The sequence below is a fragment of the Bufo bufo genome, chromosome 8 (genome assembly GCF_905171765.1).
Source record: "Bufo bufo chromosome 8, aBufBuf1.1, whole genome shotgun sequence".
Taxonomy (NCBI): domain Eukaryota; kingdom Metazoa; phylum Chordata; class Amphibia; order Anura; family Bufonidae; genus Bufo; species Bufo bufo.
In genome coordinates, this window is record NC_053396.1 from 53,142,964 (window position 1) to 53,287,142 (window position 144,179).

General features: G+C 43.9%; 1 protein-coding gene across 2 annotated transcripts; it reads left to right on the plus strand.

Annotated features, from left to right (window-relative positions):
* Positions 1 to 39,337: 39,337 nt before the first annotated feature.
* Positions 39,338 to 113,316, plus strand: PLP1 (proteolipid protein 1). Of its 2 annotated transcripts, none has more exons than XM_040405571.1 (7): positions 39,338 to 39,409; positions 81,116 to 81,302; positions 99,993 to 100,257; positions 100,425 to 100,593; positions 101,748 to 101,821; positions 106,224 to 106,289; positions 112,603 to 113,316. In XM_040405571.1, exons 1-7 carry the CDS (start codon positions 39,406 to 39,408, stop codon positions 112,753 to 112,755), a joined length of 918 nt encoding a protein of 305 aa, XP_040261505.1. In that variant the 5' UTR covers positions 39,338 to 39,405; the 3' UTR covers positions 112,756 to 113,316. The 2 variants fall into 2 exon arrangements, with proteins under 2 accessions (XP_040261505.1, XP_040261507.1); XM_040405573.1 differs by lacking the exon at positions 112,603 to 113,316 and adding an exon at positions 107,282 to 108,624.
* Positions 113,317 to 144,179: the final 30,863 nt, after the last annotated feature.

Below are 144,179 nucleotides of genomic sequence, written 5' to 3' on the forward strand. Positions count from 1 at the left end.
TCTGAGTATACCGATGGTGGGGTATTTGGATATTCTTCTACTACTGTCTCTAAATTGGGTTTGAAGGGCATGTCGCAGCTGGAGCTACCTAAAGGATAAGGTACCTGGCACTTGGAACCTATCCTGGATTTGCGCGAAATCTATAAGCTTGCTATCCTCGTATAAGTCCCCCAACGTTTGGATCCCATTTCTCCTCCACTCCCCTGCACCCTCTAGCCTCAACAGGTGAGGAAACATGCAGTTATCCCATATAGGAATATTGCAAGGTAAGTCTTTATAAACATTCAGCTTGGAGGCCTGCCATATCTGATGGGCTAGCTTGTGCAACGGGAGGGTAGCTTTCTGTATACGTCCCATTCCTTCTAACACTGGCCACAAGGTCGAGACCTGCAGATATTCATGCAGATAGTATTCCGAGTTAGGTCTTGAGGTCTCGGTGACCCAGCTCCTCAGGAATCTCAGCTGACTAGCAATGAAATAGAGGAAAAAATCAGGCAGGGCTGCACCGCCTTGCAGCTTCGACCTCTGGAGGACCTGGAGCGAGAGCTTTCTTCTAGCTTTCCCCCCATACAAAAGCAGTGACCAAGGAGTGTATGCGTTTAAAGAAGCTCCGAGGGATCGGTGTGCATGCACGAGACAATACATATAACCCTTTAGGTAGCAGAACCATTTTCACTCCCATGTTTTCATTTTATCTTTAAAAAGAGCCTCCAGAGGCTCAACATTCAGGTCGTATGCAAGCTGTGGAGCCCTAGTGATCATCACCCCGAGATATTTGAATCTATCCACTACCGGCAGATTATGATGATCAGTCCCCCAGTCATGTTCCCACAAAGGCATGATAGCTGACTTACCCCAATTTATGTGTAGGCCTGAATAACGCCCAAACTTGGCTATTACTTCAATCGCCCTAGGCAGGGACACCTCTGGACTAGACATAAAAAGTATAAGATCATCCGCATATAAGCCTATTCTCTCCTCCCTACAGCTCATTGAAATTCCTGTATACATTGGGTCCTGCCTGATTCTAATTGCCAGGTGTTCTATCGCGATTGCAAACAATAAGGGTGAAAGCGGGCAACCCTGCCTAGTGCCTCTGTGCAAGGAGATCTCCTCAGAGTAGGAGCCGTTGAGCTGAATACGAGCTGATGGGTTATTATAAAGTATGTTAATCCATTTAACGAACTTGGGACCAAAACCAAAGCTTCTCAGCACAGCTACCAGGAATGGCCATTCTAGGGAGTCAAAAGCCTTGGCCGTGTCTAAAGAGGCCAAGGCCCACCTTTCCTTCCCTGCCGAGCCTATTTGCGCGATCACCTGGGTTCTCCTAATATTATCCGAGGTGCATCTACCCGGCATAAATCCTGATTGATCAGAGTGAATCACTGTGGTTATCGCCTTGTTAAGCCTGTTAGCTAATATTCTAGTCAGGATTTTATAATCCAAGTTCAGCAATGAAATTGGACGGTAAGATCCACAGTCCAGCGGGTCCTTGCCAGGCTTCAGTATCAAAACTATAGAGGCATCTTATAAAGAGACTGGCAATGATCCGCCGGAGTGCACCGCCCCATACAACTTCACAAGTTGTGGCGCCAGGATCTCCCTATACTTTGCATACACCTCCACCGGGATACCGTCAGGACGCGGGGCTTTCCCGGCTGGGAGATCCGAGATGGCCCTCTCTACTTCCTCCAAGGTAATGTCCTCTTCTATGATACCCTTATCTAGGTCACTAAGTTGGGGGTAAGTGATCTCATTGAGGTACACCTCCAAATCCTGCTCAGTGTAATTTACCGCTGACTTGTATAGATCCGCATAAAAGGTATGCATGCAGTTTAAAATGTCCCGAGCCGTCTCGACTATGCGACCATCGGTCTCCCTAAGGCGGAGTAACGGTGGAGCCATAGTGTTAGCACGGGCTATATGGGCCAGCAATTTCCCGGCTTGGTTACCCACCTCGAACGCCTGCTGTTTGAGAAAAAAGAGTTTTCTTTTACTCTTCTCTTCCAGGTGCATAGCATATAGTCTGCCCTTGGTCAGCCACGCCCCCCTATGTTCCTCCGTAGGGGATTCAACAAAACTCCTCTCTGCCTCTTTACAACTGGCAAGCAATTCTTCCTCTTTACGCTGCGCATCCCTTTTGACATATGAAATGGAAGACTTAAGGCAACCTCTAAGGTACGCCTTCAGGGTCTCCCAGAGTAATAGGGAGTTGGTAGAAACATCCTGTGCTTCAAAGAAGACCCCCAACTGATCTGGGACCCTGTCCGTCATACCAAATAAAGTTATCCAGAACGGATGGATGCGCATCCTACTACCTATTCCCGAGGGGTCAGGGGATCCCAGCACAGCGAGGACCGATGCATGATCAGAGGGGCCCTGCGGTCCGTGACGAACGCTCACCAGATCAGTGTATGCTGCAGGGTTACCAAGCAAATAATCGATTCTAGAGAGGGCGCCCCGGGAGGATGTAAAACAGGAGTATTCTCTGGTATTTGGGTTCCTGGCCCTCCACATATCTATCCACCCCATCTCCTGTGAAATCCTAGTCAAGGGCGTGTCATCATTCCCCGTCCATGTATTATCACTCCTACTTCTAAATCTATCCATATTCTCACTCATGACCTGGTTGAAGTCCCCCATACACAGTAAGCGGGCACTGGGATAGTGAGTCACAAAGCCTACAACTGACTGTAGTAGGGAAACTGAGGCAGGCGGTGCATTATACAGGTTTACTATCACATAAGGGATACATTCAATATGGGCATATAAGAAGATGTATTGACCTGCTGGATCAATCATTGAGTGATGGATCTCACATCTCAAGCTTCTGTGAAGCATGAGTGCCACTCCCCTAGAGTGCGAGTTGCCATAGGCGTTAAATAGATGCTGGACCCAAGGTTTTTTAAGCCTATGTCCCGTTTCCGGGGTGAGGCGGGTCTCCTGGAGGCCTAAAATGTGGGGATTGAAGGAGCGTATCTGGGAGGCCACAGCTATCCGCTTCTTAGGATCACCCAATCCCCTGACATTCCAAGACATGAGTCTCAAGGAGGCCATAAGGGCGTAACATCAATATCCTGACTATCTAACCCCTTAATCACTCCATTCCTAAAAATAAATTGCATCTGCTTAAAACAGAACATCAGTCCTACTACAGGACAATAGTAGACATTAGGCCATGCTTGATACGAGTGTGCATTAACATGAACAAAAATAACATATAACAACATCTTGAAAGACCTGAGGTTATCAGGTGCAGGACCAAAGAACGTACTGGTCCTAAACTCGGGGACCTGCATGGTGTAAAAGGTTGGTATTACCACACAGGTGCCGCTCCAACCCTCATTGCAATATACTTATGTAAACTGCCACCTTTAGCTTAAAGGAGCCAAGCTCAGTGGCACAGTGTTCCTTCTTTCGAGCCTGTTGCTCCCCTCCAGGAGAGGAGCTGACACTGACTGTCCAGATCTCCATGGACATAAGTCATAGCATGGAAGCAGCAATATTTGTAAAAAAACAGATTAAGCTCCAATATCGCTCCTCTCACATAGAGGGAACATATGATACTTGCTGCGTCTCTAGGAAGCTGCTCATCGCCTTGGCGGACGGACCGCTATTCTCGAGGCCCAGTCCTCCGCCTCCTTGGGGTCATTAAAGAAGATGGTCTTTTCGCCGTCAATCACTCTAAGGCGGGCAGGGTATGCCATAGAATATTGCAAATTTAGTTCCCTTAAATGGCGCTTCACCTCCACAAATGTAGCCCTTCTCTTCTGAAGGTCCGCCGAAAAGTCCGGGAAAAGAGAGATTCTGACGTTGTCATGCCTGATGTCTTGCTTTTGTCTGGCCTGACTGAGAAGAAGATCTCGATCTCTCCAGTTCAGGAGACGAGCCAGGAGAGGCCTTGGTGGCGCACCCGGAGGAGGTGGTCTAGCAGGAACTCGGTGGGCCCTCTCCACTGCATATGCTGATGTGAAAGGCGCTCCAGGAAACTGTTCCTTGAACCAATTCTCCAGAAACGCTGCAGGATCCCTTCCCTCCGTCCTCTCAGGTAGGCCCAGAATTCTTACATTATTACGGCGCGACCTATTCTCTAGGTCATCGCATTTCTGCTGCCATTGACCCATCGCCCTCTCCAGATCTTGCACTCTCCCCTCCAATGGTCTTGTCTGATCTTCTAAGGCTGAGACGCGGTCTTCAGTGGTTTTAACCCTGTCACGCAGCTGCTGCATATCATGGCGGAGTAAGCTAACGTCCACTCTTACCTCCTCCAGCTTTCCGGTCAGCGAGGACTGGCATGAGGAGATCGCCAGTAGCAGCTGGTCATATGCTGCCTTTAGGGTGAACTCCGGTTCGGTAGGCTCGTCCGCCTCCGCCTGTTGAGCAGACTGGCCTCTTGTGACCGCAGCGCGCGACGGTGAGGCAGACGCGGCGCCATGCTGGGCCTCAGATCTGGCGAACTCCTTTAGCCTCTCCGCTGCATTCTGAGCTTTACTGGGCCCCATCGTCGGTGTGCGGGGTCTTCTCTTCCGTCTGCACACCTTCCAGTCGGTGTCTGTGGTGGTCAGTTTGTCAGGATGATGTAGGATTACTCAGGGTTGTCGGAGCTGCTCTCAAACGCGTGCTCTCATGCCGGCAGTTGGCCACGCCCCCCTTGGGGTGTCTTTTTACATATACCCATGCTGGGTGAGAGAAATATCTCTCTAAAAGACAACTTTTCCCATTTTTTTTTTTATACAAAGTTGTCATTTGACAGAGATATTTATCTCGCCCAGCATGGGCATGTGTAAAAAGCACCCCAAAACACATTGCCCAACTTCTCCTGAGTACGGCGATACCACATGTGTGATATTTCGTTAAGTTTTGATTAATAACAAAAAAAGTAAATATGTCAGCAGCAATGAAATACCACCAAATGAAAGCTCTATTAGTGAGAAGAAAAGGAGGTAAAATTAATTTGGGTGGTAAGTTGTATGACCGAGCAATAAACCGTGAAAGTAGTGTAGTGCAGAATTGTAAAAAGTGGTCTGGTCATTAAGGGTGTTTAAGCTAGGGGAGCTGAGGTGGTTAATAAGTGGGATTTCTTGCCTTATAAATGGGGTTGGGACCATCAGTTGCGTTGAGGAGAAGTCAGGTGGATACACAGCTGATAGTCCTACTGAATAGACTGTTAGAATTTGTATTATGGCAAGAAAAAAAGCAGCTAAGTAAAGAAAAACTAGTGGTCATCATTACTTTAAGAAATGAAGGTCAGTCAGTCAGCCGAAAAATTGGGTAAGGGCTATTTGACCATGAAGGAGAGTGATGGGGTGCTGCGCCAGATGACCTGGCCTCCACAATCATTGGACCTGAACCCAATCGAGATGGTTTGGGGTGAGCTGGACCGCAGAGTGAAGGCAAAAGGGCCAACAAGTGCTAAGCATCTCCGGGAACTCCTTCAAGACTGTTGGAAGACCATTTCAGGGGACTACCTCTTGAAGCTCATTAAGAGAATGCCAAGAGTGCAAAGCAGTAATCAAAGCAAAAGGTGGCTACTTTGAAGAACCTAGAATTTGACATATTTTCAGTTGTTTCACACTTGTTTGTTATGTATATAATTCCACATGTGTTAATTCATAGTTTTGATGCCTTCATAGTCATGAAAATAAAGAAAACTCTTTGAATGAGAAGGTGTGTCCAAACTTTTGGTCTGTACTGTATGTGTGTATATATATATATATATTAGGCTTTTTATGAGGCAAGGTAACCAAAAAATGGCTATTCTGGCAGTTTTTACAGTTTGTTTTTTAAAATGTTCACCCGACTGTGTAGATCATGTGATATTTTTATAGAACAGGTCGTTATGGACGCGGCGATACCTAAGGCTACTTTCACACTACCGTTCAGAGCGGGTACGTCTGATGTCTGCTCAGACGGATCCTCTCCTATAATGCAGACGTTTGTATCCGTTCAGAACGGATCCGTCTGCATTATAGTTTTAAAAAAATTCTAAGTGTGAAAGTAGCCTGAACGGATCCGTCCAGACTTTACATTGAAAGTCAATAGGGACGGATACGTTTGAAAATTGAGCCATATTGTGTCATCTTCAAACGGATCCGTCCCCATTGACTTACATTGTAAGTCTGGACGGATCCGCTTGCCTCCGCATGGCCAGGCGGACACCCGAACGCTGCTTGCAGCGTTCAGGTGTCCGCTTGCTGAGCGGAGCGGAGGCTGAACGCTGCCAGACTGATGCATTCTGAGCGGATCCGCGTCCACTCAGAATGCATTAGGGCTGGACGGATGCGTTCGGGGCCGCTTGTGAGCCCCTTCAAACGGAGCTCACAAGCGGACACCCGAACGCTGGTGTGAAAGTAGCCTAATATGTGCATTTTAAAAAAAATTACACAAACATTTTTGAAAAACAAAATCATGTTTTTGTCTCCATTTTCTGAAAGCCATTTTTTTTTTTTTTTTGGACGATTGACTTAGGTAGGACCTCATTTTTTTTGTTGGAAGAGATGACGGTTTGGATGGTACCATTTTGGGACACATATGACTTTTTGATCGCTTAGTATTACACTTTTTGTGATGTAAGGTGATAAAAAATGGCTTTTTGTCACAGTTTTTATTTTATTTTTGTTAGTGTTCACCAGACAGGTTGGGTCATAGTAACATAGTTTATAAGGCTGAAAAAATACATCTGTACATCCAGTTCAGCCTGTTATCCTGCAAGTTGATCCAGAGGAAGGAAAAAAAAAATTCCCCCACTTTAGCGGGGAAAAAATTCCCCCTTCCCGACTCCAATCAGGCACTCAGAATAACTCCCAGGATCAACAACCCATCTCTAGTAGCTATAGCTTTTAATATTATTACGCTCCAGAAATACATCCACGCCCCTCTTGAACTTTTTTTTTTTGTGAACTCACCATCACCACCTCCTCAGTCAGAGAGTACCATAGTCTCACTGCTCTTACCATAAAGAATCCTCTTCAATGTTTGTGTACAAACCTTCTTTCCTCCAGACACAGAGGAGGTCCCCTGGTCACAGTCACGGTCCTGGAGATAAATAGATGATTGAGAGATCTCTGTACTGAACCCTGATATATTTATACATGGTTATTAGCTCTCCCCTGAGTCGTCTTTTCTTTCTAAAGTTGAATAACCCTAATTTTGATAGTCTTTTACGGTACTGTAGGCCAACCATTCCAGTTATTACTTTAGTTGCCCTCCTCTGAACCCTCTCCAGCTCTGCTACGTCTGCACATGATTTTTTTTTTTTATAGAGCAGGTTGTTACGGGCGCTGCGATACCTAGTATGTCAAATTTTTTATTTATTTTACACCGTTAAAGCTTTTTTGAAAAAAAATCATGTTTTTGTGTCTTCATTTTCTGAAAGCCATATTTATTTTTATTTTTTGGACAATTGTCTTAGGTAGGGTCTTATTTTTTGTGAAATAAACTTTTACACGAATAGGTGCACTACTATGGTGGATGCAATCAACAAAATCTGACTAAACCCTCACACTGATGTTAAAATAAGACTTTAGCCAATATATCCTAATATAAAGGACATACCGGAGCCCGCGCACCATGTCAAGGTATCTCAGGTGGCATGGGACCTAACGCTAACCTACCTGTGCCATATGGGCAGTACCAGTGGGCGAATTACAGGAGCGTAAGGTCCAACTCACAGCAAACAGCTCCCTGTTACCTCCAGTGTGAAACCACACATACAATGGGAGGAGGTAAGAGGCTGTGATTCCCATCCAAGGCTGACTGATATGACGCAGGCCTCATAGGTACACCAAATGTAGCCTATAGATGAAAATAAAGGCACATTCAAATTTGAAGTTTATACACCTCCACGCATGCATATACAAATTACATGACAAAATAACGTGGTCTCAAAAAGCAGGAAATGTTCAACACCGTATGCAGTTATGCATCTATACCCGGGGGAGCAAATCCTGCACATGTGGTCCGTTGCTAATGGCGATCCCCAGCAAAAATTCATGCAATGGAGGATGCCCGCAGCGGACCACAAGTGCCACAAAAACATCCTACACCAGAAAACAAAATGTGTGGATGTAATTGACTATATGAAATAAACTTACACAAATAGGTGCACTACTGTAGTGGATGCAATCAACAAAATCTGACTAAACCCTCACACTGATGTTAAAATGAGACTTTAGCCAATATATCCTTATATGAAGGACATACCGAAGCCCGCGCACCACGTCAAGGTATCTCAGGTGGCACGGGACCTAACGCTAACCTACCTGTGCCATATGGGCGAATTACAGGAGCATAAGGTCTAACTCACGGCAAACAGCTCCCCATTACCTCCAGTGTGAAACCACACAATGGGAGGAGGGAAGAGGCTGTGAGTCCCACCCAAGGCTGACTGATATAAAGCAGTCCTCACAGGTGCACCAAATGTAGCCTATAGATGAAAATAAAGGCACATTCAAATTTAGAGTTTATACACCTCTAAGCATACTATATAGAAACTACATGACAAAATAACGTGGTCTCAAAAAGCAGGAAATGGAGGTAACAGGGAGCTGTTTGCTGTGAGTCGGACCTTACACTCCTATAATTCACCCACTAGCCCCTGGTACTTTCCATACAGCACAGGTATGTTAGCGTTAGGTCCCGTGCCACCTGAGATACCTTTACGTGGTGCGCGGGCTCTGGTATGTCCTTCATATAAGGATATATTGGCTAAAGTCTCTTTGAGGGCAGCTCAGTCCTTTGAATCCAGAGGAAAAAAAAGCAGGCTGGTTTGAGAGCTGCATTTATACAAGCAGGCAAATAGCGCGAGATTGTGAGCGTTCGCGTGTTTGAGTTAGTGTGTGTATGTATTAAGTGCGTGACTTTAGATTATGTGAGGGAGTATCTGTGAGAGCTAAATTATTTGTGTACATTGCTGAGTGGCTGTGCCTGACTTTATTGTACACTGTGACTTGCTTTTGCTGCCAGGTTTATTTCATAGCAGCTGAGAGTATACTGTGATTACTTTTTTTTTTTTTCCTATTCCTTCTCCAGGGTGTTTATCAGTAGAGATGTCGCAAACATAAAATTTTCCGTTCACGAACGTGAATTTCCGCAAATGTTCGCGAATGGGTGAACCGCCATAGACTTCAATAGGCAGGCGAATTTTAAAACTCACAGGGACTCTTTCTGGCCACAATAGTGATGGAAAAGTTTGTTTCAAGGGGACTAAAACCTGGACTGTGGCATGCCGGAGGGGGATCCATGGCAAAACTCCCATGGAAAATTACGTAGTTGACGCAGAGTCGGGTTTTAATCCATAAAGAGCATAAATCACCTAACATTCCTAAATTGTTTGGAATAATGTGCTTTAAAACATCAGGTATGATGTTGTATCGATCAGGTAGTGTAAGGGTTACGCTTGCTTCACAGTGACAGACCAAACTCTGACAGACCAAACTCCCCGTTTAACGGTCTCTTCCTCCACCCAGCCACGTACAACACCAAGGGTCCCCGAAAGGGGACAACAAGCCCCCTGGGACGCCTGCTGTGGTTGGTCTTCCACCTCCTCAAAGCCACCTTCCTCCTCTGACTCCTCTTCTTCAGACTCCTCTCTCTGCGTTGCCGCAGGTCCAGCAATCGACGACGACAAGGCTGCTTCTGGTGGTGATGGTGACCACAACTCCTTCTCTTCCTGCTCATCTACGGCCTGATCCAGCACTTTTCGCAGGGCACGCTCCAGAAAAAACGCATATGGGATGAGGTCGATGATGTTGCCTTGGGTTTGACTGACCAGGTTTGTCATCTCCGCAAAAGGACGCATGAGCCTACAGCCATTGTGCATGAGCGTTCAGTAACGCGCCCAAAAAATACCCAGCTCCGCAGAGGCTGTCCTCTTTTTTTTTTTTTTTATTAAAAAAAATCTGTTCTTACCAGTTTAATCTCTGTTTTGTCCCCTATCAGGGGCCGGTGTATGGAATAGATTTTAGGAACCGGGAGATGGAAAAAGATGGTTGGTCGGTCCTCTTCCAATTTGGGGCACTGCGCGTGCGCCGTGCAATGTACTGTGCCACCCTATATGAGTGGTGTGTTAAGTAGTACTATTCCTATCAGTTTAATCCCTGTTACGTCCCCTATGAGGGGCCGGTGTATGGAATAGATTTTAGGAACCGGGAGATGGAAAAAGATGCTTGGTTGGTCCTCTTACTTCCAATTTGGGGCACTGCGCGTGCGCCGTGCAATGTACTGTGCCACCCTATATGAGTGGTGTGTTAAGTAAGTAGTACTATTCTTATCAGTTTAATCCCTGTTACGTCCCCTATCAGGGGCCGCTGTATGAAATAGATTTTAGGAACCGGGAGATGGAAAAAGATGCTTGGTTGGTCCTCTTACTTCCAATTTGGGGCACTGCGCGTGCGCCGTGCAATGTACTGTGCCACCCTATATGAGTCGTGTGTTAAGTAAGTAGTACTATTCTTATCAGTTTAATCCCTGTTACGTCCCCTATCAGGGGACGTGTATCGAATAGATTTTAGACAACCGCAAAGAGTTGTCAATAGTTGTCACACTCATGACATAAATTTAATTCCTCTATGCGTCAATCTTGGTGTAGTGATGACTGTGCTCGTGCGCACGTTCAGGAGATTGCAGGCGATGGTGGTTTTTCAATGACTATGGTCGTGCTGAGGTAGTTCAGTGACAGTTAAGTGACTCAGAAAACAATGATTCTGCAGTGTGGGCCCATTGTTGGCCTAGTAGGCTTTAATGATCACAAAGAAAATTAATGTTTTTTCTATACAAAATTATCCAGCCGATCGCTTTTGGTCTGTTCACAATGAAGCAACGACCTTATCATCTGGGGTGTGCCAACATTGCCATTGCCAACACACTCATAGAGGTGATCGCTTCATTGTGATACGCAAGCCCCTTCAGCACAACAAGGTAATGATCACGAAGGGGAATTGACACATGTATGTGCCTTTTGTTTTGTTTTTGCAGCCACAGTGCAGCACCAGAGGCCAGAAAAATTAGGCATGTACACATGCCTGAAAAAATAGGTATTGTTGCAGTGTTTTCCAGGCAGAAAGTGCACTAAAACATTGCGGCTTGAACCCTAGTTGGTGGCGGAGAAGTCACGCAAGTCATCTGGCATGCAGAGATTAAATACAGCAGCGTGTGGACCATTTTTAGCCCAAGGCATCTCATCAGGCCATTTTTAGTCAAATGCATCCCCCACTGTCAGTCGCTTCGGGATCCATGCCTCATTCATCTTAATAAAGGTGAGGTAATCTAGACTTTTTTGACCTAGGCGACTTCTCTTCTCAGTGACAATACCTCCTGCTGCGCTGAAGGTCCTTTCTGACAGGACACTTGAAGCGGGGCAGGCCAGAAGTTTTATCGCAAATTGGGATAGCTCAGGCCACAGGTCAACCCTGCACACCCAGTAGTCAAGGGGTTCATCGCTCCTCAGAGTGTCGATATCTGCAGTTAAGGCGAGGTAGTCTGGTACCTGTCGGTCGAGTCGTTTTCTGAGGGTGGACCCCGAAGGGCTGTGGCGATGCATAGGACTTAAAAAGCTCTGCATGTCCTCCATCAACAACACGTCTGTAAAGCGTCCTGTCCTTGCCGGCGTGGTAGGAGGAGGATTACTTTCATCTCTTCCTCTGTTAGATTCCTGTTGTGCTGTGACATCACCCTTATACGCTGTGTAAAGCATACTTTTTAACTTGTTTTGGAACTGCTGCATCCTTTCCGACTTTCGGTAATTCGGTAACATTTCAGGCACTTTCTGCTTATACCGGGGGTCTAGTAGCGTGGCCACCCAGTACAGGTCGTTCTCCTTCAGCCTTTTTATATGAGGGTCCCTCAACAGGCATGATAGCATGAAAGACCCCATTTGCACAAGGTTGGATGCCGAGCTACTCATGTCCCGTTCCTCATCCTCACTGATGTCATTGAAGGTCTGTTCTTCCCCCCAGCCACGTACAACACCACGGGTACCAGATAGGTGACAACGAGCACCCTGGGATGCCTGCTGTGGTTGGTCTTCCTCCTCCTCAAAGCCACATTCCTCCTCTGACTCCTCTTGCTCAGACTCCTCTTCCAGGGTTGCCGCAGGTCCAGCAAGCAATGCTGATAAGGCTGTTTCTGGTGGTGATGGTGACCACAACTCTTCCTCTTCACGCTCATCTACGGCCTGATCCAGCACTCTTCGCAGGGCACGCTCCAGGAAGGAAACAAATGGGATGATGTCGCTGATGGTGCCTTCGGTGCGACTGACTAGGTTTGTCACCTCCTCAAAAGGACGCATGAGCCTACAGGCATTGCGCATGAGCGTCCAGTAACGTGGCAAAAAAATACCCAGCTCCGCAGAGGCTGTCCTAGCACCCCGGTCATACAAATACTCGTTGACGGCTTTTTCTTGTTGGAGCAGGCGGTCGAACATTAGGAGTGTTGAATTCCAACGTGTCGGGCTGTCGCAAATCAAGCGCCTCACTGGCATGTTGTTTCGCCGCTGAATATCTGAAAAGTGCGCCATGGCCGTGTAGGAACGCCTGAAATGGCCACACACCTTCCTGGCCTGCTTGAGGACGTCCTGTAAGTCTGGGTACTTATGCACAAAGCGTTGTACGATCAGATTCAACACATGTGCCATGCACGGCACATGTGTCAACTTGCCCAAATTCAATGCCGCCAACAAATTGCCACTTTGCCGATCTGCAGTTGGTGCGGAGTCAGCCACTGATCCACCTGTGCGTTCAGGGCGGACAGGAGTGCTGGTCCGGTGTGACTCTCAGGCTTTCAGGCAAGTCAACCCCAAGACGGCATGACACTGTCGTATCCGAGATGTGGAATAGCCCCTGGGGAGCTGGGGGGGTGCAGTTGATGTGGAGCAAAATGCAGCAGCAGCAGAGGACTCAGCCGAAGAGGTTAGCGAAGAGGATGGAGTAGGAGGAGTAGAGGAGGTCGCAGCAGGCCTGCCTGCAAGTCGTGGCGGTGTCTCCAACTCCTCTGCAGAGCCACGCATTCCATGCTTGGCAGCCGTCAGCAGGTTTACCCAATGCGCAGTGTACGTGATATACCTGCCCTGACCGTGCTTTGCAGACCAGGTATCAGTGGTCAGATGGACCCTTGCCCCAACACTGTGTGCAAGACATGCCATGACTTCCTTTTCCACAATAGAGTACAGGTTGGGGATTGCCTTTAGTGAAAAGAAATTTCGGCCGGGTACCTTCCACTGCGGTGTCCCAATAGCTACAAATTTTTTGAAGGCCTCAGACTCCACCAGCTTCTATGGTAAAAGCTGGCGGGCTAAGAGTTCCGACAAGCCAGCTGTCAGATGCCAGGCAAGGGGGTGACTCTGTGACATTGGCTTCTTACGCTCAAACATTTCCTTGACAGACACCTGACTGTGGGCAGATGAGCAGGAACTGCTGGAGGTGAGAGGCGGAGTGGCGGATGGTTGAGAGGGGGCAAGGAGGACAGCAGTGGTTGACGTGGCTGAAGATGCTGGACCAGGAGGAGGATAGCGGCTTTGAGTTTGTGTGCTGCTTGTACTCATGTGTTGATCCCATAGGCGTTTGTGATTTGAGATCATGTGCCTTCGCAAAGCAGTTGTACCTAGGTGGGTGTTGGACTTCCCACGACTCTGTTTCTTTTGGCACAGGTTGCAAATGGCATTGCCGTTGTCAGAGGCAGACACACAAAAAAAATGCCACACTGCTGAGCTTTGCAATGACGACATTCTGGTGGTGGCAACAGCATGCGTTGATTGGCGTGCTGTCTGGCTGACCCCGGGTGCCGATGCATGCTGTCTGACTGTGCCACTAGCTCCTTGCGATGACCTCCCCCTGCTTCCAACTCGTCTCCTCCTCCTCTCTGTCTCCCCATCTGAACTATCCCCCTGTTCTTCTTCTCTTCGAGCGGGCACCCACGTGACATCCACGGACACATCGTCATCATCAACCGCTTCACTTGTATCTGACAACTCAGCAAAGGAAGCAGCAGCGGGTACAACATCATCATCATCACACCGTACGTCCATGTGTGTAATGCTGCCTGACTGAGACATATCCCTGTTATCTACATCCTCTGGCAATAATGGTTGCGCATCACTCATTTCTTCCAACTGATGTGTAAATAACTCCTCTGACAGATCAAGTGAAGCAGCTGTGGTGCTAGTGTTGGTGGTGGCGGCAGGTGGGCGAGTGGTAACTTGAGAGGTGCCCGAAGCTGAGCTGGAGGAGGATGGTGCGTCAAGGTTCCGAGCGGAAGCTGTAGAAGATTGGGTGTCCTGTGATAGCCAGTCAACTATGTCCTCAGAACTTTTCGAATTCAGGGTACGTGGCCTCTGAACACTGGGCATTATTCTAGGGCCAAAGGGAATCACAGCACCACGACCACGACGGCCCCTGCGGGGTGGCCTGCCTCTGCCTGTCATTTTTTTTAGATTAGTTGTACTATGCGTGCAAGCTACAGATATGAGTGGTGGCACTGTGCACTGGCAGTAGTTTGCACAGTACACACTGTAGGCCTAACACATACGCTTGCAGGCAACTAACTACAATTATATTACAGTCAAAAAAGTTTTTTTTTTTATATAATCTTCTGTGACACCAGATATGAGTGGTGGCACTGTGCACTGGCAGTAGTTGGCACAGTACACACTGTAGGCCTAACACACACGCTCTCAGGCAACTAACTGCAATTATATTACAGTCCAAAAAGTTTTTTGGTTTTTTTTTTTAAATGCAAGCTACTGTGACACCAGATATGAGTGGCACTGTGCACTGGCAGTAGTTGTTACAGTACACACTGTAGGCCTAACACACACTCTTGCAGGCAAATAACTGCAATTATATTACAGTCAAAAAAAATATATATTTTTTTTTTTTATGCAAGCTACTGTGACACCAGATATGAGTGGTGGCACTGGGCAAGAGAAAAAAAAAAAAGCAGAATGATGTACTAGCCCTAAAAAGGGCTTTTTGGGGTGCTGTCAGGACGCTGTCCTTACAGCAGAGATCAGATGAGTCTTTCAGGACTGGAGTGGACAATGAATACACTGGCCTAACTATCGATTTCCCTATTAAATCAGCAGCAGCTGCACTGTCCCTCCTCTCACTAAGACTGCAGCTTCAGAATGAATCTAAAATGGATACTGTCCAGGAGGTGGGAGGGTCTGGGAGGGAGGGTCTGCTGCTGATTGGCTGGAATGTGTCTGCTGACTGTGAGGTACAGGGTCAAAGTTTGCTCAATGATGATGTATAGGGGGCGGACCGAACATTGCATATGTTCGCCCGCCGCGGCGAATGCGAACAAGCGATGTTCGCCGGCGAATAGTTCGGGACATCTCTATAGATGACACTAAACTGTATAAAGTAATTAACATGGAAGAGGACAGTATACTTCTACAGATGGATCTGAATGCATTGGAGGCTTGGGCAGAGCAGTGGCAGATGAGGTTTAACACTGACAAATGCAAAGTTATGCGCATGGGAAGGAATAATGGAAGTCACCAGTACATACTAAATGGTAAAACACTGGGTAACACTGACAGGAAAAGGACTTAGGAATTTTAGTGGACAGCAAGCTAAACTGTAGAAACTCCATCGAATGTGAGCATTTGCCCACTCAAATCGTTTACGACGACGAACTGCAGTCAGGTCCAGACCCCGATGAAGACAACGAGCATGCAGATGAGCTTCCCTGAGACGGTTTCTGACAGTTTGTGCAGAAATTCTTTGGTTATGCAAACCGATTGTTGGTGCAGCTCTCGGTGTGGCTGGTCTCAGATGATCATGGAGGTGAACATGCTGGATGTGGAGGTCCTGGGCTGGTGTGGTTACATGTGGTCTGCGGTTGTGAGGCCGGTTGGATGTACTGCCAAATTCTCTGCAACGCATTTGGAAACAGCTTAAGGTAGAGAAATGAACATACACTGCACAGGCAACAGCTCTGGTAGACATTCCTGCAGTCAGCATGCCAATTGCACGCTCTCTCAAACATTGCGACATCTGGCATTGTGCTGTGTGATCAAACTGCACATTTCAGAGTGGTCTTTTATTGTGGGCAGTCTAAGGCACACCTGTGCAATATTCATGCTGTCTAATCATGCTGCCTGTGAGGTGGGATGGATTATCTCGGCAAAGAAGAAGTGCTCACTAACACAGATTTAGACAAATTTGTGAACAATATTTGAAAGTAATTGGTCTTTTGTGTATGTAGAAAATGTTTCAGATCTTTGAGTTCAGCTCATGCGAAATGGGAGAAAAACCGAAAGTGTTGCTTTTATATTTATGTTCAGTGTATGTATGTTAGATGTGTTCTTATTATAAACCTAAAAAAATTATTATTATTATAAACCTGCTCTAGCTTGTCCCCATCTAGCACCTTGTCTCTATATAAATCACCCACTCTAATCGAAATATAGTTCAATCTTTTAATAAGGGCTCATGCAAACCAACTTATTTTTGATTCGCATCCGATCCATACGGTAGGTCGGATGCGGACCCATTCACTTCAATGTTCAAAGTTGAACACACCGTTTGCTGTCCACATTCATATGTCCGTTCCTTTTCATCCTCAAAAATACAGAATACGTCATACTTTTGTCCACATTACAGACAAAGATAGGACAGTTCTATTATGGGCTGGACGTTCCGTTCCGCAAATTTTTGTAGATCCGCAAATTGTGGGCCACAAAACAGGCAACGGTAGAGTGCATGAGCCCTTAGGGCAATGCTAAGCTACATCCCCTCATTATTCACATTTCTACAGCATGATTGCATATAAATTGCATTTTTATATATATCTCTCAAGTATGTCTCCCATGATATCCATTAGTTTTTTTACATTAAGTAGACAAAAGTCTGTTGATTGTTACTTTTACATACTAATCAATTCAACAAACATTTAATAACAATGGTGGGCAAAAATCCTGAAGGTGTGAACATTGCATTCTTCTAATAGGGATGTGCAGACATTCATACCTGTGGAAAAGTGTATCTCATGTTATGAATAAGACATGATCATAGCCCAACTGCTAGCTTTTAAATGTGTAATTTGAAACTGTTATAAATACATTACATTACAGTAAGCTGTTTTATGTTTTTTAATAAAATAAGACATAAACCATTCCTGAACCAAATGTGCTAACAATTAAGTATCTTTGGGGTTTGTGTCTCTGTTTTGGCTGTGGAACAATGTGAAGGAATAACATTCCTGGCACTGTCGGCTCCCGGCACCAGTTGGCACCCAGAACTGCAGTCAGCTGTAACAAAAAAAAAGTCTGCCAGGGAAAGAGAATACATTAGAAATTAGACATAAACCAAATGGGAAAAAACTACAAGGAGAAATAAGTTCACACTATTTTCAGAGTCTCATAAGTTATGGAAAAAGAATACTAAACCATTTACTGTAAATAAGAAATGAAGCAGTGACTTTGGTAATGAAATGGCAACATTAGACCTGAATTTTATCTTTTGTTGCTTCTTGTTTTTGTTTTTTATTCTTGAGTTTGATGAAGAATGTCACAATTTTGTTTCTGTTTGATTTGTGCAGAAACTTTATAGTGGCTCTGTACAAAAAGACTTGTAACACATGCTGTACGTGAGTGTCACGGAACCATGAACCAGACGTACAACAAGAGATAAGGGAAAATAGGAAGGCTTTATTGAAAATAAAGCTGTAAAGCAAAAGCCCAAACGGATGGTAAAACCGAGCAGAGTCTTTGCGAAGCCAGAGGTCAGGAACCAGAAGGGTAGTCAGACGAAGCCAGGATCAGGAACCAGCAGGGTAGTCAGACGAAGCCAGGATCAGGAACCAGCAGGGTAGTCAGACGAAGCCAGGATCAGGAACCAGCAGGGTAGTCAGACGAAGCCAGGATCAGGAACCAGAAGCAGCAGCAGTCTTAGAAGCATGTGAACACAAGAGGACCAAGCAAGGAACTGAAGCCACAGACCTCCTATATATATGAGCTAGGCATCCAGCTCCTCCCAGGGGAAGGAGGAGCCGCAGGGTGGAAGGCTACAAGAAACCCAGAAACCAAGATGGCCGCCAGCACATGTCAAACGAAGGAGAGCAGCAAGCAGGTAAGACCATGACAGTACCTCCCCCTCAAGGGCCCCTCCTCCGCGGAGCACAAAACGGTTTCTGAGGGAAGCATGCGTGGAAGGCTCGGAGCAAGGCAGGAGCATGGACATCTGCGGAGGGAACCCAGGAACGCTCCTCTGGACCATAACCACGCCAATGGACCAAAAACTGCAACCGACCGCGGACCAGGCGTGAGTCCAGGATATTGCTCACCTCATATTCCTCACGATTGCCCACTTGGACCGGACGAGGCCGAGGAACCGAGGAAGTGAAACGATTACACACCAGTGGCTTCAACAGGGAGACATGAAACACGTTGGAGATCCGCATGCCAGGAGGAAGCGCAAGGGCATAGGCTACCGGGTTTACCCTGCGAAGCACTCGGAAGGGACCAACAAAGCGAGGCGCCAGCTTGGGAGTGGGCACTCGAAGGTTGAGGTTGCGGGTGGACAACCATACACGGTCTCCGACCTGGTAGGAAGGAGCAGGCGCTCGTCTGCGATCAGCCTGGAGTCTCTGGCGCTGCGCAGAGACCTCAAGGGACTTCTGGATCTGTACCCAAGAAGCACGTAGGACGGAAAGGTGATCCTCCACAGCCGGAATATCCTGGGGAGAGAATACCTCCGGTAACACGGCAGGTTGGAACCCATAATTGGCCATGAAGGGAGACGTCCCAGAGGAAGAGTTCACCGCCGTGTTCCTGGCAAACTCAGCCCAAGGCAAGAGGTCAACCCAATTGTCTTGGTGATCGGAGACATAGCAACGAAGGAATTGCTCCAAGGCCTGATTGGATCGTTCTGCGGCCCCATTGGACTGAGGGTGGTAGGCCGAGGAGAAGGAGAGATGAATCCCCAACTGGGAGCAAAAGGCGCGCCAGAACCTGGACACAAACTGACTCCCCCGATCCGACACAATCTCCTTAGGCAAACCGTGCAACCGGAAGACCTCCCTGGCAAAAATCGTGGCCAACTCTTGTGCAGAGGGTAACTTCTTGAGAGGAACACAGTGGCACATTTTGGAAAACCGATCCACAATCATGAGAATGACCGTATGGCCTCGGGATGCAGGGAGGTCCACAATGAAATCCATCCCCAGGTGTGACCATGGGCGCTCCCCGGTGGCTATGGGTTGCAGAAGGCCCAACGGAAGGTGCCGAGGGGACTTACTCTGGGCACAAACGGAGCATGCCGCTACATATGCGGCGATGTCGGAACGTAGGGAAGGCCACCAGAACAGACGTGAAACAGCCCAGGACAGCTGATTCTTTCCAGGATGCCCCGCGGTCTTGGAGTTATGGTAGGTTCGCAACAACCGCCAAAATCTGCTCACCCAGGGGAGAGGTCAGGCTGGTGCGAATGGCGGCCAGGATCTGATTCGGAGGTATGACCGAAGTCGGAATCGACTCCTCCCTGGACAGCTCGGAGTACTGCCGTGATAAGGCATCCGCCCTGATGTTCTTGGAACCGGGTAGGTAGGAGACCACGTAATTAAAACGTGACAAGAACAGAGCCCATCTGGCCTGACGTGGTGTCAATCTCTTGGCCTCAGAAAGGTAGGTCAGATTCTTGTGGTCCGTCAGGATGAGAACCGGAACCACCGAACCCTCGAGCAAGTGCCTCCATTCTTTAAGGGCCTGCACGATGGCCAATAACTCCCTGTCACCAATCTGATAGTTGCACTCCGCGGAAGACAGTTTCCGGGAGTAAAACCCGCAAGGAAGCAGAGGACCCTCTGGTGTTCTACGCTGAGACAGAAGGGCGCCTACTCCCGTCTCAGACGCGTCCACCTCGAGGACAAAGGGCAACCCAGGGTTGGGATGCGACAGAATCGGAGCCGACACAAAGGCGGACTTTAGGGCCTCAAAAGCTCGGATGGCCTCGAGCGGCCAGACCTGGGAATTACTGCCCTTCCTGGTCAGATCCGTGAGAGGCTTGGCCAGCATGGAAAAGTCCCTGATGAACTTCCGATAATAATTGGCGAAGCCCAAAAAGCGCTGCAGGGAACGAAGACCACTGGGCTGGGGCCACTGTAAGACAGCCGAAACCCTCTCAGGATCCATGGAGAACCCCTCAGCGGAAATGATGTAACCTAAGAAGGTTACCTGGGATCGGTGAAATTCGCATTTCTCAAGCTTACCGAACAGCTTGTTCTCTCGTAACCGTTGCAACACTCGTCTGACATCCAGAATGTGGGCCTCCATGGATTCAGAATATACCAAGATGTCATCCAAATAGACTACCACACACTGCTGCAACAGGTCACGGAAAACATCGTTGATGAATTCCTGAAAGACTGCGGGCGCATTGCACAACCCAAAGGGCATAACCAAGGATTCGTAATGACCGGTCCTGGTGTTAAACGCGGTCTTCCACTCATCGCCCGCCTTGATCCTTACCAGGTTATATGCCGCCCTCAGGTCGAGTTTGGTAAAGACCGTGGCCCCTTTAAGGCGATCGAACAGCTCGGAAATCAAGGGTATCGGGTAAGCGTTCTTGATCGTGATGCGATTGAGACCCCTGTAATCGATGCAAGGCCTCAACTCACCGCCCTTCTTTTTCACAAAGAAAAATCCAGCCCCTGCCGGGGACGAAGATTTGCGAATGTGTCCGCGTGAAAGCGCCTCCCTCACGTACTCCTCCATGGCCTCATTCTCCGCTACAGACAGTGGATAGACTTTGCCACGAGGAGGAACGGCACCAGATTGTAACTCTATGGCACAATCGTATGGGCGGTGCGGAGGTAGGGCAACCGCGCGCACCTTATCGAATACATCCCGGTACTCCTCGTATTCAGGAGGCAACAGAGAGTCCGAGGAAGTACACAGCAACTTGACAGACCCGTGGATGCAACTAGCCCCACACTGCGGTGACCACGAGAGGATCTCGACCGATCTCCAATCGAAAGTCGGATTATGCTTCTGGAGCCAGGGGTACCCCAAGACCACCGAGTAGTGTGGAGACGAAATAACCTGGAGGCAGACCGACTCTCTGTGAACGGCACCAATGGCTATCCCCACTGGAAGGGTCTCATGAGTCACGTGTGGCGGCAGAAGGGGTCTGCCGTCTATCGCCTCAAGAGCCAGTGGGGAACCTCGAGCCTGCAGAGGAATGGAATTGGCGGCAGCGAACACACTATCAATGAACAAACCACCAGTCCACCAACGCCTGGGTCGTCACCGAGCCCCCGACCCAGGAGAGGACAACAGTGATCAGTGGTTTGTCAACACGGGAAACCGGGGACGAGGAGACTCCACCCAAGATCTGCCCCCGACAGGATCTCAGGGTACGAGCGTTTCCCGGACGGTTCGGACATGCCAACCGAAAATGCCCACCGAGACCACAGTACAATGCATCGGCCCTCGCGTCTCCGGAGTGCCCTCTCCCCCTCGGACAGGCGAGCAAACCCCAGCTGCATGGGTTCACCCCCAGACAAGTCATCCCCAGGAGGTGTGGGAGGAGAGGGAGGCACGGGTGGGACAGCAAACGTAGGCACCAATCTGTTAGAAGACCTCCGCAGGTTCTCCTTAAAGGAAGGTCTCTCCCTGAGTCTGGTGTCAATCAAAATCAGGAAAGAAATAAGAGACTCGAGCTCAACTGGTAGGTCCTTAGCTGCAACCTCGTCCTTCAAGGCATCCGAGAGACCATGAGAGAAAGCAGCGACCAGAGCCTCATTATTCCAGCCCACCTCTGCTGCCAGGGTACGAAACTCAATGGCGTATTCAGCTACGGATCGTGAACCCTGTCTGATGGACATAAGGAGCTTCGCAGCAGAGGCAGCACGAGCCGGCACATCGAATACCTTCCGAAGAGAAGCAACAAAACCGGAAAACTCGGCAACCACCGGATTGTTGTTCTCCCATAAAGGGCTGGCCCAGGCCAAGGCCTTGTCCGAGAGCAGCGAGATCAAGAAGCCCACCTTTGATCTCTCAGTGGGAAAGGCATGTGGCAGCAACTCGAAATAAATGCCCACCTGGTTAAGGAAACCTCGGCACTGAGTTGGCTCTCCCCCAAAGCGCTGTGGAAGAGGGGCAGAACCGGTCATACCCCGAAACACCGCAGGCGCAACAACAGGTGTCGGGGTAGACTCTGGCGCAACAACCGGAGCGGCAGTAGGAGCGAGCCCAGGAGCGACAAGCGACCCATCGGCAACGGGAGCGAAATGAGCCGTGCGTTCAAGCAGGGTTTGCAACGCCACAGCGAACCGACCCAACAGGTGATCCTGCTGATCAAGTCTGGCAACCAGCGTGGGTAGCGAGGATGGCCCTGTACCGTCAGAATTCATGGCTTGGTCCTAATGTCACGGAACCATGAACCAGACGTACAACAAGAGATAAGGGAAAATAGGAAGGCTTTATTGAAAATAAAGCTGTAAAGCAAAAGCCCAAACGGATGGTAAAACCGAGCAGAGTCTTTGCGAAGCCAGAGGTCAGGAACCAGAAGGGTAGTCAGACGAAGCCAGGATCAGGAACCAGCAGGGTAGTCAGACGAAGCCAGGATCAGGAACCAGCAGGGTAGTCAGACGAAGCCAGGATCAGGAACCAGCAGGGTAGTCAGACGAAGCCAGGATCAGGAACCAGAAGCAGCAGCAGTCTTAGAAGCATGTGAACACAAGAGGACCAAGCAAGGAACTGAAGCCACAGACCTCCTATATATATGAGCTAGGCATCCAGCTCCTCCCAGGGGAAGGAGGAGCCGCAGGGTGGAAGGCTACAAGAAACCCAGAAACCAAGATGGCCGCCAGCACATGTCAAACGAAGGAGAGCAGCAAGCAGGTAAGACCATGACAGTGAGCCCTTATTCAGACCAAAATTTCAGTAGAACGGCAGAATCCAGAGTCCCTTTTTTACAACTTTTCGCTCCTTTATCACTTTCAACATACAGTAGCACTAATTGGGGAGTTTAAAATCAAACAAAAAGGTAGTATTTGATAGGATTGCCTCCTTATTTTTCTCTAGGTGATCAGATAAACAATTACATTAACCCCTAACCTTCAAATATGAGTCTACTGAATATAAAATTGATAGCTGAATGTGCACACACTAAATATCTATAAGGAAAAAAAGCATAGTACAAAGATTATTAAAGGGCATCTGTCATCACTTACCAGTAGGCAAAATGGTTGTCTGCAGAGTCTAATGCCATTTCTGGTATCTCCATATGTGCCGGCAATCTGTAGAAAAAAGGCTTTTTAAAATATGCAAATGATCCCCTAGGTGCAGCCAGCGGTGTGCCTAAGGTGTTTGGCAATCAAAAAATTGTACCACCTCACAGTAGTATTTTCCCCATTGTCTTCACTGTAGTTGTGTCCAGATGTGTACTCCCTCACGGTAGTTAAGCCCATATTGTGCCCCCTCACGGTAGTTATGCCCACACTGTGCCCCCTCACAGTATTTATCCCTTCACTGTACGACTTTCACAGAAGTTATACCCACATTGTGCCCCCTTACAGTAGTTATGCCCTCTCTATGCACCTTTCACAGTAGTAATGCTCTATCTGTGCCCCTTCACAGTTGTAATGCCCTCTTTGTGCCCCCTTCACAATAGTTATGCCCTTTGTGTGCCCCTTCAGGGTAGTAATATGCTCACTGTGCCCCATAACAGTTATGCCCCTTCACAGTACTAATGCCCATTGTGCCCCCTTCACAATACTAATGCCCACCCCTTCACAGGAGTAATGCCCTCTGTGCCCCCTTCATATTAGAAATGCCCATTGTGTCCCCTTCATAGTAGCCACCCATTATGTCCCCTTCATAACAATCTCACTGACCTCGTTTACCTATTTGCATATTATAAAAAGCCTTTTTTCTACAGATTGCCAAACACATACCAGATACCAGATATCATCAGACTCTGCAGACAAGCATCAATCTACAGCAAATGTTTCACCTACTGGTAAGGGCAGGTTCACATCAGTGTTATGGATTCCGTTATGGCTTTCCGTTATAACATGGTTATAACGGAAAATAATGGAATCCATAAGACGGAAGTCAAAAGGGAAGCCTTTAAGAGGCATTCCGTTTTGATCCTTCATAATACAAGTCTATGGGCAGCATAATGGATCCGTCCTGGTTTCCATTATGCAGGAGTCCAGTCCCGCATAACGGAAACAGGACGGATCCGTTATGCTGCCCATAGACTTGGATTATGATGGAATGCAAAACGGAAGCCTTTATTAAAAGGCATTGGTTTTGCTTTCCATCATAATAGAAGTCTATGGGAATGAAAACGGATCCGTCTGGTTCCTGTTATGCAGAACGGAAAAAAAAGTTCTGTCGACAGGACTTTGTTTTCCGTTTTGCATAACGGGAACCAGATGGATCCGTTATGATTCCCATAGACTTCTATTATGACGGATCAAAACGGAATGCCTCTGAAAGGCTTCCGTTTTGACTTCCATTTTATGGATTCCGTTATAACCATTTTATAATGGAAAGCCATAACGGAATCCATAACCCTTATGTGAACCCACCCTAAGTGATGACAGATGCCCTTTACTGTACTTTTGTTTGCTGTGCTTGAGGCCTCATGCACACAACCGTTGTTTTATTCCGTGTCCATTGTTACGTTTTTCGTGATTTTCTGCGGACCCATTGAATTTCAATGGGTCCGTTGAAAACTCGGCTAATGCACCATTTGTCATCCGCGTCCGTGATCCGTGGTTCCAGTCCGTCAAAAAAAATATAACTTGTCCTATTATTTTCGCGGAAAACGGTTCGCGGACCCATTCAAGTCAATGGGACCGCTAAAAAACACGGAGGCACACAAGATTGTCATCCGCGTCCGCACGTCCGCGTCCGTTTTTTTCCTATCATTTGCATGGCAAACCTGTCTTAGATTTTTTTTAACTTTCCTTTATGTCTGGGATCCTCCAAAAATAGAGGAAGACACACGGAAACAAAAACGAAAACGGATCACGGAACAACAGAACCCCATTTTGTGGAACGGAACACAACAACGGTCGTGTGCATGAGGCCTTATGGTTTAAAATAAACAGGGAGAATGTACCGTATATACTCGAGTATAAGCCGACCCGAGTATAAGCCGAGGCCCCTAATTTTACCCCCCAAAAAATGGGAAAAATTATTGACTCGAGTATAAGACTAGGGTGGGAAATGCAGCTATAATGCAGAGTGTATGTGTATATAATGCACACACTCTACATTATATACACACATCTGCAAGAGGGTGACTCAGATTGATGGGAGTCTGACTCTGACTCCCTGTATTTAATACAGAGTGTGTGCATTATATACACACACACTCTGCATTAAATACAGGGAGCCACCCACAGATCTCCCCCCTAAACAGTGCCATCCACAGATCCCCCTACAGTGCCATCTACAGATCCCCCTCCCCGACGCTCACAGCAGTATATTTATAAACTACCGTAATCAGTAACTACCGTACTTTAACTTTAATCATCGCTCATTGCTGAGCTCTTTACTCTGATTATTTGGATATCTTACCGGTACTTTGTCTTAGCTCTGGTAATAGCAGTCAGTGTGGGGGGCGGCGCTCACTTACTGACGTCACGCGCCTGCTCCCACTAGGCGGCGCAGGCGCGTGACGTCAGTGAGTGAGCGCCGCCCCCCGCACTGCCTGCTATTACCGGAGCTAGACTAGACTCGAGTATAAGACGAGGGGGCTTTTTGAGCACAAAAATATGTGCCAAAAAACTCGTCTTATACTCGAGTATATGCGGTATGTGTTTCCTTATTGCTCCATAACACTACAGGTCGCAATTAAAAATAGAACATCTCATAAATTCAGACACTCAATACTTGTATTGGAAACGTTCAGAGGTTCCTCATGGTATGGCTTATACATCACTTGATTTCACTTTACTGACCTCCCCAAAAACAATATCACTGCTACCACCTACTCCAGTGAGACTTTTTTGCTCACTAGGGGTGAATTCATGCATGGTAAAGATTTTTCAAAAATGTATGCAACTAAAAATCAGTCATATAGTCCAATATGTGGAATATGATAAGGGCGGCACTCACCAATGTATTAAAAAAAGGATTATTCCGTGGCCCGAGGAAGCGCAAAACGGCCGTCGACACTATCATGTCTGAGAAACTGACATCTCCCCCTATGAGCTCTGCTGAATGTTATCCCGGATGAAATAAAGGATTATTCTTTTTTTTACTACATTGGTGCGTATCCTTTTCTACATATTGGACTATATTTATTGCTGTTAGGCTTGAGCACCGCTATATTGTACTGGAGGCACAGAGGTGCGGTGGATCGCTAGTTGGTTTGCAGTGGAGATTGTTCAGAGTGTAGCAACTGTGCCGCATCCTCTTTTTCTCTTATTGTTTTTTAAAAATCAGTCCTATTCATCTAATGTAGCAAGCAAATGGGTTATTGTAAACTTCATTAAGATTAATGGGACATTTGCAAAACTTTCTGCAACAAATCTGCCACATGTCAACTCACTCTAGGACCTCCCTTTTGCAATAAGCAGGACACTGGGTCAGTGGGCATGCTATGCAGTGGGTCAGTATATATATGTATAAGTTTGTGACGCCAGTTGCAGCTTGCGCAGGTATATCTTTGCGCTCTTGAGGGGGAGTTGCTATATTTTCCCGCTTCTGGGGGGCGTATACTTCATTTTCGCGCTCTTGAGAGGGCGTTCCTTTCTTTCCCCGCTTCTGGGCATGAAGATGAAGCGCCATTTTAATGAATATGGCGAATTTAACAATAGCGAATTAACCCTTTGAATGCAGGAGCGCACGTCTAGCGCTTTATGACACAGCAATATAGCAATAAAGTCACTTTTCAGGGTTTTTTGCACAATTTGCAGAACTTGCAGCACTGTGAAACATGCGGTTGGATCCGTTCACCCACAATTGGATCCGGTTCTGTTGTCAGGGGTGGCACACAATTCAATTGGATCCTGTTCCCGTGACGCCACTTTATTGCAATAAGCAGGACACTGGGTCAGTGGGCATGCTATGCAGTGGGTCAGTATAAATATGTATAAGTTCGTGACGCCAGTTGCAGCTTGCGCAGGTACTGTAACAGGGCCCTTTAAGATGTAATAACTCACGTACTAGGTAAGGAATGCCAGAGGGGGATAATGTCTCTGTATAGCAGATTTGGTAGTGTCAACGGTGTCTCCTACCTTGGTACGGCTGGACTCCTGTATCCCGGCTCACATGCAACAAATTTGAGTGTGGTTAATAGGAGTAACTGAGGAATGATGGAATTCCACACAGATAATAGGGTCCAACTTGTCTTTACTTGATGTTATGCAGCTTTGATCCATACAAGTACAGCTTTAGTCTAGGGTCCCAGCAGGTATAGGCAATGTATGGCAGGGATCAGTATATCTTCTGCTTCTATACTATGTGCCTAGAGAATCTGGCAGGTATTTATCTTCTGCTCTGTCTGTCTTCTGCTTGTAATGGGCCTGACTAGCTGAGGAGGAATTTGGCTTCTCCAGGTCTCTGGATATGTACTCACAGCTTGGCTCACAGGGAATGCTTCTTCCTGGAGGCTGGAGATGGCTGCTTTTCTTGTCAACCAGCTGAGGCAAGGAACTCAGGCTGGGAAAATTGATCTTGGGCTTCAGCAGAGGCTTGGATCCCTGGTTGGGGTCCCTGTTTCTGGGAGCTCCTATTCACACAGCCTACCCCAACAAGGGGTGGCTGGTACACTGCCTAGAACTTTCTATCCTCCCTCTGAAGTAGGATATGGGAACATTCCACTCCTCCTCAGATAGGGGGAAGCTAGCCTGGAATGGTCTATTCCAGTCTAGATATACTAACTGGCTTGGTTCTGCTACATACTGCTGCCACCTGCTGGTGTACATTTGGAATTACAGCAAATACATTCAATACAGACATAGAAATAGCATACAATACAAATGCAATGTCAGGTTACACAGGGTGACAACACATCTACACTTTAACATCATGAAGCTGGGTGACAGAGTTTTAGTGACATACTCTGGGATGTTACATACCCGCTTACTTTAAGTGAAGCCATCCTCGGAGCAAGATAGGCGGGTGAGGAGTGAGCTCTGGGTACCCAATTAATACAAAGTGCTGCATGACTTACATATATATGACGTACAAAGACAAAACATTTAACGGTTTCCTCGAGGTTCCTGCCCGCTAGCATAAGGTGTCCAACACACAGTTTCCTTATCTTGGTATAACCAGGTAACCTATTACTGCACAAAGAAAAACCTTTACTGACTGACTTTGTATGTTCTGGATCCTTTAAACATCAAAGAAAGCATGGGGGTGTCTTTACTCCGTAATCCCACCATTATGTAATGGAATGCCTGCAAATGAAAGGGTGGCTTTATCCTGTATTCCCTTCCCTGCATCATAGCCTGATGAAATTTGGCTTATAGCACGATCACTATGACGTCTATGAGGAAGCTATATATAAGGCTCTAAGGCTTGAGGTACCATACCTTAGGCAAAAAGGCTCAGAAGGGGAGGTATGCGTCGTCTCCATGTCTTCTGGCAAGTCACAGGAGGAGGGTCTTTAATCCCGTGCGCTCCTGGAATGAGACACCTCCGGATGGGAACAATCCGGAACATTTAACAAGCGGGAAGGAGCAGCCTAGGGCTTCTAACGATTCCCAAAGCAGCAGGGGTACCTGTGAAACTAGACCTGTCAGGACTTACCATTTGGTCCTACCCTGGGTACCTATGGGTATATATCACCGGGTGTAGGCCATTGGTGTACAACGTCCCTCTGATGACAGTCCGTATAAGGGGGGAGAGAACAAGAGCTGTAAAAAGGCACACTTTAGGTAAGTTGCTACATTTTTTGTTAAGTGCAATGGTTAGTGCAATCATTCTGAACAGTGCATAAATTCACATTGTGGCACCTGGAGGGATAATACACACAATGGGCAGGTTAGCTTGAACATTACATAACATTTGTAAACTGGTTACAATGACATAAGTTATTAAATAGCATGACAATTAAATGCAAGCATTTATGTTGCAGACATTCCATAAAATAGTGCAAATTTTATAAGTGCAAGGGATAGGCTCAACAATAACTTGAGTCCGTATTCCTGGAAGTGCTTAAAGTAGAATCCTCTGGAAAGGGATAAAAGTTCTTTGCAATCCACAGGGCAAAAGAGTTAATTGTAATCCAAAGGGTTAAAAGTTAATAAAAGAATAGCAGCAACAGGCTATCAGGTAACCTGAGAAAGGGGATAAAACTTCCAACTTGGAGGTAAGGGGTTAAGTGCTGATGGGGGGGGGGGGGTCCTTACTGACATGACCATCTGGATGAGGACAAACAATGGCAACCTGGAACAGAACGGTTAAAATAGCACACAACATGCCAACAGGTCCTCACCCGTCAGGCAATCAGTCCATGGCGTGGCTCCCAAACAATGTCACTTGTATATTTTCTTCATGATGGGGACACCCTACAGGTAGGTGTCCAGCTCTTCATCGCTACTGGAGCTACTGAAGTGCATGAGAGGTAACTCCTGCCTCTGCTGGTAGCTCAAGGTAGTGTTGGTGGTAGTGCGCCAGCGGCCTCTACCTGTGACTGTAGGTATTGGTTGGACAGCCAACCTGGAGAACGTAGCCGTTGCTTGCTGCAGACCAGGATCCACAGCCGGTGCAGGAAGGGGAAGAACTTCTGGCTTCAAAGGCTCAGGAAGTGCCGGGACATTGGACTGTGGCTGCTTCCATGGGAGCATGTAGGGTGGCATGAAGCAGGGCTGGACCTTGGGATTGAAGGTCAGGACGCTGTTGTTTATCTGTCCTACCCTCAGGGTTGGTGGCGGTGAAAGGTCAGGAATTAAAGGTGCAGGGGCTGGTTGCGCTTTCTCTTTGAAGATTAGGCGGCCGTCTGGGGTTTCCTGCAGGCACCTGGTCTTAGCCGCAGAGCCTGGATCCTCCTGCCAGTTCTCTGGGGTGACGGCAGGGGAGAGAGGTTTCTGGAGCAGGGTCTCTCCGGCTGCAAACAGTCCTTGCATGGACCGCATGGAGGTATATTCCACTTGATCCCCAATGTACAAGTTATGCCTTTCCTGGGGCAAATAGTGTCTCTTTACAGACCGGCGGCCTACAAACACCTCAGTGCCCGAGTGATTGTCCTGGAGGAAACCCACGCCTCTTTCCACTGAAAACCATAGGACGGTTCCAGTCCTCCTGGCTAACTTGGGGTCGCCTGGTTGGGGGTCATCTATTACTTGCTTTGCCCACTCCTCGACCGCCGACTTGTACTCCCATGCGGTCTGGGCAAAAGCGGTAATCTCGTGGGGCACATCAGGGTTTAAGCTGCTCAGTTTGGCGTAGCTGGGCGGTGGAGTGGAATCTCCAGCCGCCTCCACCGCACCAGGATGCGCAGACAGCGGTGCAGGTTGGGGTCCGGTGACATTGGCAGGTGTCGTGGGATGCGATGCAGGCCTGGGCCTGACGGCAGGTATTGGGGTCTCAGGACGTGGCGGGGAGACGGACCGGGCCTGGGCCTCGGGGAGCGGGGTTGCTCCTTCCTGATGTCGCGGCCGGCGGGCGGTTCCGGTGCCTCCTGGGTGCCATCTGGGGGTGCCGTCTTTGTCTCGAACAGCGGCTTGTCAATGGCGAGGGTTACTGCGTCAGCGGCGTCCTCCGCAGGAACAGGCTTGACGTTGACCTCCATCTTCACAGGCACGTCGTCTTCCGCGGTGGCGCTTGACAGAGCGGAGGGATCCACAGCCTCCGGGAACTCAATCAGGTCCGGGCTCTTTGTATCAGGACCCGGGACTTCGGCGGCGGCCTTCTCAGGATCCTCGGGGATGCTGGCCAAGGTAGGAGACGCAGGGTCTTTGACCAGGGAGGAATCCACTGCCTCCGGGCTGGTGCCAAAGATGGAGGGTCCGCGGCGCTTCAGTAGTTGGGCGACCTGGATCTCCAGTGGGTACTCAGGATAGACGGGCTCTCCGCCAATCGCCATCTGGTTCCACTTGGGACGTGGATGCGCCATTGCTGCTTCTCCAAGTGAGCAAAACGCCAGATCTAAGGGTGTAGTCCAGAGGGCGGAGTCTTTATCACCTCGGCTCACCATGTCAAGTTCACTGGGGGCAGTCTCTATTTTTCCCGCTTCCAGAGGGGCGTATTCGATATCTTTGCGCTCTTGAGGGGGAGTTGCTATATTTTCCCGCTTCTGGGGGGCGTATACTTCATTTTCGCGCTCTTGAGAGGGCGTTCCTTTCTTTCCCCGCTTCTGGGCATGAAGATGAAGCGCCATTTTAATGAATATGGCGAATTTAACAATAGCGAATTAACCCTTTGAATGCAGGAGCGCACGTCTAGCGCTTTATGACACAGCAATATAGCAATAAAGTCACTTTTCAGGGTTTTTTGCACAATTTGCAGAACTTGCAGCACTGTGAAACATGCGGTTGGATCCGTTCACCCACAATTGGATCCGGTTCTGTTGTCAGGGGTGGCACACAATTCAATTGGATCCTGTTCCCGTGACGCCACTTTATTGCAATAAGCAGGACACTGGGTCAGTGGGCATGCTATGCAGTGGGTCAGTATAAATATGTATAAGTTCGTGACGCCAGTTGCAGCTTGCGCAGGTACTGTAGCAGGGCCCTTTAAGATGTAATAACTCACGTACTAGGTAAGGAATGCCAGAGGGGGATAATGTCTCTGTATAGCAGATTTGGTAGTGTCAACGGTGTCTCCTACCTTGGTACGGCTGGACTCCTGTATCCCGGCTCACATGCAACAAATTTGAGTGTGGTTAATAGGAGTAACTGAGGAATGATGGAATTCCACACAGATAATAGGGTCCAACTTGTCTTTACTTGATGTTATGCAGCTTTGATCCATACAAGTACAGCTTTAGTCTAGGGTCCCAGCAGGTATAGGCAATGTATGGCAGGGATCAGTATATCTTCTGCTTCTGTACTATGTGCCTAGAGAATCTGGCAGGTATTTATCTTCTGCTCTGTCTGTCTTCTGCTTGTAATGGGCCTGACTAGCTGAGGAGGAATTTGGCTTCTCCTGGTCTCTGGATATGTACTCACAGCTTGGCTCACAGGGAATGCTTCTTCCTGGAGGCTGGAGATGGCTGCTTTTCTTGTCAACCAGCTGAGGCAAGGAACTCAGGCTGGGAAAATTGATCTTGGGCTTCAGCAGAGGCTTGGATCCCTGGTTGGGGTCCCTGTTTCTGGGAGCTCCTATTCACACAGCCTACCCCAACAAGGGGTGGCTGGTACACTGCCTAGAACTTTCTATCCTCCCTCTGAAGTAGGATATGGGAACATTCCACTCCTCCTCAGATAGGGGGAAGCTAGCCTGGAATGGTCTATTCCAGTCTAGATATACTAACTGGCTTGGTTCTGCTACATACTGCTGCCACCTGCTGGTGTACATTTGGAATTACAGCAAATACATTCAATACAGATATAGAAATAGCATACAATACAAATGCAATGTCAGGTTACACAGGGTGACAACACATCTACACTTTAACATCATGAAGCTGGGTGACAGAGTTTTAGTGACATACTCTGGGATGTTACACTTTCACCCATTCAAACTGTACAACCTCGACCAGCACTACTGTAGCTCTACTTGTAGACTCCAAAATGAACTAAGACTCTATTTTACATTATGTGACCAGCTGGATTCTATATCCTAACAAGTCATTTACCTTGTTATCAAAGGCCTTCAGTGCCTGGGTTTTAATCCCAGTGTTTCAGTTGCTCTGGGTTCTTCTATTTCAGAAAATATAACGTGGGGTAATGAACCGATATTAAAACTTAACATTTAATACATATAAGTTATAAAAATGAGCCCAAAAATTGATATTCAATGTGTTAAATGCATGTAACACTATTGATAGCTTACGCCTAGTCATCCAACACTGTATGGTGGATACACAGTGGAATGACAGAAACAAATGGGAAAGAGTAAATAGCAAGGACAGTATTCAGATATAAGATACTGGATCTATGCCCCTGTATGTCCCTATACAGGGAGTGCAGAATTATTACGCAAGTTGTATTTTTGAGGATTAATTTTATTATTGAACAACAACCATGTTCTCAATGAACCCAAAAAACTCATTAATATCAAAGCTGAATATTTTTGGAAGTAGTTTTTAGTTTGTTTTTAGTTTTAGCTATTTTAGGGGGATATCTGTGTGTGCAGGTGACTATTACTGTGCATAATTATTAGGCAACTTAACAAAAAACAAATATATACCCATTTCAATTATTTATTTTTACCAGTGAAACCAATATAACATCTCAACATTCACAAATATACATTTCTGACATTCAAAAACAAAACAAAAACAAATCAGTGACCAATATAGCCACCTTTCTTTGCAAGGACACTCAAAAGCCTGCCATCCATGGATTCTGTCAGTGTTTTGATCTGTTCACCATCAACATTGCGTGCAACAGCAACCACAGCCTCCCAAACACTGTTTAGAGAGGTGTACTGTTTTCCATCCTTGTAAATCTTACATTTGATGATGGACCACAGGTTCTCAATGGGGTTCAGATCAGGTGAACAAGGAGGCCATGTCATTAGATTTTCTTCTTTTATACCCTTTCTTGCCAGCCACGCTGTGGAGTACTTGGACGCGTGTGATGGAGCATTGTCCTGCATGAAAATCATGTTTTTCTTGAAGGATGCAGACTTCTTCCTGTACCACTGCTTGAAGAAGGTGTCTTCCAGAAACTGTCAGTAGGACTGGGAGTTGAGCTTGACTCCATCCTCAACCCGAAAAGGCCCCACAAGCTCATCTTTGATGATACCAGCCCAAACCAGTACTCCACCTCCACCTTGCTGGCGTCTGAGTCGGACTGGAGCTCTCTGCCCTTTACCAATCCAGCCACGGGCCCATCCATCTGGCCCATCAAGACTCACTCTCATTTCATCAGTCCATTAAACCTTAGAAAAATCAGTCTTGAGATATTTCTTGGCCCAGTCTTGACGTTTCAGCTTGTGTGTCTTGTTCAGTGGTGGTCGTCTTTCAGCCTTTCTTACCTTGGCCATGTCTCTGAGTATTGCACACCTTGTGCTTTTGGGCACTCCAGTGATGTTGCAGCTCTGAAATATGGCCAAACTGGTGGCAAGTGGCATCTTGGCAGCTGCACGCTTGACTTTTCTCAGTTCATGGGCAGTTATTTTGCGCCTTGGTTTTTCCACACGCTTCTTGCGACCCTGTTGACTATTTTGAATGAAACGCTTGATTGTTCGATGATCACGCTTCAGAAGCTTTGCAATTTTAAGAGTGCTGCATCCCTCTGCAAGATATCTCACTATTTTTGACTTTTCTGAGCCTGTCAAGTCCTTCTTTTGACCCATTTTGCCAAAGGAAAGGAAGTTGCCTAATAATTATGCACACCTAATATAGGGTGTTAATGTCATTAGACCACACCCCTTCTCATTACAGAGATGCACATCACCTAATATGCTTAATTGGTAGTAGGCTTTCGAGCCTATACAGCTTGGAGTAAGACAACATGCATAAAGAGGATGATGTGGTCAAAATACTCATTTGCCTAATAATTCTGCACGCAGTGTATGCTAATCCTCAGACCTAAAAGATCTCAAAGTCCCTACCTCTCACTCCTAAAGACAGGACAGTGACTGCCCAGCTTCGGCAAGATGTATAAGGAAAGGAGAGGTGAAACAATAATAGTAACTGAGGGTGTCCCAACGCGTTTCTTTGGCTCTCGCCAAGTCTTCAGGGGACAAGTACATACGATGATGTTCCAACTATAAAATCCATGATAAGAATAAAGCGGGGATTAGTCGCCTGATAAGACTGTCCGACGAAGTCCGGATGACTAGTAAGCTGTAGCATGTTGGAGATCCTGTGTATGGCAGTCCCTAGTGGCCTTCCACGTGTGGCAGCAGCGGCATCCATGCCGAAAGTACTTACATTTATAGAGCATGCCGGCCCGCTCTTCCCACATACCCCTGCGTCACATGACCGGTCACGTGATGCGCCGCACACATGTGACCAGTAGCGCGCGTCATAGGTGTACAAACGCACACGACTGCTGTGCCGACCCATGTGATCAAAGGAACACAATAGTTGCAAAAGGGTCCGCCTCATGCAGTGACGTAGGAGCATCACATGAATCGTGACAGACGGAAGAATGGGAAACGCCTGGACTCTTGGCGCTCCCTCCCTACTATTCCACCCCTTGTTTAACTAATAAGAGGCCAAAATAGGGCCAATATGTGACCCAATGGGCACACAGGTTTGCAGAGGTACATAGACAGGTAACTCATTCAATTGCACAGATATAGAATGTAAGGCTACTTCGGGGTCTAGAACAATATTGTTAAACAAAACCAATTAGTTCTATTACAAAGGTTCTCAATAAACAAAGAGTACAGTTGCAGACTCATAATTATTATAAAGATTTTCTTCTCCTTCAAAATAAATTCACCATATTAAATATATAGAATGTAAGGAAGAGAGGGGGGAGGGGTTCAAATGAAACATCCAAGCATTAGCTGTTCATTGAGACCCCTAGGGTGAACAGTTTTTAAATCAAATATCCGCGCCCCCCCCCCCCCCCATTCCACTGTGTATCCACCATTAGGCGTAAGCTATCAATAGTGTTACATGCATTTTACACATTGAATATCGGTTCATTACCCCACGTGATATTTTCTGTCCTAATTGGCTACCGATATAGTATCAAGCTTTGACTCAGCAATATAGTCGTGTGATATTAGTTCTTCTATTTCAGTCTTGAAAACCAGGGACAGTTTTGTAGTCTTACTTCAGAAGCAGACCTAGACTTTCTTGATGAATACTTCCCATTGTGATGGACACCTGAAATACTGCAGCTGGCTACAACCGATCTACAATCTCATGAGGAAAAAGCTACCCTCCAATCCCTGAAGAAGCTTTTCTTTAAAAGGGGCTGTCCCAAGAATTGAAAACTCTTTTTAACTCACATAGCTGAAGGACTTTTTTCCTTTACTGAGGGTGGACAGCAGCTCATCACACGAGACAATCAAGCACCTGCATCTCACAGGATGCATTGCAATTAGCTTGTCAAGCCTTTTCTCTCCTGCATAGAAAATAGACCATTACTTTTAGCCCTAGAGATACATATGGTATGTAATGCCCTCAAAATTTTCTGTTCCACTGTCTATACAGAGATGTTGCTATATATTTCTATGAATTTAGAAGGATGATGAACTAATGAAAGGTGTCTAGGCTGCTTCACTATGAGATGAGAGGGGAGCAGGTGAACTACTGAGCATGTTAGTCTACTACCAAATGCATCAGCAGGTGGGCCTGAATGACAAGCAGCAGGGAATGTACATAAAAGACATTTGGGGTCATTTATCAAACTGGTGTAAAGTAGAACTGTTTTAGTTGCTCATAGCAACCAATCAGATTCCACCTTTCATTTTTGAGCTCCTTTGGAAAATGAAAGGTGGAATCTGATTGGTTGCTATGGACAACTAAGCCCGTTCTACTTTACACCAGTTTGATAAATGACTCCAAATATTTTTATTGCATGTATATTGCAATACTACTTTATTTGAAATTGTACTATAGTAATACTTTTTATAGGATAACACTGGATGTAAAGGCCTTAGTCTCTGAGTTATCCGACCATCAGGACACTCCTTAAAATCTACATTTCAGGAATATTGGCTCCTTTTGAAGTTCCAGCTACCAGTTTGTTTGGACTCACTATGGCCCTTTGTAAGCTTCTTTGTTGCTTCCACTTCTTATGCCATTATTTGGTCATTTTAGCAACTCTTTTGGAACTTAGTAGCCAGGTTTATAGATCTGCTGTTTATTCTGCACTTGTTTCCATGTAACCAGACGTGGATACAATCTCCCCTCCATAATTGAGGGGCATAATAGAGGTCATCTATCCTTCCTTTTGTGAAGTATGCTTTACACTTGCTAAAGCCTTGTAGCCCTTGCATTGCCTGGTCCCTGATTTACCCTCCTTTGGCTCCAAAATAATCCACACACAAAAGACTAATTCAATGGTCATGGCATCAAACAGGAAGTCCTCTGCCCAACTTCCCTCAGACAATCAAAAAGGTACACAGCTCTTCATAGGATATTTGATTCTTCTTATTTATCTCATCAATAGAAAAGCACAAAAGCTTTCAATAAATGTAAACAAACATCAATTATGAGAAGTCCATATCTGCAAATGTAAGGAAACTCACAGAGGCGGAACTAAGCGCTGACTGCTGTAGAAGTTAAAAATATGATCCTGCTTGCAATAAATAACATTATCTATTTTTGGCACAAAATTACATTAAAACAGTACAAAATAGAAGGCAAATTGTGTCAAGTGCAATTTTCAACAGATTACAATCAGCAAATAAATAAACCAACACTGTAATGTTGTTGTAATGCCTACAGAATAGGCAAGGGGGGAGATAGGTCAGTGAGAGAAGAAAAAGAGAGAAGATGATGGGGAAGGGGGGATTGATCCTATGATGCAGCAATCTAGTGGTTGATCTCAGAGAGACCAGGTGATCTAAACCTCATCAATAGGAGAAATGTCTATATGCGCGCCAGGGACTCAAGATCATTGCAAATTTGTTAGTGCATCTAGTCTCCCATCCCACAATTTTTTCCATCCTGTAGATATCATTACATTTTGCTAGTCATTGAGATATTGAGATGCTGTCGTAGTTCTTCAGTGCGAGGCGACCAACACCCTAGCTGCCGCAAACAGATGTGTAGCCAATTCTCTGATTGGGTTAAGGCAGTTTATTTGATCCATTAGACTCAGAAGGCATAACTGTGGAGCAGGGGCTATGGTACTGTCACAAACCTGGGCGAGGACTCCACAAACCTTGATCCAAAAAGAGTGGATAATAGTGCATTTCCACCATATATGAATAAAGGAACCTACAGATTTATCATATCTCCAACATATCTGCTAATCTCCAGGAACATCTTGTTCAGTGTCTCTGGGGTATAGTACCAGCGGGTAAGTACCTTATAGTAATTCTCCTGCAATTTAACACAGGTGGAGACACTGGAGGTCAAAGTGAAGAAGTGTAAATAACCTTTCTGTGAGATTGGCGTTTGTAGATCTAATGTACCTCCCATTTTTTGTTATATTCACGGTCTGTGCGCCTGGTCTGGAAAAACCAAAGCAAAAAAGGAGAGAACTTCTTTCTCAAATGGGGGGGTCCCCCCCCCCCCCCATATGGAGGTAACAATAGGTGTTTTTTTAAATAAAGCCCTGAAAATGCCTTTAGTGTATTAGCGCTCTCTTGTAAAGAATCGAGCACCTTTATCTAATGCCTATCTATACAATATATATAATTTCATGGTGGCTCAGTGGTTAGCACTGGTGCATTGCATCGTTGGGGTCCAGGGTTCGATCTGGCCAAGGCCAACATCTGCATGGAGTTTGGTATGTTCTCCCTGTGTTTGCGTGGGATTCCTCCCACACGCCAAAGACATACTGATAGGGAACTTAGGTTGTGAGCCCCATTGCGGACAGCTTGATGCTAATGTCTGTAAAGTGCTGTGGAATATAGCAGCACTATATAAGTGCATAAAATTAAAATAAAAATATAGCACTCTCTATTTAGCTATCTGGTTATTTCTTTTTACCATTTTAACATTTGCAAATGTGACATTGTGATCGCTCCTGTTCAATTCCTTGTGATTAGTTTCATTTTAAATGTTATTTGCAAAATTCTCGAGCCTCAACAATATATTCAGTATATTCAGTATAAAACAGTATTTACACAACATATCTTATTCATTGTGTCTAACATGACCTGCCTTTCATTATAGCTGCAGCTGCTCTTCCAATGGTGCTGGGTGCGAAGCTGTGATAGGAGCTGCCTCTCTCTTCCACAACCCAACCAATACTGGCAGAAGAAACAAATATTAACACTTTCCTTTTCGTTTTGCAGCCTGCTTACCAAAAAGGCATATAGATATAACTCATCAGCTGTATGTCCATCTAATTTACTATGCTTCATAGCATCAGCCATCTGTCTTACATCTATGTATATTCTAGGGTTAACAGTTTACATAATTCTTAGATTCTTATTCTCCTCTCCTTTCAATAACAATAAACATTTATATTATTCACACGAGATTGATGTGGGGGGGAGCTGGCATCTGGGTGCTAACACCCACTATGAGTATGTTTTAACCAATGTTTTTCCACAATGGGGAAGGTTGCCACCCTGTTCTATTATTCTACTGACCGGTACCCTGACCACTGGAGAAAGGAATGTGTTAAGGGGCTTGGCAAATATATACAAACAATTCAAATGACACTGAGGACACAGATTCTGGTGGCAGTTACAGAGAGGAAAAGATAACAGACTGACAAGGCTCCTCCACAGTACTGAATACCATGGGTAAGTCAGAAGTTGGACAACCATCTATCTCTGATAACATTTCTGATATACAAACATAAGAATAATTTTATTTGTACATACATGGATACCTAGAACACATAAATAGGATAACTAGTAAACCTGTAACAGTTTTTATGCATTATTATGATGTATGTTGTAATATTACCTTATGTAAGGCAAATCATGGGTTATATACAAAAGAGCTAAATAAAATATCAATCTTAATCAAAAAAGTTAAATAGATTACAGAACACTACTATTCTGTATGATTAGAGTAGCCTTTGTATTGGACAATATGTTGATAGGAAATGGATTTACACTCACAGTTATTGGCAAAGATTACAAACTCAGATTATAGAAATTCATCTGTATGAACTCTCTCTTAAACCCATAGATGTAGGTGATAAAACTATTTGGTTTGAGCTAAATTTCTCATAAGAAAGATAGGAAATGCCTGGTATTTAGTATTTTATAGAATTTTTTATATGTGATACACATAAGGGAACTCATACCTTCCACACTGCATTCTTTAAAGATGAGCAACAGGAAAGATTTATCTATGTGGTGCTACTTTTTGGCATGAGTTGTGGCAGAATTTTTGCGCATCTTGTTTTCAGTGAATTTTTTTAAGATTTAAGTCAAAAGGAATAATAACTTGCAACACACACACCACATTCGGTTATATATGTAAAATATTAGTGTGGCTTCGTTAAATCTGCCGGATTTATTACTGCCATGCACCAGTTTTGTGGGTGTAAAATACTGGTCTAAGGCCTCTTGCATACAAACTTATTTTCATCCCATGTCCGTTCCATTTTTCTTTGCGGACAGTTTTCAGAGCCATTCATTTCAATGGGTCAGCAAAAACAAAAAAAAGGGAAGGTATTCCATGTGAAATCCGTTTCCGTATTCCCGTTCCGCAAAAAAAAATAATAGAACATGTCCTATTATTGTCCTCATTACGGACAAGGATAGTATTATTCTATTACGGGCCAGCTGTTCCGTTCCGCGAAATACGAAATGCACACGGATGTCATCTGTATTTTTTGTTGATCCGTTTTTTGCGGACCACAAAATACATACAGTTGTGTGCAAGAGGCCTAAAATATATATAGCTACTCTAGCTTTAGGGTATATTTAAGCCATTTAATAAATATGCCCCTATTTATCCTGTCATATCAAATTTCTATATGGGATTTCACCTTATGTTGCCAAATAAGCTCAACATTTCTGTGTCTCAAGCGGTTATTATAATTATTACTGTTACTGTTGACATTTTACACTATTCCACTGTAGCACTTGACTGCGACATCTCATTCATGTCATTCATGTAAGACAAATTAAATCATCTAGTCAAACTTCCAAGAACATTACAGCCCATCTATTACAAACATAACATCACGTAAGGTTTGTAATCTCTTTGTACAAAACCATTTCTGAAAGTCTACATTCCCTATTATTAAAAGTGATTTGTATGTTTAGACAGATACACACTAATCCAGGAAAACAACGAAAAATGTCCAGCACTGAGATGAATAAAAGTCTTCAATCTTTATTCCATAAATTTAAAAGAATACAATTCTTCACATGGACAGCGGACGCGCTACCAACGCGTTTTGATCTATCAGATCTTAATCATGGTATGGGAAAAATGCAAGTATAGTACTCTTATATACCTGGAATGAAAATGGCTCCACCAACCAGGTTGGAATTGCCATTACCACACAGGTGGTTGTGATATCAGCCATTCCTTGTATTTAACCCCTGCTGTTCACAATTACACATAAAAACAATGTCATATAAAATAAATGTGCAACAGAACATCTGACACCCAGATAAACTTTGATGAAGCAAATCCAAACATCCACAACTCAGTATAAAAAGGAAATGGCCCTTTATAAACGGGAATATTGCTCAGTCCACTGAGGCACATAAGCATATCGGGGCCACTATATTGAATTCCATGACATTGTACAGCAATTCATCTATACCTCATACATTATTCACAAGATACATTCCAAAATTTAATTGTGTGTCTTAAATATTATATTTTTTTTTGTAGGCCAATCGGGTTAGTAGTGATACATTATTTCACGCTTCATATTTAGACCGTTAGGGGCTATCGTGTTGCATTGAAATATCCAATATGCCTCCCTATTATGCAGTAGATCTTTGACATTCCCCCCCCCCCGCTAAATGTTTTTTTGATTTTTTTCCATACCAATCACTTGCAGCCCCCCATTAATGAACCTTTATGTGACTGTAATAAATGTTTGGATACACTTGATATGTTCTTATTTGTTTTTGGATTAGTGATGTCATTAAGATGTTCTAAAATCCGGGTTTTTAGTTTTCGTGATGTGCAACCTATATATTTTCTATTACAAAGTGAACACAGGATCATGTAAATGACAAATGTAGTATTGCAATTGATATAATTCCTAATTGTGAAAGATGCAGTGTCATCTGCGTTTGAAAACTGTTTACTTAATACTACATGTCCGCATGTACGGCAAGGATGTGAGCCACATCTATAAAAGCCGGTACTTTGTAGCCAAGTAGCCTTGTGTGTTTTTATGGACTGGAATAAACTGGGTGATAAGATTTTTCCCATCGATGGGGGTCTCCTATAAATAACAGAACATCCCTGTTGTATCAGTCCCTTTACCGTAGCATCATCTTCCAAGATGGGCAAGCATTTATGAACAATATCTTTAATCTGATTGAACTGATTGCTATAATGGAGAATAAGCAACGGTTTACTTTAAAATCTTGTTGTTTGCAACTCTGCTTTTTTATTGATATTTTTATTAACAAGGCTGATAGTTTTTTTTTTTGGAGACTAACTGTCTGGCATGGCGTAGGGACCAATTTGTATAACCGTGCATTTTTAGCCGTTGGGTCAGTATTTATACCTCCTTCTTATATTGGGTAGGATCAGAGCAGTTGCGCTTAACACGCGTTAATTCGCCTATGGGGATGCTTTAATGGTGTGTTTTGGGTGTGAACTGGCAGCATGTAAGATTGTGTTACCTGCTGTTGCTTTTCTATGAGTGGAAGTGACTATTAGTTCCTCCTCCATTCCACACATAGGTTGCACATCACGAAAACTAAAAACCCGTATTTTAGAACATCTTAAAGACATCACTCATCCAAAAACAAATAGGAACATATCAAGTGTATCCAAACATTTATTACAGTAAAGGTTCACTAATGGGGCTGCAAGTGATTGGTATGGAAAAAAAAAAAAATACGTTGGGGGGGGGAGGGGCGCAATGTCAAAGATCTACTGCATAATAGGGAGGCATATTGGATATTTCAATGCAACACAATAGCCCCTAACGGTCTAAATATGAAGCGTGAAATAATGTATCACTACTAACCCGATTGGCCTACAAAAATAAAATATAATATTTAAAACACCCTGAGGTCATTCGCCATTGTACACGACACACAATTTAATTTTGGAATGTATCTTGTGAATAATGTATGAGGTATAGATGAATTGCTGTACAATGTCATGGAATTTAATATAGTGGCCCTGATATGCTTATGTGCCTCAGTGGACTCTGCCCGAGTCAGAGAAATAATGTCATTTCCCAAAGCTATGCATGTTTACATATGCTCATTCCCGTTTATAAAGGGTAATTTCCTTTTTATACTGAGTTGTGGATGTTTGGATTTGCTTCATCAGATGTTCTGTTGCACATTTATTTTATTTTATAGGACATTGTTTTTAGGTGTAATTGTGAACAGCAGGGGTTAAATACAAGGAATGGCTGATATCACAACCACCTGTGTGGTAATGGCAATTCCAACCTGGTTGGTGGAGCCATTTTCATTCCAGGTATATAAGAGTACTATACTTGCATTTGTCCCATACCATGATTAAGATCTGATAGATCAAAACGCGTTGGTGGCGTTACCGCTGTCCATGTGAAGAATTCTATTCTTTTAAATTTATGGAATAAAGATTGAAGACTTTTATTCATCTCAGTGCTGGACATTTTTCGTTGTTTTCCTGGATTATACTACGGACTGGCCCGGGTCCTTGCACGAGAGGTAATATTGGGGAGTGCTGGCTTACTTTTTTGACCTTCAAGATACACACTAATGCATGCTCATCACAGACAACCCCTTTAATATGAGAGCTGCTACAAAATATAGTATAAGGGAAAATCTGTAGCATGTACCGTAAAGCAGAGTGGAAAACATTTCAGAAATCTAATCCACACGCTGCGAAGAAAACCTGACTGCAGGTTTTAAATCCGCATCACGACTTTCAACCTTTGCAATGCAAATGATGAAAGCAGAGGAAGACCTACTGTGATGCCAGCAGCAACAGCAGACACTGCGGATTCTCAACAGCAAAAGAAATCCACAGCTCTGCGTGACCATACCCTAAGATGTGGCTATTTAGATGAATAGACAACCATTTAGTGCAGGTGTTATAAAATAAGATATATAAATAGTATACAAATACAGAGTTTAAGTTTCACAGATGAGGTGTCTCCTTTAAGTGTTTGCTCTTGGTTATCAGCGTTATGAACATACATAAATGGCTTGATTTGGAATGCACTTTGCTGAACACTGACTAACGCCTAACACGGTCCGTGAGATAACCGGAATGGCATTGCATGAGCGCAACCAATGACGCCGTGCGCTCCTGCAGTGCCAGTCCGGAATCTCACAGACCGTGTTCCACGGACGTCTGCATGAGGCTTAACATAATAATAAAGCAAAGCAGCAGTTCTGAAACCACTTTATTAGGAATGGTGATAGATTCTCTAAAATCAGTAAAGATTCAGGGTATCAGGAAAATTGGAATCATTTCTGCGCCCCTGGCAGTGGTCATTCTGCTAGTCACAATCAGATGACAGAGAATTTGATTTGTCCACCACTGTCCTGCTCTGGCTCCAAACCAGACGTTTAAAATAGTTTATAATAGTGAGTCTCATTTGTTCCATGTATGATTTATAGATATCTATGGCAACCCTCTTCACCGCGCAAAGTGCCGATGATGTCATGAATCAGCAGAAGTTTTACAACTCTGAGACATGCTTGGCCTTCATATACAATGTGGCATGTTTATCAACACAATTTCACAATATTCTTTGTGTTCCTGTAAGTGAGTAGGAGTAATGGGAGGCACCCGGTGTCAGGACATGCCAGGCCCGCCTCACCAGTCATTTGTTTGTAACACAGAGGCAAATTGTCTATTCTTATGATTGCTTGTGGGACTGTTGTGTATTGTATACAAGTTATGACTATATTCTCTGTATACTAATACTGTATGTTGTCAGACTTAACAAAAGAATAACAGTCTTGTTAAATAACTGAAATACATCAGCCTACTTGGCACCACTAATGAAAATATTCCAGATAAGAATCCAGAGGACTGTGGCCTATTGTTTCAAGACTTCTTTTTTTTTATAGTTTTGTGAACAATAAAATGCTATTGATTATTGGTATGTGGTGGTCTTATATCTGCATATTGTTGCTGATATCCAACCTTCTATTCTTGATTACTTTACACAAAGATGTATTATCATTGCTAATCTAAGGGGGTTTTAGAGTGCCAGTTGACAATTTAGTCCAATGTTGGTGAGGTGGGGGATCTACTGTCATAATACAGGAGATGCTTAACCAACTAGGTACCAAAAAACACGAAGATACAATTTGTAAATGACTGCTTACTATAGATTCCATTAAAGGGGTTCACTGGACTTTTAATAAAAGCTGTTCTTTCTTCTAACCCGTTGCAAGACAGATCATTAGGTTATTACCTACCTTTCTAGATACTGATGCACTTTCCAATGATAGAACTGTCTCTGCTGCACTCACTCAGGGTGCGGGATCTTCCACCCGGGTCCTGACTGAATGTATGCACTTCTTTTCCTGTTCAGCTGCATGGTGGTAAATGTAGCTGAACAGCAAGAGTAGTGAATACAGACCTAGGCGGAAAAGCCCGCAACCTGTGTGTGTACGGGGGGATAGTGGCATCAGCAGAGCAAGGTGACGGGCAAGTACTAATCTAACAAGCTTTCTTCCACAGGTTAGAAGAAAGAAAAGCCCAGAGATCCCACAAGAAAGAGAAAAAGAGAAAAGGTTAAAAAATAATTGTGTGTTTGTAACAACTCTTACCCTTTACATGTGTTGTTACAAATACACAGCTCTTTCTGTTGATTTTAATTGTTTTTCATGTAATCTATAACAAACTTTTATATGCATATTTAAAGCAGTATTTGAGGTCCAGTCATTCATACATGTCTTAAAGGGGTTGTCTCACTTCAGTAAGTGGCATTTATCATGTAGAGGAAGTTAATACAAGCCACTTACTAATGTACTGTTATTATCCATATTGCCTCCTTTGCTGGCTGGATTCATTTTTCCATCACATTATACACTGCTCGTTTCCATGGTTACAGACCACCCTGCAATCCATCAGTGGTGGTCGTGCTTACACACTGGGCTGATTGGCAGACAATTACCGGCTAGTCAGTGGAGGTAAGGAGTTGCATTTCAATGCAGGGATCACCTCCACTATATGAAGATGAGCAATGGCTATTGTTTTTGGGCAGCAGATCACTGTTTATATAACATGATCTGCTACCCAGAAATGATGATTGAGTGGTCCGCACAAAAGATAATTTCACTGGATGAACAAGCTTTTCTCCGATAATATGCCTGAGAATTTAGTGTTTAGTGCTTTTTTGGCATTTGTTGTCACTGACACTTGCTGTCTGCAACTCATATTTGATTCTTAAAAAGTGATGTCTACCTACAATAATTGTTTTATTAACTTAACTTGTTAAGAAAAAAGACCACTTTGGGCCTTAAGGAATTGTACATAGGTTTATATGTGCATAACCCAGAAATCCATTTTTTTCCATGATATTAGATGTGCTTTATAAATAACATGCTCATTTTCTTCTTATTTTTTAGGGATGTTGGCTAACAAAAATAGCAACTCTGGCATTATTTTTTATTTTTATTTTTTTAGACTTTTCCATGCATAAATGTTAATTTTATAGTACAGGGTAGAGATGAGCAAAGTTTTGAAAAATTCGATTTGGCAGCTTTGCCGAAGTTGGCCAAGAGATTTCATTTGTTCTGAATTATTTCATCATGAATTGCTATAAATCAGGTATACCCAAGCCAATTTCATTTGTTCCGAATTATTTCATCATTAGGGTACGGCTGCAGGAAGTGACCGTGCTGCGGGTGTCATGCCCTGCTCTGACTATGTGCGGAGGTCGGCCAGATTAGCAGCACGTGTTTAGTTTTTTGTTTTGTTTTGGAGTCGTGCCAGATCCGCCTCCCTTCAGGTGCACTGGGTGGGGTCATTGGTTTAAATTACACTCACTCCCAGTGTTCCGTGCGGGTTATAGAAATCAGTCTGGCCTTGGAAGCAAGGAAGGAAGGATTGTCTGTTCCAGCTCAGATAAGATAAGTTTGGTTTCTGTTTTTGTTGTTTGCTGTCTAGGCTGTTTGTGTGACGTCTGTCCCCTCCAGGTTCTGAGGGAGCAGGCTGCCCCTTTTGCCCTTTCACCATCTCAGGGATTCTAGGGTATTTTCAGCCCAGGCACGAGGACACATTATTCCCACCTTAAGGGTCTGAATGTGGGCTTAGCAGTAAAGGGAGAGCGGTTAGGGATTTGCTAGGAGGTGACCTGATCCACAGCTTCTCGCCTAGAAACTTGTTGGTTGGTTTATCTGTGTATCTGAGATCCTGTCCGCCGTGACATTATAACCCGCCAATACTTTGACTGTCATTGCTCAGCGGTTTTGTGATGGCGTCAATTGATGCGCTAGTTGACCGCATGCAGGGAATATCCCTAGAGGTTGCGGATCTGCGTAATTCGGTCACACGGTGTCAGAATGCTCTGGCATCGGGTGCAGGTCAGATTTGTGGGGAGCCTAAAGTCGCTCTTCCTGATGGATTTGCAGGGGGTACGGATGACTTTATCCGTTTTAGAGAGTCATGCAAATTGTATTTTCATCTGCGTCCATCGTCGTCAGGTGATGAAAGTCAGAGGATAGGTATAATCATCTCTCTGCTTAAAGGGGACGCCCAATCCTGGGCCTTTTCTCTGCCGCCCGGTTCTCGGGCCCTCCGGTCGGTGGAAGAATTTTTAAGGCCCTGGGATTAATCTACGATGATCCAGATCGGGTCTCGATGGCGGAATCGAAATTACGTAATTTATTACAGGGTGAACATACTGCAGAGGCTTACTGCATTGAGTTTAGGAGATGGGCTACCGAGTCAGAGTGGAATAACCCCGCGTTATGTAGTCAGTTTTGTCAGGGGTTATCTGAGAGATTGAAAGATGCCCTTGCTTTTCATGAGTACCCAGATTCTTTGGAGAATACAATGTCTTTGGCAGTACGGTTAGATAGACGTATTAGAGAGAGGTGTAGGGCTCCCTCCGCGCAAGGGATCCCTTCTGTGAGTGGTTTCGTCTCTACTGCTTCCCAGGGTGATGTTACAGGTAACTCTGGGGTAGGGGAGGAACCCATGCAGCTGGGTCAGGTTTCTTTCCGTTCTGGTAGTAGAGACTTTAGGAAATTGCATAAACTATGTTACTACTGTGGGAAAAGTGGTCATTTTATTTTTGCTTGTCCTTTTGTTAAACCGCATGTTGATGAGAAAAAAAAAATAAAAATTCCTGACTCTTGGTAGCGTGAATGGTGTGGTGGAGCAGGCAGGTATGCAAGCTCCCTGTAATACCCGTTTTCTCCTTCCAGCTATGGTGGCGCTAGACTCAAGAGAATTTTTTGTTGAAGTATTCCTTGACTGTGGTGCTGGGGTAAACCTTATTGACTTTCTTTTTCTTCAAAATCTGGGTCTAAGTACTTAGAAAGAGAGATTCCAGTTTTTGCAATTGATTCTTCCCCTCTTTCTCAAAGGAGTCTCACTCATATTGCTCATGGAATTCACTTAAGGGTGGGTGATTCACATGTTGAGATTATGTCTTGTTTTGTCATGAAGGATTTGCTGGCTCCTATAGTTTTGGGGTTACCATGGTTGACTAAACATAACCCAATTATAGATTGGCAAGCAAGACAGATCATTGGTTGGAGTGAATTTTGTTCGGATAATTGTCTTGGCACATCTATCTCTGGTGTGTCCACTACGGCTTTACCTCAGTATCTCTCAGATTTTGCGGATGTCTTTTCAGAGGGTGGGGCTCAGGAATTGCCCCCTCATCGTGACTATGATTGTCCAGTTAATCTCATCCCAGGGGCTAAGTTGCCAAAGTCTCGGCTTTACAATCTTTCTCAACCCTAAAGAGAGGTCATGCGGAAGTATATCGCCGAGAGTTTGGCAAAAGGTCATATTAGGCCATCTAAGTCTCCGGTGGCAGTAGGTTTGTTCTTTGTAAAAAAAGAAGGATGGATCGCTGAGACCTTGTTTGGATTTCCGGGAATTGACCCGTATTACGGTCCGGGATCCGTATCCCCTACCTTTGATCTCCAACCTTTTTGATCAGATTGTTCTCCAAGGTGTTCTCCAAGTTGAATTTGAGAGGGGCCTACAATCTGATCAGAATCAAGGAAGGGGATGAGTGGAAAACTGCCTTCAATACACACGAGGGTCATTTTGAGAATCTGGTTATGCCTTTTGGGTTGACGAACGCGCCAGCGGTATTTCAGCGATTCGTCAATTACATTTTCCATAATTTGGTGGGGAGGTTCGTGGTGGTTTACTTGGATGACATTTTAATTTACTCTCCTGATCTGAAGACCCATCAGGATCATATGAGACAGGTTTTGACGATCCTTCGGGAGAATAAATTATATGCCAAATTGGAGAAATGTGTCTTTTCGGTGCAGGAGCTTCCGTTTTTGGGATATCTGCTTTCTGACTCTGGTTTTCGTATGGACCCCGAAAAGGTCCGGGCGGTTCTGGAATGGGACCGACCAGAGAATCAGAAAGCTTTGATGCGGTTTTTGGGGTTTACTAATTATTATAGAAAATTTATTTCGAACTATTCTACCATTGTAAAACCTCTCACTGATATGACTAAGAAGGGCGGTGACGTCTCTGTCTGGTCGGATGAGGCATTGCAGGCCTTTTCAGCTACTAAGGAGTGTTTTGCGTCTGCTCCCATTCTGGTGCAACCCGATGTGTCTCAGCCATTCGTGGTGGAGGTTGATACATCAGAAGTGGGGGTTGGAGCGGTGCTGTCTCAGGGTTCATCTCCTGGCAAATGGGTCCCGTGTGCTCTTTTCTCCAAGAAGCTCTCGGTCGCCGAGAAGAATTATGATGTAGGAGATAGAGAGTTGCTGGCCATCAAGTTGGCCTTTGAGGAATGGCGTCACTCGTTGGAGGGGGCGTCTCACCCCGTTACAGTATATACAGATCATAAGAATTTGGCTTACCTGCAATCTGTCAAGCGTCTGAACCCTAGACAGGCCAGATGGTCACTGTTTTTTACCAGGTTCAATTTTGTGGTTACCTTTCGCCCCGGGGGTTAAGAACGTCAAGGCAGATGCCTTGTCTCGCAGCTTTCCTGGGGGAGGTGATTCAGAGGATCCTGCTCCGATTTTGGCTGATGGGGTGGTGGTCTCCGCTCTGTACCCCGAATTGGAGATGGAGGTGTTGGGAGCCCAGGAGGGGGCTCCTGGTTCTTGTCCCCCAGGGAGGTTGCTTGTTCCTGAAGGTTTGCGATACAAGGTATTCAAGGAACATCACGATACTGTCCTTGCTGGACATCCTGGTGGTAAGTCCACCTGTGACCTGGTGTCCTGGAGGTTCTGGTGGCCAGGGTTACGTAAGAGCATTGAGGATTACGTGGCAGCCTGTGAAACCTGTGCTCGGTCAAAGGTTGCTCATACTCTACCGGCTGGTTCACTTCTTCCTTTGTCTATTCCGTCTCGTCCTTGGACGCACTTGTCTATGGACTTTATTACGGATCTGCCGAGTTCCTCCGGGAGAACAGTAATTTTGGTGGTAGTTGACCGTTTCAGTAGAATGGCTCACTTTATATCATTAACTAGTCTGCCTAATGCCAAGACTCTTGCGCAGATTTTTGTTGATAATATTGTGAAATTGCATGGTATTCCTTCGGATGTGGTTTCTGATAGGGGCACGCAGTTTGTCTCGAGGTTTTGGAGGGCGTTCTGCTCTCGGCTTGGCATTGAACTTTCGTTCTCTTCGGCTTTTCATCCGCAGTCGAATGGACAGACTGAGCGTACTAATCAAAACCTGGAGACCTACTTGAGGTGCTTTGTGGCTGAGAATCAGGAGGACTGGTCCTCATTCTTGTCCCTAGCAGAATTTGCTTTGAATAACCGTAGGCAGAAGTCCACGGGTAAGTCGCCATTTTTTGGCGCATACGGTTTTCATCCTTAGTTTGGTACCTTTTCTGGGACTAGTTCCTCTGGGATGCCAGAGGAGGAGAGATTTTCTTCTGCCTTGTCTTCTATCTGGCGGAGGATCCAAGTTAATTTGGAGAAGATGGGTGAGAGGTATAAGCGAATGGCTGACAAGAGACGTGTGACTGGTCCGGACCTGTGTGTGGGTGATCTGGTGTGGTTGTCCACTAAAAATATTAAACTGAGAGTGCCATCTTGGAAACTGGGTCCAAGATTTATTGGTCCGTACAAAATATCTGCGGTGATCAATCCAGTAGCGTTTTGGCTGGATCTTCCGCAGACTTCGAGGATCCATGATGTGTTCCACAGGTCTTTACTGAAAAAATACGTGAAACCGGTGGAACCATCGCCATTGCCCCCTCCTCCTGTTCTGGTCAATGAAAATTTAGAGTTCGAGATCTCCAGGGTTCTCGACTCTAGAGTTCTTCGGGGTTCCCTTCAGTACCTGGTACACTGGAGGGGATACGGCCCTGAGGAGAGGATGTGGGTTCCGGCGCTGGATGTCAGTGCCAGCCGACTGGTGAGGGCTTTTCACAGATCCCACCCGTAGAAGGGGGGGTACTCTCATGCCCTGCTCTGACTATGTGCGGAGGGCGGCCAGATTAGCAGCACGTGTTTAGTTTTTTGTTTTGTTTTGGAGTCGTGCCAGATCCGCCTCCCTTCAGGTGCACTGGGTGGGGTCATTGGTTTAAATTACACTCACTCCCAGTGTTCCGTGCGGGTTATAGAAATCAGTCTGGCCTTGGAAGGAAGGATTGTCTGTTCCAGCTCAGATAAGATAAGTTTGGTTTCTGTTTTTGTTGTTTGCTGTCTAGGCTGTTTGTGTGACGTCTGTCCCCTCCAGGTTCTGAGGGAGCAGGCTGCCCCTTTTCCCCTTTCACCATCTCAGGGATTCTGGGGTATTTTCAGCCCAGGCACGAGGACACATTATTCCCACCTTAAGGGTCTGAATGTGGGCTTAGCAGTATAGGGAGAGCGGTTAGGGATTTGCTAGGAGGTGACCTTATCCACAGCTTCTCGCCTAGAAACTTGTTGGTTGGTTTATCTGTGTATCTGAGATCCTGTCCGCCGTGACATTGGGTGGTTTGCAGCCATGCTACGGTGAAGAACAGTACAGCTAATTAGCCTGCATCTGCGTTTCATTTAATAATGAAGACAACACTGTATAGTCAGTCTACATTGTTAATGGGCGCACACCATCTTTAATGCACCTTTAAACAGGGGATGTTGCTGGTATGGGGTTTAGCTGGTTAGGTGGGGGCACAATATGCAAATTATTGCTGTTCTGGCCTGCAATCTCCTGCAGGTTATTTGACAGTAAACACAGAATATTAATCAGCTCTGGCATACCCACCTCTCTAACCCCAGCGCTTTCCTGCCCTACAGGTGGGAGCCCTTCTGCTATCTGCTTTTCCTTCTTTTCCACATTATCTAATATCAATGAGATTATGTCATCAGGAACATCCAGATCCTCCTCTTTCTGCATCTTGCTGACTTTTCTAGGACATGGAGAATTTAAAGGATGATTTGGAAAAAGTAAAGCCAGCAAAAGATGGTCATCATTAAGACCTGGCCACCCTAAGGGGTGCAGGATGGATGGTATTGGTTGGCATGCTGGCACTGGAATAATAAAGGATTCCATCCTATTGGTATTGAATTACATATCTTAGTTTATGGCTGATGTAGGAATAGGTAAATGTAGGAATAAATAAATAAAAATGACGCAGCATAAGTCTCCCTGCATTCTCCCTATACTCTCCCTCTGCAATACTCTTCTATTAATCATTTTTAGCAACACTGTCCCTAGCCCATGAGTGCTTGCCACATCTTTCCCTATGCTCAGCTCACAGAAAAATGGTGGAGACTACGCGGGATGAGGGTTTTATAGGGCTGTAACATCACAGGGCAGTCTGTGGATTGGCTGACTGCACAGCATTATGGGTGATCTTGTGTTCCTGGGCTTGTCTTCTCTACTCTTCTATTAATCATTTTTAGCAACACTGTCCCTAGCCCATGAGTGCTTGCCACTTCTCTCCCTATGCTCATTTCGCAGAAAAATGGTGGAGACTACGCAGGATGAGGGTTTTATAGGGCTGTAACATCACAGGGCAGTCTGTGGATTGGCTGACTGCACAGCATTATGGGTGATCTTGTGTTCCTGGGTTTGTCTTCTCTACACTTATTTTCGCTTTGTAACAGCTGCCATTTTAAGAAAACCTGATTCGTTACCACAAAGCGTGAGAAAATTCGGATGAATTTTAAATGGAACTTTTTTCTAAACTTCGGACCAAATTCTACTTCGGTCCTCATCCAATGCTTCGGTTTGCTCAGCACTAGTACAGGGTCATGATAGATGAGGCTATCCCAATTCTGTATAACTTTTTTTTCTCTATTTTTTTCACAATAAAACATGTAGTAAGGGGGGGGAAACTTTTTTTTAACTTTCAATTCTTTATTCCTCATTATACTGTGTTGACCTCTTTTGCTTCTGTTTTTTAGTTCCACTTTAATTCACCTGTATTTCACTGTATTATGCCTGTCAGTGTTACACTAGAAGGAACCCTATCAGGCCCTGTTATTGACTGTGGCATCAAAGGGGTTAAATGCCCAGGATCTAGGATCAGAGTTATTTCCTATCAAAGCCATATCAGCGGGGAGTTCGCTGTATGTTAGTGTGATCTGGATGACAGATTTTGCTGGAATGTCACGTTTGAAGAGACCCTGGGGTACCCCTAGAAAGCAAACCCCCAAAATGTGACCCCATTTTAGAAACTACACCCCTCAAGGAATTGATTAAGGGGTGAAGTGAATGCTTTGACACAATAAGTGTTTCATAGAATTTAGAAACACTTGGCAGTAAAAATTTAAAATTAGATTTTATTTCCAATAAAATGCTGCTTTAGCCCCTTTAGTAGTTTTTATTGGTACCACTTTGGGATACATATGACTTTTCAATAATTTTTGTATTGTTTTTTAAAGCGAACCTTTCACCTGCATTTCACTTAATAAACTATCAAAAGTACCTTATAGATCATCCTCATTGTGTTATCATACAGTCTTGTCCCGCTTTTCTGGCATGTATATGCATGAAAAAATCGCCTTATAAAGTACTCTTCTCCAGCTCCACAAGTCACGATAGAAGTCAAGGGGGTAGCCCTTCCCTCACTCCAGGCTGTAACTCCCCTCCCTAACCCCGCCTCTATGCAGTCTAATTGACACCCGGCTCAGTCGCCGGGACCGCGCTTGTACAGGCGGCGCATGCGCCGTCGGACTCAAGCGCGATCCTGTAACTGAATCCTGCATGCGCCGTCCCCGTGCGCGCGTGAGGAAGAGGAAAGGCAGGCATCGGGGACGGCGCATGCGGGATTCAGTTACAGGATCGCGCTTGAGCCTGTACAAGCGCGGTCCCGGCGACTGAGCCGGGTGTCAATTAGACTGCATAGAGGCGGGGTTAGGGCAGGGGAGTTACAGCCTGGAGTAAACAATAGACATACAAACAATAGAACCAGGGATTAGGGATTATTCTGGATTAAAGTGGTACTATACCTACTATACATGAAAGATAGGAGCTCTTTGTGCACATTTTTGATCAAACGTGTGTCAGGCCCATCTTCCAGGCGTCAAGGTGGCTTCTGCAGATGGTATAGTACCACTTTAATCCAGAATAATCCCTAATCCCTTGTTCTAGTGTTTTTATGTGTAATGGTGTGCTACCAAAGTTTTTTGTTTGCTGCTGGCATATTAGCTTTATGGATGTGCACCTGTGACTATGGATGTGCTAATCTAAATTTTCTTGTAGCATGTGGGATTATAGATCAGGTCATTATGGACACGGCGATACCAATTATGTGTAATTTATTTTATGTTTTTCATTTTTTTTATCAATTATGAACCCCTTCCCGACACATGACGTCATAGCACGTCATGGCGGCAGGTGACTTGGCACATTTTGACATACTATTACGTCATGGTGATCGGCGGACACCGGAGCGGTGTGTGCTCGATCACTGCAGGGGCCCGGCAGTCCCTGATAGCCGGGACCCTGCTGTATCCTCCGTCGGATTAACCCCTTCTCTGCCGCGGTCAGCGCTCACCACAGCATAGAAAGTATTTGTGGCGGGTGAGGGAGCCAATCAGCGTAGGGACCCGATAGGTGATAAGGCAGCCCAATGCCTTGTAGAGGCTGCCCAATGCCTTGCATGGCATAGGGAGCTGCCTTCTACAGAAGCCGAGGAGATCCAGGCTGGGTCTCCTAGGCAACCTGTTAGTGTATTTCTGTAATACACTAACAGGCAATAAATTGCAATACAGATGTATTGTAATGCATTGCAGAGGGGATCAGACCCCCAAAAATTGAAGTCCCATAGTGGTACAGAAATAGACTTTGAAAAAAATAAAAAATAATATAAAGTTTCAACTAAAAAAATAAAATAAAAAACCTTTCCCATGATTTTATAATAAAAAAATAGAAAAAAAAAATAGAAAAAAACACACATATTTGGTATCGCCGCATCGGTAACGACCGGCTATGTAAATATATTACAAGATACACCCCGCCTGATAAACATAAAAAATAAAAATTGTGTCAAAAAAGCTATTTTTTTGTCACCTAACATTACATAAAGTGCCAAGCGATCAAAAAGGCATATGCCCCCAAAATAGTGCTAGTAAAACTGTCACCTCATTCCGCAAAAAATGAGATCCTAACTAAGACAATGGGTCAAAAAATAAAAAAGCTATGGCTCTCAGCCTATGGAGACACTAAAACATCTTTTTTTTTTTGTGCTATTATTGTGTAAAACTACAATAAATAAGAAAAACTATACATATTTGGTATTGCCACATCCATAATGATCTGCTCTATAAAAATGTCACATGACCTAACCCCTCAGGTGAACGCTGTAAAAATAAATAATTAAAAACTGTGCTAAAACAACCAATTTTTTTGGTCATCTTGCCCCATAAAGTGTAATAATGAATGATCAAAAAATCATATGTACACAGAAATGGTACCAATAAAACCGTCAACTCTTCCTGCAAAAAACTAGCCCCTTCACAAGACAATTGTCTTAAAAATATAAAAAATATGGCGTTCAGAAAATGGAGACACAAAAACATTATTTAAAAAAAAAATGTTTATGTAAAACTGAAATAAACAAACAAAGAAAGATGACATATTTGATATCGTCGCATCTGTAACAACCTGCTCTATAAAAATAGCACATGATCTAACCTGTCAGATGAACATTGTAAAAAATGAAAACTGTGCCAGAACAGCCATTTTTTGGTTACCTTGCCTCACAAAAAACTTAATATAGAGCAACTAAAAATCATATGTACACCAAAATAGTATCAATAAAACTGTCACCTTATCCCGTAGTTTCCCAAATGGGGTCACTTTTTTGGGAGTTTCTACTGTAGGGGTGCATCAGGGGGGCTTCAAAAAACCATGCGGCACTCCTTCCCTTATGCACCCTGCCGTGTGCCTGTACAGCAGTTTACGACTAGTGTTGAGTGCGAATACTCGAATAGCAATTTTTTTGCGAATATCGCCACTTCGAGAATTCGCTAATATTTAGAATATAGTGCTATATATTCGTTATATCGAATATTCAGCATTTTTTTTCCATCTGAACACATGATTCCTCTCTGCTTCTTGCTTGTGGGCCAATGAGAAGGAAGCAATGTCAAGTTCACAACAATACTTAGTGCACCAATCAGTAATCTGTAGTCAGACCTGCTAAAATGTGAAGTTGCGTGTAGTGCAAAAAAATATTCTAATCACTGCCGATTAGCGCAATCGCAAATATATTGGAGCACTTGACTCTATCTGCATATAAAGCTATTGTAATGTTCTGCCGTGCCAATCATTTCCTCCAGTCTCAGGAGAAACTCATGAAACTTCTAGCAGCTTGAAAAATGTAGCCAAAGTGACCCACGCCTGTATTTCAGATTACGAATTCGCATTACGCGATTTTTACATTGCCGATTTTTTGTATTCAATAAAATAATCTCGAATTCGTGAATATATGACGAATATTCTACAAATTATTCGTGAAATATTGCGAAGTCGAATATAGCCCCTGCCGCTCATCACTATTTATGACCACATATGGAGTGTTTCTGTAAACCGCAGAATCAGGGTAATAAATATTGAGTTTTGTTTGGCTGTTAACCCTTGATGTGTTAAAGAAAAAAATTGATTAAAATGGAAAATCTGCCAAAAAAGTGGAAATTAGAAATTTAATCTGCATTTTCCTTTAATTCTTGTAGAATACCTAAAGGGTTAACAACATTTGTAAAATCAGTTTTGAATAACTTGAGGGGTGTAGTTTCCACAATGGGGTCATTTATGGAGGGTTTCTACTATGTAAGCCCCACAAAGTGACTTCAGACCTGAACTGGTCCTTAAAAAGTGGGTTTTGGAAATTTTCTTAAATATTTTAAGAATTGCTTCTAAAATTCTAATCCTTCTAACGTCCTAAAAAAAAAAAAATGACATTTACAAAATGATGCCAACATAAAGTAGACATATGGGGACTGTTAAGTAATAAATATTTTATGAGGTATCACTTTCTGAATTAAAAGCAGAGAAATAGAAATTTTAAAAATTGCACATTTTTTTCCAAAAATTTGGCAAATTTGGGATTTTTTCATAAATAAAGGAAATATATTGACTCACATTTATGACCGTCATGAAGTACAATGTATCACGAGAAAACAATCTCAGAATGGCTTGGATAAGAAAAGTGTTCCAAAGTTATTACCACATAAAGTGACATGTCAGACTTGCAAAAAAAGGCCTGGGCAGAAGGGTTAAAACTGGCCCAGAGTAGAAGGGGTTAATGAGTGGATATGGGAAAAAGTAGTTGTTTTTTCCCCAAAAAAATCTTTTCTTACTTTATTCTTAAATATTTGCTTACACTTCTTTTTATCAAGTCCTATTTGGCTCTTCAAGATCTAGTGGAGCTGATGGCTGTACTGTAAACTACAATAGTCACCTCTGGCAGGTGTACACGGCAAGTCTGGATACCTTCTGTAAGGTGTTCCAGCTGCCATGGCAAACATTGGGACGCTGCCATCGCAGCACGGTGGCTGAATGGGTGAGAGAGGGAGCTCCTCCCTCTGCTAACCCCTTACATCAGCGCTCACTGTCAACCGTGGCATGTAAGGGGTTAACCGCCTGGCATCGGTGCAGCACCAACCTCGGCCATTGCCGCAGTGTCAGCTGTATCTTAACAAAGTGTTGGAGTGCACAGAGGCACACATCAGCCAGCTGGAGGAGCAAGATGGGGGCATCTGGCACAAATAGGGCATCAGGGGCACCATACCTCAATTCAGGCTCGGAGCGCCACAGTCACGAACTGTGCAGCTCAGACCCTGAAACTGAAACTACTGAAGCAACTACACTCTGATTGGTTAGTCTGCACAGACCAAGCAATCAAGAGAGATTACTGGCAAGGGTCCACTCTGATTGGTCCTATGCCGACTTCTCTGATGAGCAAATCCGTTCTAATCAAACAGGATTCATTATGAATTTTCCAAAAATTCTACATCCAAACAAAGCTGCATTTTTGTGATTTTTGTGATTAGGATGCATCCTGCATTTTACATATCACATTCAGTACACTAGTGAGGTAAACAGGGCAGAGAAGATGAAGACAAAGAATGACTTGACCCTGGCTGGTGGGGTTGCCCATTATGCCTTGCAGTCAGCTTCACACCCAGTTAGGAGGAAAGATATTGACTGGTCTGCACTATATAAGGTACCAAGGAGAGACACCATTTGAGATCAAATACTGATGTGACAGGACGTGTCTCCCACAGACATAGCAAGTCAGTCATTTTATGGTCTTACAGGACAGTGTTAGGGATTGGGAAGATATACACTGCCTGTCCCAAAAAAAAAGTCGCCAGCTGGTGTTAACTAAGCAAATAGTTATGAGCCTCCTATTGGATAATTACTGCATGGGCAATTATCTTTCAGCTGTTGTTATCTTTCAAGGTATTTAACCCCAACTGGTGCAATGAGTTGCTTCTCATTTCTTAAACAACCATGTCGAAAGACACATCTCGTGGTCGTGGAAAAGATGTTAGTCTGTTTGAGAGGGGTCAAATCATTGGCATGCATCAAGAAGAGAAAACATCTAAAGAGATTGCAGAAACTACTAAAATTGGGTTAAGAACTGTCCAACTCATTATTAAAAACTGGAAGGATAATGGGGACCCATCATATGTGAGGAAGAAATGTGGTGGGAAAAAAATCCTGAATGATCGTGATCGGCGATCACTTAAACGTTTGGTGAAATCAAATCGAAGAAAAATCAGTAGAACTCAGGGCTATGATTAATAGTGAAAGTAAGAGCATTTCCACATGCACAATGAGAAGGGAACTCAAGGGATTGGGACTGAACAGCTGTGTAGCCGTAAGAAAACCACTAATCAGTGAGGCAAACCAGAAAAAAAGGCTTCAATTTGATAGGGAGCATGAGATATCATTTTCACACATGGATTGGCCATCACAGAGTCAGACCTTAACCCCATTGAGAATCTTTGGGATGTGCTGGAGAAGACTTTGTGCAGCAGTCAGACTCTTCCATCATCAATGCAAGATGTTGGTGAAAAATTAATGCAACACTGGATGTAAATAAATCTTGTAACATTGCAGAAGCTTATCAAAATGATGCCACAGCGAACGCGTGCCGTAATCAAAGCTAAAGGTGGTCCAACGAAATATTAGAGTGTGTGACTTTTTTTTTTTTGGTGGCGACTTTTTTTTTGGACAGGCAGTGTATTTAGTTAGGCAGATTTAATTACTTTGATAGAAAGATTTGTTTGCATGTCTCTCACAGTGCTGAAGCTAAATATATATACAGTTAAACCAGAAGTTTACATATACTATATAAAAATACACATATGCATGTTTTTCTCAATATTTGAGATGAAACCAGAATAAACCTTTCCTGTTTTAAGTCAATTAGGATTACCATAAATATTATTAATTGCCAAATGCCAGAATATTTAGAGAGAGAATGTTTTAAGGCGTTTTTTTATTACTTTCAAAAGTAAGTCAAAAGTTTACATACATTTCATTAATATTTGGTACCATTGCCCTTAAACTGTATGACTTGGGTCAAACATTTTGGATATCCTTCCACAAGCTTCTTACAATAGTTCGGAATTTGGGCCCATTCCTCCTGACAAAACTGGTGTAACTGAGCCATGTTTGTTGGTCGCCTTGCTCGCACCTGCCTTTTCAGCTTTGCCCATAAATTTTCAATAGGATTGAGATCAGGGCTTTGTGATCGCCATTAGTGATGATCAAGCACCAAAGTGCTCGGGTGCTCTGGCCGAACACATCTGGATGCTATGGAATATAATGGAAGTCAATAGGAGAACCCGAGCATTAAACCAGGCACCCCCTGCTCTGAAGAGGGGAGGGTGCCTGGTTCATAGAAAAAGGTCAGAAATTGATGGAAACACCACCGAAATGTTTTGGGAACAGCATGGGGAGGATGTCTCGATGCATCTTGGAGTCTCAGGTCGCTGCTGACTGCAGACTGACAATACTATGCACAAACCCCCCCCCCCCCAAAAAAAAATATTTTAGAGGAAAAATTGTTAAGAAACATTCTTTCCTGTATTTTTACTTGTATATAAAGTGCAAGTGCTGCCAAAAAATTACAAGGAAGAGGTACTCTGATGCAACCTGTATATCACATACTAGAGGGCCTCATTCACATTGTGGTACAAAAGTACGGGTAGTGGGACTCCTACACTCATAAAGCCTATGCACTAAGTGAAAGGGCTGCCAAAGATTACAAGTAAAACACCCTTTGTCACACATTAAGGAGGGCATCATACACAGCCTTGAAAAATTATGATTGATGGCCTGCTGGTGACCCTCAAAAACATTTGGCGCAAGGGCCTGCTGATCTGACCATCTAAAACATTAGGGGCGAGGGCCTGCTACCGCATTAGTGACTCTAGATAACCTCTGGGTGCTTGCACGTCGCCGTGACGGCTATGATCTATTTGGATTTCTGCCTTATCAACTTTAGATGCCCTTTTCTGCGCCTACCATGTTGATCACGGGTAACGGGGAATCAGGGTTCGATGCCGGAGAGGGAGCTTGAGAAAGGGATACCACATCCAAGAGAGGTCAATGGCTGAAATCTGATTGGCTGTTGTTGCCTTGCCCCTTTTTTTTCCTAATTGTGAACCACCCAGAGAGGGTGGGTCAAGTTATTAAAGCACAATCATCCAAGGAAGGCAGCAGGCACGCGGAAATTACCCACTCCCGACTCGGGGAGGTAGTGACGATAAATAACAATACAGCACTCCTAAGCGGCCCTGTTATTGGAATGAGTACACTTTCCGTTAACGAGGATCTATTGGAGGGCCAGTCTGGTGCCAACAGCCAACTTGCTCCCGGCCTCCACAACATTCACCTAGTGTGCCATCATGGTGAGGATTGTGTTGACCAGACTCTTGACTACTGAGACTGGACTTGTAGGTGAGGGCCTGCTGCCGCTTTGTTGACTCTAGATAACTTCTAGGCGATTGCACGTCCCCGTGATGGCGATGATCCATTTAGATGTCTGCCCTATTAACTTTGGAGCTATTTTTCAACAAGGACCTTCTGGTATAGCACCGTTTTGCTTGTCCTCTCCACCAGAGGAATAAGAGATGAGAAGTTCTCTTTGTGGCAGGGGTCGAGAAGGGTGAACACCCAGGTCGGGGTCGTGGGAAAGGCAGCCTAACATGAAGTCAGCCATGTGTGCCAGAGTACCAACAGGCAAGACTTTGCTGTTGTCATCAGAAGGTGAGCTGACCCTGTAAAAGATTGTAGGTGAGGGCCTGCAGGTGAGCTGACCCTGTAAAACATTTATATGCAAAGGGCCTGCAGTTGAGCTGACCCTGTAAAACATTATATGCGAGGGTCTGAAGTTGAGCGGACCCTGCAAAACATTATATGTGAGGGCTTGCAGTTGAGCTGAACCTGTAATACATTGTTTGCGAGGGTCTGCAGTTGAGCTGACCCTGTAAAGCATTATATGTGAGGGCCTGCAGTTGAGCTTACCCTGTAAAAAATTATATGCGAGGGCATTATATGCAACAAATAAGCATGTTGATATGATGGAAGAGGAGGAGGAGGATGAGAAAAGGAAGATTTAACCATATACCCTTTTATGTGGTGGAAGGGGTGCATGGGAATAGAGTGAATTCAGTACATTAAACAACACATTTAAAGTGCCTTTGTTCATCCACTTTCCTCTGGTGGAGTCGAGAAGTCTGGGGCAATCCAGGCCTTGTTCATTTTTATAAAGTCAACCTGTCAGCATTTTGGTCAGCACCTCCAAGGCGTAGAGTGCTAGTTCGTGCCACGTGTCCAGCTTGGACATCCAGTAGTTGTAAGGCACTAAGGGATCATTGAGGACGCTGACACGGTCTGCTATGTACTCTTTCACGATCTTCCACAAAATGTCCCTACTTGTAACACTAGGCCGAGCATCAGGGTGAGGGTGCTGGTGGGGTGTCATGAAACTGTCCCAGGTCTTGAATAGTGTTGCCCTGCCTCTGTTGGAACTGCTGTGTGTTCCCCTTTTCTCCCCTCCTCGGTTGGCCAAGGAACTACGGACTCTGCCGCCAGCGTTGTCAGATGTAAATTTTTGGAACAATTTTTCAACAAGGACCTTCTGGTATTGCACGGTTTTGCTCGTCCTCTTCATCTGAGGAATGAGAGATGAGAAGTTCTCTTTGTAGCGGGGGTCGAGAAGGGTGAACACCCAGTAATCCGTGTTTTCTAAAATGCGTATAATGCGCGGGTCACGGGAAAGGCAGCCTAACATGAAGTCAGCCATGTGTGCCAGAGTCCACTTGGTTACAGGACACATGCTGGCTTTTTTATGTTTCTTTTGGAGTAATGGCTTCTTCCTGGCAGAGTGGCCTTTCAGCTCATGTTGATACAGTACTCGTTTTACTGTAGTGACACAATCTTACCAGCTTCCGTCATCATCTTCACAAGGTCTTTTGCTTTTGTTCTTGGGTTGATATGCACATGTCAGACCAAAGTACGTTCATCTCTGGGACACAGAACCCGTCTCCTTCCTGAGCAGTATGATGGGTGGACATTCCCATCTAACTTCTCCTCAATGCAACTGATGGTCCCAACCCCATTTATAAGGCAAGAAATCCCACTTATTAAACCTGACAGGGCACACCTGTGAAGTGAAAACCATTTCAGGGGACTACCTCTTGAAGCTCATCAAGAGAATGCCAAGAGTGTGCAAAGCAGTAATCAAAGCAAAAGGTGACTTCTTTGAAGAACCTAGAATATGACATATTTTCAGTTGTTTCACACTTGTTTGTTATGTATATAATTCCACATGTGTTAATTCATAGTTTTGATGCCTTCATAGTCATGAAAATAAAGAAAACTCTTTGAATGAGGTGTGTCCAAACTTTTGGTCTGTACTGTATATAGGAGCCAACCTTTATTAACCAAAAACTCGTTGTAAAGCTCCTACATCTACATACAGTGAACAATTGAGTAATAAGCATATTTTCCAGCATCATTGGCGGCATAGCATATTTTGCCCAAGATTTTGCCCAAGATGTTGGATGAAGGTACTTAAAAAATAAATAAATAAATAAATCTGTTGCAAACTTTCTACGTTTAATAAGTGCACAAATATGCTGCTGGGACGTTGGAAAATATGCTTATGTTTTGCTGCCAATATTGTGCAATTGTGTGTTTTTCTTTCCAAAAACTTGTTGCAAATGTTCTACAGTTTTCTACAGTATAATAGGTGTACAAATACCACTGTATTTTCCAGCATTTTGATGCAGATATTGCAAATCTGTTGCAAATTTTGTACAGTTAGTAGGCATACAAATAAGTATTCAGTATATTACTATGTTACCAGTATGGTATATATTGATTGCAGATGTTGTTCAACGTTATGCCTCTTTTTTCCCCAAAACCTGTTGCAAAGTTTCCTCATTTAATAATCATTGTACCAAACCCATGAGTTCTCATTATTTAAATAGGCTTAAAAAAATATCAGTGGCAATGGGTGGGGTAAAGGAAAACAAAAGATGCATGGCAAGCAAGTTAGAATATGGATGGCTGTAGTCATGCAAGCAACAGCACAGTCAGAACCAGCCGCTTGGAGAGTAGTATAAGGCCCCAGTTCTCCTTCATTTCTGATAGGTGACAGATTAATAATAAGGAGAAATAGAATTATATTGTGGACTGGATGGCTCATTCGTCATCTCAGGCACTGCAGGATGATGTTGATGTTAGCTCTGAATCTGATACAGTGCCCTTGAGCCAGGGTTCAGCACATTCCTCCTTGTCCCAGAGAAGCCTTTCATTTTGATCTCTGTCTTCACTGCCCCCTCTTAGTGAGGTGCCTTCTTTCTCTTAAGTAAGGCCTAGTTCACACGACCGTATGGCTTTTATTGTTTTTTGCGGTCCGTTTTTCACGGATCCGTTGTTCCGTTTTTGAGTTCCGTTGCGTTTCCGTTTCCTTTTCGTTTTTCCGTTCCGTTTTTCCGTATGGCATATACAGTATACAGTAATTACATAGAAAAAATTGGGCTGGCCATAACATTTTCAATAGATGGTTCAGAAAAAACGGAACGGAAACGGAAGACATACGGATGCATTTCCGTATGTGTTCCGTTTTTTTTGCGGACCCATTGACTTTAATGGAGCCACGGATCGTGATTTGCGGCCAAATATAGGACATGTTCTATCTTTCAACGGAACGGAAAAACGGAAATACGGAAACGGAATGCATACGGAACACATTCCGTTTTTTTTGCGGAACCATTGAAATGAATGGTTCCGTATACGGACCGTATACGGAACACAAAAAAACGGCCCGTACACCCGCAAAAAAAACGTTCGTGTGAACTAGGCCTAAGGCCAACAATACCCCAGGTGCTTTGGAAGATACTTAATATAGTCTTCCTATGAGTGAGTTGAGTGAGATCAGGCAGCATTTGGATTTCCATAAAGGGGAAGTTCAGGTAAAAGCGGGGGAACTGATGACTCAAGTATATTGCTGTGTTGGTGGTTGTAGTAGTGGCTCTTGAAGCCATGGTGGTGGTGTAAGGGCACTGTTGGTCATTGTGACAGTGGCACTCAGGGTGGATACTGAGGGGGCAAATGTGTTGAGGGGGAAGGAGCCCATAGCATATCACAGTCTTGAAAAAGTGGCAGGGAGTATAATGATGATTGTGTATTGGACAGGACCTGCTAACCAGTGTCAGAGTAATGAGGTCATTGTCAACATTATACTCATATAATCCTTATAACCTGAGTGATTATGCTATGTTATACATATATTCATATAGATGAACCATGTTTCCGTAATAGGTATATGTTTAGTGAAGATTGTCATTATTGCCACTGTTTCGTGATGCCTTGTCCTTGGAGCACATTCTTCTATAAAGCCATCTGGGTTATTGCTGAAGTCTGAATGTTTGTGAGGAGGGGGGAGTGTTTCATCCAATTTGGAGCACAGTGGGGAGGGTTGAGAAGTGTGTGGTGTGGGCGGAAACATGTCGATGTTCTCAGGATTCTGGGAGGTGTTTTTCTGTATGAGGGATCCAGATGGTTTGTACATCTCCATTCTGGTTCCAAGTGTTGATAACTGACCTTTTAGTTATATTCTGTTCCAAATGAACTCTTGCCTGGTTGTGACAGTGTAGGATGTTGCCAATATGCTGTCACGTGCAAGTATATTTTTGCCAAGTATGATTTTTAAGTATTGTAACCGCCTTGAAACACCCAGTTACTTCCATTATCATAAGGGTATAATAATAAAGATATTTGGGGTGGTCCCCAGATCTCCTCAGATACAGCTATATTGTGTCTGCGATTCTTTGTCGGCCGACTCAATTATATAATTACTTTGTACCTGAAAATTGAACTACTCTGACACCAGATCAGGGTGATGAGAAAGTAGTGACATCAGAGAAGGAGGGTTGTGGCGGTGGCCATAAAGAGCAGCACCAATGTATGGCCAAAAAAACAAAAAAAAACAGGAAGGACAGATCTGCTTCTATTGTGGTCAGCGCTGGAATAGGTGATGGTGATGATGCCGTTTATGCAGGCCCAAAACATGTTGGACTAGGCCAAGTTTGATTTCTTGTAGCTCTGTGTGGGTATCTCCCGTATGGCAATTTTTGACCACAGCACAAAACCACTGTTGTGCAAAAGATCTGAAGGATGAAAATAAGCCATGGGCATTCAGACATAAATGTAGACACCCCCCAGTACATAAAGACTTTCCTCCTTCTCTTGCTCTTCTTTCCAGCAGCCAAGCGGCATTCATAAGCATTACATTATTGTCGTTATCATCATGAGTTACTGCTTCTCTCCATCAAACTCTACTTTGTGCTACACTAAATTGTCAGTCATTCATAACAGAATGTGTGGCCAGGAAACAACTATACATGTCCAGTAATCCGCTTATGTGCAAACTGAACTGCCACCTGGACAGTGCAGCTACTTTACCACCTTTAGGGAACTGATGGCGCGCATTTAGTCTTGAAGGAAGACACATAGCCATCATTATTATTCAAAAAAGCCATCCCTGTCTTGTACTCTCATGTGGTGAGTGAGGGAAGAATCGTCGCTGTGTGGCCACAATTGACACGTTGCAACAGCGGTTGCTGTCTGCTTAGTGCCACAATCTGGGGCTATGTGCTCAGAGGTAATCTGCTGCCAGGGTCCCCATTCACCACAAAAGTCCAGGGTTCTGTCCTTGCAAGCATTTTCTGTCCTTGCAAGCATTTTCTGTCCTCGAATCCGCTCCATGGTTTCCTTCCAGCCTTAGGCACAGCATGCTTTCAGCTTGTTCCCTGTAGCACTTCTTTAAGGACTGGTGCGCGTCACTTCCTGTGATTTATTGGTTAGCACATGTGACCATGCTGACCAATCCTAGACCTCCTGCACCAATATAAGTGGTTCAGCCCCCTTCCCAGGTGCCTGAGCATCAAGGTCCTTGTGTCCCGCAAAGGTTGCTGTTATCTTGGCTTGTATTCCTGTATACCTGACCCGTGCTTGTGTTTCTGGACTCTGCTACCTGTTTGATCCTTGTCTACTTTGCCTCGACTCTCCTGTTGAGGACCTGGATTGCCTGACCTGTACTTATGCCACCTGCCCTGACCAATTGCTTGTTTGATTTCACCTCTGCCTCATTCTTCAGTGCTGCACTGCCTCTCCTGGTTATGACTCGGCCTGCTAACTATCCTCAAGAGGTAGCAATCTGGTGTATCCCTCAGGAAAGTCTATCCTCAGCATCAGGGGTACTGCGAAGAACGAGGGGTTAACTTAGACAATGCGCTTAGAGGAGGTTGGTCATGTGGCACAGTGGGTTCACACCCGCTGGTTCGGGGCACAGGTGGAGCAGTGGAGATGCTGCATCACATTGACTAGGTCTGGTCCTATAGACATCTTCACATTTGTCGAAGTCTGGTGCTTATCCAATCCTCAACATCCTCCTCAATGTACATCCTTCATTCTCCAACAGAAACAGGGAAGTGAGTTGCTTCCACTCCACCTCCCGTCTTTCTTGTGTCTTAACTGAAGCATTACCATGCTGTATTAGAACTGATGAGGCCGGCAAGAGAATCCACATAGCGGATCAGTTGCTAATTTACATCAAGCAGCAAATTTCCCACGGGATGTCTCCATGCCATTTAGAACTGGGCAACAAAGCCAGCGACAAAGGCAGTAACATTATGGCTTCACTACATTTAGTGGAAATAACACATGCTCCTTGCATGGTGCATGTGATAGATTTAGTGGTGCATCACTTTTTCAAAAATGTATTGTGGCCTGCAGAAGGTGCTGGTGAGAAATGGGGAAACGGCTTTCCTTGTCTGAACACTGTTTGTGTGATTAAATTAAATGTACTGGACTGACATTCTGCTGTTTGGCCACAAGATGCCGCTGTTTCCTAACACAGCTACAGACTGCACATATATCTCCATATTCATGAGAGAGGTGGGGTTTACACAAGGTCTGGAGAGGAAGAGAAAGACAGAGCAGCCATCTTAGAGGGAGGTGAAGCTAAGGAGCTGTGTGAGCAGATAGTCTGATGGCATCCAGGTGTAAGAGCAACCCTCAGATACCAGAGCTGCAGCTGAGTGAAGCTGATCATGTTCAAGACCCTGATCCTGTCCAGAGGAAGAAATATTGTGGCCAGGAATGCTGAGAGCAGAGAAACAAAGCAACATACACTGCGGTACCACATGCTTGTTGGAGAGATGTTTGTTCTGTTCAAAGTCACCAGTGGATGCAAAGCAGACCCGATTCGGTAAGATCATGCACGCACATCATCACAGTGTTGGCGCCTAAAGACTGAGACCAGGCCTGTAGTTAGTTAGTTAGTTAGGGTTTCTGTTTGTGTCAGGCCACAAGTGTTACTCCTGTTCATTTCAAGGACTTAATAACTTAAAGCTACATTTTACATTGGGGAGCTGATAAAATTCTCACGAGCCAGGCTGGCGTTTTCTTGCTTAGGAGGAATACTCAGGCACGTGCTACAGGACCAGTTATGTGACGGGGAATACTGTAGAACTTGTTAAGATTGTAAGCTGTTGTGCTGCACCGCAGGATAGCCCGTAACACACACCCATACAGTGGTTCCTGTTTTTAGGGTAATAACGGGTAAGGTGTGGCAGTTTAGTTGTGCCCGCCAGCAAGAAAATGACTTCACTTTTCTCCTTCATTCATTAGAGGGCGACGTGCTGTGCAGCGCAAGGGTCTCAGACTTTGGGTTGGGTGTATGTAAATTGATTGTATGTTCCCAGCATTTGTAGTTGTGTTTATTGCCACATTTAAGTAAATTTCTGTTTTGGCAAAAGCTGGTGTTGGGGTTGCTTTCCTCGTTCGTGACTTCACTGTATCCTGGGTAGGCTACAACTTGGCGTAGACGGCAGGATACAGTGACCATTATGGATGGGAACGCAGCGGAAGGTCTTCCCCCGGCACCAATGGCGCCGGTCCAGGACCTAGCTCAGAGTGCGCCAGTGCAAGACTAACTTGCCCCAACACCACATACAGTTTGCCCCCGCCATGCTCGTACCAGTAGGGTACATCCGCATGGGGACGCTGTTGTGTCATCTGGCAAAATTTGACGGTAAAAATATGAAGTTGCAGGACTGAACTGAAAGGGTGCGAAGTGCGGTTAGAATGTGTAATCTGACCCCCAAGCTGCGGGCAGAGGTTGCCTTGGGGGCTCTAGGGGGTGATGTCAGACAGACAGTGATGGTAGGGCACAAATCCGAGAGAGATACCCTAGAGAAAATATTCTCCCTGCTGGAGAAAGCCCAGGGGGGCATGCTAAAGTAGTGCAGCTGCGGAGCCACTTCTTCAACAGACCACATTGAGAGGGCAAGACCCTGATGCAGTATTCCAATGCCCTACAGGAGATGCTAAATGAAATACAGCGGTGAGATCCAGAGGCCCTGGGAGCTTTCCGAGAGGTCGACCAGCTACTACAAGACCAAGTCATAGTGGGGCTCTCCAATAAATTCTTACAGGACAAATTGCAAGAGTTGACCCAGACGACACCCGACATGACATTCTACAGCGTCTACCTAGCCGCCGTGGAGAGAAAGAGAGAGTATATGCCTGTGGTGGCAAGAGTAATGAGTAGCACCCATGCTACAGAAGGTCGTCCTCCATCTGAAAAATCAGAAACCTTGAAGGATGTGGTCCAGGCCCTGCGGACAAAATTGAGAGAACTTAGTCTGGAAGTGTCCCAGATGAAGGCAGGATTACCCCGGCCTCCAGAGATGACCCCAGCCCCCCGTGCCACTCCACCCAGGATGACTCAGGTGTGTGGGCTTGTCAAAAGAGGGCCCCTCGATTGGGCTTGTCGACAGTATGGCCATATGACCAGAGAGTGCCCTGAACAGATGAAGTCTGAACCGGCGTTAAACTTCTGACCGCCGCAGTAGCTGGGCATTCTGCGGCGGTACACCAGAAGCTAAGCCCTATGCGTGAGGAACATACACGACCTGTATGCCAGCAGCCCCGTTAAGGAAGCAGAGTTGGAAGGCCAGAAGGTACGCTGCCTAGTCGATACAGGGTCGAAATGCACACTTATGCCTCTGGAGTTGTTCGAAAGACACTTTGGACATATGATGGAGCCAGAAGACGGGAGCGTCATCAGGCTGACAACTGCCTATAACAGAGAGATGTACATCCGAGGGATAGTCTGGATGTGGGTCCAGCTATTTGGGCAAGACTTCTGCAAGAAGGGGGTCGTGCTGGTGGACCATTCATCCCGGAGAGGGATGGACGTAAAGCTAGTTATGAACGTGCTGAGAGACCTAGACCATCAACTCTATGCCAAAGAAGGGCCAAAGTATTGGCTACGGGCCACCATACACTGGCCGAACCCGAAGGTTTTACAGCAGATGGTGAGAAGCTGTAGTCTGCAAAAGAGCAACATGTCCGGTTGGCCCATTGCACACGTGAAGGTGCTACAGAGGACCCCGGTGAAGATTCCACCTCGACAAGAACAAATATTAATGCTGCCGGAGAGGGCTGGACGACAACTGAATGGACTGGAGGTCCTGATCAACCCCGCTTACAAAGAAGAAATGCAGATTCGCCCACTGGTAGCCCGGGCCCTCGCTATTGTGAAGGATGGATGTGTGCTCATATGCTGCCTCAATGTTGAAGACTGTGAGTTAATCATTCCTGGGAATACCTTGCTGGCCAAAATTTATGTCTCCGAGGGGGATATTCCTCGATGAAGGAGCTTCACGCTACAGCCAGATAGGAGGTTAGCCTGGACCTATGCTGTAGAGACCCATCAAAGGGAGACCCCAACAGCGGAGTGGAATGGTTGAGTAATCATGGCCCGGATGGGAGTGGACTGCAAGACCCTGACTCCAGGACAACAGAAGTTGCTGGAAGACACCCTTTGGGAATTTCAGGAGGCATTCTTGAGACATGATGAGGACTTTGGGTGTGCTTCCGCCATCGAACACGAGATCCCCTCCGTTGATGCTGCACCGATCATGGAACGTTACCAGCAAATCCCACCTAAAATGTACCAGGAGGTGAAGGATATGGTGACCAGGTGATCCAGGAGAGTCAAAGTCCTTGGGCTGCTCCAGTAGTCTTGGTGCGGAAGAAAGATGGGAGTCTCCGGTTCTGCATGGGTTATCGGAAGCTGAATGCCCAGACCTCCGAATTGCCTACCCCCTTCCGCGGATTGAGGAGTCGTTGTCCACCCTGAGTCATGCAAAGTTTTTCTCGACTCTTGACCTGGCCAGTGGGTATTGGCAGGTAACGGTGGCCAAGAAGGACAAAGCGAAGACGGCCTTCATCCACCTATGGGACTCTACAAGTTCAACCGAATGCCATTTGGCCTTTCCAATACACCAGGAACATTTCAGCAGTTGATGGAGCACTGTCTGGGAGATCTCAACTTAGAGTCGGTATTTATATACCTGGAGGACATAGTAGTGTTTGAGGCCTCCTTTTGAGGATCATCTCCAGAAGCTGCAACAGTTCCTAAGACAGCTGCAAGACCATGGGCTCAAGATAAAGCCCAAGAAGTGCCAACTGTTTCGACAGCAGATAGAGTATTTGGGACATTTGGTCACCCAGGAGGGGGTAAAGCCGGCCCCCAGCAAGATGGAGGCTGTCCAGAAGTGGGCCAAGCCGAGTACACTACGAGAGGTGCGGGCGTTCGTGGGACTGGCCGGCTGCTACAGGAGGTTTATACCCAAATTTGCTCATTTGGTGGGCTCGTTAAACGAGTTAATAAGGTACACTGCAGGGGGCCCGAAGAATCATCCCAACGAGTGGGGACCACGGCAGCAAGAGGCCTTTGAAGCAGTGAAGGAGGCACTGACGAGTGCCCCGATTCTGGCTTATGCGCGGTTCGACACCCCATTCCGGCTGTACACTGACGGAAGTCTGCATGATCAGGGGGCCGTGTTATCCTAAGTCCAGGATAGACGTGAGAGATTCATTGCCTATGGCAGCCAGTCTCTGAAGGAGTCAGAGCTCAACCCTGACAACTATAGCGCCTTTAAATTGGAACTACTGGCACTGGTGTGGGCCATGACCGAAAGGTTCACGGAGTACCTGACAGATGCAGAGGTGACCGTGATGACGGAATTCCAAGTTCGGTGAGCTTGAGCAGAGGTGGCCTTTCTAAGTGCCAATACCAAGTTCAGGTAGGGAGAACAGCAACACCGACGCACTCTCCCGAGTCCCTGTGGGGTTGTCGGCCCAGAGTGCTGATAAGGAGCTAGAGGACACTGAAACTCCTGACCTTGATCGATTACCCATGTTCCAGGACGTGGCAAATTCATGTGGGGAAAGACGTTGGCTGATTGGGAGAGGGTCCAGAAAGGCTGCCCAAACCTGTGGAAAGTGAAAGAATGGGTCCAGACCAAGAACTGGCCTCGGCCAGAAGAGCGGGCCCATCTGACTTCAGAGGGCCAAAAGTTGTTGAGGCAGTGGGATAAGCTGACTGTTACCCAGAGCCTCCTGTGTCAGACCACATACTTGCAATCAGAGTTGCTGTACCGGCGACAGATTATTATCCCCATGTCATTGGGACCAGAGGCTGCCCAGGAAGTCCATGAGAGGGGTGCCCATTTTGGGAGCGATAAAACGTTTAAGTGGCTCCAATGGCTGGTATACTGTCCAGATTTGGCAGACATGGTGGCCGAGGTATGTCTTAAGTGTTGTTTCTGCGAGCTTAGTAAGAGTACTGAACAGCGGGCTCCTGTCCAGGCCATCCGGAACTCGGCACTCCTAGAGCTCCTTATGATCGATTACGTACAGATTGGGTACTCTACCTTGGGACACTCATACTGTTTAGTTATGACAGATCATTTCACAAGGTATGCGGTGGCTGTACCCACCAGAAACCAGACGGCAGAGTCGGCCGCTGAAGCAGTCTGCAAACACTTTATACAGGTGTTCAGTTATCCATGGAGAATACATTCGGACCAGGGGGCATGTTTTCAGGGTACTATAATGAATAAGTTGTACCAACTGTATGGGATCGAATGTTCCCGCACCACCACATATCACCCCCAGGGAAATGGGGCGTGCGAGAGATTCAACAGCACCTTGCTCCAGATACTGTGGACTCTGGAGGACAGCCAAAAGGCTCAGTGGCCAGAATACCTACCTGAACTGATGTGGGCCTATAACAACATGGTACACAGTACCACCGGATACTCCCCACATATGCTCATGTTTGGGAGAGTCGGACGGGAGATTGAACATCTCCACATGCACAATCCGATGGAGCCACCACCAAGAAATACCAAGGCATGAGTGCAGGAGCACCGCCGCCGGCTGAGAGCGATTCACCAGGTTGTGGCGGAGCACCTGGGACAAGTGGTACACCCTAACCCAAGACCAGTGCAGAGGGATGGATATGCCGTGAGTGATGGTCAAAGCCAAGCGACCGTCTGGGAAGTTGGATGGGTGGTGGGAGGTGGTCCCATACATGGTGAAGAGGAGGGTTGACCCTGCCATCCTGGACTATGAGGTAGAGCCAATAAGGACTGGGGGGCCCTCACGAAACTTGCACCGTAACATGTTGAGGAGTTGTAAATTTGATGAGCCAGTGTGCGTGGAGGAGATGCAGAGGAAATCCCCGAGGAGGAGGAGGAGGAGGAAGAATGATGGGTTGTCCCTGCCCCGATACCCGCAGAGGCTCCAGCCTTGGCAAGTTTGCCACACAGGGAAAGTGTTGAGTGATCAACAGCTCCTCTCCCATTAAATGTGCCTGACGTCCCAAGTGCTTCTGAGCCTGTCACTCTACGAAGGTCAACGAGGCCCAATGCTGGGGTGCCCCCACAGCATTATGCCCAGAATGAGTTTGTATGGGGAGGGTTGCCGAAGATGACAACCTCTAGTGGGGTGGCATGTGAGATGGGGAAACAGCTCTCATTGTCTGAACACTGTTTATGTGATGAGATTAAATGTTCTGGACTGACATTCTGCTGTTTGGCCACAAGATGCCGCTGTTTACTAACACAGCTACAGACTGCACATATATTTCCATATTCATGAGAGAGGTGGGGTTTACACAAGGTCTGGAGAGGAAGAGAAAGACAGAGCAGCCATCTTAGAGGGAGGTGAAGCTATGGAGCTGTGTGAGCAGATAGTCTGATGGCATCCAGGTGTGAGAGAAACCCTCAGATACCAAAGCTGTAGCTGAGTGAAGCTGTTCATGTCCAAGACCCTGATCCTGTCCAGAGGAAGGAAGATTGCGTCCAGGAATGCTGATGAGAGCAGAGGAACAAAGCAACATACACTGCTGTACCGCATGCTTGTTGGAGAGACGTTTGTTCTGTTCTGAGTCACCAGTGGATGCAAAGCAGACCCGGTTCAGTAAGATCGTGCACGCACCTCATCACAATGTTGGCGCCTAGAAACTGAGATCAGGCCTGTAGTCAGTTAGTTAGTTAGTTAGGGTTTCTGTTTGTGTCAGGCCACAAGTGTTACTCCTGTTCATTTCAAGGACTTCATAACTCAAAGCTACATTTTATATTGGGGAGCTGATAAAATTTGCACGAACTCAAGCCAGGCTGGCGTTTTCTTGCTTTCTTGGAGGAATATTCAGGCACGTGCTACAAAACCAGTTATGGGGGGGAATACTGTAGAACTTGTTAAGATTGTAAGCTGTTGTGCTGCACCGCAGGATAGCCCATAACACACACCCACACAGTGGTTCTTGTTTTTAGAGAGATGCAGCACAAGGGTCTCAGCCTTTGGGTTGGGTGTATGTAAATTGATTGTATGTTCCCAGCATTTGTGGTTGTGTTTATTGCCACATTTAAGTAAAATTCTGTTTTGGCAAAAGCTGGTGTTGGGGTTGCTTTCCTCGTTCGTGACTTCACTGTCACCCTGGTACACGGCTTACACTGGCCACCTCCAGAAGACCGTGTGTGCGTAATCCAAATTTTCTTATGTGGCTATGAACGTCCTCCTGGACTTGTAGCGTCAGATTGCTGTTCGTTTGCACTGCTTGCTCTGTGACATTCCAGCTGCCTGGAATTCCACCTTACATAGGTGTAGTAAAAGCAATTAATGATTACATTATTGACCAGACCACCAAAGCAGGTGGCATTTGTTATTTTGAGCTCAGGCAGTGGCAGCTCATGAGAAAAGTGTGTCACATACTTAGGCCCTTTGAGGCCACCAGATTTTTCAGTTGGGGCAAAAGTGATATCAACGATATCACCCCCTGATATTTATATTAGAGCAAATGCTTACATTGATACAACAAGGGATGGTGGAAAAAGAACAGCTTCCACATCTTGTTAGCCACCTTTTAGCTGTTGGGGACCCACACAGACGAAGTCGTTAAAAGGAGAAGTGGAGGAGAATAAGAAGTTAAGAAGCACCAGAATCAAACAATCTTACTGATTCATTATAATCATACCCAAAATTAATTTTAAGAAATATGCTCATTTCTAGCCACAACTTTAATATTTTTCAACTGTAGCTGTAGCTGCTAGAGGGCTTCTTATTGTGCAGGACAAATGTTCTATCTTTCAATAGCACCATTTGTATTGATTAGTCTTTATAAAAAATAATTGTCGATAAATTTAAAATGACTATGATTTGGTACAAATTTGGAGATATCAATTACTTTTTTTTTTTTTAACTCTGCATTTTTTTTTACAATAGAAACAAGTTTTTTTGCAAAAATGTTATTTGAATCCAAATTCGAAGACGCATTATTTTTTTAAATAAAATAAATTATTTTCTGACCCCTATTGACCATGGCATGTGAATTAAACTGCAGGGATTGGAGTTATCTCATTAAAGCAGTTTTGGCAGAAATCTGGCTGTGTATTACCAAACCTGCACCAGATTCTCTGATATCAGTGGACCAATTTTGTATCTTTGGCACATTTCTGTTATATGTTGCTACTTTTTTGACAATAAAAACATTTTGAGTTACCCTTTATTCACCGAGGGCAAAGATTCAGTTTGATGGCACTGCCCCACAAAGTAATACATATGAATTCCTGGCACTGCTACTGCCTGATGGCTATCTGGCTGTTCTTCACCATGCAAAGTTACTGCCAATGTTAATTTGAGATTAAAACAAAATCCTGAATCAAAATATGCAAAATAATTCTATAGATAAACTCTAATAGACATATCTTTTTAACGTAATGTAAAAAAAGTAAACCAACATTTTTTTTTCTTTCATGCTGACAAACTCCTTAATATGTGAATGCAGATAATTGACATCCTTCAGAAGCAAATAACATTAAGCAAATATGATACACGGTGACTAAAAATTAGAGCAGTAATGATGCAACTTCAATTATTTATTACTGGGGAAAAAAGTCCTATGCTAAAATGCAGCTATTATAAAAGTTTGAAAATGTATTTTAGTACGAATTTATCTAAAAGGACCAAATACTGTAGGATTAGTTTCCTGAAAAGAGAATAGAATTAGAGAGTAAGTGATACAGAATGTATGTTGCATTAGAAGTATAGTTATAGTGTAAATGGAATCTGTCAGCGGCTTTGTCCAAGCAAAACTGTTAACAGTACTAAGTAGCACCTGGAGAGAACAAGGCAAATATACCTTTTTTTTGCTATTTTATCATCAGGAGTATTTTTTATTCTGCTAGGTACTGCTCCTACAAGTGCCCAGGAGGTGCAGCTTCACTGAAAAGTGCTGTTGGCATTGAGCTGCTTCACAGTACCGCCTTTCTATTCAGTGTGACACTTGTAGCATCCAACCCAGAGACCACTACAATTGTCACTGTAGTGGTCTCTGGGTTTGATGTTACTACTGTCACACAGAATATAGAGGGGTAGGTCTTGTGAAGCAGCAAAAAGTAGAAAGCATGTCACAATGGACCAGCTATTCCTGGGCACTTTCAGTAGCAGGCCATGGCAGAATAAAAATGATTGTCACACTGTTCCTGCAGTGTTGTGAACAGTTCCAACTGCTGACAGACTCATTTTAGATCAATCATTGAAAATTGAAAAAATATGGCAGGCTATCAAGTTGATGGGTATTCTATTAGTGGCAAATAGAAAATGATATAGATTATTGGCAGTTTACCATTTATAGACAACATTGGGCTGTGCCACCATGCTGTATGAATAGCTGCTGGGAAGAGCTGTTAGGAGGAAATAAAAATAGGAGATTTGGGACAAATATAGGAGAGGTCAGATCGTTTGGATGTGGTGGCTATTGGAACAGCGGTTGGCCTGTGAGATACTTAGGTTGGCCTAGGGCCTGTCCCACCAGGGAGGACTGCAGCATTCTCGAAGTCAGTGCAGTCTTTGACATAAGTATCAGTGGTGGATTAGAAGCTAAGGGCAGCTTGTCAACAGAAGCAATCCATGCATCCAGTTGTTTTCTCACAGATTCTGTATATGTACAGTACAGACCAAAAGTTTGGACACACCTTCTCATTCAAAGAGTTTTCTTTATTTTCATGACTATGAAGGCATCAAAACTATGAATTAACACAAACCTTTTGCTTTGATTACTGCTTTGCACATTCTTGGCATTCTCTTGATGAGCTTCAAGAGGTAGTCCCCTGAAATCGTCTTCCAACAGTCTTGAAGGAGTTCCCAGAGATGCTTAGCACTTGTTGGCCCTTTTGCCTTCACTCTGCGGTCCAGCTCACCCCAAACCATCTCGAATGGGTTCAGGTCCGGTGACTGTGGAGGCCAGGTCATCTGGCGCAGCACCCCATCACTCTCCTTCATGGTCAAATAGCCCTTACTTTCAAAGTTTGCCCAATTTTTCGGCTGACTGACTGACCTTCATTTCTTAAAGTAATGATGGCCACTTGTTTTTCTTTACTTAGCTGCTTTTTTCTTGCCATAATACAAATTCTAACAGTCTATTCAGTAGGACTATCAGCTGTGTATCCACCTGACTTCTCCCCAACGCAACTGATGGTCCCAACCCCATTTATAAGGCAAGAAATCCCACTTATTAAACCTGACAGGGCACACCTGTGAAGCGAAAACCATTTCAGGGGACTACCTCTTGAAGCTCATCAAGAGAATGCCAAGAGTGTGCAAAGCAGTAATCAAAGCAAAAGGTGGCTACTTTGAAGAACCTAGAATATGACATATTTTCAGTTGTTTCACACTTGTTTGTTATGTATATAATTCCACATGTGTTAATTCATAGTTTTGATGCCTTCAGTGTGAATCTACAATTTTCATAGTCATGAAAATAAAGAAAACTCTTTGAATGAGAAGGTGTGTCCAAACTTTTGGTCTGTACTGTACATGTATCGGGTGTGAAATGTAAGCCAAGTTGTCCTGTTTGTGGCCAAGCTTTTATTTCTATTCATTAAGATTTGTCCCTATTAAATAAAAACTTTCAACCACCTTCTGTGTAGTACTGTAGGTAACTGCTAAGTATATAAATGTATTACAGATCAGGTCATTTAAGCTGATGTGATACTTATACTGACATTTTTGATTGAGAATTCAGCAGACACTGATTGATTAACAGAGATACAAAGTGTTACAAATGTATAATCAAAGGGAGTATAAATAAAATACCCCTGAATCACATCAGTAAATGACCTGACCTATAATGCATTTATACTGTATATTTAGCTGCTACACGGAAGGTGGTTGAAAGTTTTAATTTAATGGGGACAAATCTTGAATGAATAGAAATAAAAGCTATGTTTTATATTTAGGCCACAAACAGGATTACTTGGCTTCCAGCCAATAAAATTTTATATTTGAATATATCCTGGGCCATATCTTGTAGGTCTCTAAAAAGCATTCGTAAGTGTTAAATGCATCACTCTTTCGTGAATTCAATTTACAGTACTTAAACTGCTATATAATATACACATAAATTATTGAACAAATCATATAATGTAACATGACGTACAAAATTCATATTGCACATAGAAATGGGCATTAGTGTAAGAAGCACATGCAGTAGTAAGTGAGGCTTCATTTTAAAGGAAACCAGTCACATTGAAAATGCACTGAAATGTGGGCAGCATGTTAAAGATCAGGAAGAGCTAAGCAGAATGATGTATAGCTTTATAGGAAAAGATTCAGGAGAAGTAGTAATTTATTTATTTAAACCTCTGCTTATTCTGAGTTTAGTAGTCCAGCATGCAGTCCTATTAACTGACAGTCTGGATTGTGCATACAGAGATAGCTGATGAGCTGCCAACTATACTCCAAAGCCCAGAAAAGGAAGGTTTACATATTGAATCATTTCCCACAAAACTATGTCAGACTGCTCAGCTCCTCCTGTTGTCTAACATGCTTTCCACAGACTGGACTGCATTTGTATATGATGGGTTCCCCATGTATTCCCAAACTAATGCCTAAGGTTTCTTCCCCAACTCATACAGTGCCTTGCAAAAGTATTCAACCCCTTGACTTTTTTCGTATTTTGTTACATTACAGCCTTAAGTTCAATGCTTTGTTAATTTACATTTTATGTGATTGATCAGAACACAATAGTCTAAGTTGGTGAAGTGAAATTAGAAAAATATATAAATAAAACTATTGTTCAGAAATAGAAAACAGAAAATTGGCATGTGTGCATGTGTTCACCCCCTTTGTTAGGAAGCCAATAAAAAGCTCTGGTGCAACCAATTACCTTCAGAAGTCACATAATTAGTGAAATTATGTCCACCTGTGTGCAGTGTCACATGATCTGTTATTACATATACACACCTTTTTTGAAAGGCCCCAGAGGCTGCAACACCTAAGCAAGAGGCATCACTAACCAAACACTGCCATGAAGACCAAGGAACTCTCCAAACAAGTAAGGGACAATGTTGTTGAGAAGTACAAGTCAGGGTTAGGTTATAAAAAGATATCCAAATCTTTGATGATCCCCAAGAGCACCATCAAATCTATCCTAACCAAATGGAAAGAACATGGCACAACAGCAAACCTGCCAAGAGACGGCCGCCCACCAAAACTCATGGCAAGGAGGGCATTAATCAGAGAGGCCGCACAGAGACCTAAGGTAACCCTGTAGGAGCCGCAGAGTTCCACAGCAGAGAATGGAGTTTCTGTACATAGGACAAAAATAAGCCGTACGCTCCACAGAGTTGGACTTTATGGCAGAGTGGCCAGAAGAAAGCCAATACTTTCAGCTAAAAACAGAAAGGAAAGTTGTCAGTTTGTGAAAATGCATGTGGGAGACTCCCAAAATGTATGGAGGAAGGTGCTCTGGTCTGTAAAGACTAAAATTGAACTTTTCGGCCATCAAAGAAAACGCTATGTCTGGCTCAAACCCAACACATCACATCCCCCAAAGAACACCATTTTTCAGCAGCCGGGTCTGGGAAACTGGTCAGAGTTGAGGAAAAGATGGATTGTGCTAAATATAGGGATATTCTTGAGCAAAACCTGTACCATTCTGTGTGTGATTTGAGGCTAGGACGGAGGTTCACCTTCCAGCAGGACAATGCCCCCAAACACACTGATAAAGCAACACTTCAGTGGTTTAAGGGGAAACATGTAAATGTGTTGGAATGGCCGAGTCAAAGCCCAGATCTCAATCCAATAGAAAATCTGTGGTCAGACTTAAAGATTGCTGTTCACAAGCGCAAAGCATCCAACTTGAAGGAGCAGTTTTGCAAGGAGGAATGGGCAAAAATCCCAGTGGTAAGATGTGGCAAGCTCATAGAGACTTATCCAAAGCGACTTGGAGCTGTGATTGCCGCAAAAGGTGGCTCTACAAAGTATTGACTTTTGGGCGGTATATAGTTTTGCACATTGACTTTTTCTGTTATTTTGTCCTATTTGTTGTTTGCTTCACAATAAAAAAAAAAACATCTTCAAAGTTGTGGGCATGAACTGTAAATTACATGATGCAAATCCTCAAACAATTCATGTTAATTCCAGGTTGTGAGGCACCAAAACACGAAAAGAGGGGTGAATACTTTTGCAAGGCACTGTATTTCCTTTACATAATTTGTCTTATTCACTGCAATTTCCCCATGGTCTTTATGGGGTCATTTATCAAACAGGTGTAAAGTAGAACTGGCTTAGTTGCCCCTAGCAACCAATCAGATTCCACCTTTCATTTCCCAAAGGAACTGTCAAAAATGAAAGGTGGAATTTGATTGGTAGTTATGGGCAACTAAGCCAGTTCTACTTTACACGATAGTGTATAAAAATGCGACTGTTCGCATTTTCTGTTAAATCATGACTGAAAAAGAGACCTAAGTAGTCTGGAAAGCTAGCTATTTGTCATCTTCTCTTTAGTTAGCCTTTAAAAGCACCGAGGACTTAATTTAATATCTCAATTGCAGGCTGGCACGATGGTTGCATTCGTTGTATGGTTGGAGTTCCAGTTGCTTCAGTCATTGCTACTGTCCTTTGTTTCACCGGGGTTGCCCTGTTCTGTGGATGTGGTCATGAAGCTCTCAGTGGATCTGAAAAACTAATTGAGACCTACTTCTCCAAGAACTACCAGGAATATGAATATCTAATTCATGTGTAAGTATGTCAATAATTATGATATTTGTAATTTGCTCTTAATGGATATAATCTTAGATAGCATCTCACTGACTCATATGTAACCATATGAATGATGATTTTCAAAAATGTCCTGCTTTTATGACTTCTTTGATGAGATCCATCAATAGTATACTAGCCATTTTCTTTTTTGCTATTTAACTCTTCCATGCAAACTTCTAATGCATTTATTTTTGTAATACACCTAAAATAAGATTCAGTGGGCCACATTCAGTTTGCACTATATTTTGGTGTACATACTGTAGCACATATTATAAAATACAGTAAATTTGCCTTCTAGCTCCCAAAAGGCAAGCAGGCGAGACGTAAATTGGGTCATTAATCAAAGGCAAAGGTTAAATCAGATACTAATGAGTGTCCACTCCAATTCTATTGCTGCAAAATAAGCGAGTGTTAGGGCTACATTAAGAAATGTATTTTCTTTCCATGTCCGTTCTGTTTTTTTTTGCAGACCGTATGCGGGACCATTCATTTCAATGGGTCTGCAAAAAAAACAGAAGGTACTCCGTGTGCATTCCGTTTACATATGTCTGTATATCCGTTCCCCCAAAAAATAGAACATGTCCTATTATTGTCCGCATTACGGACAAGGATAGTACTGTTCTATTAGGAGCCAGCTGTTCCATTCCGCAAAATACAGAATGCACACGGACGTCATCCGTATTTTTTTCGGATTCATTTTTTGCGGACAGCAAAATACATACGGTGGTGTGCATAAGGCCTCAATGATGTGTTTCTTGTAAAAATATACGTGCTAGAAGGGTAGAGGTAGTTAAGTCATCATTGCCCTAGTATGAAGTTAATAATGAGATACTCATGTTTTTAGGTTAAACAGCATAATGCTTTGATTTCGAGCTGTTAAAGGGGTTGTCCAAGTTATGAAAAAAAAAAATATAGCACTGAAAATCTAATGGGCAGCAATATATAACTAAGCTAAGCAAGTTTTATGTAAAAAAAATATATATATTTCCTCATTTCCCTGGTTCTTTTCTGGCCCTTTGTTTACATGCAATAAAAACAATCTCTGCCCCTCCCCCTGCTCTGCTAAGGGAGTGAATACAAGAGCTGCCCTGAGTGACATGTCTGCCTGCTGGGAGACTCAGCAGCATGTTGTATGTGTAGGACTACAAGTCCCAGCTGTACAATGACACTGCTAAGGGAGTGAATACAAGAGCTGCCCTGAGTGACATGTCTGCCTGCTGGGAGACTCGGCAGCATGTTGTATGTGTAGGACTACAAGTCCCAGCTGTATAATGACACTGCTAAGGGAGTGAATACAAGAGCTGCCCTGAGTGACATGTCTGCCTGCTGGGAGACTCAGCAGCATGTTGTATGTATAGAACTACAAGTCCCAGCTGTATAATGACACTGCTAAGGGAGTGGATACAAGAGCTGCCCTGAGTGCTGGGAGAATCAACAGCAACTTGTAAGTGTAGAACTACAAGTCCCATCTGTATAATGACACTGCTAATACACACAGGATCTTCCTCCTACCTTCTTGTGCAATGCTCTCTCTAGTCTGTCAGCTCCTGTGCCCAGAATTGTCACTGCCTGCAGCTACCCAGTCTATGCAGCTGAAGTGTTTAGGAGAGAGCAGACAGCGTGGCAGTGAAGGGGGGCATGGCCAGCACAGTGACGACAGGCTTGTAAACAAACTTTATCAGAGCAGGGAGAGAAGCTGACATCACAGGTCATGTGACCCTCAGTCAAATCTGATAAACCAGGCACTGCAGATAAAGTGAGTTAATTGTAAAGTTGTTATATTTGCCTAGTCAGGAACATAGAAAGAACAAAAAAATAACTCGGACAACCCCTTTAAGCTTAAAACACTTTAAAGGTAATTAAAATCAGAATCCAAACACAAGAGAATGAACAACTAACAAAACGTAACATAATATCCTTATGTGTTTTTTGCCCTTGTTGCATTAGATATCACAATTGTAGACCATGAAAAATACAATAGAAAAGCAGTGCATTGTTCTCTCAGGCTGCAGCTATGCCATATCTCCCCCTTCCTCTCCCCCTTCTCATGCTAGTGTACATAAGCCAGGAAGTACAGGAGATGGTGGCTATGTTTTAGGCTACACAGAGAGAGTGGCCATTTTGTTGAAAGGAATCTTCTAGTTCAGAGATCAGCAACCTTTGGCACTCCAGCTGTTATGAAACTACAATTCTCAGCAAGCTCCATTAACTTATGTAGAAGCTCTGAGAGGAGCAGAGCAAGTGGGCATGGTGGGAGTTGTAGTTTCACAACAGCTGGAGCGCCAAAGGTTGCCTACTCCTGTTCTATTTAGTAATAGTGCAAAATAGATTTGGTTATAACCAAGTTGGACTGTTGGACCAAGTTATAGCCAAATAGGCTACAGAATGCAAACTCTATCCCCTTTCCAAAATAGTGCAATAGCAAGACAGATTTGCCTTACAGGTTACTGGGTTACAACCATATGAAACTGTAATAGACTGTAGAATATTAAACCTACCAAGACAAATTCCCCTCCTCGCTCCTAAACCGTGCCAAAGCTAGGCAGGTTTGCCTTGGAGGTTTCTGAGAAGGTTGAGTTACCACCATGTAGAACTGTAATAGACTGCAGAATACTAAATCTACCAAGACAAATCCCCTCTCCCCACTAAAATACACTGCCTGTCCAAAAAAAAAGTCACCACCTGGGCGATTATCTTTAAGCTGGCAATAAGTTATTTAACCCCAACTGGTGCAATGAGTTGCTTCTCATTTCTTAACCACCTCCGGACCGCCTAACGCAGATTCGCGTTCCGGAGGTGGCAGCCCTGCGCAGAGTCACGCATATACGCGTCATCTCACGCGAGCCGAGACTTCCTGTGAACGCGCGCACACAGGCGCGCGCGCTCACAGGAACGGAAGGTAAGAGAGTTGATCTCCAGCCTGCCAGCGGCGATCGTTCGCTGGCAGGCTGGAGATGTGTTTTTTTTAACCCCTAACAGGTATATTAGACGCTGTTTTGATAACAGCGTCTAATATACCTGCTACCTGGTCCTCCGGTGGTCCCCTTTGTTTGGATCGACCACCAGAGGACACAGGTAGCTCAGTAAAGTACCACCAAGCACCACTACACTACACTACACCCCCCCCCCGTCACTTATTAACCCCTTATTAGCCCCTGATCACCCCTGATCACCCCATATAGACTCCCTGATCACCCCCCTGTCATTGATTACCCCCCTGTCATTGATCAACCCCCTGTAAAGCTCCATTCAGATGTCCGCATGATTTTTACGGATCCACTGATACATGGATCGGATCCGCAAAACGCATACGGACGTCTGAATGAAGCCTTACAGGGGCGTGATCAATGACTGTGGTTATCACCCCATATAGACTCCCTGATCACCCCCCTGTCATTTATCAACCCCCTGTAAAGCTCCATTCAGATGTCCGCATGATTTTTACGGATCCACTGATAGATGGATCGGATCCGCAAAACGCATACGGACGTCTGAATGAAGCCTTACAGGGGCGTGATCAATGACTGTGGTTATCACCCCATATAGACTCCCTGATCACCCCCCTGTCATTGATTACACCCCTGTCATTGATCAACCCCCTGTAAAGCTCCATTCAGATGTCCGCATGATTTTTACGGATCCACTGATAGATGGATCGGATCCGCAAAACGCATACGGACGTCTGAATGAAGCATTACAGGGGCGTGATCAATGACTGTGGTTATCACCCCATATAGACTCCCTGATCACCCCCCTGTCATTGATTACACCCCTGTCATTGATCAACCCCCTGTAAAGCTTCATTCAGATGTCCGCATGATTTTTACGGATCCACTGATAGATGGATCGGATCCGCAAAACGCATACGGACGTCTGAATGAAGCCTTACAGGGGCGTGATCAATGACTGTGGTTATCACCCCATATAGACTCCCTGATCACCCCCCTGTCATTGATTACACCCCTGTCATTGATCAACCCCCTGTAAAGCTCCATTCAGATGTCCGCATGATTTTTACGGATCCACTGATAGATGGATCGGATCCGCAAAACACATACAGGCGTCTCCCTGGAGCCTTCCAGGGGGGGTGATCACCCCATATAGACTCCCTGATCACCCCCCTGTCATTGATCACCCCCCCTGTCATTGATCACCCCCCCCTGTCATGCTGCATTCAGATGTCCGTATGATTTTTACGGATCCACGGATACATGGATCGGATCCGCAAAACACATACGGACATCTGAATGGAGCCTTACAGGGGGGTGATCAATGACAGGGGGGTGATCACCCCATATAGACTCTCTGATCACCCCCCTGTCATTGATCACCCCCCTGTCATTGATCACCCCCCTGTCATTGATCACCCTCTGTAGGGCTCCATTCAGACATTTTTTTGGCCCAAGTTAGCGGAATTATTATTTTTTTTTCTTACAAAGTCTCATATTCCACTAACTTGTGTCAAAAAATAAAATCTCACATGAACTCACCATACCCCTCACGGAATCCAAATGCGTAAAAAATTTTTAGACATTTATATTCCAGACTTCTTCTCACGCTTTAGGGCCCCTAGAATGCCAGGGCAGTATAAATACCCCACATGTGACCCCATTTCGGAAAGAAGACACCCCCAGGTATTCCGTGAGGGGCATATTGAGTCCATGAAAGATTGAAATTTTTGTCCCAAGTTAGCGGAACGGGAGACTTTGTGAGAAAAAAATAAAAAATATCAATTTCCGCTAACTTGTGCCAAAAAAAAATAATTTCTATGAACTCGCCATGCCCCTCATTGAATACCTTGGGGTGTCTTCTTTCCAAAATGGGGTCACATGTGGGGTATTTATACTGCCCTGGCATTCTAGGGGCCCCAAAGCGTGAGAAGAAGTCTGGTATCCAAATGTCTAAAAATGCCCTCCTAAATGGAATTTGGGCACCTTTGCGCATCTAGGCTGCAAAAAAGTGTCACACATCTGGTATCGCCGTACTCAGGAGAAGTTGAGGAATGTGTTTTGGGGTGTCATTTTACATATACCCATGCTGGGTGAGAGAAATATCTTGGTCAAATGCCAACTTTGTATAAAAAAATGGGAAAAGTTGTCTTTTGCCAAGATATTTCTCTCACCCAGCATGGGTATATGTAAAATGACACCCCAAAACACATTCCCCAACTTCTCCTGAATACGGCGATACCACATGTGTGACACTTTTTTGCAGCCTAGGTGGGCAAAGGGGCCCATATTCCAAAGAGCACCTTTAGGATTTCACAGGTCATTTACCTACTTACCACACATTAGGGCCCCTGGAAAATGCCAGGGCAGTAGAACTACCCCACAAGTGACCCCATTTTGGAAAGAAGACACCCCAAGGTATTCCGTGAGGGGCATGGCGAGTTCCTAGAATTTTTTATTTTTTGTCACAAGTTAGTGGAAAATGATGATTTTTTTTTTTTTTTCATACAAAGTCTCATATTCCACTAACTTGTGACAAAAAATAAAAACTTCCATGAACTCACTATGCCCATCAGCGAATACCTTGGGGTCTCTTCTTTCCAAAATGGGGTCACTTGTGGGGTAGTTATACTGCCCTGGCATTCTAGGGGCCCAAATGTGTGGTAAGGAGTTTGAAATCAAATTCTGTAAAAAATGACCTGTGAAATCCGAAAGGTGCTCTTTGGAATATGGGCCCCTTTGCCCACCTAGGCTGCAAAAAAGTGTCACACATCTGGTATCGCCGTACTCAGGAGAAGTTGGGGAATGTGTTTTGGGGTGTCATTTTACATATACCCATGCTGGGTGAGAGAAATATCTTGGCAAAAGACAACTTTTCCCATTTTTTTATACAAAGTTGGCATTTGACCAAGATATTTATCTCACCCAGCATGGGTATATGTAAAAAGACACCCCAAAACACATTCCCCAACTTCTACTGAATACGGAGATACCAGATGTGTGACACTTTTTTGCAGCCTAGGTGGGCAAAGGGGCCCATATTCCAAAGAGCACCTTTCGGATTTCACTCGTCATTTTTTACAGAATTTGATTTCAAACTCCTTACCACACATTTGGGCCCCTAGAATGCCAGGGCAGTATAACTACCCCACAAGTGACCCCATTTTGGAAAGAAGAGACCCCAAGGTATTTCGTGATGGGCATAGTGAGTTCATAGAACTTTTTATTTTTTGTCACAAGTTATTGGAATATGAGACTTTGTAAGAAAAAAAAATAAAAAAATAAAAATCATCATTTTCCGCTAACTTGTGACAAAAAATAAAAAGTTCTATGAACTCACTATGCCCATCAGCGAATAACTTAGGGTGTGTACTTTCCGAAATGGGGTCATTTGTGGGGTGTTTGTACTGTCTGGGCATTGTAGAACCTCAGGAAACATGACAGGTGCTCAGAAAGTCAGAGCTGCTTCAAAAAGCGGAAATTCACATTTTTGTACCATAGTTTGTAAACGCTATAACTTTTACCCAAACCATTTTTTTTTTACCCAAACATTTTTTTTTTATCAAAGACATGTAGAACAATAAATTTAGAGCAAAATTTATATATGGATCTCGTTTTTGTTGCAAAATTTTACAACTGAAAGTGAAAAATTTCATTTTTTGCAAAAAAATCGTTAAATTTCGATTAATAACAAAAAAAGTAAAAATGTCAGCAGCAATGAAATACCACCAAATGAAAGCTCTATTAGTGAGAAGAAAAGGAGGTAAAATTCATTTGGGTGGTAAGTTGCATGACCGAGCAATAAACGGTGAAAGTAGTGTAGGTCAGAAGTGTAAAAAGTGGCCTGGTCTTTCAGGGTGTTTAAGCACTGGGGGCTGAGGTGGTTAAACAACCATGTCGAAAGACACATGTCGTGGTCGTACAAAATATGTTAGTATGTTTGAAAAGTGTCAAATCATTGGCATGCATCAAGCAGAGAAAACATCTAAGGAGATTGCAGAAACTACTAAAATTGGGTTAAGAACTGTCCAATGCATTATTAAAACTGGAAGGATAGTGGGGACCCATCGTATTCGAGGAAGAAATGTGGCGGGAAAAAAATCCTGAATGATCGTGATCGGCGATCACGTAAACGTTTGGTGAAATCAAATCGTCAAGATGACAATGCCAGGATTCATCAGGCTCAAATTGTGAAAGAGTGGTTCAGGGAACATGAGACATAATTTTCACACATGGATTGGCCACCACAGAATCCAGACCTTTGAGAATCTTTGGGATGTGCTGAAGAAGGCTTTGCACAGCAGTCAGACTCTACCATCATCAATGCAAGATCTTGGTGAAAAATTAATGCAACACTGGATGGAAATGAATCTTGTGACATTGCAGAAGCGTACCGAAACAATGCCACAGCGAATGCGTGACGTAATCAAAGCTAAACGCGGTCCAACGAAATATTAGAGTGTGTGACCTTTTTTTGTTGTCGACTTTTTTTTTGGACATGAAATGTATATACAAATATAACCCAGACAACGGTTTGTAGTGACAGTCAATGAGAGAAAATGCCTTTTCTGACAGAAAAGAAAACTTCCTAATTGGTCAGAAGTCTATTAGATCTTCCTCTCTAGTGATAGTCATTATTAGTGAAGTGTGTAAGGCTGTTATTATGAGATATCAGTGGGCATAACATGGAGAGGGGTATAAGGAGAAAACTACAACTCTCAGCATGACCAGACTGTTATTATGGGGCATTAGTTGACATTACATGGAGATCGATATAAGAGGAGAAAACTCCCACGATGACCAGACTGTTATTATGTGATATCAGTGGCCATTACATGAAGAGGAATATAAGAGGAGAGAACTATGACCTCCAGCATTTCTGATGATGTTATTATAGGCTATCAGAGGACGTTACGGTGAGTGGGTATAAGGAAAGAACTACAACTCCTAGTATTTGACAGCTTATAGAGGACAACTCCTAACCTCTCACACATACACAGCACAGGAGCACTGCCCACATTGTGACATCACTAAGGTCCTTGCAGGTCTTTTACCATTTCCCTACGCTGCTGCGCTCTGTATCAAAGGGTAAATGGGGTGAAATGAAATTGGCTGGATTAAAATGACTGTTGTAATGGTTGATAGCAGATGATAGGTCTCAGGGGAGTGGGAAAGTGTCTGTGGAGATCTGCCAGCATTTCAGTGTGGTTGGTTAAGCCCCGTCCCTCTCCTGAACCTCCTGTGTGACAGGTACGTTCACTGAACTGTTCTTTAGCCAAAGATAGAGAAGAGTAGAGAAAAGCAAATGTTTTTTATCTGCTAAATGTTTCCTAAACTGCTTATGGCGGCACCTTGTAGACATAGCTGTGTGTGCACTATGGGTTAAATGCATTTGTGTTATTTATGTTTTTTCACTGTTTAGTTCTCCCAGCCAGACAACGCCTATTTTTGCAAACCTGACATATCACTTTATATGGTAGTAACTTTCGAATGCTTTTATTTATACAAGCCTTTTTGAGACTGTTTTCTCATGACAAAATTTGAGGTGATATGTTTTATCTTTATTTATAAACCAAAAATCCCAAAATTGACAGAAAATTTGTAAAAAGTCACAATTTTCAACATTTTTCTTTGCTTTTGAGACAAGTAGTGATACCTCATAAAATAGTAATTCTCATTCACCGTATGTCTACTTTATAGTAGATTCACTTTGTAAATGTCATTTTGTTTTTTAGGATGTTAGAAAGCTTAGAATTTTAGAAACAATTTTTTACATTTTCAAGTATATTTCCAAAACTAACTTTTGTAAGGGTCAATTAAGTTATGAAATCACTTTGAGGGGCTTTTATATAATAGAAACCCCCATTAAATGGCCCCATTTTAGAAACCACATCCTAAAATTATTTATGATTACGATTATTATTATTATTCATAATTATTTTTTTTACATTTTGCCACTTTTATTCAAAACATTATTGAAAAAATATTTTTGGGGCGTCACTATTTTATAAAAGCCATATACACTGAACAAAAATATAAACACAACACTTTTGGTTTTTCTCCCATTTTGCATGAGCTGAAGTCGAACATCTGATAAATTTTCTACATACACAAAAGACCCATTACTCTCAAATATTGTTCACAAATCTGTCTAAATCTGTGTTAGTGAGCACTTCTCCTTTGCCGAGATAATCCATCCCACCTCACAGGTGTGGCATATCAAGGTGCTGATTAGACAGCATGAATATTGCACAGGTGTGCCTTAGACTCCCCACAATAAAAGACCACTCTGAAATGTGCACAGTTTTGCCTTACTAAGGGGGGTGGGTGGGTCAGAAAACCAGTCAGTGTCTGGTGTGGCCACCATTTGCCTCACGCAGTGCACACATCTCTGTCGCATATAGTTGATCAGGTTGTTGATTGTGGCCTGTGGAATGTTGGTCCACTCCTTTTCAATAGTTGTGCGAAGTTGCAAAATATTGGCAGGAACTGGAACACGCTGTCGTAAACAAACATGCTCAATGGATGACCGGTGAGTATGCTGGCCATGCAAGAACTGGGATGTTTTTCAGCTTCAAGTAATTGTGTACATATCCTTGCAATATGGGGCCGTGCATTATCATGCTGCAACATGAGGTGATGATCGTGGATGAATGGCACAACAATGGGCATAGGGAAAAAAAAACGCAAGAAAAATAGACCTGTATCGGGCGCCAATAACCTCAAAAGTAATAGCCTGCTGGCGATAAAAATGGTCAATTGAGTGGTAACTTTGATATAGTGGTTTAAAAACACAACGTTTGTAAAAACGTGCAAAAAACCTTAATTAAAACAGTAATGCTAGTTGATTAAAATCACAATGAGAATAAAAAAGGTATTTTGTAGTAAAAACTCACTTCACCCAGGAGGGGCAGGGTGGGATAAAGCACATAACACCCACTCTGCTTCCTCCTGAGCCTGGATCGCCCGGAAATAACGGCAGTCACACTTGGAACTTCTGGTTATTTTCTTTTTATTGTGTTAGCACAGGGTAGGGGTAGGAGTAGGCTCAACGCGTTTCGGGGTCACTGGGATCCCCTTCATCAGGAGCAACAATGGGCCTCAGGATCTCATCACGGTATCTCTGTGCATTCAAAATGCCATCAGTAAAATGCACATGTGTTCGCTGTCCATAACATACACCTGCCCATACCATAACCTCATCGCCACCATGGGCCACTCGATCCATAACATTGACGTCAGCAAACCGCTCACACACTTGACACAACACACGCTGTCTGCCATCTGCCCTGAATAGTGAAAACCGAGACTCATCCGTGAACAGATTACCTCTCCAATGTGCCAGGCGCCATCGAATGTGAGCATGTGCCCACTCAAGTCAGTTACGACGACGAACTGCAATCAGGTCCAGACCCCGATGAAGACAACGAGCATGCAGATGAGCTTCTCTAAGACAGTTTGTGTAGAAATTCTTTGGTTATGCAAACTGATTGTTGCTGCAGCTGTCCGGGTGGCTGGTCTCAGACGATCATGGAGGTGAACATGCTGGATGTGGAGGTCCTGGTGTGGTTACATGTGGTCTGCGGTTGTGAGGCCGGTTGGATATACTGCCAAATTCTCTGAAACGTCTTTGGAGATGGCTTATGGTAGAGAAATGATTAGTCATTGCATGGGCAACAGCTCTGGTAGACAATCCTGCAGTCAGCATGCCAATTGCACGCTCTCTCAAACGTTGCAACATCTGTTGCATTGTGCTGTGTGATCAAACTGCACTTTTCAGAGTGGTCTTTCATTGTGGGCAGTCTAAGGCACACCTTTGCAATATTCATGCTGTCTAATCAGCACATTGATATGCCACACCTGTGAGGTGGGATGGATTATCTCGGCAAAGGAGAAGTGCTTACTAACACAGATTTAGACAGATTTATGAACAATATTTGAGAGTAATGGGTCTTTTGTGTTTGTAGAAAATGTTTCAGATCTTTGAGTTCAGCTCATGCAAAATGGGAGCAAAACTGAAAGTGTTGTGTTTATATTTTTGTTCAGTGTATATGGCTTTCATAAAATAGTGACGCAAAGAAAAAATATTTTTTTCAATAATAAATTTTGAGAGGACACCCCAAAGTGGGCGGAGCTAAAAAAAAGGCCAATGAAAATGTAGCTATTTTCTATACGCTACTCCTCCCACAGTTTTAGGAGTACAATTAACAAACTTTGCACACTTGTTCGGCACATACCCGAATAGGTTGCTTGTACTTTGTTAACCGATCCCACCCCCCGGGCCCGTGGGGCGGCCCCCCGAAGACCCCACTTTTTGTCATAGACTTTCATTGGAAAATTGTAAACTTTTGCCACTCGTACAGCTTTGAAGTTAAACTCGCCTATCTTGGGTCACTTAGTCATGGGGTCAACCTGAACATTTCTGTCACATTTTGGGGACTCTAACAACCAATCAGATTTTCCCTAATGACTTCAATGAGAAAATTTGAATTGCTGTTATTCTCACAATATTTAACTTTTTATTTTAAATCATAACAGAACAACACAAAGACCATTTCCAATAAAGGACTTAACCCGGCCAGTCTCCCACCTCACACCCCCCTTCTACATTCATAGTACCCATTCATGCACATCCATACACTATTTACATATTTACATATCAAAATATTTAGATAACTAAGACAAAACTAAAAGAATAAATAAATTAAAAGACAATAATATATACAATATATACAGGACCTAGCCATAACCCTAAATCAAACTTATAACCCATCACCCATCCTCACATAACACACCAAACCGGTCTCCCACAGAAGCTCAAGAGGATAACCCCGAGCTTCTCCAGTTCTATAGTTCTCCCCAGTCGGACTGGGGCTGACCGGTTTGTAAGAAATATATATATATTTTTTTAATATTTTGTATTTTATTTTATTTTTCTATTTATTATACACACACAAATATATACATAACCCCCCCCCAAACCCCCCTCCCAACCTGACTAACCTCAAAACATTAAGTCCCTATATAGTCAACTTATACATATACAATATACTTATCATATAATACAAAATCCAACTTTTCAGCTATGGTTCATTGCCTGTAAACCAAACCATCCTGCTTCATCATAAAACAAAACAAAAATCGAATAGTGTCATGCCAGCCTACCACCAGGGCTGAGAGTTACTCGGTTAGTGTACCCTTAAACAAAAGCCCCTCCACAGATGAGAGACTTTAGGGCCACCCAACCTTTCACTCTCAAGAGAGCGCACTTTATCCAGGTCACCCATGATGCTCCTATATACCTCCACTGGGAGGACTTTAGAACCGGTCGACACTAGACACCTTGCGCACCAAATGTGATACCTGACCACTGCGCTTACTAGGAATAAAGTGCAACGGTCCCGTCCACCCAGATCTTTGAACGCACCATAGGCCCACTCTGCATAGGATAGGGCAGCCAACCTAGGCTAGCCGATGGAAGTCCCCACCCTTTTGTAGACCTCTATATTAAAAGGACAGTGAAGCAAGAAATGGTCCATACTTTCCAGCACAGCACCGCACTCCTCCCGGGGACAACCCCTTTCCTCAGAGTTTCTGCACTTCACAATATCCCTTACATATAGCTTAACATGGAAGCAGCGCCAAGCCAAATCCCAAACTTTCAAGGGGATCCTCACTGAATTTAATAAAGTCAACCCACCCTCTAGATCCCGACTTGGGCAATCCCTCAAGGCCAACGGAGGCTGGAAGAGGGTAGACAGGACCTTAAAATCAAGGTTGAACCTCGACTTGGTCTCTATCTCTCCCCTCCCGAGTCACCATCGCTTTATAATTCTCAGGACCGGGGCAACATAAGCCGGGAGATATCTCTGCCTCGACGAGCGTAGGTCTTTCACACGCCCTCCTGTCTCCCATTCCTGGAAGAAGGGCCGAAACCATTCCCTACAGGAATTCACCCACCAAGGAGCCCTCTCCATCCAGAGGATTGCAATGTTAGCTTTTAAGAAGGTATTCTTTAGGAATACCAGTGGGTTGACCATATCCAACCCACCTAGTCTCCTTGGTCGGTAAATGACGTCTCTCTTGACTAGGTTCAGCCTGTTTCCCCATAACATCTGGAAAAACAGGCTGTAGACCGTTTCCCAGAGAGAGCCTGGCAGGACACAGACAGTGCCCAAGTACAATAGTACCGGGATCAGATAAGCCTTGCACAGGTTAACCCTTTCCCTGAGGGTCAAAGACCAACCCTTCCAGCGGTCCACCTTTTGACCGACATCTTTCAGTCTGCCTTCCCAATTTTTCTGATGATAGTCCTCATCCTGGCCAAAATTGATGCCGAGAACTTTGACAGTTTTCTGAGGCTCTGGGAGAGCGCCCTGGAGATCAAAAGCAGGATCTCCTTCTCCCAACCAGAGAGTTTCGCATTTATCATGGTTGATCTGAGACCCAGAAACCTCTGAATAGCGGTCCACTTCCGACATCACCCACCCCACCTCCTCACCAGAAGAGGCGAAAATGGTGACATCATCCGCATACGCTACCACCCTCAAAGACGGCCCCCTTGCCCCTGCCAGTTCCATCCCCACCCCTGCTAACGGTCAACGATCTACCCTTCTAATGAAGGGAATCAATCGCAAACACATACAGCAAGGGGCTTAAGGGACATCCTTGACGGACACCGGAAGTCACCTCGAAGGGCTGTCCTGACCAGACATTAACCAACGGGAAACTCTCAGCCCCTTTGTACAAAGCCTTTAGCCAATTCACAAAGCTCCCCGGCAGACTGTACCACAAAAGGACGGACCACAGGTACTCGTGGTTCACCCGGTCAAAAGCTTTAGCCTGATCCAAAGTCAAAAGAAACCCCTTCCAAAGGCCCGCCCTGCCTCGCTCCACGGCCTCTCAGACACTGAGAACGGCGCTAAAAGTGCTCCGACCGGGAACTGTGCAGTGCTGAGCCCCTGATAGATGTCTCGGTGCAAATTTCACCAATCTATTAAAAAGTATTTTTGCCAGGATCTTTCTGTCCGCATTGAGAAGCGATATGGGTCTCAAATTCATGGGTCTCCAATTCTCAATACGGGATGGATCTTTGCCCTTTGACAGAATAATCAGGGCTGACTTACCCATTGACTTTGGTAAAGTGCCCGAGGAAAGACAGAGGGTACTACCGACGGAACTTTAATTCCATCGGTTCGACGTGGATGGGCACAAGGGGATGAGGAGATGGAGAGTCATCCTGATGTCGACATAGACGTCTTGCCTGTTGGTACTCTGGCACACATGGCTGACTTCATGTTAGTCTGCCTTTCCTGTGACTTTCGCGTTATACACATTTTAGATAACACGGATTACTGGATGTTCACCCTTCTCGACCCCTGCTACAAAGATAACTTCTCATCTCTCATTTCTGTGATGGAGAGGGCAAGTAAAATGGTGCAATACCAGAAGGTCCTTGTTGAGAAATTGCTCCAAACATTTCCATGTGACAAAGCTGGCGGCAGAGTCCGTACTTCCATAGGCAAATGAGGAAGGCAGACAACGGGAACACACTCCAGTTCCAACAAAGGCAGGGCAACAGTCTCCAAGGCATGGGACACTTTCATGACACCCCGCCAGCAACCGCACCCTGAAGCGCGGCCTACTGTCCCAAGGAGGGAAAAGTTTTGGAAGGCGGTGAAGGAATACATAGCAGACCGTGTCAGAGTCCTGAAGGATCCCTCGGTGTCTTACAACTACTGGGTGTCCAAGCTGGACACATGGCAAGAACTTGCTCTCTATGCCTTGGAGGTGCTGGCCTGCCCTGCCTCCAGCGTATTGTCTGAGCGTGTATTTAGTGCTGCTGGTGGCATTATAACAGATAAGCGTATCCGCTTGTCCACTGACAATGCTGACAGGTTGACTCAGATAAAAATGAACAAGGCCTGGATTGCCCCTGACTTCTCCACTCCACCAGAAGAAAGCTGAGCTAATGAGGAACAAAAACGCAATTTAAATGTATGCTTTATAATGTACTCAATACTCAAGATTCAGATGCACCCTTTTCACCACAAAAAAAGGGTATATGTTTGAATCTTGTTTTCTCCTCCTCCTCTTCCTCTTCCACACAGTATATATGCCCTCACTACAATGTTTTATAGGGTCCGCTCCTTCAGGCCCTCACCTCCAATGTTTTATATGGTCTGCTCACCTGTAGGCCCTCACTACAATGTTTTATAGGGTCCGCTCACCTTCAGGCCCTCACCTCCAATGTTGTATACGGTCTGCTCACCTGCAAGCCCTCACTACAATGTTTTATAGGGTCCGCTCACCTTCAAGCCCTCACCTCTAATGTTTTATACGGTCTGCTCACCTGTAGGCCCTCACTACAATGTTTTATAGGGTCCGCTCACCTTCAGGCCTTCCCCTCCAATGTTTTATACGGTCTGCTCACCTGTAGGCCCTCACTACAATGTTTTATAGGGTCCGCTCACCCTCAGGCCCTCACCTCCAATGTTTTATACGGTCTGCTCACCTGTAGGCCCTCACTACAATGTTTTATAGGGTCCGCTCACCTTCAGGCCTTCACCTCCAATGTTTTATACGGTCTGCTCACCTGTAGGCCCTCACTACAATGTTTTATAGGGTCCGCTCACCTTCAGGCCCTCACCTCCAATGTTTTATACGGTCTGCTCACCTGTAGGCCCTCACTACAATGTTTTATAGGGTCCGCTCCTTCAGGCCCTCACCTCCAATGTTTTATACGGTCTGCTCACCTGTAGGCCCTCACTACAATGTTTTATAGGGTCCGCTCACCTTCAGGCCCTCACCTCCAATGTTGTATACGGTCTGCTCACCTGTAAGCCCTCACTACAATGTTTTATAGGGTCCGCTCACCCTCAAGCCCTCACCTCCAATGTTTTATACGGTCTGCTCACCTGTAGGCCCTCACTACAATGTTTTATAGGGTCCGCTCACCTTCAGGCCTTCACCTCCAATGTTTTATACGGTCTGCTCACCTGTAGGCCCTCACTACAATGTTTTATAGGGTCGGCTCACCTTCAGGCCCTCACCTCCAATGTTTTATACGGTATGCTCACCTCTAAGCCCTCTCTACAATGTTTTATAGGGTCCACTCACCTTCAGGCCCTCACCTGTGATGTTTTATGCGGTCTGGTCACCTGAAGGCCCTCACATATAATGTTTTAGAGCGTCAGCTGAACAGCAGGCCCTCACATATAATGTTTTAGAAGGTCAGCTCAGCAGCAGGAACTCGCCCCTAATTTTTTATAGGGTCACCAGCATGCCCTCGCTCCGAATGTTTTGGAAGGTCACCAGCAGGCCATCAAGATAATTTTTCAAGGGTGTGTATGATGCCCTCCTTTATGTGTAAGAAAGGGTGAATTGGAGTGTGGGTTCCTTATAATATTTGGCAGCCCTTTCACTTAGTGCATAGGCTTTAGGAGTGTAGCAGTGTACCTGAACAATTATAGCACCATGTGAATGAGGCCCCTTTTTTTTTTGGGGGGGGGGGGGGGGGGGTTTGGGCGTTTTTTTGTCGGTCTGTAAAAGTGGAGTACAACATAGTTCCCAGCAGCGACATTGGAGTCCAAGATGCATCCATACATGGTCCCCCTGCTGTTCCTGGTCAATTTCAGAGGTGTTTCCATCACTTTCAGACCTTTTCCTATGAACTAGGCATCCGAGCAGGGGGTGCCTGGTTTTCTCCCATTGACTTCCATTATACTTGGGTGCTCGGCCGAGCGCACGAATATCTCTATGTGTTCGGACAGAGTACCCGAACACCCGAACACTTTGGTGCTCGTTCATCACTAATAGCTACCTTACATCTGGTAGCATTAGGTGCAGAGCTTGTTAAGAGCTCATTTGCATTTCCTCTTCCAAAACTTTATGCTTGTAATGATACCTCTCTGTATCCATAAAGGGGTACTCTGGTTCTACAGTGGGGGAAATAATTATTTGACCCCTCACTGATTTTGTAAGTTTGTCCAATGACAAAGAAATGAAAAGTCTCAGAACAGTATCATTTCAATGGTAGGTTTATTGTAACAGTGGCAGATAGCACATCAAAAGGAAAATCGAAAAAATAACTTTAAATAAAAGATAGCAACTGATTTGCATTTCATTGAGTGAAATAAGTATTTGAACCCCTACCAACCATTAAGAGTTCTGGCTCCCACAGAGTGGTTAGACACTTCTACTCAATTAGTCACCCTCATTAAGGACACCTGTCTTAACTAGTCACCTGTATAAAAGACACCTGTCCACAGAATCAATCAATCAAGCAGACTCCAAACTCTCCAACATGGGAAAGACCAAAGAGCTGTCCAAGGATGTCAGAGACAAAATTGTAGACCTGCACAAGGCTGGAATGGGCTACAAAACCATTAGCAAGAAGCTGGGAGAGAAGGTGACAACTGTTGGTGCGATTGTTCGAAAATGGAAGGAGCACAAAATGACCATCAATCGACCTCGCTCTGGGGCTCCACGCAAGATCTCACCTCGTGGGGTGTCAATGGTTCTGAGAAAGGTGAAAAAGCATCCTACAACTACACGGGAGGAGTTAGTTAATGACCTCAAATTAGCAGGGACCACAGTCACCAAGAAAACCATTGGAAACACATTACACCGCAATGGATTAAAATCCTGCAGGGCTCGCAAGGTCCCCCTGCTCAGGAAGGCACATGTGCAGGCCCGTCTGAAGTTTGCCAATGAACACCTGAATGATTCAGAGAGTGACTGGGAGAAGGTGCTGTGGTCTGATGAGACCAAAATAGAGCTCTTTGGCATTAACTCAACTCGCTGTGTTTGGAGGAAGAAAAATGCTGCCTATGACCCCCAAAACACCGTCCCCACCGTCAAGCATGGGGGTGGAAACATTTTGCTTTGGGGGTGTTTTTCTGCTAAGGGCACAGGACAACTTATTCGCATAAACGGGAAAATGGACGGAGCCATGTATCGTGAAATCCTGAGCGACAACCTCCTTCCCTCTGCCAGGAAACTGAAAATGGGTCGTGGATGGGTGTTCCAGCACGACAATGACCCAAAACATACAGCAAAGGCAACAAAGGAGTGGCTCAAGAAGAAGCACATTAAGGTCATGGAGTGGCCTAGTCAGTCTCCGGACCTTAATCCAATCGAAAACCTATGGAGGGAGCTCAAGCTCAGAGTTGCACAGAGACAGCCTCGAAACCTTAGGGATTTATAGATGATCTGCAAAGAGGAGTGGACCAACATTCCTCCTAAAATGTGCGCAAACTTGGTCATCAATTACAAGAAACGTTTGACCTCTGTGCTTGCAAACAAGGGTTTTTCCACCAAGTATTAAGTCTTTTTTTGTTAGAGGGTTCAAATACTTATTTCACTCAATGAAATGCAAATCAGTTGCTATCTTTTATTTAAAGTTATTTTTTCGATTTTCCTTTTGATGTGCTATCTGCCACTGTTACAATAAACCTACCATTGAAATGATACTGTTCTGAGACTTTTCATTTCTTTGTCATTGGACAAACTTACAAAATCAGTGAGGGGTCAAATAATTATTTCCCCCACTGTATATACTTTCTGTATTGTGCATTAATTCTTCACTTGCTTTCAATGGGAATGAAAATCATATCATATTAAAACCCATAAAATACATTGGTCTGTGCGTACTTGAGGTCTATTTTAATGTTTAAGTCAACAAGTCCATTATAACTAAAATGTTTTTTTCACTGTACAGGGTCAATGCCTTCCAGTATGCAATTTATGGAATTGCCATCTTCTTTTTCTTGTTTGGAATTCTACTCCTGGCTGAGGGATTTTATACCACTACTGCAATCAAACACATTCTGGGGGAGTTTAAGCCACAAGCCATAAAAGGGGGTCTTATCTCTACTGTCACAGGTGGACCACCCAAAAGCAGAGGTCCGCGTTCAAGACACCCAGTACACACCTTAGAACTGCTTTGCCGTTGTCTAGGGAGGTGGCTGGGACATCCTGACAAGGTAATTATAGTAATGTATAACTACATTATTCAACTTGAAGGGTTTGTTGAAACTTGATATACACCCGATTACTCAACAAGTTTTACAGTTTAATGCAGCTTATATGATATTCTATGTAGTTCTTTATGGAGTAGTAACATGGATCTGTCTTGGTATTTTCCATGTAGTTTGTTGGCGTTACATACATTGTCACCATCTTGTGGATTCTTATCTTTGCCTGCTCGGCTGTTCCTGTCTACATTTATTTCAACACCTGGGTCACTTGCCAGTCTATTGCAGTTCCAGCAAAAACCTCAGCTGGCATTAGTAATCTGTGTGCTGATGCACGCATGTATGGTAAGTCTTGATTTCATTATGAAAGTGGTCATGATTACATCTTTCTTCTTTCAAAACTAAGCATAAATATATTGTATTTTGCTTCTGATGACTGTCAAGAATGATTATATAGTGTACTTGTTTTGAAATGGCATTTCAATTTGGACAATTGCTGAAGAGTTGTGCCCAAGACAATACATACCATAAAGAGAGGTGGATAGGCTGCCATGATGCCCATTTGTTCAGGTGCAGAGCCTTTGCTTGTATCATCTACTGATCTATGGAATTGGGAGAACCCATGCAGGACTCCCCTATCCAAAGATGCATTATTAGCAAAGAGCTCATAAAAAGTGTGGGTGGAAGGGAAAACAAACATCCGGCCCTTTTGTCCTTGGTGGCAAAATGTGGAGCATTTTATTTTTGCTATGGGGCTCACACTTTTTATGTATGCCACTAGCTGTCCCCAAAATGCAAACAATAAAACAGATGTAAATTACAGTACTCTACAGATATTTTGAACGGAAAAATTACAAGGCAGTGTAGTTTAAACCTTACACTCACAACTATCTACACAATAAATGGGGCTGCTTTACTCACACTTAAGATAGATTTTTATATTTTTTCTCCCAAACAAGATGTTATGTTACACAATTAACCACAAGATTATGGTTTGTGAACCTGTATTTTACACGTCTGCTTTCATAATGGTATTGTTTGTTAAATAGTCACTGTGTTAACAAACTTTCCATAAATCAATAGTACAGGTGAATATAAGAAATTTGATATAAAGTATTTTAGAAAATGCTTTGTTCTCCATTCCTTTCATACAGACTCCCCCCTCCTTAACTATTCATTCACTCTGAATTCACTGCTAAATCCAGCTCAGAAGATAAGATGGACTTTTAGCTCACTGAGGAATTAGTTTACATGCAACCCAGAGACGTCAATAAAGAGAGAGTGAGAAGAAAGGCAGACTCTATTCTGAGAAATATCATAGCCGCTAGTTTTCTTCCACTAGCTCTGGAATACCTGAGAATTATATGTAGAATCTGCAAAGGGGAAAACAGATGAAAAATGCCAAAAACAAGTCAGATAATGGCCAGATACACTGCTTCTCATGTGCACATGACAGTTTATTCTAAACCAGTACACTGTAACTATTTTCTTCCTCTCAGGAGTCCTACCATGGAATTCATTCCCAGGGAAAGTGTGTGGAACCAGTTTGCTTGCAATCTGCAAAACCAGTGAGGTTAGTTTCATGACCATTGAAATATTATTCAAAGTTCTATGCTACTTCAGGCATAGTCTCTAAACACTTACATTTTCTTCATATAAGCAAGCAAAATACAAAACCTAATGTTAATTCGATTTAACAGAAAATGTTATACTATCTAATATATAAAGCTGAGTGTATGTGTGTGTGTATGTCCGCTAAAGGAATCCACACCGTCGCATTTAAAATCACGAAATTTGGCACACAGGTACAGTCAGGTCCATTAATATTGGGACATCGACACAATTCTAACATTTTTGGCTCTATACACCACCACAATGGATTTGAAATGAAACGACCAAGATGTGCTTTACCTGCAGACTGTCAGCTTTAATTTGAGGGTATTGACATCCAAATCAGGTGAACGGTGCAGGAATTACAACAGCTTGCATATGTGCCTCACACGTGTTAAGGGACCAAAAGTAATGGGACAGAATAAAAATCATAAATCAAACTTTCACTTTTTAATACTTGGTTGCAAATCCTTTGCAGCCAATTACAGCCTGAAGTCTGGAACGCATAGACATCACCAGACGCTGGGTTTCATCCCTGGTGATGTTCTGCCAGTCCTCTACTGCATTTGTCTTAAGTTCCTGCTTGTTCTTGGGACATTTTCCCTTCAGTTTTGTCTTCAGCAAGTGAAATGCATGCTCAATCGGATTCAGGTCAGGTGATTGACTTGGCCATTGCATAACATTCCACTTACTTCCCTTAAAAAACTCTTTGGTTGCTTTTGCAGTATGCTTTGGGCCATTGTCCATCTGCACTGTGAAGCGCCGTCCAATGAGTTCTGAAGCATTTGGCTGAATATTAGCAGATAATATTGCCCGAAAAACACTTCAGAATTCATCCTGCTTCATCCTTTTGTCAGCAGTCACATCATCAATAAATACAAGAGAACCAGTTCCATTGGCAGCCATACATGCCCACGCCATGACACTACCACCACCATGCTTCACTGATGAGGTGGTATGCTTAGGATCATGAGCAGTTCCTTTCCTTCTCCATACTCTTCTCTTCCCATCACTCTGGTACAAGTTGATCTTGGTCTCATCTGTCCATAGGATGTAGTTCCAGAACTGTGAAGGCTTTTTTAGATGTCATTTGGCAAACTCTAATCTGGCCTTCCTGTTTTTGAGCCCCCCCAATGGTTTACATCTTGTGGTGAACCCTCTATATTCACTCTGGTGAAGTCTTCTCTTGATTGTTGACTTTGACACACATACACCTACCTCCTGGAGAGTGTTCTTGATCTGGCCAACTGTTGTGAAGGGTGCTTTCTTCACCAGGGAAAGATATCTTCGGTCATCCACCACAGTTGTTTTCCGTGGTCTTTCGGGTCTTTTGGTGTTGCTGAGCTCACCGGTGCGTTCCTTCTTTTTAAGAATGTTCCAAACAGTTGTTTTGGCCATGCCTAATGTTTTTGCTATCTCTCTGATGGGTTTGTTTTGTTTTTTCAGCCTAATGATGGCTTGCTTCACTGATAGTGACAGCTCTTTTGATCTCATCTTGAGAGTTGACAGCAACAGATTCCAAATGCAAATAGCACACTTGAAATGAACTCTGGACCTTTTATCTGCTCATTGTAATTGGGATAATGAGGGAATAACACACACCTGGCCATGGAACAGCTGAGAAGCCAATTGTTACATTACTTTCGGTCCCTTAACAAGTGGGAGACACATATGCAAACTGTAGTAATTCCTACACCGTTCACCTGATTTGGATGTAAATGCCCTCAAATTAAAGCTGATAGTCTGCAGTTAAAGCACATCTCGTTTGTTTCATTTCAAATTCATTGTGGTGGCGTATAGAGCCAAAAATGTTAGAATTGTGTCAATGTCCCAATATTTATTGAACTGCCTGTATATCAAGTGTCTGGGAAGGTTTTAGACCAGGTCTCAGCTCTCTAGGACGTACCGTTCCTAAGATATTCCCAAAAAATGCATTAGCCAATAGAAGCTTGGTCACATGACCCTTATCAGCCAATAGAAGCTCGCAGGTCCTCCAGTCTCCACATACACAGTTTTACTCCAGGTTTCCATAACAACCGAGCCATTTATCTTCACTGCTGTAGGAAAGCTTTAAAGGAAATCTGTCACCAGGATAATCGCTATTGAAGTAAAGCCATAGCCTAATAGCACTTAGTACCTTATTTCAAGATCTGCCTTTGTTCCAGCAATAGATGTTTTAATCCTCTGAAAATCCAGTTTATTTGGTATGCAAATGAGCCAGTAAGGTGCCCAGACACGCCCCCTGCCACAATGTGTCCACTTTCAAAAGACTTAAAACCCCACCCCAGACCCCGCTAAGCCACGCCCCTGCTCTGGTTAGGCCACGCCCCTCCCACTCCTCAGCCTACAGGGATTGAAAAAATGAAGGTAAAAATCAACTTCTGTCAACTGCTGGGATGGGAGGAACGGTGACTTTTGTCCCTGCAGCTCACACTCAGACAGAACAGTGCTGCTGTCTTAGATTGAGCTATTCAAAAGGACACGCCCCTGATCTGGTTAGGCCATGCCCCTTCCCACTCCTCAGCTGACTGAGATTGAAAAACTGAAGTTAAAAATCCACTTCTAGGTCCCGCTAAGCCACGCCCTGATCTGGTTAGACCATGCCCCCTCCCACTCCTCAGCCTATAAGGATTGAAAAAATGAAGGTAAAAATCTACTTCTGTCAGCTGCAGGGATGGGAGGGACGATGACTTTCTCTCTGCAGCTCACACTCAGACAATACAGTGCTGCTGTCTTAGAGTGAGCTGTTCAAAAGTACACGCCCCTGATGTAGTAAAGGCCACTGTTAAGGGGGCAGGCCCCTGTGGAGGTCACTGTCAAGGGCGTGGTATGCTGTGAAAGTCACTGTTAAAGGGGAAGGCTGCTGTAAAGGTCAAAGTTAAGGGGGTGGGCTGCTGTGGAGGTCCAATTTTAAGGGAAGGGACACTGTGGGTCAGTGTTAAGGGGTGAGGGGCCGTGTAGGTCTCTGTTTTGGGGGCGGGGTGCTGTAGATTTCAATATAGTGGATAGTCTTGATATCTTTTAACGACACACACAAACATTAAATGAAATAGATTAGATATACCCGAGCGAAGCCGGGTCCTTCAGCTAGTATTAAATATAATCGATTAACTGGAAAGACACAAATTACTGCACGTTTATGAAAAGAAAGAGCAGAACACAAATGTGAATACAGCCTAATGTATATATTAGAAGAATTGATTTTAATCCCTTAGTAACCACGAATACACCTTTTTATGGCTAAAGAGCCTAAGGCACTGCCTTTTTACATGGTTCTTGTGTGCAGCAAAGAGCCAGGGCTTGGCTCACGGCACGTATGCGGTTAGAGAGGGAATGGACTCCCTCTGTCTCCCATCAGCTGCCCACAAATGAGATCATGGGTGGCTGATGCCAGTACAGGCAGGCCGGGGCCTTGGGAATGCTGGGGGCCTGCCTCCAGCAATTCCCAGCAGTTGGTGCAGCCTGCTGGTGAATGCCAGTATAGCACGGACATTAAAATACAATACACTGTTGAAATAGTGTATTGCATTTCAGAAGCAATCAAAATATCACCTATTATAGTCCCACAAGGACCAATGTAGTCATAGGAGGGCTTGTAGTTTTTAATGGCACCATTTTGTGATGCACTTAACTTCTTGATTAACTTTTATTAACTCTATGGGGAATGAGGGGATGGGAAAAAACTGAAATGCTGCCAGTGAGTTTCTACTTTACAAATTTTGCGATGTTCATTCTTCGGCATAAATAACATGTTAACTTTATTCTCTGAGTCAGTGGGGTTACCAAATACATATAGTTTTTTTGTGTTTTACTACTACGTTTATACTTTTCATTGGTATCATTTTGGATACATATACTTTTTGATTGCTTTTTATAAAAAATTTTCTAGCATTGCTTTTTTTTCATGGTATTACCCATGCAGGATAAATTGCATGATGATTGTGTAATGCAGGTCATTATGGATGTGTTGATACCAAATATGTGAAGGGGATTTTATTTTTGCAATTTTTTCCATGGAAAAAGGTGTATTTTTAATTGGATTTTTTAATGTAATAAAACTTTTTTAAACCATTTACACAAGGGGACTTTAACCCTTTGAGGTCGAGGCCCATTTTCATTTTTGCATTTTTCATCCCCACATTCCAATAACCATAAAGTTTTAATTTTTCTGTTCATAGCTATACGAGGGCTTATTTTTTGCGGGACATGATGCATTTTTCATTTCACCATTTAATTTACCATATCTTGTATTGGAAAACGGGGAAAAAACAACAACTGAATTCCGCCAAGGTTTTTGGGGGTTTGACATCACAGCGTTCACTGAGCGCTAAAAATGACCTGACATCCTAATTCTTGTTTTACAGTTTCAGATGACATTCCACCTTTTCATTGCTGCCTTTGTGGGTGCAGGTGCAACTCTTGTGGCTCTGGTAAGTGCTGATATAAATTACAGAACAAACATTAATATGAAAGGGATATATTGCCATGACTCTAATTTTGTAGATAGAAAGGGATTCAAAGACAGATCTTTATTTTCCAGCTACATCATATTTAGCACATCCTTTCATTTGTATCCTTTCATTTCTGTTTTAAAGGGGTTGTCCTATCTTGCTGTTACTAAGGCAAAATGAGGCCGACCACCGGGGTAACAGGGGAGCGGGCTGCTGCTCCACTGTGTCAGTAGCTCCTATTGCAGTGCATGGGAGCTATGGAAGCAGTGTAGAATGGCAAGCAATGCTGTTTCTGAGTTAGGGAAGCAGTATAGCTTGCTGTGCTGCACAGATTCTGTAGCTCTCATCACTACAAAAGGAGCTACGGAAACAGCAGAATGCTGGCCTGCTGCGCTGTTTCCCAGCCACCTGGTGGTCAGGGCTTAGTCTCATCTCACCTCAGTAATGGTGAGATGGGTCAACCCATTTAACACTCACATGGAAAGACAGGACAGATTCATCTTAGCAGGCCACATGAGATGGCTGATACATGTGGTATAACTCCATTCAGCCATATAATCTTATGAAATCTTACAAAAGCAAATATGCCAAGATGGTTTATCACAGTAACAGGGACAATTTTATTGAATAGAAAATAATAAATAGAATATGTTCCTTACACATTAATTTCAAAATTCATTATGGTCTAGGTTAGTGAAAATGTTCATTGTAGCTTTCACTGGTAGCGTTGCATTCATTGATAGTCTAGATCAGAGGTAGATTCATTGGTAAATTTAGGTTGTTTTTGTGGATCCCATCCCCGGGGACCCTATAGAAAGGGGGCGCTTGGGCAAATGCCCAGTTTGACACCCTTAAAACCATATCTGCAGCGTACTGTGTATTATGAGGCAAGTTATATTGTATAAACAATTATTTATTTCTTGGTCTTGTTTATGCAATGCATGTTCTTTCTTCTGTATGTTCCTTTACAGCTCACATATATGATAGGTGCATCTTTCAACTATGCTGTGCTTCGAGTTACTGGCCGAAGCGATCGAAAGTTTTAGACTCCAAGATGAGGACTGAGTAAAATTGTCTTCAACAATGTCCATAACATATTTTTATCCTCTTTATTTTAATGTTGGAGTTTTAATAACGTATCTGGTAGCTTCTGTAGCTGGTCTGCCCTTTGTACCCAATTTTATTTTGCAGATACCTTCCAGTAAAGGTGGCCATATAGTATAAGGGCTGATGTCATGGCGTGACTGTCAACACAAAAGATCTCTGTCATATCTGCTATATTTATTAAATAATGCATATACTCACATCTCAGAGATTGCACACTGATAGTCATTTCTGATTTGCATGTTCTCATTAGACAACATAATCAAAGCTTTTGGGCCGATATATAAAGAAGTTTGCAGTGGTCGAAAATGGTCTGTTTACCCTTTTAAACTGTACACTTTAACTCTGGAAATGTTGTTATTGTATTTTTTAATCCTAAGTACAGCTAGTATGAATCTAAAGTAAAAAAGGTACTCAGGTGGAAACCACAAAAATACAAATCAAAGTATGTTTCACATAAGCAACCAATATAGCTAATTTTCTTTGCTCTACAATTACCATAATCTATTCATGTAAAAATAGTTTATATTTACTAGTTCACTAACAATGTATCAGTTTACCATTTTTACAACATATCACACCAATTCACTGCAACAGTTTATTATAGGGTTATTTCATGCCTGGAATATATATCCCAACCCCCCTGAGACAGTTCTCACCAAGGAAACAAAGCAGCCTGCCATTTATTTCATACTCTACCTCTCTGGACCCATATATGCGCTTGTAGTAAATGCTCGGTCTAATAGCTACTAGAATTCTAAAAGTAGGAACCGTGAATAAGGCATGCTATTTATCTACCCAAGTTTTAATATTCATTTAATTATTCATTTATTTCACTCATTATAATAAAACATCAATTACATTTTGTTAAATTTAGCCATGCACGAGTGTGAGAGTATGTCGCCGAATTTGACAGTGATCAATTTGTTTGCCAGTCAGCCTGAATCACCAGACTTCAGTGTGGCCTGCAGTACTTTGTACAAGATAAGACTGTCTTTGTTGAACCTTGCCTAAAGGGGTTATGCACCAATTCACTGACCTATCCTCAGGATAGAACATCAATATCTGATTGGCGGGTGTCTGACACCCGCCATCCCCACTGATCAGATGGTTGAAGAAGAGATGGCACTCCATGCTAGTGTTGACTCCTCTTCATTACACTACGAGTCGTCTCCCTTGCAGAGGCGGCGTATTGTAATTACGTATTACAAATAATTGCATTACAAGTACTCGCTCCATTCAAATAAATAGAATGAGTACTTGTCATTTCACTTCTCCGCCAAGATGACGTACAGTGTAATGGACAGGAAGTGGAGCTGCCTCCTCTGCAAACAACTAACGGCAGGGGTGCCAGGTGTCGGACCCCGCCGATCAGATATTGATGACCTATCCTAAGGATAGGTCATCAATATTACGGACTGCACAACCCCTTTAACTCCTTTAGCACATACAAAAATCCTGAATTGTATGAATGATGTTAATGAAAATGTAATGAAAATCTAATAATTTATAGAAATATATATGTAAAATTTTCTGATCCCGATATTAGATATTAGTTATTATAGATGGAGACACTTTCCTATGCACAGTTATTAGTCAGCATACTACAAGGATACCACAACCAGCCTGATACAACAGGAGTATAGTTGGCTTTTAGCATAATAGCACATGGTAATACAATGCAGTAAAAAAAATCTCTATACTTTAGTAATAAAGCTTATCATAAATCTGTAAATATAATTAAATATTGGCTCTGTTCACACTGGTGCTGTTCTTCATTCCATTTGGGTTTTAACATTTTGGATGGGAAGAATAAGTAAATATAAAGTGCAATTGTTGAGAAATAATAATAAAAAAAAAAGACTTAACCCACCCAATCAGAACTTTTTTTTTTTTTTTGTGGTATGGGATCCATCAAAGCGGTCAGGAACAGAAGCCATGTTAAGAATGGAAGTCAAGTGAACAGAGCCCAAGTAAATCTGATAAAAATGTGAGGATGAAAAAGAATTAAATAGGAAATAATTTCATAATAGCTTTTATTATAATACACTTGGATCTACTTTTGATAATAAACCCTCATTGATATGTACAGTACAAGGAAAATAAAAGTATACAAGAACCTGTCCCTCTAATATTCTCTATATTTATATGTCATTTCATGTTTAAAATGTAGAAGCCATATACCATAGTTATTCACCGACGAGCTACCCTTCACTTCCACTAGCAGAATGCCATTCTCCCAGAAAAGATGAATGAGAACTTGCACAATTCTAATTCACCAAAAGGGCTACCACTTCTTCTAGTATTCTTCCTCTAATTATAAATTAGAATTCATGGCTTCAATTAATTCCCATTTTATATAGCATCTGAGTCGATGTATTCCAAGAAATGACAACTATAAATACATGAACTATACATTAGATTGTGTGTTGGAATTTACATTTATTGTCTACATGGGACCTTGTGAGAATTTTACATATATAATTTCTATTTCTTTTCTTGACAGCAAGTTTGTCAATATAATCATAACTTGTAATTCTGTATGGCGTCTATTTATAACTGTAAAGTTAAGTGGGACATAGGGCAGACGCATACATAGTACTTTTAGTGCAGTCTAGATATCTGGTATGAGGGTTTACAGATTTGGGCTAGGAATCTGATTACAGATGAGCCATGAATCCCCTCACATCTATCCTCTTCCACTAATGTTGCTCAAATATACAGCATAGGAGCCTACAGTAGGGTCTTTTAGTTACAGAAGACAATTGTGGAACCTGTAAGGAATATATGCATGGTATAGAGCTTAAATCCAGACTAAGCAGAAAACAATAAAACCTGATGGTACAGAATATGTTAGCAAAAACTAATGTGTTCAGCTTAGCCACATGTGTACAATTCAACCAAAATGGCAGACCCTGGCCAATTGTTTACAGATAGCAGATAACTAAATAACATGAAACCCTTCAGCTTAGCTTCTAGACACTGCTCTTCTATGAATTTGTGTGTTTTTCTATTTAGTGGAGCATACATAAGCAGAACCTTACACAAATCAAGTGGTTTTGATCCAGCAAAGGGTGTTATTTTTGTTTTACACTTTTTCATCTTCTTTTGGTATTGCTGTGAATCACTAATTATGGAATGTAAGAGCTTAAAAGCAATTAAATGTTTCTTTATTAAATTTCAGACGTGTTTGTCTGAGTGAATTTTTTTGCCGTGTCAGCAGTATATGTGGTATTGATCTGCAGGTGTATAAATTAAACGAGATGAAATTATCAGAAGTGGTCATTATAAATAACCTATGCAAATGTGTGCAATCATATAAGCATCCTTAAGGCTATACAGCACCTTGTCATTATTCTCCATGTTACTTTTTAAGGCTGAAATTAAATATTACATAAAAATAGTGGGAATCAAACTTTTTGGATTAAAAAAAACATATACACTTCTCTGCAAAACAACCTCTAAGACCAAGTTCGCACTTCAGTTATAATCTGGTCAGTTGTTTCCATCAGTTATTGTGAAGCCTACTGAAAGATATGGTATAATGGAAAGGTTTCCTCCTGTTCTGTGTTTTTCACCCGCCCCTGGTTTTGGCTCACAGTAAGGCCTCTTTCACACTACAGTATTTTGCGTTCAGTATACTGGACGTTTTTTGAGTTCAGTATACGGAAAAGATACTGAACCATTCATTTCAATGGTTCAGCAAAAAATACTGAAGTGTCTCCGTGTGCATTCCGTTTCAGTATTTCAGTATTTCCGTGCCGTGGAAAGATAGAACATGTCCTATGTTTGTCCGCAAATCACGGTCCGTGTCTCCATTAAAGTCAATGGGTCCGCAAAAAAACGGAATGCATACGGAAGGCATCCGTATGTCATCCGTATGTCATCCGTTTTTTGCGGATCTGTCATTAACAAATGCTAGGCCCAGCCCACTGTGGCCATGTGTTTCTTGTTGCCAAACTTTGGCTGAGCACAAATACAGGTGGCTTCCGTTTTTGATCCGTGAAAAACGGACCGTATACGGGAACCATACGGAAACCATACTGAAAGGTTTTTGCGGACATACTGAACGGAAACGGAGACACAACGGAACCCAAAAACGGGACAACGGATCCGTGAAAAACGGAACGCAAAACACTGAAATGGACATACTGTAGTGTGAAAGAGGCCTAACTGCTGAAATAACTGATCAAATAACTGAAGTGTGAATTCTGCCCAAGACGTAAGTAGCCGTAATAGGACACACACAGAGTTTTTACGGTTTGACTGTATCTTGGTATGCTTTTAATTTTGTACAGTCAAATATAGAGATATGCACCCTCTAATGCAGCATTGAAGAGCTACCCCAAAAGTGGGAGAATATATTTTTACTACAGGGCCTTACAAAGCACCGTACAGGGTGACATGGATTACCGATGGCTCCATAGTATGAAACTGCTGTGCTCTGATATATTCACATAGTTTTAGGATTTTTTTTTTATAGGGACCACGCATTTGTAATATAGTGTTGGTATGCTGCCATGAACCAAGTCTGTTTTTCTACATGCCTCTAATTTTATACGGAGGCACATAGAAAATGTTACTTCTGGGGAAGAATGTGGTGCTTCACAAACACACTAATTAGTGGTACTTAGAGTACCTACAGGTTTGTTATATGGATCCATAAGGACTCCATCTATTACTGTAAAGGGCTGTAAAATTTATTTGCTGTGTTCATATTCCCTCAAAATGTGTGTAAATATAATTGGATTATTATACAATCTGATGAGCTGTTTCTCCGAGACCCTCACATACTCAACACTTGTAAGTATCGAACAAAGATAAAAAGTACTGACTTTGGTGAGCAACCAGACCAAGTACTTGGGCGCACTTTTGCTCTCTCTAAGACTGCCAAATGGACATCTATGGGGATGGTTTTACTCTTAATAAACATATCGTGCCTACAAACCTTTTTGAATAAAAGTGGTGTAGAAGAAAGCTATTCAATTTTCACTAGACATAGTTCCATTGTGAAGAAAATCATATTTATAACATGCTGCTCAGTCAACAGATATAAAGAAATCTTGAAATGTACAATTTCTCTAAAGGTGGTCATAGGCAATTAGGAAAATGTTCTTTTTGGGTAAGTTTATAAAATAGGGGGAGATTTTGAACCCAAAGGCAGACACTAGTCTCCCTTTTCTTTCAGATACACGCTCTCATGTGTCTGTCAGCCAACAGGGTATATCACCAGCAAGCCCTAGAGACTGGGAAAAGCCAGCAGACTCCACAGGCTGAGGGCTCAGAACTCACTGAGATTCTTCCGGAGATCCCACAAAGAAGCGCAGAAAACCTGGTGTAAAACGCCCGTTTAGTTTGGGGTGTCCCAGGTTGGATGCATGCATTTTTCCACAGTTTACTGCATAGGGATGTTTTGTCATGTAGCAATTTTCTTGCGGGTTTACGACAATGCTGTTGATTTATGATTATTTTTCTTTTTTCTTTTTTACATAATACTTTTACTGATTAAGGCTCTGTTCACACAGGTGTGGGGGGTTACATTTGGCATGACATCTTGAATTCCATATTCTGCTCCTTCAACGAGACAGAAAAATGTAATTCCTGACACAGATGTGTACATAGCCTTAGTTACAATGGTGAATAATGTTTAGCTATGAAAATTCTACAGTCAAATATGAACACATGATTATTGTTGCACACCACCACTGTCTGAATGATATATTTATTGATGCTGATTCTTTAACCCATTTTATATACTGTATATTCTGACATAAGACTTTAGTTTTCCAGCTGAAAAATTAAGGTATTGCACAAGCAGTGACCACTGCAAATGATCTCATACCCATTTGCCTATATTATAGTGAATTTATATCATAGCTTCACAAAGAGACTTTAAAACATCATCATCTCCCTAACTGACAAAAAGTTGTATGACAAAACAAAATAAAGATATACTTATACTCTCCATTGTTATTGCATCAATTATTGTATCTACAGTACTAACGGTGATGATTTAACCATATATATAGTATATACATTTTGAAAAATAGTAAGTATAGCTAGGAGTTTGAAAACATGCATGTCTCCAATATATTAGTAAAACTAATAATTCCAGATTTTTGGGTTTATACAAATACTGTAAACCTTACTCCTTGCACAATAAAACGTTATGTCTCTTTCTGGTATACTTTGTGCTGCTTGCTATTTTTGGCAAATCCCCCCCACTCGGCTGGACCTGTAAAGGCAAGATGACTTACCTGCTTCCAAGTGCAGTGCCCGCTCCTTCTCGTCCAGGCTTGTGATAATCCACTGGCTCCCTCAATGTTAACATCCGGTTCAACATCTCTGGCCACAATGCACGCCTGGAGGAGAAGGAGCGGGGAGGAAGCCGGTAAATTATCTTTCTTTTGCAGGTCTATCCAACCTGAAAACACCCCCTTCCCCCCAAAGATCCTCTTAGATCATTGATAGTACCTATGTAAAGCATCTCAGCATTTCCCTTTAATGGTCAGTTGTTTGTGATGGATAACCCTTTTTGTTCCAAATAACTACAAGGTAGATGTTATAATGGTCTGCCATTTTATAAATACAGTTGAGCTGCATCCTGGTCCAGGTCACCATTTCTACTAGCCTGTTAGCTCACATTTATGCAGTTTTCCTAAAGTACAGTGAGCATTTAAATAATCTTTAATGTGTAGTACCCCAGAGCAGATTGTTTTATTCATGCAAATTATGTAATTTTATGCTTTGTATCCCTAGTATTGTAATGTATGGGAGTGACGGAATTAAACAACTCTGGCACAGCTCCTTTAGACTAAACTGAGATAGGGGTAGAGGTAACAGGCCACACTTCAGCTTCCAGAGTACTTTCTAATGTTCAGAGGAAGTGAGATGCTGTGTTGTGCCTCACTCCTCAGTAATAGGCCTCAAACTACAGAGACTAACCATCTCTGCATGATCTACCAAGAGAGAATCATCTTTACATTAAAATACTCCTGGAGAGAGAGAAAGGTAATTTCAGAATCTGTAACAACTGAAAAAACTGAGTCAGTAAGGTACACTGCTGTCAAAAACTATAGACATTACTGCTGTGAGTGGACTACTGCTAAGTCAACGTCCACACTGTCTACAGGTGAAACTTGAAAAATTAGAATATCGTGCATTTATTTCAGTAATGCAACTTAAAGGTGAAACTAACATATGAGATAGACTCATTACATGCAAAGCGAGATATTTCAAGCCTTTATTTGTTATAATTTGGATGATTATGGCTTGCAGCTTATGGAACCCCAAAGTCACAATTGTGAGGTACTCTTTGCTCAGGGGATATGGATTAATTAGCCGAGTAGAGTGTGACACTGAGCCTAGAATATTGAACCTTTTCACAAAATTCTAATTTTAAGCTGCATTAATGCAATTAATTTTAATTTGCATTACTGAAATAAATGGACTTTTGCACGATATTCTAATTTTTAGAGTTTCACCTGTACATCTGTACGTCACAGTAGCTTATTACAGCTAGCAAAAGTATTATTGTCAGCCTCAGATTCTGCAGAGGAAGAGAGAAGGAGTACATTGAATCTAAACCTGGCCTATACTCATACAAAACCATCTGGGGGAAAATTTGCACCGTACATTGTTGGCAACCTCATTTTGCACTAGGGTAAAGACAGACATTTACTCTGTTAAATCTGACCTGCTTGCTGTCTTCATACAGCAGTCACTGCACACCCTACACGTCCTGCACCCATACAAACGTTGACACCAAGGGCACCTCAAACTATCATCAAACAGGATCCCTAACACTGGGGAGTGCCCGATGGGAGAAAGACTGTGCCCTCCTTTCACTGCAATGGCCCCAGGGAGAAACGGTGTGAGAAAAGCCACTTTCTGCAGCCAGAGTCGCTACCACTCCCATCCTCCATTTTTGGCTCCTCAGGGGCTTGCTGCATATGTCTCTCTTTCTTTTAGTATGGAGGAAATGGTTGCAGTAATTTAAGTCACCTCCTGTTCTGTTGATATTGAAATGAATAGAGAGTGCAACCTACAAGTGGATGAAGCTATCAAACGGCAAAGAGGACTCATTTTTTTTAATTCTGCATGAGAATCCTTAAACGAAACACTAAGGTGCTTAGTCCAAGGTTATATTCACACATAGCAATAGAAGGGTGGTTAAAACTGCATGCAATAAATGTGTTTCACCTGAAAAAAACTAATTACAGATGCTGTTTGAATATTTCATGAAGCCTGATTTACATGTTGTGTTTCTTTTTTTTTTTTTTTTACATTATTATTGGTATACCATTTTTAATTACAGAAAACAATTCAGTGTATGACATTGACATGGCATTAGTTTATATTGTTATATATAGTAACCTAAAGTAGAACAAGAAAGAAAAAAAAAGGTATTTGGTGAACAGCATGAGGGGTAAATCATGTCAGCTGAATGCAAGGTAAAATCCACATCATGGCAATTGTCATAATGTATTTCAGAGTTATACAGGTAAAGGTAAATATATAGAACTTGTTTGTGTATTTATTTGTTTAAAATAATAACAAGAAGACATATACACTAATACACTGGTTTATAAAAACTGGATGCAGTCCATAAGGGGTAGGTGTATGTGTAGGCATGTCTGTAAATTATTCCAGTGTTCTGAAGAAGGCTAAATGCCGAAAACGTTCAGTACATTTCATTTGAACTGGAAATCCGCTTCTTAAATAAAATACAGCACTTGAAGCAATCGAGTGGAGTACAGGAGTTTTAATTTTTCTATTTTCTCTGCAGTCTATAAGTCCCACCTAGCGCAATGTTTATAGAGGTAGTTAAAGGCCGAGGCGGACATGTTCTCATATGAGCATTGCTCGTTCACAGATTGGATGATGTTGGAAATGTGTAGGGGTACATTCTGTTTCCAGTAAGCTGCAATTTTTTGTCTTACTACTATACACATGTGAGAGATGATGGTAGTATGTAGAAAGGAAAACCTATCAATACCCATCGAAAGGAGAGCTAAGGTTGGATCTGGATAAAGGGGAAACAGACATAGTTTGGATAATATTAAGAATGTCTGGATCCAAATTCTCTTTATACAGTAAAAGTATTTAGTCAGCCACCAATTGTGCACGTTCTCCCACTTAAAAAGATGAGAGAAGCCTGTAATTTTCATCATAGGTACACTACAACTATGAGAGATAGAATGGGGGAAAGAATACAGGAAATCACATTGTAGGATTTCTAATTAATTAATTGGTAAATTCTTCGGTAAAATAAGTATTTGGTCACCTACAAACAAGCAAGATTTCTGGCTCCCACAGACCTGTAACTTCTTCTTTAAGAGGCTCCTCTGTCCTCCACTCGTTACCTGTATTAATGGCACCTGTTTGAACTTGTTATCAGTATAAAAGACACCTGTCCACAACCTCAAACAGTCACACTCCAAACTCCACTATGGCAAAGACCAAAGAGCTGTCGAAGGACACCAGAAACAAAATTGTAGACCTGCACCAGGCTGGAAAGACTGAATCTGCAATAGGCAAGTAGCTTGGTGTGAAGAAATCAACTGTGGGAACAATTATTAGAAAATGGAAGACATACAAGACCACTGATAATCTCCCTCGATCTGGGGCTCTACGCAATATCTCTCCACGTGGGGTCAAAATGATCACAAGAACGGTGAGCAAAAATCCCAGAACCACACGGGGGGACCTAGTGAATGACCTGCAGAGAGCTGGGACCAAAGTAACAAAGGCTACCATCAGTAACACACTATGCCGCCGGGGACTCAAATCATGCAGTGCCAGACGTGTCCCCCTGCTTAAGCCAGTACATGTCTGGGGCCCGTCTGAAGTTTGCTAGAGAGTATTTGGATGATCCAGAAGAGGATTGGGAGAATGTCATATGGTCAGATGAAACCAAAGTAGAACTTTTTGGTAAAAACTCAACTCGTCGTGTTTGGAGGAGAAAGAATGCTGAATTGCATCCAAAGAACACCATACCTACTGTGAAGCATGGGGGTGGAAACATCGTGCTTTGGGGCTGTTTTTCTGCAAAGGGACCAGGACGACAGATCCGTGTAAAGGAAAGAATGAATGGGGCAATGTATAGTGAGATTTTGAGTGAAAACCTCCTTCCATCAGCAAGGGCATTGAAGATGAAATGTGGATGGGTCTTTCAGCATTACAATGATCCCAAACAAACCGCCCGGGCAACAAAGGAATGGCTTCGTAAGAAGCATTTCAAGGTCCTGGAGTGGCCTAGCCAGTCTCCAGATCTCAGCCCCATAGAAAGCCTTTGGAGGGAGTTGAAAGTCTGTGTTGCCCAGCGACAGCCCCAAAACATCACTGCTCTAGAGGAGATCTGCATGGAGGAATGAGCCAAAATATCAGCAACAGTGTGTGAAAACCTTGTGAAGACTTACAGAAAACGTTTGACCTCTGTCATTGCCAACAAAGGGTATATAACAAAGTATTGAGATGAACTTTTGTTATTGACCAAATACTTATTTTCCACCATAATTTGCAAATAAATTCTTAAAAAAATCAGACAGACAATGTGATTTTCTGTATTTTTCCCCCTCATTATTAGTGATGAGCGAGCATGCTTGGCCGAATTGCTCGAACATCGCTATGCTCAGTAGATCCGAGTGCTCGGCCGAATAATTCGGGTGCTCGAATACAATTTAATACAATGGAAGTCAATGGGAGAACCCCAGGCACCCCCTGCTCAGAAGAGAAGAGGGTGTCTAGTTCATAAAAAAAGTTAGAAATTTGTGGAAACCCCATCAAAATGGTTTGGCAACAGCATTAACAGGATAGCTGGATGCGTCTTAGACTCCTATTATGTACGACATACAATAGACAACCACACAAAGGCTATATGCCAAAAGCCAGGTATGTACAAGCCATCCATATATCTATGAGACAGATATCAGCCAGCATACCTTGCAATGGCAGCCTTGTGCACTATGAGATATTCCAAACCAGCTCTCATCTGACTGAGAACCAGTAAATCTCAAAGCTATTTTGCATCTGTTGGATGGCTTGGGTGGACCTGCACACCCAGATCAATATTATTAGGGCGATAAAAAGTTTTCCAATTGTCCTGACATAATATTCAATAACCTTTCTATACAGTTTTGTCATGTAAAAACTAATTTGCATAAACATGGGCATATGGGAAAGACATGCAAATGAGCAGAATCTCTCATGAACAGCGCCCTCTATTAGTTGCATAGTGTTATGACAAGACTATTCACTCACAAAAGCTAATAGTCTTTTCATAACACTATGCAACTAATAGAGGGTGTTGTTCATGAGTCATGATTCATGAGTCATGATTACAGCACCCTCTATTAGTTGCATAGTGTTATGACAAGACAATTCGCTGAGATCATATTCGCTATATTGCTCTATATTCGTTTTTTAGAATATTCATAATATTAAAATAAAAAAATATATAGCAATATAGCGAATATTATGTAATAATTATGTAGTAAGTCAGTGATAATATCTGTGTGTTGAGTTTTGGAGTACCGCACTCCTGTTTGGTTCACTGGTGCCTGCAAAGACTTATTCAGTCGCACTATAATAGTAAGAAGATTGCAGCACACAGTTTTTCTTGTTGCTATTAAGTTTTAATTTTCACATTTTTTTCCATCACATAATTAGAGTTCCGGTGCAATAATCACAGCTATAGGCATAGAAGAAAACGACCAGACGTTTCGGCCTTTCACGGCCTTCCTCAGTGGTCTTAAATCTTTGGTGCTGTGTATCAGGGGTTCTGAGTCCATCCGGCGCAGAACCCCCGAGTGATAATATCTGACACTGGAAAAGCTGAGTAATAACACGAGTTATTACCCAGCTTTCCCAGTGTCAGATATCATCCTAGTGTAGATCGCGAATATTGTAATAGCTAATTTTTATCGCGAATTTTCCATGCAAAAGGCTACACTAATAAGCTTGTCATAAGACTCAGTCTAATATTCTTGTCAGAAGACTATGAAACCAATAGATGTCACTATTGAGTTATGAACAGCGCCCTCTATTGGTTTCATAGTCTTCTGACAAGAATATTAGACTTGTCATAAGACTGTGAAACCAATAGAGGGCGCTGTTCATAACTCAATAGTGCCATCTATTGGTTTTCATAGTCTTATAACAGCTGAAAAACAATGCAGATTCTGCTCATTTGCATGTCTTTCCTATATGCCCATGTTTATGCAAATTAGTTTTTACATGACAAAACTGTATAGAAAGGTTATTGAATATTATGTTAGGACAATCGGAAAACTTTTTGTCGCCCTAATGATATTGATCTAGGTGTGCAGGTCCACCCAAGCCATCCAACAGATGCAAAATAACTGTCACGGCCATGGCTATGACCGTGACTCCTGAACCGCATGCGGTTGTCAGCGGTTTAGTTTGGTTGTCAATCACAGGTGAGGGCTGTGGTATTTGCCTCACCTGTGGTTGCTTCTGGCAACAGTATGTATGTGGCAGCATAGCAGTCTGAGCTGTGTCATGGCAGCTTGCTATGTTGTGCATGCGGTTTCGTGTGATGTGTGTACTTGGTTTTATGTTATTGTGTGCACTTCCCCTTTAAGTGGTGTTTTCCCTTCCCTGGTGTTGGAAGGGTTAACCTCCTTCCTAGTGTGTGTGTGCACTGGTTGTGTCGGACTGTGGGTGTGGCTACTTGGCCCTATAAAGCCTCAGTGGAGGGCAGTAGTCAGAGGGTGCTTCAGCCATGCTGCTGGAGACATCCTCCTGCTGGTTACCATCCTTCCAGTAAGGGCCACCCTTCCGGTCATAAAAATCCTTATCCCTGATGTTTAGTTTATGTCCTATGCTTTTGGTTGTTATTGCAGCTATGAATGTCCTGGTTCCTCTGTGTGCTTATGTGTGAGCTGTTTGTCTATGTTTGTGTGGACAGCATTCCTGAGCACAGGTTCCAGTCAGCAAGGCTGTGGCAGGTTAGTGTGGAACAGTTAGGTTCACCTGTCATATTCATAGGCTGTTCTTGTTCCCCTTCTCCCTGCTGCTTGGCCAGTGAGACCCCTGTTCCTCCGTGCCTAGGAGGAATAGGTAGTCTTACCCTCCTCCTAGTTCAGGGCCGTCCTGAGGGCTTCCAGGGACTATTAGGTTCTAGTGTATGAGTCCTCCCACCATCAGGGTCGGCTCATGCGGACAGGAGACAGGGTCAGTGCTAGGGACGCAATAGGAGGTGACCTGCTCCCTAATGCTGTTGCCCTGGCCGAGTAGCGACCGGACATTTCTGAGCATCGCACGGCTGAGGGTTTTCCCCATCCTCAGTCGTGACAATAACTTTGAGGTTTACTGGTTCTCAGTCAGATGAGTGCTGGTTTGAAATATCTCATAGTGCACGAGTCTGCCATTGTAAGTTATGCTGGCTGTTATCTGTCTCATGGATAGATGGATGGCTTGTACTTACCTAGCTTTTGGCATATAGCCTTTGTATGTTGTACATAATAGGAGTCTAAGACGCATTCAGCTATCCTCTTAATGGTGTTTCCAAACCATTTTTATAGGGTTTCCATCAATTTCTAACCTGGTTGTCTCCCATTGACTTCCATTATACTTGGGTGCTCGGCTGAGCACACGAATACAGGGATGTGTTCAGACCGAATACTTTGGTGCTCACTCACCACTACTTGTTATGTTTCTCATAGTTGAAGTGTACCTATGATAAAAATTTCAGGCCTCTGTCATCTTTTTAAGTGGAGAACTTATATATATACTATAGCAGATCTTTCTATGCGTTTCAAGGTTAGAGGTACATTTAGAAGATGAGAGAACAGCCTGCCATTGATCATCTGAAAAGATTACTTTAGATCTCTGTGCCAATTAATTTTTATATGTGGTATACAATCGGCTGGATCACAAATGGCGCAAAAAAACATCTCACCAGGCACTCACAACAACTTCTATTTCATAAGAAGGAGATAGAATTAGATGACCTTGGGAGCCTTTTATCCAGTCTTCACCCTCTGTGGTTTCTAGGAGGAATAATGGAGGGACCTGATTTCTAGGAGGAGTGATGGAGTGTCCTCAGCAAACAATTGGCTGTGAACGTCTGTGCAGTCAGGGTCAAAGCAGAGCCATAGAGGGAGTACCTGGTTCCACATGGAAGACCACTTTCTATTTCATAAGAAGGAGATAGAATTAGATGGTCTTGGGAGCCTTTTATCCAGTCTTCACACAAAATTCATATCTCCTTCTTATGAAATAAAAGGTGGTCTTCCATGTGGAACCAGGTACTCCTTCTATGCCTCTGCTTTGACCCTTACTGCACAGACGTTCACTGCCAATTGTTTGCTGAGGACACTATCACAACTTGAGAAGGTGAGCCTCCATTTTGTTCGCTCTAATTACTCTAAGTAAGTTGTGAACATACTACCATATGGTGCGCACTTTACCTGAAATTCAACAATATTTGGCTGTGATATACCCCTGCTCTACATAGTGGACAGGGAAATACATTTCACTAATTTGTCTGTTACATTGTCGGGTGACATTCACCAATTTTTGGCTGTGATATACACCTGCTCTACCTAGTGGACAAGGAAATACATTCCGCTAATTCGTCTGTTACATTGTTGGGTGACAAATGCTCATCTTTTGCGCTAGAAAGTACATTTGCGGCCTACACTGCATTTAGGACAGTACGAATGGTGAGGCCAGAACAAGTACAGACAATAGTAGATTGGGGGGCTGACAGTGCCTACAGTTCCTTCGCATTGTCTCCCACCCAGTCCTATGCTGAAAGATCAGAGTTGGCAACTACAGCCCATGGCCATCTGTCTTTCAACTCACCCCCTTGCAAATCAGGCAAGCAGTCTGAGCCCCAAGTCATGCAGCAGTCTGTTATGCTTTTTGATGACTCTGCTGGCAGGGTTTCCGTGGGCCATCCACATAGCCCTGAACCAGAAGTGGAAGAGATTGAGTGCACTGATGCCCAACCACTTATGTTTCAGGATGAGGACATGGGAAGACCACCGCAGCACGTCTCTGATGATGACAAAACACAGGTGCCAACTGCTGTGGATTTCTGCAGACCGACAAGGAGGCCAGGGGTAAAGAGTGGGTGGAAGATGATGAGGTACTAGACACCATATGGAATCAAGGTCACGCGAGTGACCTGTCTAGTTCGGAGGAAGAGGCGGTGGTCACACAGAGGCACCAGCACAGCAAAAGAGGGAGCAGGGTGCAAAAGCGTCTGTTACATTCTTGGGTGACATTTTACAATTTTTGCCGTGAATAAACCCCTGCTCTGCATAGTTGACAGGGAACGACATTTTAAAAAATCGTCTGTTCCATTGGTGGGTGACATTAACCCATTTTTGCCGATGAAAAAACCCTGCTCTGCATAGGTGACAGAGACTTAAATTTCTAAAATTCGTCTTTAATTGACACGCGCCCCCTCCTTTTATTCGATCCTTCCGTTTAATAACTTGTCCCACAATTCCACTCGATCACATTTCAGCCATTGATCTCCCTTGGATGTGGTATCCATTTCTCACGCTCCCTCTCCGGCATGGAACCCTGATTCCCCGTTACCCATGATCACCATGGTAGGCGCAGAAAAGAACATCGAAAGTTGATAGAGAAGATATCCAATTGGATCGTGGACGTCACGGGGAAGTGCGATCAGGCAGAAGTTATCTAGAGTCAACAAAGCGGCAGCAGGGCCTCTCCTGGCCAATGTTTCCAAATCCAAAATACCCCAGTGACATTCCCTGTAATTCTTTATTAATCATTCCAATAACAGGGTATCTTAAGAGTCCTGTATTGTTATTTATCGTCACTACCTCCCAGAGTCGGGAGTGGGTAATTGCCGTGCGCCTGCTCTTTTACTTGGAAGTTTCTGCTTCAATAATTTGTCCCACATTTCCGCTCGATCACATTTAATTTCATCCATTGACCTCCCTTGGATGTGGTATCCCTTTCTCAGGCTCCCTCTCCGGCATGGAACCCTGATTCCCCGTTACCACCATGTTAGGCGCATAAAAGAACATCGAAAGTTGATAGGGAAGATATTCAATTGTATCAAGGCCGTCACGGGGACGTGCGACATGGTTGAGCAGTATGTGTGCACACGCCTACACGTACTAACTGATTGATCTGCCCCCTTTAACTTCTGGGTCTCCAAATTGGGCACATGACCTGAGCTTGTCCTTTACGCCTTGAGGAGCCGATGTATTGTCAGAACGTTTGTTTAGCACAGCAGGGGGGGGGGGGGGGGGGGGTTATCACAGACAAGCGCAGCCGTCTGTCCACAGCCAATGTGGACAAGCTCACGTTCATTAAAATGAACCAGGTAGGGATCCCACAGGACTTGTCCGTACCTTGTGCAGAATAGACATGTATACCGGCCTCACCCAGCCATTGTTGTACTCCAGCGCACTTTCTCTTTGTTTTATTTTTTATATTTCCCAATGTTTTGGGGTCTACCCAAATTTGAACAAAAAAAATAAAATAAAATAAAAAACGAAAACCAGGTGTTGGCTATCTCCTCCTCCTCTACCGCCGCTTCCACCTACACTGCCACATCCACCGTCTCCTCAACCTCCTACTCCATATGAACCTCCTCCTCCTAGATCAAGATTATTATTTTTAATTTTTATGTATTTTATGTTAGTGCTCCAAAGTTCAGGTCCCCATTGACTTCAATGGGGTTCGGGGTCAAGTTCGGGTCCCGAACTCGAACTTTTTTGTGAAGTTCGTCTGAACCCATCGAACCTGAACATGCAGGTGTCCGGTCAACTCTAGGTATCACTATCTGTTTTAAAAGCAGAGAAATTTTAATTTTGAAAATTGCGAATTTTTATAAATTTTTGCTAAATTTTGTATTTTTTTTATAAAATAGAAATGAAATATTTTGATTGAAATTTACCACTATCATGAAATATAATATTTGACGAGAAAACAATTTCAGAATGGCTTCAATAAGTAAAAGCGTTTAAAGTTATCACCACATAAAGTGACATGTCAGATTTGCAAAAAATGGCCTGGTCCTTAAGGTGAAAATTGGCAGGGTCCTTCAGGGGTTAAAGTGTAACCGTTATCTTTTCTTTAAAAAATAAATAAAAATTTAGCATACTGCAGCATTATGTATAAAGCAATCTTTAGTTTCTTCACATACCACAGTTTTCCTTGAGGTTTTCCCTTAGTTACATAGTAACATAGTTTATAAGGCTGAAAAAAGACATCTGTCCATCCAGTTCAGTTGAAATTCCTTCTCGACTCCAATCAGAATAACTCCCTGGATCAACAACCCATCTCTAGTAAATATAACCTGTAATGCAATTACACTCCAGAAATACATCCAGGCCCCTCTTACATAGTTGTGATGGTTGGAAAAAGACAAAAGTCCATCAAGTCCAACCTGTAATCCTGCTATATGGATCCACGGATCGATACCTGGATCAATGTCCATCTTCTTTTAAAAAGGAGTTGGGCCAAAGGGAAAGGGTGCTTAGAGCAAGATTTCTATACATTGTCATAAGCCTCAATGTTATTTTAAATTAAAAAGTCATTTAAACCTTTTTTGAAGCCATCTACTGTATTTGCTGTGACCAGCTCCTGCGGAAGGCTATTCCAGAGATTCACAATTCTTACTGTAAAGAATGCTTGTTGCTTCTTATGACTGAATCATTTTTTCTCCAGGCATAGAGAGGGGGCCATTTGTATGCGTCTTAAAAGGAAATTCTCAGAAATGTGCCCTGCTGGAGCCTGGAAAATTTTTATTTTAGGCCACGGGAGTACGGTCCTTAAAAATTATGCATTCACCTGACATAAAAGAAATTGTGATTATGTGGCTACATTATGCGGTCAATGGAATTTTTTTTTTTTATGTAGGCCACTGGAGTACAGGCCCCAAACATTAGGCATTCAGTAATTATTCACAAGTAATTATGTGGCTGGAGGTACATTAGACAGTCATTGGATATCAATTTTACTGCAGGACAGTGGACTACAGGCCCCAAATTATTCATTAACCGTACAGAAGTGTCGCACTTCTTCCTGGTGGTACGCTGAGGAAGAAGTGCAACACTTCGAAACGCGTCTGGGGATAAGACCTGCTCACCGATCCGAATTTATACCCAAGACTAACCCCTGCCAACAACTGGACATTTCCAGGAATCTTCACACCCTCCCCCACAGCAGCAAATATAAAGGCGTGAGAAAACTACCAGCTCACGAAGGGTCTTAACAACCAATGACCTTGTGACACGCTGTATAGCGCAACTACGGTGGGAATTGGTGAACAAGACAGAGGAAAAGGCGGCATCAGGACAAGACATCTATGGGGAAATAAGGTACCTTATAAATTACGTCTGTTAGGCACGTGGGACGCCACGATAGCCGACTGATAAATACTGAATTGCTACAAAGCATTTAAACACACTGGATTGAGCCATTGCATTTAACCACACTCATCTTATGTGGACTGAGAGTCTGTTTCTTGTGCAATGATATACTGGTCAGCATTCACAAATGTAACAACTAACGGTTACTTACCAGCAGCACGCAAATATTAAGGAACAGCACTATCTGGTGGTAAACAGGTGCAATAACTCTTGTATTTACCAAAAATACATTCTTATTGAAGAACAGCACCATCTGGGGGAGAACAAATGCAATTACATATGACACAGAAAGTATGAGTTTCAAAGCTGCTAGAGATTGCCATCTACTGGTCAACAAAGAGACTGCATCATTTGTTGTATACAATTATGTATTTTAATTTTTTTATTCAAATTTTTATATGAGTTCATTTATTCTGCATGCGTTTTTATAGTACAGTGTTATTAAATATAATTAATTATAACAGCTACCCGTACTCTTTTGCTCTCCGGTGCACGAATGATGCGAGTGCCTGACTAATATTTTATATTTTAAGTTCAGGATTTGTGCCATGCACGGCATGTGTGTCATTTTGCCCTGTTTCAGCGCGCTCAGCAGATTACCATCGTTTTTGCACACCACTTTAGCCACTGATCGTCCTGTGACCGCAGAGCTGAAAGGAGTGCAGGACCGGTGTGGCTCTTGGCTTCCAGGCACAACAGCCGCAGCACAGCATGGCAATGTCTCACCTGGCATGTTGAATAGGTTCTGGGGAGCTTGGGGGGGGTGCAGCAGAATAGGCGGTAGCAGTGGAAAAGGAGGAGTCAGCCGAGGAGGAGACGGAGGATGGAGTAGGAGGAGGAGAAGAAGAGGCAGGCCTGCATGCAATCTCTGGCAATAACACCAAATCCACACGGGTGGGCTGTAAAACTTTTGTACCTTCCCTGCCTGTGTTTGCTAGACCACGTGTCTGTGGTCAGATGTATCTTGGCACCAATACTGTGTGCCAGAGATATATTAACTTGCTGCTGAACGTGGCCATATAGTTCAGGGATGCCCTTCTGGGAGAAATATTTCCTTCTGGGGACTTTCCATTTTGGTGTACCATTGGCCACAAATTTTCAAAAGGCCTCCGGGTCCACCAATTTATATGGCAGTAGTTGGCGGGCTAGCAGTTCCGACAAGCCATCAGTCAGCCGTTGGGCAAGAGGATTATTCGGTGTCGTCATTTTTTTGTGTTCGAACATTTAGGCCACGGAAGCGTGCGTTGTGCCAGATGAATGTGACGATGGCACGGTGGGAGGTGGAGTGGAGGACAAATGGGAGGAGAGAGGAGGAGAAGTTTTGGGTTTACCACGACTTATGTGTCGACAGCACAGGCTGCAGATGGCAACACTATTATCAGCAGCTGACACGGTAAAAAAAAAGCCCACACTGCGGAGCCATGTGTTGTGTCCTGGGAGCGCCAGATGTGACCGTGCATGGTGGATGGCTTGCTCCAAATACATTTGCAGTCTGCTTTTTGCCTCCTGTGCACTGCGAGTTCTGCCTGCTTCTCCTCCTTCTCCTCCCTATCTGCTGCTCCGTCTCTCCCTCTGAACTCCCCTCCTCTTTCTCTCTTATGGGCACCCACGTGACGTCCATTGACACATCATCATCGTCACCTTCACCACCAGTGACATTAGAGATCTCTGAGTAGGCAGCAACAGTGGGGACCACCCTCCTTATGCTGATCTGGGTACTGTCGTCAGACCGCTGGGTGGTGGCCGTTGCTACCTCCTCTTCCTCATCCAATGCCAAGAATGGCTGCGCATCGGTAAGGTCTGGGAATGGATGGGAAAATAATTCCTCAGACTCGAGTGGAGGGGCTATGGTGGTGGTGCTGGTGTCTTTGGGGGTGCACACAGCAGAGAGTGAGGAGGGTGCAGATACAGAGGATGGTGCAGAAGCGGAAGGCTGAGTGAGCCACTCAACCAACTCTGGTGCGTCCTTTGACGTAATCGCACGCACCTTCACCAACTTCCCACTTAGGCTTAGGCCTGGTGCATCTGCCCGACCCCTACCACCCCTGCGGAATGGCCTACCTCTTCCTCTGCCTGTCATTTTCAAAATGACCTTGTGACAAAGTCCCTATAGAAAAGCAGTATTTGTGGAAGTGGGTATATAGAACCCCTTAATCAGTTTTTTCTTTGGGGGGGGGGGGGGGGCAACTGGTATAATACACCAGTTGCAATTAGTTGTTCCAATGACATTTGTCCCTTTGTATAGCTGCGGTATCTCAGCAGAACCGCACACAAATGCTGCACAATACAAATGCACTATATAGAAATTATATTATAGGTATATCACACCGCTGCCTCAATCAGATTTTTTTGGGGCAACTGGTATATCACAACAGTTGCAATAAGTTGTTCCAATGACGTTTGTCCCTCTGTATAGCTGCGGTATCTCAGCAGAACCGCACACAACTGCTGCACAATACAAATGCACTATAATATACATTCTACGTTATAATATACATTTTAAGTATATTACACCCCTCAGTATATCACACCTATCGATAGCACACCTATACCAGTCTTTAAAAGTACTTTTGTGGCCCTATTAGCTAGCGTTTGGTGTCTCTATACTCTCTAACAGTCTGTCCCTGCTCCACACAGCAACCTCTCTCTACACTGGCAAAAAACAGAATGTAAAATGGCGTCCAGATCGGGTTTATTTATAGGGTAGGGGGGGTGTCCATGTGCTGAAACATCTCAATTGGCTGTCCTGTCCCACCTGATGGATGTGTCATGGGTCAAAGTTCTGCACAATGCAAAGAACATGGTGCCGGCGGACATCACTATATGTTCGCCTGTTCGGGAACAGCGAACGAGCAAAGTTCGATGCCAAACGAACACCGGGCGAAACGCACATCCATCTCTATTTATGAGTTAAGTTGCTCCCCTCTGTACTCTAGGGCATCCTTTTTATGGACTGGTGCCTAGAACTGAACTTCATATTCCAGTTGAGGCCGCACCAACGCTTTGTATAGTGGCAATATTACATCCCTGTCCCGCGAGTCCATACCTCTTTTAATACAAGACAAAATTCTGTTGGCCTCAGAGGCTGTTTACCTTAGACTAGTATTGCATGCTATTATTTAGTCTATGATCTATGTAGGAAAGCGCAAGGGGCCATCATTGATGGAATATATGCGTCACCGATGTTCCTGGCCTCGGTGAGGTAAGAGCTGGTAATTTTAAGTGTCAGCAGCAGCTAGTGCTGACTGACACTATTGATTATTTAGTGTGGCTGTAAAGCCGATCTGGGCCGACTCTTACTGGGAGCAGCCAAAGTGCAGGGTGGGTGGCTGTTCCCCACGTTCCAGGCGGGGTTTTGGTTTGGGATTAGAGTTGAGCGGACACCTGGATGCTCGGGTTCAACGGGTTTGGGTTCGACATTGGGAAATATAACCTGTGATAACCCCTCCAGCCATGCTAAACAAACGTTCAGACAATACACTGGCTGCAGGGCAGGCCAGCATCTCCAAGGCATAAAGGGCAAGCTCAGGCCATGTGCCCAATTTGGAGACCCAGAAGTTGCAGGGGGCAGACCCATCAGTCAGTTCGTGTAGGCGTGTGAACACATACTGCCCCACCATGTCGCACGTCCCCGTGATGTTCACAATCCAATTTGATATCTGCTCTATCAACTTTCGATGTTCTTTTCTGCGCCTACCATGTTCATCACCGTTAGTGGCGAATCAGGGTTCCAGGCCAGAGAGGGAGAGTTAGAAAGGGATAGCACATCCAAGGGAGATCAATGGATGAAATTAAATTGTGATCGAGCGGAAATTTGGGAGAAGCTATTAAAATGGAAGAATCGAAGGAAAGGAGGGGGCGCACAGCAATTATCCACTCTACCTTACTAAAGATGACAGCCCGCATGTGTTCGCTGGTGAACACTGCGAACTGACCATCACTGCCTACCATGTTGATCACGGTTATCGGCGAATCAGGGTTCCACACCGGAGAGGGAGCGTGAGAAAGAGAGACCACATCCAAGGGAGGTTAATTGTTTGAAATTAAATATGATCGAGCGGAAAACTGGGACAAATTATTGAAATGTGGGACAAGTTGTTAAGCATTGAATGAAAGGAGGGGGTGCGCATCATCAAAAGAAGAATTTTAGAAATTTAATTCCCTGTCACCTATGCAGAGCAGGGGTTTGTATACGGCAAAATTGGTAAAATGTCACCTGACAATGTAACAGACGATTTTTTGAAATGTATGTCCCTATCACCTATGCAGAGCAGGGGTTTAATCACGGCAAAAATGGTCAAATGTCACCCAAGAATGTAACAGACAAATTAATTAATTTTTTTTACCTGTCTACTAGGTACAGCAGTGGTATATCACACCCAAAAATTTGTGAATTTCACCAGAAAATGTAACAGACAAATTAGTGAAAAGACATAAAATAAAATAAAATACGTATAAATTAAAAAAAATAAACTTGATTTATGAGGTGGAGGTCCATATGGTGTAAGAGTTTGAGTAGGCGGTGGACGTAGCGGTGTAGGTGGAAGCAGCGGTGGTGGAGGAGAACGAGGTAGCCAACACTGGTTTTTGGTTTTAATTTTATAATTTTTTTAAATTAGGGTACACGCCAAAAGAGTGTGAAATATCCAAAATACAACAATGAGCAATTGCGCTGTAGTATAGCAATGGCTGGTTAAGGCCGGTATACATGTCTATTCTGCACAAGGTACGGACAAGTCCTGTGGGATCTGTGCCTGGTTCATTTTAATGAACGTGAGCTTGTCCACATTGGCTGTGGACAGGCGGCTACGCTTGTCTTGGATAACGCTCCCTACACCCCAAAACATTGGAAAATATAACCTGTGATAACCCCCTCTAGTCATGCTAAACACACATTCAGACAATACACTGGCTGCAGGGCAGGCCAGCACCTCCAAGGCGTAAAGGGCAAGCTCAGGCGATGCCCAATTTGGAGACCAAGAAGTTGAAGGGGGCAGACCCATCATTTAGTACGTGTAGGCGTGTGCACACATACTGCTCCACCATGTTGCTGAAATGCTGCCTCCTGCTAAGACGTTCCATATCAGCTGGTGGTGCAGGTTGTTGTGGCGTGCTGACAAAGCTTTTCCACATTTCGGCCATGCTAACCCTGCCTTCTGAGGTGCTGGTGGTGCCCCAGCTGCGTTGGAGACCTATTCCTCCTCCTCTGCCTTCGCCTTGTGCTTCCATTGTGCCCCCTCTGTCAGGTGGGAATGCCACCAGCACGTCTACCAGCGTGCGCTTGTACTCGCGCATCTTACGATCACGCTCCAGTGACGGAATTAAGGACGGTACGTTGTCCTTGTAACGGGGATCCAGCAGCGTGGCCACCCAGTAATCAGCACAAGTTAGAATGTGGGCAACTTGGCGGTTGTTGCGGAGACACTGCAGCATGTAATCGCTCATGTGTGCAAGGCTGCCCAAAGGCAATAAAAAACAAGCCTCTGTGGGAAGTGTATCTTCTATGTGCTCTTTATCCCCGCACCACGCACAAGTGATTGCCATGAGCTGGTTTGGGTGCCACCCTGCTGTGAACACATTTCCTCCTCCTCCATCTTCTCATCCTCCACCTCGTCATCCTCCAGAACTTTGCCCTGGCTGGACAATTGTGTACCTGGCGTTTGTGGGTGCAGGAACCCACCCTCGGAGCCACTTGTGAATGACTGGCCGGAAACCCTATGAAATGATCCCTCTTCCTCCTCCTCCTCCTGTGCCACATCCTCTTCCATCATCAAAAGCAGCGTTTTTTCAAAGAGGCATAGAAGTGGGATAGTAACGCTGAAAACTGCGTTATCGGCACTGGCCATGTTGGTGGAGTACTCGAAACAGCGCAACAAGGTACACAGGTCTCGCATGGAAGCCCAGTCATTACTGGTGAAGTGGTGCTGTTCCGCAGAGCTACTCACCCATGCGTGCTGCAGCTGAAACTCCACTATCGCCTGCTGCTGCTCGCACAGTCTGGCCAGCATGTGCAAGGTGGAGTTCCACCTTGTGGATATGAGGCGGTGAGCAAAAAGGCCGAAGTTACGCTGCAGCGCTGACAGGCGAGCAGCAGCAGGGTGAGAACGTCAAAAGCACGCACAGACGGCCCACACTTTCTGCAGCAGCTCTGACATATCGGGGTCATTTTTAACCCCTTAGGGACTGGGCTCATTTTCACCTTAAGGACCAGGCCATTTTTTGGAAATCTGACCAGTGTCACTTTAAGTGCTAATAACTTTAAAACGCTTTGACTTATCCAGGCCATTCTGAGATCGTTTTTTCGTCACATATTGTACTTCATGACACTGGTAAAATGAAGCACAAAAAAATACCTAATTTACCAAAAATTTAGAAAAATTTGCAAATTTCAAAGTTTCAGTTTCTCTATTTCTGTAATACATAGTAATACCCCATATGTCTACTTCATGTTTGAATTATTTTGGGAATATTTTATTTTTTGGGGATGTTATAAGGCTTAGAAGTTTAGAAGCAAATCTTGAAATTTTTCAGAAATTTACAAAAACTAAATTTTTAGGGACCAGTTCAGGTCTGAAGTCGATTTGCGAGGCTTACATAATAGAAACCACCCAAAAATGACCCCATCTAAGAAACTACACCCCTCAAGGTATTCAAAACTGATTTTGCATACATTGTTAACCCTTTAGGTGTTGCACAAGAGTTTTTGGAAAATGGGGAGGAAATTTGAGAATTTCATTTTTTTGTCAAATTTTTCATTTTAACCCATTTTTTCCACTAACAAAGCAAGGGTTAACAGCCAAACAAGATTGTATCTTTATTGCCCTGACTCTGCCGTTTACAGAAACACCCAATATGTGGCCGTAAACTACTGTACGGCCACACAGCGGGGCGTAGAGTGAAAGGTGCGCCGTTTGGTTTTTGGAAGGCTGATTTTTATGGACTGGTTTATTTACACCATGTCCCATTTGAAGCCCCCTGATGCACCCCTAGAGGAGAAACTCCCTAAAAGTGACCCCATCTAAGAAACTACACCCCTCAAGGTATTCAAAACTGATTTTACATACGTCGTTAACCCTTTAGGTGTTGCACAAGAGTTATTGGCAAATGGGGATGAAATTTGAGAATTTCATTTTTTTGCCTAATTTTCAATTTTAACCCATTTTTTCCCCTAACAAAGCAAGGGTTAACAGCCAAACAAGACTGTATCTTTATTGCCCTGACTCTGCTGTTTACAGAAACACCCCATACGTGGCCGTAAACTACTGTACGGCCACACAGCGGGGCGTAGAGTGAAAGGTGCGCCGTTTGGTTTTTGGAGGGCTGATTTTGCTGGACTGTTTTTTTGACACCATGTCCCATTTGAAGCCCTCCTGATGCACCCCTAGATTATAAACTCCATAAAAGTGACCCCATCTAAGAAACTACACCCTTCAAGGTATTCAAAACTGATTTTACAAACTTTGTTAACCCTTTAGGTGTTGCACAAGATTTAATGGAAAATAGACACAATTTCAAAATTTCACATTTTTGGCAGATTTTCCATTTTAATATTTTTTTTCCAGTTACAAAGCAAGGGTTAACAGCCAAACAAAACTCATTATTTCTGGCCCTTATTCTGTAGTTTACAGAAACACCCCATATGTGGTCGTAAACAGCTGTACGGGCACACAGCAGGGCGCAGAAGGAAAGGAATGCCATACGGTTTTTGGAAGGCAGATTTTGCTGGACTGGTTTTTTGACACCATGTCCCATTTGAAGCCCCCCTGATGCACCCCTGAGTAGAAACTCCAAAAAAGTGACTCCATTTTAGAAACTACGGGATAGGGTGGCAGTTTTGTTGGTACTAGTTTAGGGTACATATGATTTTTGGTTGCTCTATATTACACTTTTTGTGCAGCAAGGTAACAAAAAATAGCTTTTTTGGCACGTTTTTTTTTTTGTTATTTACAACATTCATCTGACAGGTTAGATCATGTGGTAATTTTATAGAGCAGGTTGTCACGGACGCGGCGATACCTAATATGTATACAATTTTTTTTATTTATGTAAGTTTTATACAATAACTTCATTTTTAAAACCCAAAAAATGTTTTAGTGTCTCCATAGTCTAAGAGCCATAGTTTTTTCAGTTTTTGGGCGATTATCTTGAGTAGGGTCTCATTTTTTGCGGGATGAGATGACGGTTTGATTGGCACTATTTTAGGGTGCATATGACTTTTTGATCGCTTGCTATTACACTTTTTGTGACGTAAGATGGCAAAAAATGGCTTTTTTTACACAGTTTTTATTTTTATTTTTTTACGGTGGTCACCTGAGGGGTTAGGTCATGTGATATTTTTATAGAGCCGGTCGATACGGACGCGGCGATACCTAATATGTATACTTTTTTTTTATTTATGTAAGTTTTACACAATGATTTCATTTTTGAAACAAAAAAAAATCATGTTTTAGTGTTTCCATAGTCTGAGAGCCATAGTCAGTTTTTGGGCGATTATCTTGAGTAGGGTCTCATTTTTTGCGGGATGGGATGACGGTTTGATTGGTACTATTTTGGCGTACATGCGACTTTTTTGATCACTTTTATTACCTTTTTTGTGAAGTAAGGTGGGCAAAATTTCAATTTTCTCATAGTTTTTATTTTTATGGCGTTCACCGTGCGGGGAAAGTAACATGACCGTTTTATAGATCAGGTCGTTACGGACGCGGCGATACCTAATATGTGTAGTGTATTTAATTTTTTTGAATTTTTATTCAGTGATAAATGTTTTTTTTTTTATCTTAACTTTTTTCACTTTTTTTTTACATTTTTTTGACCCAGTCCCACTTGGCTCTTGAAGATCCAGTGGGTCTGATGTCTGTATAATAGAGTACAGTACAATATATATTGCACTGTACTGTATTTTACTTACACTGAACAGATCTATGCTTTTAGCATAGATCTGTTCAGCACCATGGACAGCAGGACGCCTGAGCAGGCGTCCTGTTGCCATGGGAACCTTCCCCGTCTGCCACAACTTCGCAGACGGGGAAGGGTAAGCACAGGGCTGAGGGGGGCTCTCTCCATCGGGGGGCTGCAAAGGCACAGCAGCCCCCCGATGGAGAGGGAGGGAGCTCCCTGACCGATGACAGTTAACTTTTTCCATACAGCGGTCCGTAGGGACCGCGGTATGGAAAGGGTTAAACGGCTGACATCTGCACAGATGTCAGCCGTTTATACCAGGGTGCCAGCAATGTGCTGGCACCCTGGTATACCCACTAGAAGCCAATGATCATTCATGGGGAGGCGGGCGGGGGATCGCGATCCCGCCTGCCGCACCGCCCGCCTCCCGCAACGCCCCCACCGCCTGCGACACCCCCCCCGCACCACCCTCCGGCATAAAATCGTGCAGGGGTGCATGGGGGGTGAAAAATATAGATTTTAGCCACTCTAAAGTTTCTGATCCCCGCGGTCCCTGATCAGAAACTGCAAAAAGCGCAGCAAACCGCAGGTCTGAATTGACCTGCGGTTTGCTGCGATCGCCGACACGGGGGGGTCACATGACCCCCCCTGGCGTTGTGACAGGATGCCGGCTGAATGATTTCAGCCGAAATCCCGTTCCGATTAACCCCTGGGGCGCCGGAATGCCTATTTAAAAGTTAGGACGTACCGGTTCGTCCTTGGTCCTTAAGGACTCGGGAAATAGGGCGTACCGGTACGTCCTATGTCCTTAAGGGGTTAAGGAACCTCTGCACCACCAAATTCAGCACATGCGCCAGGCAAGGGATGTGCGTCAAACCGGCTAGTCCCAGAGCTGCTACCAGATTTCGCCCATTATCGCACACCACCAGGCCGAGCTTGAGGCTCACTGGCACCAACCACTCATCGGTCTGTTGTTCAAGGCCCGTTGACAGATCCTGCGCAGTGTGGGATTTGTCCCCTAAACAGATAAGTTTTAAAACTGCCTGCTGTCGTTTACCCCTGGCTGTGCTGAAGTTGGTGGTGAAGGTGTTACGCTGACCGGATGAGGAAGCGGAGTAGGAGGAAGCAACATGAGGCAAAGAGAAGCGCCCTGCAATCCTCGGTGGTGGAAGGACATGCGCCAAACTGCTATCCGTCTCAGGCCCAGCCGCCACTACATTTACCCAGTGTGCCGTTAGGGCGATATAACTTCCCTGACCGTGCTTACTGGTCCACGTGTCCGTAGTTAGGTGGACCTTGCCACAGATGGCGTTGCGCAGTGCACAACTGATTTTTCCCCCTACTTGGTTGTGCAGGGAAGGAATGGCACGCCTGGAAAAGTAGTGGCAGCTGGGCACGACGTACTGTGGGACACCCACCGCCATAAGGCTTTTAAAACTCTCCGTCATCACCAGACGGAATGACAGCATTTCAAAGGACAGTAATTTTGAAATGCTGGCATTCAGGGCCAGGGATCGCGGGTGGGTAGGGGGGGTACTTCCTCTTCCGCTCCAGTGTTTGGGAGATGGAGAGCTGAACGCTTCCGTGGGACATTGGAGATGCTTGGTGACCCAGGTGGTGGTGTACCTGTCTACTCCACTGCAGCTCGTGCTTTGCACTTAGATGCCTGGTCATGCAGGTTGTGCTCAGGTTGAGAACGTTTATGCCTCGCTTCAGGCTCTGATTGCACAGCGTGCAAACCACTCATGTCTTGTCATCAGCACATTGCAAGCGGTCAATCAAGGCTGAAACCGGATCCATGCTTAAGACGGTTTAGGCGGTTTATAATGTCACGGGTGAAGTTGCAGATAGCTGGAAATATGTAAATAAAGACCGACTGGCTTGATACCAAACTAAAGAGCATATAGGTGAGCCCTTTAAAACCCTAAGAGCTCTCCCTGACTGCTAAGCACATGCAAGGGTCTCAATGGTAGACGAATGCATGCCCACTTACCTAAGACTGTGTGACACCTGAAAACCCTATAATAGTGAGGGGACACGACCACCGGCTGCCTGCACTTAATACGGACGGAGTCAGGGTCACCTAGAATTTCCTTGAAATAAAGGCACACGGTCGCCATTTGGCAGGAGAGGGACCCTGAGATAAGACCGCACCCACACCCACCTCAGAAGCATCCACTTCAACAATAAAAAGGTAGAGAGACATCAGGTTGTACCAAAATGGGAGCGAAAGCAAAACACTTTTTAATACTAGAAAAGACTTTAAGCGCATATACCGACCACGAGGAAAAATCCACCCCCTTTTTAGTCATATCAGTGAGTGGCTTAACAACAGAGGAATAATTCAAAATGAACTTTCTGTAATAATTGGCAAAACCCAAAAACCGCATCAGCGCCTTCTGATTCTCAGGAAGCTCCCAATCAAGCACAGTGCGGACCTTCTCAGGGTCCATCCGAAAACCAGAAGCGGAGAGAAGAAAGCCAAGAAATTGAATCTCCGGAACCGCAAACGCACATTTTTCTAGTTTAGCGTACAATTTATTCTCCCGAAGAATCAGCAAGACCTGACATAGGTGGTCCCGATGAGTCTTGAAATCATGAAAAAAATCTAAATGTCATCTAGATACACCATTACAAATTTCCCCAATAAATGATAAAAAATGCTGTTCACAAAATGTTGGAAGACGGCCGGAGCATTCATCAAACCAAAGGGCATAACCAAATTCTCGAAATGACCCTCAGGGGTATTGAAGGCCGTCTTCCATTCGTCCCCTTCCCTGACCCTGACTAGGTTGTATGCCCCTCTTAAATCCAACTTAGAAAAAACTTTAGCCCCAACAATCTGGTTAAACAGGTCCGGGATATGGGTCACGAATCGTGATACGGTTAAGCTCACTGAAATCCAGACAAGGTCTTAAAGAGGCATCTTTTTTCTTAACAAAAAAAAAAAACTGCGGCAACAGGTGATTTCAAGGGTCGGATGTGTCCCTTTCTCAGGCTCTCAGAGATATAAGTACGCATAGCGACTCTTTCAGGTTGGGAGAGATTGTATAATCGTGATTTTGGCAGCTTGGCGCCTGGGATGAGATTAATAGGGCAGTCGTACTCCTGGTGAGGGGGCATCTCCTGGACACCACTCTCGGAAAACACATCAGAAAATTCAGAGAGAAAAGATGGCACAGTCTTGGTAGAAACCTCTGAAAGAGACGCCGTGAGGCAATTCTCTCTGCAAAACTCACTCCAACCATTTATTTGCCTTGCTTGCCAATCAATGGTGGGGTTATGTTTAGTGAGCCAGGGTAGTCCCAACACTAGAGGAGTAGGTAATCCGCTTAAGACGAAACATGACATATCCTCAACATGAGCGTCACCCACAGTCAAACGGATATTGTGAACTATGCCCTTTAACGATCTTTGAGAAAGGGGAGTGGAATCAATAGCAAAAACAGGTATATCCTTTTCCAAAGTGCACACCTGGAAACCATGCGTTGTTGCAAATTGATTATCAATGAGATTGACAGCTGCTCCACTATCTAAAAAAATCTCACAAACAATGTTCTTGCTGTCTAGCGCCACCCTGGCAGGTAGGAGAAAACGGGAACGACAAGCAAACGGCAAACCTTCAATTTCCGCATCAACCTTGCCAATAGTAGCAAATGGAAAGTTTTTAGAGGGTTTCTTTTCTTTTATTACCCTCAGAAAACTCCATGAGTCTCCTAGAGGGGCAAACATTAGCCAAATGATTTATACCCCCACAACAGAAACAAACCCTCTTCTAAGAGCCCTCTACTATCAGAGGCAAGCAAACCCAGCTGCATGGCCTCCCCCTTTAGAGGGGATTGAGACAGACTGAGACCCCTGCGCACTGAATGAGACAGCCCCACTGTCCTTGGGCTGAATATGACAGGAAAGAGTAGTCTCCTCTCTCTCTCTCTCTCTAAGACGCCTGTCAATACGAACAGCTAGAGACATAGCAGACTCTAACGACGCTGGTCTCTCATGAAAAGCAAATGCATCTTTCAATCTTTCTGAAAGACCATGGCAAAATGGACTTCGGAGTGCAGCATCATTCCAACCAGTATCAGCTGCCCATCTCCGAAATTCAGAACAATATATCTCTGCGGACTGTTTACCCTGGCATAAAAGACGCTGTTTAGATTCAGCCAGAGCAATACGATCCGGGTCATCATATATCTTCCCCAGGGCTACAAAAAATTCATCCACCGATCAGAGGGGCCGTGCCCCCACCGGCAGCGAAAAGGCCCAAGACTGAGCGTTATCCCTGAGCAGCGAGATGATGATCCCCACCCTCTGCTCCTCATCACCAGAGGAATGGGGAAGTAGGCTAAAATGGAGTTTACAAGCCTCTGTAAAGCGAACAAAATTCTCACTACCCCCGGAGAACGTATCCGGAAGCGAGATCTTAGGCTCTGAACAAACTCCATGAACGCCAACAGAACCGGTCACCTGAAACTGAGACACAGTTTTACGGAGATCTGCTACCTCCAGCGAAAGACCTTGCAAGCGGTCAATCAAGGCTGAAACCGGATCCATGCTTAAGACGGTTTAGGCGGTTTATAATGTCACGGGTGAAGTTGCAGATAGCTGGAACTTATAAATAAACGACCGACTGGCTTGATCCCAAACTAAGGAGCATATAGGTGAGCCCTTTAAAACACTAAGAGCTCTCCCTGACTGCTATGCACATGCAAGGGTCTCAATGGTAGACGATTGCATGCCCACGTACCTAAGACTGTGTGACACCTGAAAACCCTATAATAGTGAGGGGACACGACCACCGGCTGCCTGCACTTAATACGGACGGAGTCAGGGTCACCTAGAATCAAGCCAGCAAGGAAACACAATAAAGGAAAAGACTTATCTGAGCAAACAGCAGCAGCAGCCTCCAGCAGTGAACATTTCATCCAGGAAGTGGATTAAGGGAGGGAATATAAAGGAAGACAATTAGTCTAAATAAGTGACACCTGGCAGAAGGAAAGGAGATGACAAAGTGAGACCAAAACAAAGAACGTCATACAAGAGGTAGAGAAGAACGTCTGTCAGACCTTCTCACAAAACTGGCGGTGACACCAGTCTTCACCCCTGCCCTCCTTGTCTGTCTGCACACTTTTGAAAGCCACAGCAGTTTGCACTTGTTTCGTCATCAGACGAGACGTGCTGCGGTGGTCCTTCCATGTACTCATCTTGAAACATAAGTGGTTGACCATCGGTGCACTCAATCTCTTCCACTTCTGGGGCAGGGCTAGGTAGATGGCCCTGGGAAACCCTGCTAGCAGAGTCATCAAAAAGCAGAAGAGACTGCTGCATGACTTGGGGCTCAGACTGCTTGGCTGATTTGCAAGGGGGTGAGGTGAAAGACTGATGGACATCGGCTGTAGGTGCCAAATCTGATCTTTCAGCAGGAGACTGGGTGGGAGACAATGTAAAGGAACTGGAGGCACTGTCAGCAATCCAATCTACTATTGCCTTTACTTGTTCTGGCCTCACCATTCATAGAGCCGCATTAGGCCCGACCAAATACCGCTGAAGGTTTTGTCGCCTACTCGCACCTGAGGAAGGTGTTTAACTTGTGCGTGTAGCTGGCACAGATCGACCACGTCCTCTCCATGCAACAGGAGCTGCACCGGCAGCACCACGACCGGGGCCCACGTCCTTTATTTGACGCTCTCCTCATATTTCTCAAATGTAGGATCTTGCCCAAAATGTGTTTTTTTTATTAACAGAATAGAACAACAGTATCTAACGTGTGTATCTCACACTGACAGATGCAGCAAAGGCTGCAAATTTAGTATTTGGCCCAAAATGGGTGTTTTTTTTAACCCCTTCCCGACTGCAATCTGTCTATATACATGCTAATTACACATGCCCTGTGCAGCTAGCACGTGTATAGACGTCAGGCAGCTCTTTAATCCAAGCGCTGCAAAACGCTTGGATTAAAGCTTCTGCAACTGCCCTGCTGCTGTCACGGACAGCATACAATTCAGTAATGCCGGCAAGGGACCAATCAGAGTGGTCCCTTGCCGGCAATCGATCTGATTGGTTAGTCTGTGCAGACTAACCAATCAGATCGCGGCAGTGAAAAAATGGCTGTTCCATTCCATCAGAGCCTGAAATCAGGTAATGTGTCCTGGTGCCCCCCGATCTGTGCGCCTCCAACCCCCCCCTGTCCCTGCCTGCCCCTTATGCAGTTCCCCGCCACCCCCTTCCATATTCATGTATCCTGGCCCTGATGCGGTCCGCCCCCTCCCTATACATTCATCTTGCCCCCATTTGTGCCCCCTCAATGCTGGCCGTACCTCCCCCCTTTATAGTGCTGCTGCCTGCCCCCGATGCGGTCCCCCTGCTGTGTTTGATGGCGGCGGCTCCATTCCTGAGCCGCCACCATCAGCAGCGAGTGTCAGCTGTATGCTGACACTCTGCTATAACCCCTTAGATGCCGTGGTAGTTAATAGAGGGAGGGGGCTCCCTTTTTCAACCATCGGAGCTGCAAAAGCGTCCGGTGTTGCCATCTACAGGACATCTGATAGTACAGCCATCAGCCCCACTAGATCTTCAAGATCCAAGAGGGACTTGATAAAAAAAATGTGAAAATAATAAAAGTAAAAATAAATAAATAAATAAAAATGTAAATAAAAAAAAATAATTGCCTCTTCCTATAATAAAAAAATAAATAATAATACACATATTAGGTATTACTGCATCCGTAACGACCGTCTCTATAAATATATCACCCCGTCCGATAAACACCATAAAAAAGTAAAATAAAAACGGTGTAAAAAAAAAGCAATTTTTGTCACCTTACATCACAAAAAGTGCAACACCAAGCGATCAAAAAGGTGTATATTAAACACAATTGTACCAATAAAACCATCACCTCATCCCGCAAAAAATGAGCCCCTACATAAGAAAATCGCTCAAAAAACAAACAAACTAGTTCTTAGAACATTGAGACACTACGGCCTCTTTCACATGAGCGTGTCCGGATGCGTTGCGGCAAACCCGCGCGAGTAGGTACCCAATTGCAGTCAGTTTTGACTGCGATTGCGTTCCGTTGTTCAGTTTTTATTGCGCGGGTGCAATGCGTTTTGCACGCGCGTGATAAAAAACTGACTGTGGTACCCAGACCCGAACTTCTTCACAGAAGTTTAGGTTTGGGTTCAAGGTTGTGTAGATTGTATTATTTTCCCTTATAACATGGTTATAAGGGAAAATAATAGCATTCTGAATACAGAATGCTAAGTAAAATAGGGCTGGAGGGGTTAAAAAAAATAAAATAAATTTATTTAACTCACCTTAATCCACTTCTTCGCGCAGCCGGCATCTCTTCTGTCTTCATCTGTGAGGAATAGGACCTTTGATAACGTCACTGCGTTCATCACATGGCCGCATGATCCATCACCATAATCCAACATAAAAACTGTTCCAAAACAGCCAATTTTTTGGTCACCTTGCCCCATAAAGTGTAATAATGAATGATCAAAAAATCCAATGTACCCAAAAATAGTACCAATAAAAACCTCAACTTTTACTGTGGCAGCCGCCTCTCTTGCATCAGACAGAGGGGCCGGTACCTGTTCTCCTAGAAAACCCGGACGCGGGCTGTCTTCTGTACAGGTTTCCCTATCTTTCCACGGTTTGAGTAAATTCACATGGTAAACCTGCTCCGGCTTTCGCCGCCCTGGCTGCTGTACCTTGTAGTTTACATCTCCAATTTTTTTAGCCAGGAACTTACTGTCCACGGTCGGAACCAGAACCAAAACCTGATCCCCCAGGTTAAAGATCCAGACCCGAGCCTGACGATTATAGACCTGACTCTGGGCTCGCTGAGCTGCCTCCATATTCTCCCTAACAAGAGGCAACACTGTCTCTATCCGATCTTGCATCTGGGTAACGTACTCAGTGACACTTTTATGTGGAGTGGGTTGTTGTTCCCACGCCGCTTTGGCCACATCGAAGAGACCGCGAGGGTGTCTGCCATATAGCAGTTCGAAGGGCGAGAACCCAGTAGAGGCCTGGGTTACCTCTCGCACTGCGAACATGAGATAGGGCAGAAGGAGGTCCCAGTCCTTCCCATCTTTAGACACTACCTTTTTCAACATATTTTTTAATGTTTGGTCAAACCGTTCTACCAGTTGTTTTATGCGCAGCAACTTACATAGTTCCCTCATCACCTTTGACATAAAAGGTGTCCCATGGTCGGTCAGAACCTCTTTAGGTAGTCCTACTTGGGAAAACATTTCCATTAAATCCTTAGCTACGAGTTTGGCCAAGGTATGTCGCAGTGACACCTCCTCCAGGTACCGAGTGGCGTAGTCTAGAATGACTAAGATGTGTTGATGGCCTCTGGCGGACTTTGGTACTGGGCCTATGAGGTCCATAGCTATTCGGTCAAACGGTACTTCGATAATCGGGAGAGGTACTAGGGGACTACGGAAATGTGGCTGGGGGCTAGTTATCTGGCAGGTCGGGCAAGACTTGCAAAACTCTTCGACTTCTTTGAATATGCTGGGTCAGTAAAACCACTGTAGAATATGATCCTGAGTTTTCTGCAGCCCCAGGTGACCCCCGAAAAAGGTGTTGGTGGACTAGATATAACGCAAGCTTGCGATAAGCCTTGGGGACCACCAGCTGTTCAATAGGCTCACCCCGTAGTTGGTTTACCCGATACAACATATCTTGATGAACCACAAAACGGGGAAACACTGACTCTGCCCCAGGTTGTTGTCGTTCACCATCTACTATTAACACATTTTCCCTAGCGTGGGAAAGGGTTGGGTCCCGATGTTGGGCGGTACCAAAATTATCCCTGGAGACATTGAGGTCTAATATAGAAATACAAAAAAAGAGGATTATGGTACAATTTGAACTCTCCGGTCCTAGTGGTGGACCAGAAGTAGAGGTTTATCAGAGGCACCAAGGGGTGGAGGTAAGTTTTGTAGAGAACAATATATATATATATATACACACACAATTATATATATATATATATATATATAGAGATGAAAGAAGTCGGACTGCACTCCAAAAAATAGTGAAATACACGGTTTTATTCACCCATAGTCTGGCAAACTTGCGACGTTTCGGCTCACAAGAGCCTTCCTCAAGCATAGAGGTAGTGAAAGTGAGAGCATATAAAAGACATTTCATAAGTGTGAAACCAATCAGATTGAAGTTACAATTAAGTTCCAATTACATACATCTGATACAAAACACAAAGTGCATGTGCATAAAGTGACATGTGTCATATGGTCTATATCCTCAAGACTAACTCACTATATGTGAAAATAATGCCGTTACAGATCATGATAAAAACAGTGATATAGTAATGAGTACGGATCAAAGAAATAAAACCTTAGGAAGTCATAGCGCCCACATAGACCATCGCGTTCGTTGAGCGTCTCTGTCTCTTCAATGCGCATGTCCAGGCACACGTAATCCTAAGAGTCGTGATGCAGAA

Coding starts and splice junctions, on each gene's coding strand:
- PLP1 (XM_040405571.1), top strand. Junction 100,258..100,424: donor GGCTGGGACATCCTGACAAG/GTAATTATAGTA, acceptor TTTTCCATGTAG/TTTGTTGGCGTTACATACAT. Junction 101,822..106,223: donor CAATCTGCAAAACCAGTGAG/GTTAGTTTCATG, acceptor CTTGTTTTACAG/TTTCAGATGACATTCCACCT.